This window comes from Phyllostomus hastatus, unplaced genomic scaffold (assembly GCF_019186645.2).
Source record: "Phyllostomus hastatus isolate PE091 unplaced genomic scaffold, TTU_PhHast_1.1 phas_contig_98, whole genome shotgun sequence".
NCBI classification, from domain to species: domain Eukaryota; kingdom Metazoa; phylum Chordata; class Mammalia; order Chiroptera; family Phyllostomidae; genus Phyllostomus; species Phyllostomus hastatus.
The window spans coordinates 629,291-752,266 of record NW_025333999.1 but is presented as its reverse complement, the minus strand read 5'-3'; the positions used below and the strand labels follow the sequence as shown (position 1 = coordinate 752,266).

General features: G+C 50.6%; 7 protein-coding genes and 1 long non-coding RNA gene across 20 annotated transcripts; 6 read left to right on the top strand and 2 right to left on the bottom strand.

Moving 5' to 3' along the window:
• The first annotated feature begins 4,165 nt into the window (after positions 1 to 4,165).
• AP1M2 (adaptor related protein complex 1 subunit mu 2) lies at positions 4,166 to 13,578 on the top strand. 2 transcript variants are annotated; one of them, XM_045853199.1, is made up of 12 exons: positions 4,166 to 4,296; positions 5,873 to 6,029; positions 6,268 to 6,335; positions 7,776 to 7,906; positions 8,014 to 8,161; positions 8,261 to 8,387; positions 8,815 to 8,957; positions 9,039 to 9,110; positions 11,282 to 11,440; positions 12,024 to 12,149; positions 12,679 to 12,754; positions 13,149 to 13,578. In XM_045853199.1, exons 1-12 carry the CDS (start codon positions 4,255 to 4,257, stop codon positions 13,169 to 13,171), a joined length of 1,272 nt encoding a protein of 423 aa, XP_045709155.1. In that variant the 5' UTR covers positions 4,166 to 4,254; the 3' UTR covers positions 13,172 to 13,578. The 2 variants fall into 2 exon arrangements, with proteins under 2 accessions (XP_045709155.1, XP_045709154.1); XM_045853198.1 differs by having other exon boundaries at positions 8,809 to 8,957.
• Positions 13,579 to 14,896: 1,318 nt separating this feature from the next.
• CDKN2D (cyclin dependent kinase inhibitor 2D) lies at positions 14,897 to 17,405 on the top strand. 2 transcript variants are annotated; one of them, XM_045853220.1, is made up of 3 exons: positions 14,897 to 15,016; positions 15,267 to 15,422; positions 16,461 to 17,405. In XM_045853220.1, the coding sequence occupies exons 2-3, from the start codon at positions 15,282 to 15,284 to the stop codon at positions 16,818 to 16,820; spliced, it is 501 nt and encodes a 166-aa protein (XP_045709176.1). In that variant the 5' UTR covers positions 14,897 to 15,016; positions 15,267 to 15,281; the 3' UTR covers positions 16,821 to 17,405. The 2 variants fall into 2 exon arrangements, with proteins under 2 accessions (XP_045709176.1, XP_045709174.1); XM_045853218.1 differs by lacking the exon at positions 14,897 to 15,016 and having other exon boundaries at positions 15,023 to 15,422.
• Positions 17,406 to 17,815: 410 nt separating this feature from the next.
• On the top strand, positions 17,816 to 25,772 carry KRI1 (KRI1 homolog). The gene is made up of 19 exons (XM_045853122.1): positions 17,816 to 17,965; positions 18,078 to 18,151; positions 18,855 to 18,960; positions 19,309 to 19,414; positions 19,668 to 19,722; positions 19,803 to 19,849; positions 20,121 to 20,217; positions 20,308 to 20,385; positions 20,677 to 20,813; positions 21,130 to 21,256; positions 21,342 to 21,437; positions 21,528 to 21,698; positions 22,440 to 22,515; positions 22,614 to 22,702; positions 22,788 to 22,914; positions 23,000 to 23,130; positions 24,472 to 24,536; positions 24,643 to 24,741; positions 25,344 to 25,772. The coding sequence occupies exons 1-19, from the start codon at positions 17,872 to 17,874 to the stop codon at positions 25,678 to 25,680; spliced, it is 2,112 nt and encodes a 703-aa protein (XP_045709078.1). The 5' UTR covers positions 17,816 to 17,871; the 3' UTR covers positions 25,681 to 25,772.
• A 139-nt stretch (positions 25,773 to 25,911) lies between these two features.
• On the bottom strand, positions 25,912 to 31,852 carry ATG4D (autophagy related 4D cysteine peptidase). 2 transcript variants are annotated; one of them, XM_045853123.1, is made up of 10 exons: positions 31,237 to 31,846; positions 30,636 to 30,719; positions 30,383 to 30,556; positions 29,831 to 30,107; positions 29,693 to 29,757; positions 28,391 to 28,521; positions 27,407 to 27,485; positions 27,254 to 27,330; positions 27,052 to 27,171; positions 25,912 to 26,498 (listed from the first exon to the last, which is right to left on the bottom strand). In XM_045853123.1, the coding sequence occupies exons 1-10, from the start codon at positions 31,466 to 31,468 to the stop codon at positions 26,316 to 26,318; spliced, it is 1,422 nt and encodes a 473-aa protein (XP_045709079.1). In that variant the 5' UTR covers positions 31,469 to 31,846; the 3' UTR covers positions 25,912 to 26,315. The 2 variants fall into 2 exon arrangements, with proteins under 2 accessions (XP_045709079.1, XP_045709080.1); XM_045853124.1 differs by lacking the exon at positions 27,052 to 27,171 and having other exon boundaries at positions 31,237 to 31,852.
• An 18,521-nt stretch (positions 31,853 to 50,373) lies between these two features.
• On the top strand, positions 50,374 to 54,164 carry S1PR5 (sphingosine-1-phosphate receptor 5). Its single transcript, XM_045852840.1, has 2 exons — positions 50,374 to 50,448; positions 51,823 to 54,164. Exon 2 carries the CDS (start codon positions 51,841 to 51,843, stop codon positions 53,026 to 53,028), a length of 1,188 nt encoding a protein of 395 aa, XP_045708796.1. The 5' UTR covers positions 50,374 to 50,448; positions 51,823 to 51,840; the 3' UTR covers positions 53,029 to 54,164.
• Positions 54,165 to 56,734: 2,570 nt separating this feature from the next.
• On the top strand, positions 56,735 to 65,418 carry KEAP1 (kelch like ECH associated protein 1). 4 transcript variants are annotated; one of them, XM_045852839.1, is made up of 6 exons: positions 56,735 to 56,976; positions 59,012 to 59,697; positions 61,742 to 62,427; positions 63,868 to 64,073; positions 64,352 to 64,528; positions 64,691 to 65,418. In XM_045852839.1, the coding sequence occupies exons 2-6, from the start codon at positions 59,059 to 59,061 to the stop codon at positions 64,855 to 64,857; spliced, it is 1,875 nt and encodes a 624-aa protein (XP_045708795.1). In that variant the 5' UTR covers positions 56,735 to 56,976; positions 59,012 to 59,058; the 3' UTR covers positions 64,858 to 65,418. The 4 variants fall into 4 exon arrangements, with proteins under 4 accessions (XP_045708795.1, XP_045708794.1, XP_045708792.1 ...); XM_045852838.1 differs by lacking the exon at positions 56,735 to 56,976 and adding an exon at positions 57,021 to 57,771; XM_045852836.1 differs by lacking the exon at positions 56,735 to 56,976 and adding an exon at positions 57,021 to 58,759.
• A 13,103-nt stretch (positions 65,419 to 78,521) lies between these two features.
• On the bottom strand, positions 78,522 to 117,304 carry PDE4A (phosphodiesterase 4A). 7 transcript variants are annotated; one of them, XM_045853038.1, is made up of 16 exons: positions 117,254 to 117,304; positions 116,442 to 116,641; positions 94,382 to 94,573; positions 93,469 to 93,505; positions 93,294 to 93,364; positions 92,477 to 92,526; positions 92,173 to 92,285; positions 88,625 to 88,718; positions 86,730 to 86,953; positions 85,132 to 85,230; positions 84,859 to 85,023; positions 84,506 to 84,605; positions 84,258 to 84,412; positions 83,927 to 84,049; positions 83,226 to 83,408; positions 78,522 to 80,675 (listed from the first exon to the last, which is right to left on the bottom strand). In XM_045853038.1, the coding sequence occupies exons 1-16, from the start codon at positions 117,299 to 117,301 to the stop codon at positions 79,998 to 80,000; spliced, it is 2,532 nt and encodes an 843-aa protein (XP_045708994.1). In that variant the 5' UTR covers positions 117,302 to 117,304; the 3' UTR covers positions 78,522 to 79,997. The 7 variants fall into 7 exon arrangements, with proteins under 7 accessions (XP_045708994.1, XP_045708989.1, XP_045708990.1 ...); XM_045853033.1 differs by lacking the exons at positions 116,442 to 116,641; positions 117,254 to 117,304 and adding an exon at positions 113,305 to 113,797 and having other exon boundaries at positions 78,522 to 80,747; XM_045853034.1 differs by lacking the exons at positions 116,442 to 116,641; positions 117,254 to 117,304 and adding an exon at positions 113,305 to 113,796.
• LOC123828248 lies at positions 92,239 to 95,810 on the top strand. The gene is made up of 3 exons (XR_006787452.1): positions 92,239 to 92,373; positions 95,060 to 95,140; positions 95,698 to 95,810. It is a non-coding gene; the product is annotated as an uncharacterized LOC123828248 (long non-coding RNA).
• Positions 117,305 to 122,976: the final 5,672 nt, after the last annotated feature.

The following is a 122,976-nucleotide window of genomic DNA, read 5'->3' as shown; positions in this document are numbered from 1 at the left end:
AGATGAAATTAGGGAAGTCAGTGTGTCTGGGGCAGCAGGTTCAAGTGGTGCCTTGTGGGAGAGGTCAGCAAGGGTCTGACTGTGCCAGGCAAGGCAGCTCAGGACAACGGGGAGCCATGGAGGGTGTGAGAGTGAGGGAGGGTGGTAGGAGCTGTCAGTTTTAGATCCCTTTAATGGTGTGGAGAAGGGATTGAGGGTGCCTGGAGGCAAGGTTCCCTCAGGGGAAGCTGGGCAGGCTGCAGACACATAGGAGGAACTGGGGCAAGGCCACAGGTCCTGGGGACAGGGGAAGTTGCAGCTGAGGCGGGGCAGCTGTTCACACAGAGATGCTCTGTTCTCTGACCCCACTAAAGCTTTGGGGCTCATGAATTTTTCAGCCAAATAGGACTTGAGTTTCAGATTCCAGGGCACCTGGCCCAGGCTTTTAGGTTCTATTTACTGCCTGAAAACACCTCAGGGCCCCAGGAGAAGGACCCTTGTGAGGTTCAACAATACCCGGGCTAGGACGAGGGACTGGCAGCTCCAGAAACCCTCCTAGATCACCTTCTTCTTCTTTATTTTACGGATTTTATGTATTTATTTTTAGAAAGAGGGGAAGGGAGGGAGAGAAACATCGCTATGTGAGAGAAACAATCAGTTGCCTCTCACACGCTCCCAGCTGGGGACCTGGCCCACAACCCAGGCATGTGCCCTGACTGGGAATTGAACCAGTGACCTTTTGGCTGGTAGGCCAGAGCTCAATCCACTGAGCCACATCAGTCAGGGCTGGATCATCTGAACAGGGGGCTGGTGAGAACATGGAGGACACCTCTATTTGAGAATGAGGCAGCATAAAACCTTAGGGTTTACAATACTAGAATTCTAGCTGTACAGGTGACTTTGTCCAAATCGTTCACTCTCTGAATTTCAGTCTTCCTATCTGTCAAATGAAAATAATAGGTTCCCTAATTCAAAGTATAGTTTCATGGGGGATTTCTGCATGGGACACAGTTAGGGCGGCACCTGGGTATAGTAAGCACCATCTAGGTGTGAGCTATTGTTAGTAATAAAATAAATGTATCCCACAATGCAGCAGAGCAGTTGGGTGAAGGCTGGGACCTGGCCGCTAAGACTCAAATTCAAATTCTGACTCCACTGCCTCCAGGCTGTGAGGCCGTGGACCAGTGGCTTCACCTCTCTCACCTCTGCTTCTTCCAATGTCAGAAGACAAGAAAGTCTTCCCTTCAGATTCTGAATCATCAGGAAAACTGTGGTTGGAAAGACCAGAGTCAACACAGCAAAATGTAACAATCTTTTTAAAAAAGATTTTATTTGTTTATTTATTTTAGAGAGGGGAAAGGAGGAAGAAAGAGAGGGAGAGAAACATTGATTGGTTGCCTCTCACATGCCCTTAACTGGGGACCTGGCCCGCAACCCAGGCATGTGCCCTGACCAGGAATTGAACAGGTAATCTTTCGGTTCACAGGCCAGGACTCAATCCACTGAGCCACACCAGCCAGGACAACAATCTTAAAAAATAAAATAAAAAGGACCTGAAGAGGTCTTGGAAGGTAAGTGCCCAATGAATGTGCATATTGCTGTCACAATTGTGTTGTTGTTGATGTTACATGCCAGTGGGGGGTTCTGATAGTTTCGGATCCTCTCCTTCCTCTCGAAAGCCTCCTCCAGAGACACCCACCCCAGCCCAAGAGACTGGTGATGGTTTGGGGCTGGGTTTGGGGAATGAAGGATGAGGCCTGAGAGAGCTGAGCGTCTGCCCTGGAGGCCTGCAGGACCCTCCCTGCCTCCATGGAACAGGATCAGTGTCAGCCAGGCTAAGATTGAATTTCCCTTTTCTTTCCTCCTCCCCCAAACTTCCCTGCAGCCCAGATTGCACACAGCAATGGGGTGGAACCCTAGTCTGCAGCAATTGATGGGCAGGGAGCATAGACGCAGTGCCAGGCATGAGTTCAGTGAGCTCAGCGAGCTCTGACTGTGGAAGTGGCACCATGGCTGTTATGCCTATTTAACAGAAAGGGAGACTGAAGCACAGAGGTGCAATCACTAACCATAGTCCCACAGTCAACGGTGAAGTCAGGATTCAAACCCAGCACCTGTGCTCTTAACGGCCATATAGTAAATAATAATAAGGAGAGACTCACTCTTGAGCTGACCCAGGTCCACTCAGATGTGTATGTTTTGCTTCTTTCCCAGAAGCACTTGCACCCTGGTCTCTTTCTTTCTCTCTACTTGAATGAAATTTGCTTTATTCTAAAATAAAAACTAGCCCTGGCCAGTGAGGTGGCCAGTTCAATTTCCAGTCAGGGTACATGCCTGGATTACAAGTTCAGTCCCTGAAAACCAATCTGATAGATGTTTCTCTCTCACATTGATGCTTCTCTTCCTCTCTTTCTCCCTCCCTTCCCCTCTCTCTCTCTAAAAAAAATAATTAAAAAACTCTCCATTAAAAATAAATAAATAAACAATAACAAATAATAGTATTATTAAGCATTAGCTACACCCCAGGTACTCCTCCAAGCATTATGCTGTGTGTAAGAATTCATGCAGTCTGACTACAACTTTTTCATAATCTTCGCCTAAGGGTATGATTATTGATTTTAGAGAGAAAGGAAGGGAGGGAGAGAGACAGACAGACAGACGCATGGGTCAGTTGTCTCCCATTGGCTCCTTGAGTGGGATTGAAACCACAACCTTTTGGTGTCTGGGATCACACTCCAACCAACTGAGCCACCTGGCCAGGCTGCAGTCTGACTGTAGCTTAATTAGGAAAGTGCAGTAATTAACTGCTCGAACGTGCAGTTAACATTTCATGAATGTGCAAACTGAGACCCAAGGAGGGAGACCAGGTGCCCAAGGCCACCAAGTTGGCTGATCGCAGAGCCAGGACCTGAGTTTAAGCAGCTGTCCCTGGAGCACACGTGCTCAGAAAGCACACATAACCAACAATAAAAGCAACACTAGTACCAGCTCTGTGCAGCCTCTGCATTGGCGCTCCTTCCCTTGACTTGTCCTCATTCATTAGGTTGAGGTAAAAAATTTTCAAATGTTACCTCCTTCTCTAATCTCCCTGCACACAGCCCACCCCCCATTCACTCCCCAATGCACACCCCCATCCCTGCCTCCAGTTGAGTTGGCTTCACCACTCCCATCCTCTCCAGGGATCACCTTCTGTGGGGGGTTTTACACTGTGTGCCTCTCGCCCTCCCCAGAAGGAGAGCAGAGAGCAGGTCTGCCTGCATCACCGTCCACAGCGCCACAGGCTCCCTCAGTACGCACTTGAGGAGTGAGTCATCACCATAACGAAAACGACTTCCATAGATCCACTTTAGCACACAGTAGGTGCTTAATAAATGTTTTTTAAATGAGTAAATTATCATAATTAAAGTCATAATAAGGCCCTGGTCGGGTAGCTCAGTTGGTTAGAGTGTTGTCTGGATATGCCAAGGTTGCAGGTTTGATCCCTGGTCAGGTCAGCGCACCTACAAGAATCAACAAATGAATGCATAAGTAAGTGGAACAACAAATTGATGTCTGTCTGTCTGTCTCTCTAAGATTAATAAATATAGGCTTTGCGTTTTAAAAAATTATAATCAGAATAATAATAACTATTTCTTAAGCATTCTATCAACATCTTAATGTTACATATAGGAGCTTATAAATATTTTTTGGTATATATGCTGCTTAAGTGAGCACTTCTTATACATATGTTTTGAATGAATAAGAGTGCAATCCACAGGTCCTGTCACTGAGTGAAAGAATTTACTAATGAGTAAATATCTGCATGAAAGGATAATGCATAAATATTGATTGCGTGAATGAGGGAAGGACATAATGATTTGGACAAATATTATTGAACACTCAGTGCTGGGCACTGGAGGCACAGACGTGAACAGGACAAAGTCCCTGCCCTAATAGGTAGGACTACATGAGTGTGGAAAGGACAAGATGGATGGATGGATGGATAGACGGACGGACAGACGGACGGCTGGCTGCTCTGGGGTCTCCATCCATCTGCACTCCTGGGTGCCATAGAAAAGTGAGACCGCGTAGCTGTCTGGTCCGAAGTCCTGCCCCTTCCATTCCCCTCACTGTCTTTTCCTCCGCTGACAACGCCGCTCACCTGGCGGCCTCCCCTTTAAGACGCGCTCACCTGGGCGCTCACCTGTGCGCGGGCGCTTCCGCAGGAAGAAGGAAGCGGCACCACGTTCGTCTCCTGCCCTCCCTCCCGGCCTCCCGGGTCCTCCGGCCGCCACCATGTCTGCCTCGGCTGTCTTCATTCTCGACGTCAAGGGCAAGGTGAGGCTGGGCGTGGAGGTGGGGGACGGACAGGTGAGGTTGCTCTCCCCCAGACTTAGGGGCAGCCCCTCCTCGCAGGCCGGGAAGCCCCTGATAGCCCTGAGGGCGTGGGAACACCCCTCCCCCAATCCCGGGGAGTTCCAGGTCCAGGCCCACCTCCACTCTTAACTAGTCTCGTCTCTGAGTCAAGGGGCTTCGCCGCTCTGAGCCTCAGTCTCACTATCTGTAAAAATGGAAACGGCAAGGGTCCCCACCCCATAGCAATACAACCCAAAGCTGATTGTAAACCAGTGTCCTGCTGCAAACATTACGTGGTCGATAGATCAATTAAAATTGCTCTTTCTGTCAGCATTTTCATCCACAGTATTAATATTTGGGGAAGACAGTGGGGTGGGGGACCCTAATTCCCCTTTGGGGTTGTTTTTCCCTCTCATTCATCTTGTTACTCAATAGCAATAATAAGAGTGATGGGGGAAATATTTCTGATAATAATAGGGAGAGCTAAAGTGTTTGCCATCCCAGTTCTAATCCCTGGACTAAACAACCTTACAAAGCAGGTGTATTATTATTGACTACTTACTACCTGCCAGGCAGAGCTATAAGTACTAAAAATATATATATGGACATAATCTTTTTTCTTTTCCCTTTCCCCTTTTTTGGCATAATCTTTCTTTTCCTTCCTTCCTTCCTTCCTTCCTTTCTTTCTTGTTTCTTGGCATAATCCTTTTTTCCCCCTCCCTCCCTCCCTCCCTCCCTTCCTCCTTTCCTTCCTCCCTCCCTCCCTTTTCTTCCTTCCATCCTTCCTTCTTGCCTTTCGCCATCCCAACCTTGCCGATTTGGTGCACATGAAGCCTCGGGCAAAAGCAGGACTTCTGGAGCCAGGGCACTTGGCTCAGTTCTCAATTTCCCACTGATTATGAACACAGTTCCTGCTTCAGTTTCCGCATGTGTAATGTGGAGGTGACAATGACACCTACCTCACAGGGTTGTGGTGAGAACTAAGTCAGCAAGAAAATACCCAGTCCTTTTTATTTTATTGTATTTTTTTTTCAGAATACATGTATTAAAGCTGGGGACAATGAGACAAAGAAGGGCTTAGCATAGAAGAGGCAGCAGGAGAGAGCCCAGATGGTCCTCTAGAAATGTTACAGGAAAGAAAGGAGCTTAGGTAGGGCTGCCATTGGCTCACTGAAAAGTCAGAAAGAGGAAGGCTATAGAGACGGGATCAAGGGTCAGCCCAGGACAAGCTGCCGCCGCCCATCGCTACCCTGGTTGCTAGTCTCATGGAGACTTAGAGTTTAGGAGACGCGTGCCTTTTGGGAAAGAAAGGTGTGGCCGAGCTCCCGGGAGGGAGAGTGCCTAACATCCAATCTTTGGTAGAACATGTGAGGGTTGTAGACATGTTAGCTGTTATTATCACGTGTCCATTTCACAGGAGGAAACTGAGGTGCAGAGAGGCAGAGCCTTGCTCAGGCCCCTGGGCCAGGAAGTAGGGTCAGAACCAGGTACTCCAATGCCCCTGGTTGGAGGGTCACCACATCCCAGTGGTGACTAGGCCTTCTCTGCCCACCCTTAGCCCCTGATCAGTCGCAACTACAAAGGTGATGTGGCCATGAGCGAGATAGAGCACTTTATGCCTCTGCTCATGCAGCGGGAGGAGGAGGGCGCCCTGGCCCCACTGCTGAGCCACGGCCGAGTCCACTTCCTGTGGATTAAACACAGCAACCTCTACTGTATCCAGCCATAGGTGGAGGTCCCTGGGGGCTGGGGTGGTAGCAGCTCAGGCCCAGAGAGGGTGGGTTGCAGATAAGAGTTGCACAGCACATCATTGGAGGCTCAAGCTGGGGTGTGGGGTAGGGGGAAAGAGATGGGAGATGGGGGCTGTGGTTGGGAACAGGGTCGGGGTTCAGGGTCTGTGCTTCATTGGAGCCCTTCCAAATGGCACTTTTTCCTTAACCTCGCTGCCCACAGTGGTGGCCACCACACTGAAGAATGCCAATGCCTCACTCGTGTACTCCTTCCTCTACAAGACAGTGGAGGTAGGTTCTGGCCTCCCATTGGCCAGCTGGTCTGTTTGTCCACCTGTCTTGTCCACCTCTTTCAGGGTCCATCTTTCCTAAGATGCTCTGCCTGACCTCCCTGGGGGTGCTCCCATCAAAGCCCCGTCACTCTGTGTTCTTCCTGTCTGCTATGGGACCATGTCTCCCTATAGGGCAGGGACCAAGGGGGTCTCCGAGAGGGTGCAACTGTACAAATCTGAGCCAGAGTGACCTAGGCTCCAATCCCAGCTTTCCCTGCTTCCTGGATGTGTGACCTTCAGCAAATCACTTTTCTCTGTGCCTCGAAACTGGGGCTTATAGCAAGTCCTACCTTGGGGTTGTAGAAATTAATAAAATCCATACCTCTGAAGTGCCTAAAACAGTACCCAGTGTACACTAAGTGCTCAATAAAGGTTTGATATTCCTGTTAGCATTATCACTAATGTTATAAAATCATATCATAATTTATTGAGCTCTTGCCATATGCCATTCTCAATGACTGAGAAAGCGCTCAATCAATGCTTTTCAGTGAATGAGAAATGCTTATTGATTTGCCTCATCTCTGCCGGGCAAATAGAAAGCACAGCTATGCATTAGACAGGCCCCTGTCTGTCCTGAGGAGTTAAAGGACATGAAGGAGATTAAATCAGTGACTGAGATCCTACTTTCACCATTGCATAATACTCATGGGGGTGGGGAGTGACTTCATTGGGAAGGCGACATTCGAGCTGAGGCCTGAATGACAAGTAGTCCTTTGTGAAGCAAACTGAAGGGAAAGTGTTCCAGGCAGAGGGGGCAGCATATGCTAAGGTCCTGGGGTTGGAATGGAAAAGCCAATGAGGTTGGAGCAGAATGAGTGGTAGAGTGTGGGTCAAATGTTGATGATTAACAGTTCCTCTTCTGTGGTTATGCCTACTAATTCTCAGGGGCTCTTAACATGGGGTCCCCAGACTTCAAAGGACCTATGGCTAGAATCCAGAAAGTCCATGCTCTTAGTCATGTTTCTGTATAACAGGCTCCCTTCGTTACACTGTGTATTTTATTTTGTGCATTTGCAAACCTTATTCTGAGGCGGGTCCATAAACATCACCAGATATGCAGGGATCCATGGCCCACAAAAACAAACAAGCAGTTCTAATTCCTCTTCTGGGAAGTTTCCTGAACCTCCCGCCTCTGGGCTCCTTCTTTCCTTGTGTTTTCCTCACTATTTTACCCAACAAGTTGGATTATATTGATTCTGTTACCAGTCCATTCCCACCACTAGACTTTTCCCTGAAGGCTGGGACTCTGTCTGTGGGTTTTGTTCACATTAATGTCCCAGCACTGATATAAAGTAGGCACTTAATAATTGCTTGTTGGATGAATGGCTGGATCAGTGGGGACCCAGCCTATGGCTACACCAGCTATACCTCTGTGAGTATCTGTTCCCCGCACCTCCAGGTATTCTCTGAATACTTCAAGGAGCTGGAGGAGGAGAGCATCCGAGACAACTTTGTCATCGTCTACGAGCTACTGGATGAGCTCATGGACTTTGGCTTCCCCCAGACCACAGACAGCAAGATTTTGCAGGAGTGAGTAGGCCATGGGAGCAGCCACAGGGCAGGTCATGGTGGAAGTTGAGGATGTCCAGGGAAGTGTCCCTGGGCCCACCTGTTTATGCTCCCTGCTGTCCTGCTAGGTACATCACACAGCAGGGCAACAAGCTGGAGACAGGCAAGTCGCGGGTGCCGCCCACTGTCACCAATGCTGTGTCCTGGCGCTCCGAGGGCATCAAGTACAAGAAGAATGAGGTCTTCATTGACGTCATAGAGTCTGTCAACCTGCTGGTGAGCCCCCACACCTCCACCCTGTCTGTGCCATGGTCTGGGGGCAGGAGAGAGGACCCTCTGCCTGCTAACCCCCTATCACCATGCCTGCATCCTCAGGTCAATGCTAATGGCAGTGTCCTGCTGAGCGAGATTGTGGGCACCATCAAGCTCAAGGTGTTTCTATCAGGAATGCCAGAGCTGCGGCTTGGCCTCAATGACCGAGTCCTCTTTGAGCTCACTGGCCGTAAGTGTCTGCAGGAGGGTTCATGTGGGAACGGAGACCCCTTTGCATCTGGGCCCCAGAGAATTGCTGAAACCAGTTCTGAAATAAGTACTCGTGCCCCCTCTGCTGGTCATAGCCAACACTACAGCTGCTGGTTCATTGAGCAAATGCTTCCTCATTAGTACCAGGCTCAAGGACAAGGGGTGAAGAAGACAAATCCTGGCCCTCATGGAGCTGACATTCTAGACTATCCTAGAAGACATAATAGCACTGTATTTAATAGCCCGACAGTGCCAACGGGGTGACTGGGCAAGTTACTCATCCCCTCTGGGCCTCAATTTCCTCATCCGTCAAATGGGGGTGATAATAGCAGTGGATGATTAACATAGGGGTAGGGGCCCTCTCCTGGCCCCTAGGGTCATCCTGCATGCTTGGCTCCGAGTTTCAGGGAGCAAGAACAAATCCGTGGAACTGGAGGATGTGAAATTTCACCAGTGTGTGCGACTTTCTCGTTTTGACAATGACCGCACCATTTCCTTTATCCCACCGGATGGTGACTTCGAGCTCATGTCTTACCGCCTCAGCACCCAGGTGAGGCAGAGTCAAACCCCATGGCAGGGGAGGAAAGTTGACCCCAGGGCCTTCCAGAACTCCCCTTTTCTCTGTTTACAGGTCAAGCCGCTGATCTGGATTGAGTCTGTCATTGAGAAGTTCTCCCACAGTCGTGTAGAGATCATGGTCAAGGTGGGTAGGAAGACCAGGTGGGTTGGAAGAACAGTTGTGCACAGTGCTTGATCTGCCCCTTCCACCCCCTCTCCCACGAACCTCCCTCCTGGTTCGTTTTCTTCCAGCCACACTGGTCTGTTGGCTGGTACCCAAACATGCCAGGAACTGGTCCCTCCACCCATGCAGGACCTTTGCTCTGGCTGTTCCCTTTCCCTGGGTCGCTCCACTCCCACTCACGCAGATATACACATGACTCCTTTTCTCCATCTCCTTAGGCTCTTTGCTTAAATGTCACCTCTTCCAAGAGGCCTTCCCTAATTTACCTATTTAGAATGGTACCCCACCCCTAGCATTCCCTACCTCCCTTCTTTGCTATACTTTTCTCCTATTATCATCATATGATCTATTTTACTTACATGTTTAATTTACTCTCATTAAATATATATAATATTTATATGATTTAAAGAATAATGAACTACCCAGCTTATTCAAATGTACTTGACCAGAGCCTCTGAATGTCCCTACCTCACATGTCCTCACATGTCCCCACCTCACTCCCCCAATTTCTGCTCTCCCCTTACCCAGACGGAATCACCATCTGGAATTTTGTTTTTAATCTTCACCCAAAGATATGTTTACTGATTTTAGAGAGAGAGGAAGGGAGAGAGAAACATTGATATGAGAAACATCTATCAGTTGCCTCCCATACACACCCAGGGATGGAACCCACAACCTAGGTATGTGCCCTGACCAGAAATCGAACCCACAACCCTTTGGTGTACAGAACAATGCTCAAACCAGCTGAGCCACCTGGCCAGGGCTCAATCTTGAGTTTTACATAAATAATTTCTTTGTTTTTCTTCATAATTTTGCCACCCACATGTATAACCACAAATATTTTATTCTGCCAGTTTCTGACCCTCATACTGGTGTTTGATTGTGTGTATAACTTACTTTGCTCATGTAACGTTGATTTGATGATGAATTCTGGGTGTCATATCTTAGTGCATCCATCTCTACAGCTGCAGAATATTCCACCATGGAAATCTTCTATATCTCTCCATTCTCTCACATGGGGTGTTTTCAGTTCTTGGCTGTTCTAGTTCCTATTGCTGTAAACAGCTCTGCATGTGTTCTGGTGCCACATGAAAGAACTTCTCCAGAGCGTATAGTTTAGCCCTCTTTTACATATGGGGAAACTGAGGCACAGGGGATTAAGATGTCACTTATCTAGGAAGAGGGTGCCCCAACGTTGAACTTGGGTCCACCTGACTCAGGAGTCTGTGTTCTTAGACTTGACTTTGTTCCCTGGTCTTGAGGTTTCTGGGGAGCTGGGTTGTATAGTGGATGGTCACCAGGGAGGGTCCTGATGCCCCTTAATGTCCCCATCTCTGCAGGCAAGAAAGGGAGAGGGGTTATTAAAGCTGTTGCCTTCCATAAAAACAATGCCCGCCCCCATTTATCTCCAGGCTCTCTGCTCCAGATCCCACCTCTCAAATATCCCTCCCCAAATGAATAAATAACAGCAGTAATTATAATGTTAGCTACCACACATGGAACACTTAGAATCCTTGTGTTAAAAGCTTGTTCTGTATCACACAGCTCTGGATATGAATATAGTGTTGTAACTTCTTCATTTATCTGTAAGGAGGGCATGTAATGGTTGAGGATGCAGGCTCAGTTTGAATCTCTCCTGTGCCAGTTACCAGCTTTGTGACTTGGGCAAAGGACTCTTTCTGTGCCCCAGTCTCCTGGAAAATGGACCTGAGGAATAGATCCTACATTAGAGAATCATTGAGAAGAGTAAGTGCTTGGCACAGGGTCTGGCACATGGTAAGGGCTCAGTAAGTGGCCCCTATCAAATGAAAACACCTCTGTTTTGGACTCAGTCATTCTGAACCAGGCAAAGGTATATGACATTTTCCAAATGGAAGGTACCACGGGTAGAGCCTCTGGAGTCTCTCACATGTGTGGACCTGGCTCTAGCACCTGCCGGCTGTGTGTCTGCAGGTAAATGCCTTTGCTTCTCTGAGCCACTGTTTTCCTCCTCTGTGAATTGGGCAGGACACTGGTCCTCAGATCAGGACTATGGAGGTTCTCAATGAGATGGTTCATGGAAAGTGTATCTTGAATAATTACAAAACCCATGAGCAAATTCTTCCTGCTGTACCCTCTTTCCCCCTCAACAGGCCAAGGGACAGTTTAAGAAGCAGTCGGTGGCCAATGGTGTGGAGATATCTGTGCCAGTACCCAGTGATGCTGACTCCCCACGTTTCAAGACCAGTGTGGGCAGTGCCAAGTACGTGCCCGAGAAGAACATTGTGATTTGGAGTATTAAATCTTTCCCGGTGAGCATTGGAGAAGGGTGGGATCTCGGGGGGGGACCCACTTCAACTTCTTGAGGGTCGTCAGGTGGAGAACCAATCAGAGACACACATCTGCCTGCACATGTTTGTCCTTGGGGGTAACAAAGCTGGGCACCAGGCCTGCATGGTGTTCAAATTCCCTCCTCAGGTCTGGAGGAAACCAGCTTTGGGTTTGGATTCCCACCCGACTCTTGCCTCTCTAAGCTGGGTGGCCTTGATGGCCTTAGGAAACCCTCTTCCCTTCATGGAGCCTCAGTTTACCCATCTGAAAGAGGCAGGATTATGTTATCAGCATCCTTGGGCCCATGAAGGATTTAGTCTGTCCCTAGAATCTGGGGAAAGGGTTCATCAGGGCCTGAAAAATGAGAGATGGTAATTAGAAGTGCCCCCCCCACACCCTCCATCCAGGCTATGCAGTCAGCTTTGGCTATGAGTCTTGGCCAGGAATCTTTCTTGTCTATAAAATGGGGGCTGAGAGCTGAGCCTACTCCAGGGGCTGTTATGAAGATTGTTTGGGGGTGTTTAGGGACCTTTCAGTGTGTCTGATGCTCCCATGTGCCTTTAGGGGGGCAAGGAGTACCTGATGCGTGCCCACTTTGGCCTCCCCAGTGTGGAGAAGGAGGAGGAAGAGGGCCGACCACCCATTGGGGTCAAGTTTGAGATCCCTTATTTCACTGTCTCCGGGATTCAGGTAAGGGAAGTGAGCAGGGTGGCTCTTCTCTTTGACCTCACTATGTTCCCCTCTCTGCCATCTCTTGTCTCAGGTCACCTCTGTTCCCTGACCTGGGTCACCTCTCCTCCGTAGTCAACCTTGCCTTTTCCCCAGGACAGTGTTGCCTCTTCTGCTCTCAGCCTGGGTCTCCTCTCCCTCTGCCTCTCACTTTGCTCTGTGCCGTCTTATTCTCCACTAGTTTGTTCACTTCATCCCTCTCCCACCCACAAGTTGTTGACCTATCCCGTGGCCTGCGTCACCTTGTCCCCTCAAAGTTGTGTTGTGTCTATTTCCTTACACTGTACCATCTCTTTCTGGACCACTGTCCTGGACCACCTTCCTTTCCCCCATTCCCCCTGTCCATGCCACATCTTTGTCCCAAGTCATGTCACGTCATTACTCCCAGACAGTGCCATCTTATTCTCCCCAGCTGTGTCACATATATTCCTCTGGCCCCAGCAAGCCCTCTCCCCATCAGCCTGGGCTACCTCCTTTCATTTCCTTCCAGGTCCGATACATGAAGATCATCGAGAAAAGTGGTTACCAGGCCCTGCCCTGGGTCCGCTACATCACCCAGAGTGGTGGTAAGGCAGCCTGACTCCCTGGGACATTGGGATCCAGGGGATTGATGATGGGGATGGTCTTGGAGCTTTGATTCTCACTTGGAGGGCTCCAAAACTCAACAGGCCTACCCTGTCTTTGTCAGCACACCACCCCGGGCCTTGGCGTGCCCATTTTTAAAATGGGGGCAGTTGTCAGTTCCTGAGTGCTACAAACACATAGCACCCCCATTTGCTGCCTGGACACAGGCATATTACTATGGGTACAGTCCCTGTGTTTGATGCCATCCTTAGCCTGGCAGGGTTGACCATGAACACTGGAGCTAGGGAGAAGCCTGGGGGGGGGGGGGGACGACGACTGTCCCTCTGTGCCTTTTCTTCAGTTCTGAGATGGTCTCTGCTCATTGTTTTCTTGCAGATTATCAACTTCGTACCAGCTAGAATGGAAATGATGTAGGGGCTTGAACATGGGCCTCCCTCTCCATAGGCCCTGACTGCAGACTTTAGAGAGAGGGAAAGAAGGTAGGGAAGGTGTGTGTGAGCAGGCTGCTTGTTGGCTTAGCAGTTTCTTGCTTCCTGCTCCCAGAACCTGGGCCCCACCCCCCAGTCTTGTTGTTTACCCATAGACTGGGAGGGATGGTCTCCCTCCTACCTCTGCTTCCCAGCTCCTACACTTCCACTTTCATATCAAGAGAGGAGGGGCTTTGAAGTCCCTCCAGGAGTGCCTTCTTGCAGTGACTTGCCTTAAGGGATGTGGGGGCCCCTCCTCCTTCACAGCTGCTGAGCCCAGAGGCCTTTCTCTGGCCCACTCTTCTGCATTTTAGGATGGCATTAAAAAGATGAATTTAGCCTTTGTGTATGTGCTTCTTGCCTGGGGATACCAGGGGCGTCCCTGGATTGTGGGATGGGGGTGGGCAACGTACATCCATCCTTCAGCCGAGGTCATACTTTATCTAGGCCAGCCCAGGTGCCTCCACCTCGGTCCTCTGGCTGGGGACTTTTCTCCCCTACCCGTCAGTTCCCCTCATAGCCGCCAGAGGGCGCCTGTTAACTTCTAAGTCAGATCCTGACTCTTAGAACCCTCCCATGCTTCCCACCTGGTTAAGTCAAGTCCTCAAGGCAACCCACCAGCCTAGTATGATCTGAGCTATCCACCTCGCCACCTACTAGCCCTCACCTCCTCGCTCTTCCGGGACACACCAGGCACCTTCCCACCTTAGGTCCTTTGGGTCTGTAGTGCCCTTGACCTAGCAAGCTTTTCCTTAGATATCCCCACGGCTCCTTCACGTCCGTACCTTTAGGTCTCAAATCAGTGTCACCAACTCAGAGTGGCCCTCCCTGACCTCTGTATTTCAACGGCCTTCCTTTCCCAAAAGACTATCATTTATCCCATTTTATCAGGCCTTATCGTTTACCGCTCTTTAAAGATTTAATTATTGTCCTCTCCTGCCCTAAACGGTAGCTCGTTCTCCAGTTGGGCGCCTACTACATAGCAGGTGTTCAATAAATGTTTGAATGAAGGCCTCTGTAAGAGCCACCTCCCAGACTCAACCACGTGGCAGTTGTGGCGTGAACGTTACTCCTCACCCTTGCACTTAGGCTAGGGCTGGCTCAATCTGAGCCGAAACGGTATTTCTTCCTCACCCACCTTCATTTCCCCGTTTTATTTTTTTTCATGGTGCTTAATGCTATCTTAAATTATTTAGGTGCTTGAATGTGAGCTTCCCCCGCACTGTACGTGATGAGTGAATGAATGAAATAAAACGCTCCGCGCCCTGTAAAGGCAAATAAATTCTTACCGCGTGGCTGAATGGAGGAGCCCCGGACTGGACAGCCCCCCTCCTACCTCCTTTCCCTCATGGAGGTGCCGAGGTCCTGGAGCAGCCCGCGCTACCCTAACCCTGACCTTTCTCTCTCGGGTCAGTTAAACGGACACGCTCTCCCGCCCGCCAGGAGCATTTGAAAAACCGAAAACCCCGCCATTGCGGGCGGTCCACCAATCGCCGTGGATCGGCCAATCAGGAGCGGCACCGCCCACGGCGGAGCGCAAACCCTCCTAGGCAACGCGTAGCCATTGGTTGCACTAAACGTGTGGGCTGAGCGCCGCAAGGTCGGGCGCCGGGCAACACAGCCGGGCTACAAAGTAGCTAGTTCATAAGAAAACAAATCTGCCGCGTTCAGGGGCGGGGCCTAGAGCGTGCTGACTCCGCCCCCTAGCGGACCGCTCCGAGGCTGCGTCGGCGTTCTCCGCTCAGAAGAGACCCCGCCCGAAGAGGAAGAGGGAGGGTAGGTTGGGCGGAGACCGGGCCCCCTGCGGGCCTTGGAGGGTTGGGCCGGGTTCCCAGCCCCTTGCAACCTGCGGGTTGACAGAGGGGAGGAGCCGGCTGGGAAGGTGGGGGTCGCGCTGGAGCCCCGGCCTGGCTAGCCCGGCCCGCAGCCTTGCGCTGGCTGGGCACTCAGAGGGAGGGCTATTTGGGCCAGTATCCGCGGTTTTCCCCGCCCTGACCGCGCCGGGGTGGGGCGGGGGGCTTCTCAGGCCGTCAGTGTCGACATGCTGCTGGAGGAGGTCTGCGCCGGCGACCGGCTAAGCGGAGCCGCGGCCCGGGGCGACGTGCTGGAGGTGCGCCGCCTTCTGTCCCGTGAGCTGGTGCACCCCGATGTCTTGAACCGCTTCGGCAAGACAGCGCTGCAGGTGAGGCCGGTCTGCACAGCAGCGAGGCCGGAGCGGCAGAGCCAGGAGAAAACTGAGATCCCAGACCCCTTCCCCAAAGTCTCCTGGCCCGGGTGGTGGCCGACTGGGATCCGGTCCTCCATTTCTGGGCTGACGTTGCTCCTTGAGGTCCCCTTTAGTATGTGGGTGGTGGATGGGGGAAGGGAAGGTTTTCCATCTCTGGAGAATTCCTTGTTCTTTGGGTGCTGGGGATTCAGTTTCCTTGGGAAGGTTCTTATTCCATGAATGAGGGTTCAGCTTCTTTGGGTACCATTTTCATGGGGACGGCTCTGGTTTCTTTGGGCTTCTGTGGGGACGGGAGACGGGGAATCCGATCACTGATAGGAGGGATTCATGTCTCCAGGGCGTTCTTATTGTGTAGTGGGTTCCATGAGAAGTATCCAGTTTCTTGGGGGGGGGGCGTTTATATTGGGTGTTTTCAGATTCCTGGTGTATGGGGAGGGTCCTACTGGGAGAACAGTTACAGATTTCATGGTAGTACCCTATTCTCTGAGAGTCATTTTAGTGGAGAACCCCATTGAGGGGTTCGGGTGCTCTGGGGAGCATTACAATTATATGAGAGGACCTATTTATTGGAGAAGGAGTTTCAGATTCCCTGGGCATCCCCTTTCCTTTGAGGGGACTGTTTTCTCTTGGGGTGGGGGACAGTTCTCATTCTGAGACCAATTTCCTGGAGGTTTTTGTTTCCTGGTGATTTCCCACATCTGAAGGGGGGTGGTCCTCTGGTTCTTTAGAGAGGGTCTCAGGTTCTTTGTGAGTTTACATGAGGGCTATTCCTAAGGAAGTGTCTTATCCTTAAGGGGTTACCATTTTCTTGGTGGGGTTGCTCTTCCTAGGGGACCTTGTTCTCTAGGGGCTTGTGTTCCCTGGGCTTTTTCCATTCTCCAGATGACTTCTTCTCTGATGTTCCCTATTTCTGAATGAACCCTCTTTTCATTGATGTCTTTTCCTGGAATCCCTCCCTTGAGGACACCCCCCTTGCACTCTGCCCTGGCACAGGTCATGATGTTTGGCAGCCCCACCATCGCCCTGGAGCTCCTGAAACAAGGTGCCAGTCCCAATGTCCAGGATGCCTCTGGCACCACTCCGGCCCATGATGCAGCCCGCACTGGATTCCTCGACACTCTGAAGGTTTTGGTAGAGCATGGTGCTGATGTCAACACGCCTGATAACACCGGGGCGCTCCCCATCCATCTGGCAGTGCGAGAAGGCCACACAGCTGTGGTCAGCTTCCTAGCTGCTGAGTCTGATCTCCATCACAGGGATACCAGAGGGCTCACACCCCTGGAGCTGGCACAGGGAAGAGGGGCTCAGGATCTTATGGACATACTGCAGGGGCACATGGTGGCACCACTGTGACCCAGGGCCACTTACTACAGCAACAGGACCCAGCTGGGTTCTATCGCAAAAGAGGAGGAAAGAAACACTTTCTCTTTTTGCTCTTCCTGCCAAACTGGAGGGACACCAGTTTGTGGTTTGTTGGTATTGATTTCTTGGGTTTGTGTGTTTAAGGGGCATTTCTCATTTGTTTTTCCCTATTGTGTGTTTGGTGAGAAGGACTTCTGTAAGCAACAGCCACCTAAACGGTTCAGTTTCCTCCACTTCCCAGACTGCTGGGGCAGCTGATGTGTCTGAAGGGCAGGGCATTTAAAGCCTGAGCCCCAGAGTGAGGTCATTGCTTCCAGGGCTCCTGGAACCTGGCAACTTTGGCTGACTGTACCCAGAGAGAGACCTCAAGGTGCACACTGCTTTTGAGCATGGGGGGTGGGGGGAATTCCAAATGAATAAAAGGGTGGTATGAGTTCATTCGTATTTTGTTGGAAGCTTGTTTTCCAGTCTCTTCTTGTACAGCATTAAAAAAAAAGATTCTATTTATTAATCTTTGTGGAAAAAAGTTGTGTGGTAATTTAATGTTTTACCCATTAAATTAATTCTTGTGCGTGATCAAAGTGCTGGTGGCTTGTGATTTTTGAGTCTGAGATGGAGAGTCACACGTCCAGGATATTCGCGGGGGTGGGCACGAGGGTCGCAGATCGTGGACGCTTCGGGGAGGGAAGAGAGTAGTAATTCCCAGGGTACCAGGAGTGAGTGAGTTGGGTGAGGCAGCGGTTTGCACTGTCGGAACGGAAGGGAGGCAGGAAACCGCGAGTGGAGAAAGGGCCCCCAGATGTCAGCTGGGTGCGGGTAGTCCGGGGGGTGGGGTGGGCGGTGGCTGAAGCCTTCCCTGCATAGGCGTGACCGTGGGCGTGGACTGCGGTTAGGAGGCGTAAGAGATTCCGGAAAAGCCGAAGGCGGGGTTAGACGAAGTTTGTGAAGCTCCTCCCCCTTTAAAGTTCTCCTGGGTCGGGGCCTAGAACAACCGGCCTCAGGACGCTCGCCGTACGCGTGCGCAGTGGGCCGCAGGGCCGCCATGCCGGAACCGCGCGGATCTTCTCCCTTGCGGGTAAACGCTGCGTTTGCTGCGCGGTACAGCCGCTACCGGGAACGCGAGGAGCTGCAACGGCGTGAGTGCGGGGCTCATGCTCGAGGGTCGCCGACGCTTCTGGGCCATCGGGAGGTGGGGGTTGGTGTGGTCCCCCCATTCTGATCTGGGGGCCTCCCATCTTTCCCCCGCAGTGAAAGATCGATACCGGGACCGAAACGGCGGAGAGGACTCCAGCTCCGAGTCTGACTCCAGTGACGAGCGGGTGGTGAGCTTCCTTACCCGGGCTCCGGACGTACGGGAGGCATTCAAGGCCGCCACCATATTCTGAATCCAACTACTGCGATCGGCTAGCGCGCAAACCCGTCGCTTCCAACCCCTCGCCCCCAATCCCATGAGTATCAGACAGGTGCCCTCCTGATTCTCAGGGGGTGGCCAAATCCACCCCTCCCCCCGCTATGGATCCACCTGTTCATCCTGCTGTGTTTGGTGTGACCCCTTTCTCCCCCTTTTTACCTTCCAAGAATCTAACCATTTCTGTTTGCTACTGTCCCCGAAGTGGGGCATCTGCCACACAGGGCACCCAGCTTCTCCCCACATCAGCCACATCATCTTCCCACCCCACTGTGCAGCTCAGTCACTCCTGCTGTCTGCCATGGGCCATCTCTTCTACCTGCCCCATGTCAATCCCAGGTCCTCAGGAAGTATTAGCCCTTTGTCTGCTACCCTCCTCTGTCTCTGGTCTTGTACTTGTTATGTTATGGCCCTCCCTCCCTTCTCTCCCTGTTTGACACCCCCGCACCACACCTGCCTCTCCCTAGTGAGATCCCCTTTCATTCCATCTAATGTACCCCCATCCCTCCACCCTAATTCCCATACCCTCTCAGCCCACTTACCCCAGTTGCTACTGCCTTCCATCACTCTCACCACCTTTTATCTGACACCTGTTCCCAATCCTTTTCTTGCCCTAGGAATTCGACCCTCAGCAGGAACGAGACTTTTACAGGACACTCTCCCTGTTGAAGAAGAAGGATCCTTGCATTTATCAGAAAGATGCTACCTTCTACGAGAGAACAGGTCTGGGGCTGCTCCTCTCCAAGGCCGAGGTTCCTCATGGCCTTATCATCTGTTGTGACTATTTAATGAATCATTTTATATCAAAAATGCTTAGCAGAATATCTTAGATTATTACCTGTTGATGTTAATAACCGTGTGCCTCATTCAGAGCGAGAGTTACTCACTGAGTTATCCCTGCCAGGTACTACCAGGCGGTAGCTAGTATGATAACTGTTGTATATCTGGGAACTGGTGGCCTGGGGAAATGAAGCCTTCGTCTGACCCTGGCCTAGCCCAGTGGTATTCTCTGTCTGGGGAAAGAAGGACGTTGTGGTTGGTAATAGCAGGCGTCTTTTGGTGATTCTGCAGCAACACCCTCGGAGAGTGAGGAGGAGCTGGCAGCCAAGAAGCAAAAGAAGGTGCGACCCATGTACCTGAAGGACTATGAGAGGAAGGTTATCCTGGAGAAAGAAGGGTGAGGAGAAGGCCTGCCACATATGATTCCCCACCTTCCCAGAGCCAGCGGATGCATGGGGGTCTTTGGGGCAGGGGTGGGAAGAAGCCAGTGAATCACCAGAATTGAGGGAACTCCAGAGAGCAGCTTCTTCCATGATGGCCTGCACCCTTGTTGGCCCGTTCCCACCTGCTGCTCGTAACTGCCCCTCACTGTGCTGGGATAGACAGACTGTGGTGAGTCTGTTTTGAAGCCCCAATCCTTCCTTGCACAGCAAATACGTTGACGAGGAGAGTTCAGACGGGGAGACCTCCAATGAGAGACTTCAGGTTGGTGGGCCTGGGGGCCGGGGGCAGGGCTGGGGGGCCCAGGGCTGAGCCTGAGGCCCACGGTACCCTGTCTTGAGCAGGTCTCATCGAACAGTTACGTGGAAGAACAGCAACAGCTCAAGGAAAGGTGAGTTGGGCCAGTGAGTAGACAGATTCATAGGAGTTGAGGCTCTGGGTTTAGACAGGTCTGAATTCAAATTCAAATCCAGCTCTCACTAATGGTTGTATGCCCTTAAACACATTACTTGCTCTCACCATGCCTCAGTTTCCTGATTTGTTAAATGGGGTTGATAATGCCCTCTGTGTCTCAGACCACTCTGAGCTTGTCAGAGAGAACTCAGGGCTTAGTGAACAGGGCTAGCCTGGCTGTTTTGAGACTTGTTCTTTTGTGTGGGCAGCTTCCGAGCATTCGTCGAGGACAGTGAAGATGAGGATAGCGCTGGGGAAGGTAGTTCCGGGTTGCTGCAGAAACGCACTAAAAACAAGGAGGAGGAGGTAGGTGCTAGGACCTCCGCTGGACGAGGGCTGTTGGCAGATGGGCAGCGCTTGGGCTCCCGCAGACCCTCCATGCTGGCCTTCCCCCAGGCCCAGGAGGATGCTGACTACATTGAATGGCTGAAGGGGCAGAAGGAGATTCAGAATCCTGAGACCCTGCGAGACTTGGTGAGTTTCCATGTGTGGTTGCTGAAGAACTACACTGCCTTTCCTGCCTTCATCCAGCCTGTTTCCAGAACCCAGCCCTTGAAAGGGTAGCTAAGAGCACAGATTATGAAGATGGTTGGGCCCCTCCCTGGGCCTTAGTTTGTACATCTATGAAGTGGGAATAATGCCCTTCATCTATGTCATGGGCCAGCTGTGAAGTTTCAGTTACTTGAATCCACTTGATGCCCACGTCCACCCTCCTTCCCTGCCTCTGAGTGTCTAACCTGGGTCCTGGCACCCCTTCACTCCCAGACTCACCTTAAGGAATATTGGAACAACCCAGAATTGGATGAGGGAGAGCAGTTCCTGCGGGATTATATTCTCAGCAAGCGTTATGAGGAAGAGGGAGATGAGGAGGAGGAAGAAGAGGAGGAGGAGGAAGAGGAAAGGTGAGCCACTGTGTTTTCACTGGGGGCCTGGAGTCAACGCTGGCTGGAAAGCAAGGGCACTGGTGTTTGCTTTTTCACACAAATGGTAGCAGAGTTAGTCACGTGTGAGGAAGAGCCGTGGAGTGTGGGCTTTGGAGTCAGGTGGTTCTAGTTCAAATCCTCACCCTGCTGCTAGACTTCCATTCCTCAGTTTTGCCATCTATACAGTTGGGGTAACAGTGGCACCTACCATAGGGTTCTTAGGAGGATTGAATGTGTTAATACTGCTCGTACACAGGAGCTCACTGACCCCGCCGTGCTCTTTCTCATCCCTCAGGGTCCCAGGCCCCCTGGTCCAGCTGTCTGTAGACGACTCCTCAGATGAAGGGGAGCTGTTTCTGAAGAAGCAGGAGGAATTTGAGCAAAAGTACAATTTCCGCTTCGAGGAGCCAGACTCAGCCTTGGTAGGTTGCTAGGGCTGGGACTTGGGAGGAGCCAGCCCACAACAGCCACACTGAGAGAGTCCAGAGTCATCTCTTTCGCCCATAGGTCAAGACCTACCCTCGGTGCATTGCATCCTCCGTACGCCGCAAGGACGAGCGCAGGAAGGAGAAGAGGGAGGAGATGCGGGAGCGAAAGAGGAGGGTGAGTGTGAGGGAGTGGTAGGTTGAGGAGGGCCCCTAGCCTGTGGAGAGAATCCATACCCTCTCTCTTCATCTGGCGTGCCACCCATAGGAGAAAGCAAAAAAGCAGGAGGAACTTAAGCAGCTGAAGAACCTGAAGAGGAAGGAGATTCTGGCCAAGCTGCAGAAGCTGAGGCAGGTCACAGGCAATGAAACAGTGGGCTTTGAGGAACAGGACCTTGAGGACGACTTTGACCCTACACGGCATGACCAGCTCATGCAGGTATGGTCCCCACACTCGGGCCCAGCTGTGCAGCCAAGTGCTTGGGATTGGGGCTCTGGAATCAGTGGTGTTTCTTGGCTGTGTAGCCTCTCTGAGCCTTTGTCCCTGTCTGTAAAGTGGGTCTAACCATCGCCTCTACCACAGAGCTGTTGTCAGGGTAGCTTGAGGGTTTAAAATACATATAAAAGTTTAGTTGGTAAATGCTTAAGAAACAGTGAGTCACTGTATTTCCTTTAAACTCATTTATTGCACCGTTAGTATTTATTGTTGTGTTTCTGGGAATGTAACATCAGGCCATAGAACAGGTGATGCAGGCTGTGTGGGGAGCAGTGGGGACCATGGGAGCCCCAAAGAGGCCCCTGACCATCCTGGTAAGTCAGGGAGGGGACTGAGGGCGTATAGGCAGGCCAGGTGAAAACCATCCTGGGACGAGAACCAGTCTAACACTCACTGATCACCCACTGTATGCCAAGCAACAGGCAGCATATAGGTCCCTGCCGTCTCAGAGCCCCCAGTCTAGTGTCAGGCACTTAACCATATGAGAGCAACTTGCAGGGTTCTGAGTGGTGATGGGGACATGCAGGGGGATGTGGGGTCTTAGAGGAGTCCTCTGGCCGGCTTTGTCAGGCCCACATTGGGAGCTGGGTCCTGAGAGGGTGCCAGAGGGCCATGTAAGGCACAGGAATAGAGCTGTTGGGGAGGGGTTGGGTCCTGCTGACCCGCCTGGCCCTGGCCCTGCAGAGATGCTTCGGGGACGAGTACTACGGCACGATGGAGGAGGAGAAGCCACGATTTGAGGAAGAGGAAGGGCTTGAAGGTGAAGTAACTGGGCAGGGGTGAGAGTGTTGGGCCTAAAGCCTGAGGTCCCATCCTGAGCCCCCTGCACCCATCCCTGCCTGTCTCCTCTGGAACCAGATGACTGGAACTGGGACACGTGGACTGGGCTGGAGCACAGTGGGGACTGGAGCCAGCAGGAGCTGCATTGTGAGGACCCAGACTTCAATGTAGGTGCCGTCGGCAGGGGGAGAGGGGGTGCCTTGGAGGGTCCCATGGGCCATGAGGGCTGATCTGACATGCTTGTCTTGGCAGATGGATGCTGACTATGATCCCAGCCAGCCTCAGAAGAGGAAGCGTGAGGCCCCCTTAATGGGCAAAAGGAAGCGCAAGTCGCCTTTCGCTGCAGCTGTGGGGCAGGAGAAGCCTGTGTACAACCCCGGTGAGGCCTGGGTAGGCATGTGCTGGGTGGGCAGGGGCTCTGCAGGGCCAACACACCCCAGTAGCCCTGCCCTCTGCCCACACAGGGGACAAGACTTTCGAGGAGTACCTGGATGAGTATTACCGGCTGGACTACGAGGACATCATCGACGACCTACCCTGTCGATTCAAGTACCGCACCGTGGTGCCTTGTGACTTTGGGCTCAGCACTGAAGAGGTAGGGCCCCAGGTGGATGTGGGACACTGGGAGGCACCCAGGAGGCAAGAGGGAGCACAGAGCCAGAGGCTGTTGCCTTATATCAAAAATGACAGGAATAGTGCTAATGAGAGTACTGATATTTCCTGCTTCAAAGGGTTTCTGTGAGAAGGGGGCTTCAAACAGCCCCTTGTAAATATCACAGTTGACCCTTGAACAACATGGGGGTTAGGTTGCTGACCCTTGTCCAGTAAACAATCTGTGTAATTTTTGATTCCCCAAAAATCCAACAAGCGTTTTCCCTTTATAGCTGCAGTTTCGAATCCGTGGATTCAACCTTTGCAGATGCAGAAAGCTGACTGTACTAACAGCCCGCTGTTGACTGGGAGCCTTACTGATACCATATACAGCTGATTAACCTATTTTGTATGTTACACATATTATATACTATATTCTTATAAGAAAGTAAACTGGAGAAAAAATGTTAAGAAAATTATAAGGAAAATACATTCATTGTATTTTTTAAAAAAAATCCACATATATATATGAACCCAGGCAGTTCAAACCCATCTTGCTCAGGGGTGTAAGCCGTTTCTTTATTTCTGTTACTGTATATTGGCAGCTAGGTGGCCATTAAGACTGGGGGGCTCTGGAACCAGATGGTCTGGGTTCAAATCCTGCCTTAGCTACTCCCCAGCTGTGACCTTGGACATGTGACTTAAGGCTCTGTGCCTCAGTTTCCCATCTGTAAAACAGGCTTAGTAACAGCCCTGCCTAGTGGCTGTGGAGCTGAAACATGTGGCTCTTTACAGGGCATTTGTCCCTTAGCCATCAGGGTGGCTGTGGGCACCTGACTGTCCCTGGTCAGCAAAAATAGCTGATGTTTGCTGAACTTCTGCCATCTGTAGTCACTCGTTCTCAAGCACCTCCCAGTAGGTTCTGAGGGGATGCTCACCGCGTAAATGAGGACCCTGCAGGCTGGGGGCAGGAGCCTGGAGGTTGAGAACCTGGGCCTGGTCTGTAACTAGCAAATCTAGTGATTGGCATAGTGACCTCTGCCCTGAGGCTGCTGGGACTGAGGTGCATGGGTGAGGGCTCCAGGGCCCCGGAACCTAAAATCAGCCCCTTCCTGGCTGTGTGACTTGGGGCAAGGAACCCCTTTCTGAACCTGTTTTCCCATCTGATATCTTCTGTGGGCAACGTGGATTGGCCTCCACAGGCCTCAGTTCTCTCCCACCATCAGGACGTCCCTGCTGGGTGGTACGAGCATTACCCTGCCTTGACTGGTGAGATGACTAAGGCTTAGAGTCAGGGCATCCCCAGGGCTCACGCAGCAGGACCCCACTGTCTCTTCCCATACAGATCCTTGCTGCTGACGACAAGGAGCTGAACCGGTGGTGCTCCCTGAAGAAGACCTGCATGTACAGGTGACAGGGTGGGGCTGGGCCAGGTGTCAGGGAGGAAGGGCGGGCAGGCATGCATGGGCACCTCCCAGAGCACCTACTGACAGGTGTGTCTGCTGGGTGCCCAAAGGTCGGAGCAGGAGGAGCTGCAGGACAAGAGGGCGTATAGCCAGAAGGCCCAGAACTCATGGAAAAAGAGGCAGATCTTCAAATCGCTCTGCCCAGAGGAGTGAGTGTTGCTTGCCAAAGGGAGGGTGGGCTGGGGAGCCCACCAGGCCTGGATTTGAGTCTTGTTCTGTCAGCCATTTGCTGCAAGACCTAGGGCTGGGCCCTCCCCTGAGACCTGAGTTCAAATTCTGGATGGGCTGCAGCTGTGTGACCTTGGGCAGGTCACTTCCCTTCTCTGAACCTCTTTCCTCATTTATAAAACAGGGTTAAATATGGCTAATTTCTTGTTTTTGAGGATTAAGTGGATAAATTCACGAGACGTGCTTAAAACAGTTAATTCCACTTGGCTGTTGTATCATGTTATTTCCTGGTCTACAGAGCAGGGATGGTAGTTCCTGGAGTTGATTTAAAGCTGGAATGAGTTAATTTATATGAGTAGCTTAGTATAAACAGAGGTTAAGATACCAGAATTATCGGCAACACAATCCAGCCTCAGGGTCCAGCAGGAAAACCCCAGTGCTTGTCAGATGCACGTGTGAATTGCAGGCAGGCCTCTGAACTACTGTGCTGCTGTTTCTCTGAGCCTCTCCTTACATAGCTTTAAAATGCACCCGGGAAGGGGCCTCATTGTGCCTGGCCTGAGTCCCATCTTTCCTCCCCCAGGATAGAGACACCCACAGAAGCCACAAGGAAGCCACAGAAAGACAAAGCTGGCCCACAGGGGCAGCTGCTGTCACCTGATGGGGCCTGCAGGAAGCAGCCCCAGCCTGAGAGCCCCCCAGCACAGAAAGAGGCCTCTGTGTTGCCTGCCGAGAAGCCAGCCCCCCAGAGGCGGAGGAGGGGCAAGAAGGCTCGTCTCCTGGGCCCCACAGTGAAGCTTGGAGGACAGGAGTTCAGCCACCAGAGACTGCAGGCCTTCGGTCTCAATCCAAAACGGCTGCACTTCCGCCTGCTGGGCTGGCAACAGAGGAAGCAGCGGAGGCCCAAGAGCGGCCCTTGAGCTTGATGCAGTAGGCAAGGGCCTGCGTGTTCCTGTCCTTCAATCAAGCCTCTGGATGCATTCCTCCTGTTAACTGTATAGACCCACATCTCCCTGTGGGCAAGGGAGAACTCCCACCTTAACAGATGTGGAAGGTGAGGGCTACTTAACAAGCTCCCCAGGAGACTTGGACACTTCACCTTGAGATTACACCCTGAGTCCCATCTCTCAAATGCTGGGTCCAGCCAGAGCTGAGGTCAAGTCAGACAGCTTTATTAGCCCCGAGCAGCCATAGTTGCCCCACCACCAGGCCTTGGCAGGACAGGGGCTTTGAAGACCAGTAAGGGGCACAGGCAGTCCAGTGCAAACTACAGTATGTGAGTCAGGCCCTGAGTGGGTGCCTAGGAGCCTGCTTGTTGTCCCTCCCTCCCTGCCCTGTGAGGGGGGCCCAGCTGGCAGGAGGCAGGCCCATAGGCTGGGTCCCCAGCTTGGTGGCCCCAGCCTGGAGGTTTCCTGTGCTGGTCTCAGCTGCACTCATCAAGGGGGTGAGAGGAGGGAAGTACCATCACCATCAGAACCCAAGCTCCCACACCCAGTGTGACATAAATAAAAAAATAAATAATGTTTATCCTATCTTCTCCCCCATCCTGTCCCTTTTATAAAAACACAAAGTCCTCAGAGCTTGGGCGCTTGGCCTTGAGGAACCGCCCAGTCCGGGAGAGCTGCAGAGTCGGCTGGGGGAGCTGGGAGCAGAGGCTGTCTAGGCTGTGGTCCTGAGCATGGCCCTCGGCCAGGGTGAACATGGGGTACCGCTCTGTGGTCGACGAGGAGCTGAGGACCTGGTGGGAGGAAGGAGACAGCCGCTCAGTCCCCAAAGCAGTAACCAGTTACTGATCCTGTGGGCATAGTTATTATCCCAGGGCAATGATCCGGGCCGGCCAATTAGCACTTCTATTGCCCAGGACAGCAATGGGCTCGGTGATGAGCATGTGACCCAGTGCGGGCAATGAAAGGTGGCCCTAGGATTTTACTGCATGTTGGGATCGTGGGGCTTCCTTTCCACTAAACTAGCAGTGCCTAGAGGCTGACAGCCAACCCTTGCCACCGTAAGGGTAAAGCCCTGATGGGAGAGTAGAGCCAAGAGACAGGGAAGGTCCTGCCACTTGAGCTCCCAAATGTAGCTGTCCCCCAAAGCAGCACAGCCCCTAACTTTTCATATTACACCCCCCTTTTGGGGTCTACTCAGAGCCAGGCTTTTGTAACTTGTGGACAGGAGGATAACCTTGCTGACTCAGCCTGGAAGCAACTTCTCCGGGTCTGCTGGCCTAAGGCCTATTACTCTCCCACTCCACCCCTGCGTCTCTTCCCTCACCCTCTGCCAGTCTTTCTCACCCTGGTCAGCTCTGAGCACAGTGTCTCAAACTCCTTCCTGTCTCCAGCGTAGAACCCCACAGTACAGCTTGGGTCCATCTTGGTGAAAGCCATCTTGCGGGGTGAGGTGCAATGGAAGGACTGAGGCAGACAAAAGAAGCAGCTCAGGGGGCCCCAGCTCCCTCCACATGCCCCCAACCCCACCCTGTGGGTCCTAGCTCACCTCTAGGGGGAAGTCAGCCTGGCTGACATCCACAGCAGGCTGGCAGTAGTGGGGGTCCAGGTAGAGTAGGAAGTCATCTGCAGGGAAGGAGGTGTAAGCAGGGGTGGGGAAGGGGAAGGTGAGGCAGGATGGAGACGGATGGGGCATGCCTACCCTGGTAGCCGATGAAGTACAGCGAGTGCCGTGGCTTGCCCCCCATAATGCCCAGGCACAGCTCTGAACGCAGAAGCTCCTGCAGGGAAGACAGTGGACAAAGGTGAAGACTCAGGGCAGGTACTGTCAGATAGTCCCTCAACAAATGCTTAGCAAACACCCCATGTGTGTGAGCCCAGGCCCATGCTGGGCCCTGGGGAACAGCTGTGACCAAGACAGACATTGTCTTACGGAGTAGACGTGTGGTAGACGAACGAGAAAGAAGATGAGTTATGTCATGTGTCAGGAAGTGATTACACTGGGAAAAGGATAGAGCAGGTGGGGGGCTTTGAAAGTCTAAGTAGAGGAGTCAGGAAAGGCCTCGCTGGGGGTGATGTTTCAGCCAAGATGACAGTTCAGCACCCTGGGAAAGAGCAAGTGCGAAGTCCGGAGGCAGGTGTATTCTGAGAACGGTAAGGAGGCCCCTGTGGCTGCAGCAGAGCGAGGAGAGTGGGGACAGATGAAGTGCAGGAAGGGACAGGGACAGGATGCGGGGTCCTGTGGGCTGTGGGGAGATCTCTGGCCTTTGGTTTGAGTGTAAACACACCAGGGTCTTTCCAGCCTTGCTGTTCCCTTTGCCTGGAATGCTCCTCCTCTGGCTCTTCATTGCCCCTGGCAGGAGAGGGGCTTTCTTAGGCTCTGCAGCCACCCCCGCCTGCCCTCCATCATTAGTTTGCATTCCTTTACAGTCCGGGTTGTAACGCCAAAGCTGTCTATTTGGTTCCAGATTCACTGCCTGTCATTAGAGTGCTCACTCCCAGAAGGCACGTTTTTGCCTGTTCATTTCTGAATCGCCAGTAGCTGGGAGACTGCTTGGCACATATCAAGTGCCCTGTAACTACTGGATAAACAAATGAAGGAACAAAGAAGGCGTGTATACCTAACCCAAGCTGAAAAGCCCTGGAGAGCTCCTGAGGGAGGCATGGTGAATCTGGCTGAACCTACCTTCACGCAGGGCACGTACACAGGGTTGAGAGTCTCGCCACCCAGCCGCACGGGCACCAAGATGACCACAGACTTCCACTCAGCTGCGGGGTCCGGCCTCGCCACCAGGCGTGCCACATCTGCCTTGTACACTGGAAGGACAGGACAGCAGGTCATCTTCTCATCACCCTTCAAGCTTGGGAGTATGGCCCTCCATCCCTGGGGCCCAACCTCACCCAAGCAATTCTGGGGCACGGGGTGACGCTCCCATTGTCAGTGGAGAAGGAAGTCTTTCTGGAACCCCTAAATTCCCTCAGATAATCATGGGGCCCCCATTTTACAGAGAGCAACCAAGACCCTGAGAGCCAGATGAAGAACACACAGCCGGGAGGGGGTGGAGCCGATCCCCAGTCCCAGGCCTGACCAGCCCTCGCTGACTCTGTCCGGGTCTGCCAGGACGGACACGGGAGCACGGAGCAGCCCCAGACCGATTGGCCCTGTGTGTCCCTCCTCTTCAGGTCTGATCCACTGCTGCCCATTCTCCCTCTTCCCTTGCTGGTGCCCAGAAAAGCAGATTCAACCCTTTTTGGAGACATAGCTGCTGTGATCTGAAAGCTTGTTGAAATCCTAATTCTAAGATGGTAATATGGGAGGTGATTAGGTCATTGAGGGTGGACCCCTCAATAATGGGATTAGTGCCCTCATGAAAGAGGTACGCCCCCAATTTTTAAAACTATGTATAGTAATGGATGTTAACTAGATTTATTGTGGTAATCACTTCCAGTGTATTAGGGTGGAGCAAAAGTAGGGTTATAGTTGTGAGTACATGAAACACAGAGTTTATTCTTGTATTATATTATTTCCATATGAACAGCCATAAACCTACTTTTGCCCCACCCTGTACACAAATATTGAATCATAATGTTGTATACCTGAAATACACTGTTATAGGCCAATTACACCTGAAAAGGAAAATAAATAAAAATGACACCCCAGGGAGCTTGCTTGCTCATCCTGCCACATGAGGATGGGGGTGATTGGTCCTGAGCAATCGGTCGGTTCACCAGCAAAGTGAATCGGAGAGTGAGCTCCCACCAGACACTGAACCTGCTGCACCTATGTCCTTTTTCTGTCACCTGGGGAGAAGCCCCTGAAGTCTCCTCTCCTGGATCTAGAGGGATTGGAGGGATCCTGAGCATCTCTCCCAGTGTAGGCCTTGAATCTGACCAGAACTTGTTTCAGCCTCCGAGAAAGATGGGGTCCTAAGAAGCAGCTGCCTGCTCAGGATGAGAACCCCATGACCTTGGTTATGAGAAACCTTACCTGTACAGTCCTGAGAAACGTATACCACCAGGTGGGTGACCTCTGAGCAGCTCTCCACAGCTTTCCTAGGGCCAAGAAGAAAGGCTTAAGTTCCTTGGGGTACCCAGTAGCTCCCATGCCCCCTGCTGTGGCCCTCACCTGAGTATATGTGCCACAAGAGATGGCCCATACCAGTCACCTGCCTTCTTGCCTGAGCTCTGCCCAAGCTCCACCAGCTGGTGTAGGCCAAAGGGGGCCTGAGGGTGGTCGGCGAACCAGGACACAATCTGCCGATGCTGGCGTTCCTGCTCCCGCTCGGGAGCATGCTGGGCCCAGCGTGGGGGCATACAGTGGGCAGGTCCATAGTACTGGTTGGGAGAGGCCAACCCTGATGGCTCAGGTGGGCCCAGGCCTGCACCCTTGGCCCAGGTCCAGTCTGGTGGGGACAGAATACATTGTCAACCAGTGCCAGTGCGTGGGGTCACAGTTCCCATTTACTCATGCTTTATGCACAATTCTAACGCTCCTGAGACCCCATATTTAACAATTTTCACATTCTTGAAACTTACAAACTACACTAGCTCCCCCTGAAAACTTACTTTATACACAATGATAACATGAATTTAAATTTTAGTTACAAGCAATTCTAACACTGCTGACCTATGTGGTAGGCTCATATTCCTGGTGTGCCCTTGCCCCTCCACCCCTCACCTCTGGGCAGGAAATGCAGCATGAGGCCCTGTGCCAACATCATCTGTCCACTTCGCAACATGCAGCCCCAGCCGCAGTCTGAAGTCAGGCAGCCGCCAGCAAAGGGTGGGAAGTCCCGGCGGTATGTAAGCCACAGGCGAGACACAAAGTCCCTTTGGAAACGCTGGATGTCACCTATAAGAGCAGGCTTGTCAACTCCACCAGAAACACCCCTGGGGCCTCTCCCAACTTTGGCCTGGGGCCACCAGCTCACCCTCACTGTCAAAGCAGTAGCGGCGGCCACAGAGGTGGACGCTGGAGATCTTGCTAAACCTGGTCCGGCTTTTGACTGACCAGCCTGTGGAGACATGGGGCAGTGAGACATCGGATGGATGCTAACATAATAGGACAGCAACAGCACTCCTGTCCCCCATCTGTGAAATGGGAACCATCCAACTTCCCATCTCAGGAGTGGCACTGAGGAATCCATTCCATATCCTCTTAGATGGAAGTGGGGACCTTAGGGACAGCCACACCAGTGTTGGCCATCAATTCAGGATGAATTAAGGCTGTTCTGATTCTTGTACCCATTTTGCAGAAAGGTAAAATGGGTGGGTACACAGGGAAGTAAAAAAGCTTGCTCAAAGTAACAAGGGGAAGGACTGGATTTGAAAACATTCCCTGTAGAACCTGTCACAGATAGCCCTGGGCAGAGGGACCTACAGGTGACTCACAGGAGAACAAATGGTGGAATACACGGAACACAGGACAGGGTCTGGTTCCCTGACTTCCACCGACCTCTAAGCCCCCTGCCTGGCCAAACCCCCAGCCCTCTGGCACCCCAGAACCCGCATCCTGGGCCGAGCCCCTCTTACCGTACTTGACGTTGTTCCAGGCAGTCAGCAACTTCGCCTTAAATTTGTCCACTTCGTCCGGCTCCCCGGAGGCGGCCCCAGGCGAACCCAGAGCGGGGCCGCTGGCCCCGGAGGGTGCCAGGCCGTTGGAGTCCGGGCCTCGGGGACCCCGCGTCCTGCGGCCCTCGGGGCGGCGCGCGTCATCGGGGCTCCCGCTCTTGTACTGCGCGGCGGCCGGCGACACGGAGTTCATGGGCGCGCCGGGCAGACAGACCGAAGGCCCAGGCTGGGGCCGCGAGCCAGTGCCCCAGGGTCCAGGATGTGTCCGGGACACCAGCGCCCTGAAGGCGCTACTCGGCCCCCAGCACCGCGACCGTGACCCCGGACCGGGCGCGGGACGCTCTCACCGCCGTCGCCGCCATTTTAGCTGCCCTGGCCCGGGAGGAAGGCGGGCGTGACACTTGCAGATGCCCCGCCCCGGCCCCCTTCCTTGTCTCCGGTCCCTGTCCGGATGGCTGCACTGGGGACTCCACAGGCGGCGGCACACCAGGACCCCTACGCCCGGCCCTCCAGCTGCTGCTTTATCTTAGTATCCAGGCGCGACTAGCCTGTGCAAGCCCTTATCGCAGGCCCTTATCGCAAGCCCCAGAGCCGGGAAGCCCCGCCCCGGCCGGCGAGCTGCGACCCACCTCCTGGCAGGGGCCTAGGCGCCTGTCGGCATCTGACGGAGTCTACCTGCGAACCAGAGCTCCCTCCAAGGCAGGGCGCTCAGAACCTCCCCTCAGCCTGGGGCCAAACCTGTGTGTGACACCCCGTCCGCACCCCACCTCTCACTCCCCACCCCCAGCCACGCCTCTGTGTGCCTCAGTTTCCCCATGAGCAAAGGGAAGTTCAAATACACGCCACATAGATGAATCTTCATAAAAATTTTGCTAAGGGAAAGAAGCCAAGACAAAAAAGAAGAGAATACTTTCTAGTTCTATTTATATCAAACTTTAGAAAGTGCAACCTCCTAATACCATTAATGGTTGCTTGGGTGTAGAGTGCGAAGCGGCAAGAGGGGGGAATGTAAAAAAGGCGAGAGGATACTTTTTAGGGGATATATTTTGTATCTGGATTGTAGTGATGGTTTCCAGAATGTGAAACCACATCGGAGCGTACACTTTAAATGTGTGTGGTTTGTTGTATGTCAATTATACCTTAATAAAGCTGTAAAAAAATTTCAAGGCATCTAACTCAGAGGAATGTTAGAAGGAGGAGCTAAATTCATCTTGTTAAGCTCAGCATGGCATTTGAGGCACAGTTAGGGCTCAACCACCGCCAGCTACAACCTAGGATGACCTCTAGTGGATGCCCCAGGAGCACTGGCTTCAGCTGGCTTCAGAAAGACAGAGGAGGATTTGCATGAGGGTGTGGAATGTGAAGGAGAAAAAACAAAAGGACAGTCACCTCATGACTTTTCCATCTGCTCTCCCTTCCCCCACTTCCCTTTAGCCACTTCCCTTTCTCAAACTCAGCAGGTACCGTTCCACCTGAGATACCTGCATGGCTCCCCCTCAACCTCCTTCAGGATTTTATTCAAATGTCACCTCTGAAGGGCCACCTCTCTCAAAATTCCTACCCACGCCCATCCCTGGGCTCCATTCCCCCTTCTCTGCTATACTTCTTTCCAGAGCAGTCACCCAACATGATTAAGTCAGCTCAGGCTGCTGTGGCAAATGCTGCACACTGGATGGCTTGAACAACAGACATTTCTTTCTCACAGTTCTGGAAGGTAGAAAGGAGGTGGAGATCAGGGTGCCAGGAGAGCTGGTATCTTGGTGAAGGCTTCTTCCTGGTCAGTTCTCTCATGGCACTTCCTTGCAGAGGGAGGGAGGAAGAGAGAGAGATGGAGAGAGACAGAGCCCTCAAGTCTCTTCCTCTTTTTATTTTTACTATTATTTTTATCCTCACACAAGAACATTTTTTCATTGCTATTAAAGAGAAAGGAAGGGAGAGAGATAAACATCAATGTGAAAGAAAACACCTATTAGTTGCCTGCCATGTGCACCTGGACTGGGATTTGAACCCACAATTGAGCCTGCAACCTTTGGGTTACAGGACAATGCTCCAAGCAACTGAGCCACATTGGTCAGGGCTCTTTTTCTTTTTATAAGGGGATTATTCCCACCATGGGGACTCAACCCTCATGACCTCATCTAATCCTAACCATCTTCAAATACCATCACTTTGGGGGTTAGGGGTTCAACATATGAATTTGGGAGAGGGGCACAAACATTCAAATCATAGCACTGATATTTATATACTGGGTGGGGGAAAAGTAGGTTTACAGTAGTGAGTATGCAAAACATGGAATTTATTCTTCTATTATTATTAATTAATTATTGTATTATTTTCCATATGAATAACTGTAAACCTACTTTTGCCCCATTCTGTATATATGTTTATTTTATATATGTATACTTATTATATATATAATTTAAAAGAATTTATTTGTTTTTCTTTTTAGAGAGAGGGGAAGGGAGGGAGTAAGAGAGGGAGAGGAACATCAATGTGTGAACAAAATGTCAATTGGCCACTTCTCAAACTCCCCCAACCAGGGACCAGCCCACAATGCATGTGCCCTGACTGGGAATTGAACTAATGACCTCTCACCTCTCAGGCCAGTGCTCAACCCACTGAGCCACATCAGCTAGAGGATATATGTATAATTTATACATTTATTACCTCTGTTTCCACCACACCTTGAGGGTAGAGAGGTCTGGTCTCTGTCCATCTTGGTCACTGCTAGGCCTGGCCCACAATAGGTTCTCAACAAATGCAACAGTTGCAAAAAAAAAAAAGAGAGAGAGAACTTGCTGTCTCACAGGGGATAGATGGGTTGTGGGGGCCACAAACCCCCTTCTGTTTGATCTGGTGCTTGACCCCAGCCATGGCCACAGATGGTTCACCCTTGAGGAGGGGGTTGTTTTACGGTGGGGCCCTGGATTTGTTGCCCCTCTTCTCCATGAATTCAGCCACAGCATCAGCTTCCCACCTGGGTCTCTGTCCCCAGTGCAAGGTCTAGCCACCACCTGTGTTGCCCCTGGAATGTCCCCTAAGTCCTGAATTAATCCTGTATATCACCCCCACTGGCTTTTCCTCCCAGCCCTTACCCACCCCCCACTCTTCAATGCCTTTCTTACCAGGGTCTGTCAGACCACCTCCTAATCTGTCCCCATTTATCCTCATCCCCTCTGCAGCATAACAGGCATGACTACCTGCAGAAATGCTGCAGCCAGGTGACCTCACCCCTCTAGCTTCAATTTCCTCATTTGTCCAGTGGGGCAATAAGAGTGTCTACTTCCTAGGGTTAGGGGAGGATGAAATGGATACACAAAATGCTTAGGATGCTGGGGCACATAGCCATCACCACATTAGTGTGAATTATTATTGCTGTTGTTTCTGTTCTTACTCCCACCACTGCCCTCCCAGGCCAAGCCCCCATCACCAAAGTTCCTGGCCTCCTAGCTGCCATCTCTGACCCCTCAAATGCACATGACAGCAGGAAGGCCACATCTATTTTTTAAAAAGATTTTATTTATTTATTTATTTATTTTTAGAGAGAGGGGAAGGGAGGGTGGGAGAGAGGGAGAGAAATATTAATGTGTGGCTGCCTCTCCTGCACCTCCCACCAGAGACCCAGCCCACAACCTAGGCATGTGCCCCAGCTGGGAACCAAACCAGAGGCCCCTTGGTTCACAGGCTGACACTCAGTCCACTGAGCCACATCAGCCAGGGCAGAACACATCTATTTAGAAAATTACTATGTTTTCAAATGATGCTAAAGTTCACTTTATTTATTTTCACACTTTTTTATTTTAAAATAATCTTATTTTAATTGAGATATAATTGACAGATAACAGTTTTAGGTGTATAACATAATGATTCAATGTTTGTACATATTGAAAAATGACCATCACAAGAAATCTAGTTGATGTCTGTTAATTAAAAATAAAATATTTGTTCTAAATATAAACATATTTTATAAAAATGAAATTATTTTTATGAACAATTTTCACCACACCGGAAAAAATCTAGAGCAGTGGCATCCATTGGCAACACAGCATGAGACATAATTTTTAATATTTTAGTAGCCAAGTTAAAAAAAAGTACAAACAATCAAATTAAAAAATGGGTGGGAGATCTGAGCAGCCATTCCTGCAAAGAGGACATACAAATGGCCGACAAATGCATGAAAATATGCTCAACTTCACTAGTCATGAGGGAAAGGCAAGTCAAAACCACAGTGAGATACCACCTCACACCTGTCAGAATGGCCACCATCAAAAAGACAAGAGATCAAGTTATCACTGAGCGTAAGTCCCTCAAGTTCCGTCTATGTTGTCACAAATGGCAAGATTTCCTTTTTTATGACTGAATAATATTCTATGCATATATAATGGAATTTAGGTTTCTTATTGTTTCCATATCTTGGCTGTTATAAATAATAATGAATACGGGGTTGCAGATATCTTTTTGAGATAGTGTTTTTATTACAAAGTAGAACTCCTGGGTGATGTGGTAATTCTATTTTTATTTAATTTTTTTTAAAGATTTTATTTATTTACTTTTAGAGAGAGGAAGGGAAGGAGACAGAGAGGGAGAGAAACATCAATGTGTGGTTGCTTTTCATGCGCCCCCTACTGGGGGCCTAGCCCACAACCTAAGCATGTGCCCTAGACCGTGAATCAAACCAGAGACTCTGGTTTGTAGGCCAGCACTTAATCTACTGAGCCACACCAGCCAGGGCATATTTTTACTTTTTTGAGGAACCTCAGTACTGTATTCCACAGTGGCTGCACCATTTATATCCTCACCAACAGTGCACAAGTTTTTCCTTCTCTCCACATTCCACAAACACTCATTATTTCCTGCTCTTTTTTGACAATAGCCATTCTGACAGGTGTGAGTTGATGTGTACCTGTTGGGTTTCTGGAAGTCTTATTTGGAAAATGTCTATTCAGATCCTCCAAAAAGACTTATTGAAGCTCTAATCCCAGGCACCTGTGGCTGTAATCTTATTTGGAAATAGGATCTTTGTCAATGTAATTAGTTAAGATGAGGTCATATTGGATTAGGGTGGGCCACCCTGAATCCAAGATAACTGGTGCTCTTATAAGAAGGGAAGACAGAGAGACACACACAGGAGGGAGGTTATGTGGCCACGGAGGCAGAGCTTGGGGTCACGTAGCTGTAGGCAAACCAAAGAATGCCAGTAACTGCCAGGAATTAGGAAGAGGCAGGGAAGGTTTCTTTTGGCTCCTATTGAGCCTTCAGACAGAGCATGTCCCCACTGACACCCTGACTTTGGAATTCTAGCTTCCAGAACTGTGAGAGAAACCACTTCTGTTTTTTATTTTTTTAATTCTTTCCTGAGGATATGTTCATTGTTCTAGGGAGGGGAGGAGAGAGAGAGAGAGAGAGAGAGAGAGAGAGCGCTACCTCCCACATGTGCCCCAACAGGGGGACTCAAACCTGCAAGTTAGGTATGTGGCCTAACCAGGGATCAAACTCCTGTGATGTTCCAACCAACCAAGCCATACCAGCAAACGCAAATCCACTTCTGTGTTAAGCCACTCAGTTTGTGGTGATTTATTACAGCAGTCCCAGGAAACCAGTGCATCCAGCTGATCTGTCCTCTTGTCCATGCCTCAGCTTGCCCCTCATCTGCTCTGAGAGGCCCGTCCTGATCTCCAGCTTGGGCTAGGCCTCCTTTATGTGTTCCCAGGCTTCCTCTGACCACAGTGTAATAATTCCTAATCACTTGTGTCATTGCTTGTTAATCCCTGTGTCCCAAGTGAGAGTGAGAACTGCCTATGGCCATTATTCTTTCAAGAACGCCCATCATCACTTGCAGCATCCCCACACCAAGGGCCAGCAACGGCAATGAGATAAAACAAGCTGCACTTCTTCCCCAGTGCCTCTTGTATTGAAACACAAAAGATGCACAATAATTGTTTGTTGAATGACTAAATAAATGATTGTAGAGCTTAACTGTCTTCAGAGCCTCCTCCTAGCTGTTTCTGAGAGTCTCCACAGTTGACTTCCCTATGACTTCCAGATCAGCTTCTTCCAGCCTTGCCTAATTGGCTTTATGTGTCTTAAGTCATTTAACCCTCAGCACAACTCTATATGGTATGTACAAATGTTATCCCCATTTTACAGATGAGGAAATAAAGGTTCAGAAATAGAGACCATACAGTAGGGGAGCTACTATTATTCCTAGTGGTAACCTTCATAGTCATCATGCATTTAACATTCAGAAAGCAACCCAATAAAAACGTGGGCAGGAGATTTGAACAGACTCTTCACAAGAAGAGAAAACTGGATGCCAAGTGGCACATGAAAAGATGCTCAGCACCATTAGCATTCAGCGAAATACAAAATAACGTGGTAATCAGATGTCCCTACAAACCATTGGAACAGCTAAAATGAAAAGACTGACCTTATTCCCCTGGCTGGTGTTGCTCAGTGGATGGAGCGCCAGCCTGAGAACTGAAAAGTTGCCTATTCAATGCTCAGTCAGGGCACATGCCTGGGTTGCCGGCCAGGTACCCATTTGGAGGCATTTGACCCAACTTGGAGCATGTGAGAGCCAACCTATCAATGTTTCTCTCCCTCCCTTCCCCTCTCTCTAAAAGTAAATAAATAAAATTTTTTAAAAACCTGAACTTACCAAGTACTGGTGTGGATATAGAGGAACTGGAACATTTGAAGTTTGTGCAGTTTATTGTATATTAGTGATATCTCAATAAAATTGAAAAAAATCAGTGTAGTAGCATTAGGGCACCAGTGCAAAACTGCACTTGAGTGGAGCTCAATAAGGTGTTCGTCTTCTGGTGACTGTATTTTGGCATCAGTAATGGCTTTTATCGTGGGTCTCCCAGCAATCCCAAGAATGTTTCCGTGCCTCTCTACCCAGTTCCCATGCCCCTTAGTGAAATAAATCAGCCTCCAAAAATCCCTCCCAGGCTAAGCAGTTGCTAGAATAAATTACACTCTCTTGAAGAAAGCATAAATATGCGGATAGATGCTTTCTCATGATAGATGAGGCTTTCCCCCTCCAACTTCCTTGCTTGGAGCCATCCATCCTGCCTTGCATGCCTCTGTTGGACTGAGAGTTGTGTGAGAAATGCTCTAGAAATGAGCTGTGCTTGTCATTGCCTTTTTGGCTGAAAATTTGCAAAACTGTTTTTTGTTTGTTTGTTTGTTTAAGATTTTATTTTATTTATTTTCAGAGAGAAGAAAAGGGAGAGGGAAAGAAAGGGAGAGAAACATCAATGTGCAAGAAATACATTGACTGTAGTATGCCCCCTACTGGGGACCTGGCCTGCAACCCAGGCACGTGCCCTGACTAGGAATCGAATTGGCGACATTTCAGTTCGCAGGCCGGCACTCAATCCACTGAGCCACACCAGCCAGGATGCAAAACTATTTTTTTCACTTAACAAATGTATCCTGAGCATCTACTATGTGCCAGATATTGTGCTGGATTTGGGGCTGTGGCAATGGATAACACAAATACTGCTGTCTCTTCTTGGTGTCTTAGAGGTAGGATATGGGAGATAGATGACGAACTCATTACACAAATAATTGCATAGTTACAACTTTAATAAGGGTCTTGTAGGAAAACACAAACTTACAACAGCAGGCAGTAATCTAGTTTGGGGGCTTTGATCCAGGAGGACATCTCTGAGGAAGCCACGTTTAAGATGTGCTCTGTATGAGTCAGAATAGGTCAAGTTTCACTGCAGTAACAAGCAAGTCTGAAGCTCAGTGGTTTAACACAACTGAAGTTTATTTCTCCCTCATTTTACTCATTCTGCATGGTTCATAGGGACTCAGCCACTCAGGGTCTAAGCTGACAAGGCACCCACCATCTTGTAGCTGGAACTCATCACCTATTGTCATAGAGGGACAAAAGGGAGACTGGAGAAGTGTATAGGGGCTTTTTGATGCCTCTGCTCAGAAATGAGTGACACACTCTACTCACATTCAAATGGCTGGAATTAGTCAAGGGAGGTACTTAATTCAATGTACTTTTTCACTCAATAGATATCAGTCTACTCTAGAGATATCTATCATGGAATGATAGGGTAAGAATTAGCGAGAAAAAAAGAGGAGAGAAATGTGTTCCTGGTAGAATAAACGGCACATTCAAAGACAGTGGAAGCAAAGAGACAGTGAGTCTATGGGCTCAAAATTCAGACAGAAAAGGATTTTCAATCCAGTCCAGTATTTCCAGCCAAAATATTGCAAGTGTAAGGAGCAAGAAAGGATAGTTTAAAATGTGGAAGGTTTCAAAAATATTATCTCCCATGCTCTCATAGTCTCAAAACAAGGTGGTAAAGCAAGAAAATAAAAAAGACCTGAGATTGAGGAAACCAGTCCCAAAGTAGGATATTAAGAGAATTCCTCGGAGGTGAGGGGAGGTGAGAGGAGGAATTCCCCAGCAGAAAAATGCAGGAGGGAAACAAAATTCAATTAGATTACCTGGCAGATTTGATCATTTGGAAAGTTGAATTGAGAGGCACAGCCAGAACTAAGAGAGACAAGTGAAGAAAGAAAAGGCAATTAGCTCCAGCTGGAGAAGTCATGTATCATAATAATTATACTTCTAAATTGTATCTTTCAAAGAAAAATGAAATTATATTTCCATAAAGGCAATGAAAAGAGTGCAAGCCACCAGGAGAGCTGGTGAATGCATGTCCCATATCCAGCTGGTGACTCAGTGGCACCATGTGATGGCTGGGAGGTATCTTAAACACGACTGGCCCCAAACTGAACTTTCCACATTAAACTGACTTCTCTGTGGCTCTGTGGCTGTCCCATTTCAGAGGCCTGAAACACAACTGATCATGGTTTGGGGACTCTCTATAGCCCAGATGAGAGTGGTCAAACCAAACTCGGGATGACCCCATCCCACATTCTCCAACCTGGCCAATCAAAGCAGTCCATCCCCTAGGGCAGGCAATTGGTTTAGTCATGACACATGATAGATCAATGAAATTCAGTACTGGGCTTTCATTGAAAACCTGGAGTAGCTGAATGTCTTTTTCCAAGTGCCCGCTAGTGGAGATAATGGATCTACAGTGCTAGGCAGAATCTCTGCCACCCAAAGGGGAGCTTGATGAGATGAAAGTGCAGTTAAGTCAAGAGACAGAGTTAGATTCCTGGTGACACTGGAATTTCTTGATCCAGCTATGCCTGAAATCAACCCACCTCCTAGATACCTAGATTTTCAGTTACATGAGCCAATCGTTCTTTTTTTTCTCCCTTCATACCACTTTGAGTTGTTTTTAATTTGAACTCAGGTTTTTTTTTTTCCTGGAACTTCCAATGAAAAAATCCTGATAATTACAGCCCCTACTCAATGCCAGGCACCATACTAAAAAGAGTTGACATAGCCAACTCATCGAATCCTATAAGAAAGGGAAAAAGGGAATAATTATGATTCCTCATTTAACTGATGAGAAAACTGGAGCTCACAGAGCTAAATCCATCTGCTCAAGATAATCATAAGCAGAATTCCAACCCACGTCTGTCTGACCCCATAACCAGCCCCTCTTTGACTGTGAGGAGCAGTTGCCAGATTTAGAGATTCAGGGGCAGGAGGTATGGTATGGGGAGAGGCATAGGGGACAGGGGAACAAGAGCCAGATGCCAATGTCCAAATCCTTGAACTTTCTTCAAAGGGCACCAGGGAGTTTTGGAGGGTTGTGAGCATGGGGAAGACAGAAGGAAGGACAGTGGGATCAGTAAAAGTAGTAACAGAAAGTAATGACTACCCAAAAGCACAGTGAATGTCACTTTACCCCCTCCAGGATGGCTATCATAGAAAAGGATACGCCCTGACTGGTGTGGTTCATTTGGTTGGGTGTCATCCTACAAAGCAAAAGTTCATGGGTTTGATTCCCAGTTAGGGAAAATGCCTAGGTCGTAGGTTCGATCCCCAGTCAGGGCACGTGCAAAAGGCAACCAACCGCTGTTTCTCTCTCACATTGATGTTTCTTTCCCTTTTTTTCTCCCTCCCTTCTCCTCTCTCTAAAAATAAATAAATAAAATATTTTATAAAAAAGTGTGCAAAATAACAAGTGTTAGAAAGGATATGGGGAAATCCAAATAGCTATACATTGCTGTTGGAAATGCAAAATAGTGCAATCGCTTTGGAAAGCAGTCTGGCCGTTCCTCAAATTATTAAACATAAACTTATGAGGACTTCGGCAAGATGGAGGAATAGGTGGATGCACCGTACCTCCTTACACAACCAAGATTAGAACAACAATAATTTACAGATAGAATAACACTCAGAACTGATAGAGGATTTATCTGAATGGAAGTCGGACAGCCAAGAAGTTGAAGTAGACCCGTACATCCAGACTGGTAGGATACGACGAGCCCGGCGGGCGCGGGGCTGGTGCAGGTCGGCGGCGCGCGGAGGTCGGGGAAAATTTGGCGCGAAATCGGTGCGACAGCCATCTGGGGTACAAGAACGCAGCGGTGATCCCTGAGTACGCAAGCTGTGGCTGGCTGACCCAGTGAGGCAGCGATTGTGGACCAGGGCAGAGCTCGCAGCCCAGGATCCCAGAGAAGGGTCTGAGCCCAGGAGAACGGAACTACCGCCATTGTTCCCTCCCGTCCCCACTCCCGCCCCCGCCCCCACATATAATGTCACAATCTAGCGACAGGGGTGCCCAGCCCCGGTGAACACCTAAGGCTCCATCCCCCACCGTAACAAGAGCGACCAGACCGGGAAAAAAAAAGGAGAGACAGGGAAAGACATAAGATATGTTTCCAACAGAACAGATCAGTCCCCCAGGACTCATCCTTTTGAGCGACCAAGAAATAGCCAATCTATCAGATGCACAGTTCAAAACACTGGTGATCAGAAAGCTCACGGAATTGGTTGATTTTGGGCGCAATTTAGATGAAAGGATGCAGGTTACCATAAAAGAGATGCAGGAAGATACGCGGAGGAGAGCCAATAGTGAAAGGAAGGAATCTGAGTCTCAAAACAATACAGTGGACAAGAAGGAAGATAGAATCAACCAAGCAGGAAAGCATGATGAAATAAGAATTCAAAAAAATCGAGGAAAAGCTTAAGAGCATCCAGGACACCTTTAAATGTTCCAACATCCGAATTATAGGGGTACCAGAATGGGAAAGGGGAAAGCAACAGATTGAGCACGTATTTGAACAAATAATAAAGGAGAACTTCCCCAATCTGGCAAAGGGAACAGTCTTCCAAGAAATCCAAGAAGCTCAGAGAGCCCCAAAGAAGTTGGACCCAAGAAGAAACACACCAAGGCACATCATAATTACATTAGCCAAGGTAAAAATGAAGAAGAGAATCCTAGAAGCAGCAAGAGATAAGGGGACAGTCACCTACAAAGGAGTTCCCATCAGACTGTCAGCTGATTTCTCCAAAGAGACCTTACAGGCAAGAAGGGGCTGGAAAGAAATATTCCAAGCCATGAAAGACAAGGACCTACATCCCAGATTGCTCTATCCAGCAAAGCTCTCATTTAGAATGGAAGGGCAGATAAAGTGCTTTTCAGATAAGGTCAAGTTAAAGGAGTTCATCATCACCAAGCCCTTATTTTATGAAATGCTAAAGGGACTTATCTAAGAAAAGAAGATAAAGAAAAGACATGTATAGTAAAAGGACAGCAAACTCACAATTATTAACAACCACACCTAAAGCAAAACCTAAAGAAACTAAGTAAACAACTAGAACAGGAACAGAACCACAGAAATGGAGGGCACATGGAGGGCTAGCAGCAGGGGGGTGAGAGGAGGAGAGAGGGGGAAAAGGTATAGAGAATAAGTAGCATAGAATGTAGGTTGAAAATAGGGGGAGGGCAAGAATAGTACGGGAAATGTAGAAGCTAAAGAACTCATAAGTATGACACATGGACATGAACTAAAGTGGGGGAACGTGGGTGGGAGAGGGTGTACAGGGTGGAGAGAAGGGGGGAAATGGGACAACTGTAATAGCATAATCAATAAAATATATTAAAAAAATAAACATAAACTTACCATGTGACCCAGCGGTTTCACTCTACGAAATAACATTCCCACACAAAAAAACCTGTACACAGGTTCACAGCAGCACTTTTCAAGCTATCCCAAAAAAGCGGAAACAACCCGTACTCATCAATTGATGGGTGAATAAACAAAATATGGTATAATTAATCCCATGAAACATCATTCAGCCATAAAAAGGAAGGACAATGTACTGATTCATGTTATGACATGGATGAATCTTGAAAATGTTATGCCGAGTGAAAGAAGCCAGACACAAAAGGCCATGTTGTATGTGATTCCATGTACATGAAACGTCCAGAATAGGCAAATCCATAGAGACAGAAAGTAAGTCAGTGGTTTGTAGGGTCTGGGGGAAGGAGAAATGAGTAACTGCTGATGAGTAAGGGGTTTCCTTTTTGAGTGATGAAATGTTCTGAAATTGATTTTGGTGATGATTACACACCACCACCAAACTGTAATACACTAAGAACCACAAAATTATATACTTTAAATCAATAAATTGTATCATATGTAAATTACACCTCAACAGAGCTGTTAAAAATTAATCCCTGACTTTTCGTGAGTGGTGAGCTCTGGGCCAGGCAATGACTGCATTACACTGACAAGATCACCATGAGAAAGAAAAAGACTTTCATGACTCAATGTTACAGGTGGGGAGACTGAGGTCAAAGAGGTTAAGCAAGTCACACAGCATGGTGGTGTTTACACATCAGGCGCCTGACATTTGAGGCCCCACCAAACCTGACCCGCTCCTACCCCCAATTTCATCACCCTCCACTTTCCTTCCCCTAAGCCAAGCTGCTGCCCATTTGACCTGATTTCTGTTTCTTTTACACACACATTCTTTCCAGCCTCCGGGCTTTTGCATGTGCTGATCCAATACCCGTGCCCAGCCCTTCTTTCCCCTCCATGTGTAATCTGTGAAATGAATGTCTAAGTGTGAGGAAACGAGAGAGGAGATACTGACTCCAAGTTTCCAAGTCTAGGGCTTGGGAAATAAGGAGTACACTGGAGGAAGGATAAAGCCAGATTTTCCCCTAGGGTGTTTGCCAGGCCTGGGGTGAGCTGGTGAGAGGAGAGAGGCAGGGTTCTGCCTAATTCCTGCCCAGCACTTCAGGACAAAGTGATCAGTCCCCCACAGAGCTGCCTTCTCCCTTTCCTCTCCCGATGCATAACCTCTCCTTACAGCTTTTTTTAATTTTTAATAAGAAGTCATGGAAAGCCTGGCTGGCGTAGCTCAGTGGATTGAGTGCGGGCTGCGAACCAAAGTGTCGCAGGTTCGATTCCCAGCCAGGGTACATGCCTGGGTTGCAGGCCATAACCCCCAGCAACTGCACATCGATGTTTCTCTCTCTCTATCTCCCTCCCTTCCCTCTCTAAAAATAAATAAATAAAATATTTAAAAAAAAAAGAAGTCATGGAAGGATTAAGTAAAAAAGCAAGAGAACTCAAGGATATGGACAACAACAGTGTGTTGATTATGGGGGGTGGAGGTGGGAGGGAGTATGGGGGAATAAATGGTAATGAGAAAAAATTAGAATAAAAAAAAAGAACTCCACAGTTGCCCTGGCCTGGTGCTCTGTTGGTTAGAGCGCCATCCTGTTACACCAAGGTTGGGGTTTGATCCCTGGTCAAGACAAGTACAAGGATCAATCAATGAACACATAAATAAGTGGAACAACAAATCAATGTTTCTCTTTCTCTCTCTCAAATCAATAAATAAAAAGATAAAAAATAAAATAAAATAGTCCCTAGTCACTCACTCACATATCACCTTATAATATTTTATTTGTTGATAGCATACATCACTATGCACAATTATCTTCTTGTGTGTGGATATTTTTAAGTCTTCCACTAAAATGTGAGCCCCTTATGGACATGGGACAATATCTGTTCCCACTTTCAGATGAGGAAACTTAGGCTCAGGGCAGCTTAGAAAATTGAGGCATTTTGCTATCTGTCTGCCCTAGAACCCATGCTCCTGGCATCTCAGCTAGGGGTCTGAGTAATAAGTAATCTCCAGGGGCCAGGCTGGTATAAAAATGTCCAAAGCTGTCAGGTGGCATGGGCTGGAAGTATCTGCCCACTTGAGGACCTCTCAGGCTGACGATTTTACCTTTTAAAAAAATTAATAAACTTTATTTTTAGAGCAGTTTTAGGATCATGGTAAAATTGAGCGCAAGGTACAGAGATTTCCCATATACCTGCCCTCCCTCCAACCTTCCCCACCATGGGCATTTCATAGCACAGTGGTGCATTTGGTACAACTGATGAACCCACGTTGTTACACATCGTTACCCAAAGTCCGTAATCCACATTAGGATTCACACTTGGCATTGAACATTCTGTGGGTTTGAACAAATGTATAATGACATGTCATGTTATACAAAGTAGTTTCATGGCCCTAAAAATCCCATGTGCTCTGCCTATCCATCCCTCCCCACCACCTAACCCCGCCAACCCCTGATCTTTTTATTGTCTGCATAGTCGGAATCACGTGGTGTGTAGTTGTGTGTACTCTTTAGACCAGCTTCACTTAGTAACATGCATTTAAGATTCCTCCATGTCTTTTCATGGCTTGAAAGCTCCTTTCTTTTTTTTTTAAGCTTTGTATTTTTTAAAAAGATTATTTATTTATTTTTTAGAGAGGGAAGGGAGGGAGAAAGAGAGAGAGAGAGAATCATCAATGTGCGGTTGCTGGAGGCCGTGGCCTGCAACCCAGGCATGTGCCCTGACTAGGAATCGAGCCTAGTGTTGCGGGCTGCAACACTTTGGTTTGCAGCCCGCACTCAATCCACTGAGCTACGCCAGCCAGGTTCATTTCTTTTAAAATAAATATTCCATTGTCTGGATAGATGTGCCACAATTTATCCACTCACCTGCTGAAGGACATCTTGGTTTCTTCTGAGATTTGGCAGTTATGAACAGCGCTGCTAGCAACATCATGTGCAGGTATTGCGTGGACTATACTTTATTCCTTGGAAACAAGGTGCCAAGTCCAGCCCTGACAGAGGAGAGGGGAGCTTAGCTCCACCCTTAAAGGGAGGAGCTAAATTTGTGAAAGAAAATTAAGGCCACTAAAGTAATTAAGAATATTTTGGTGGGAAAACTTTGATCCTCTGAAAATGTCCTGTTTCTCCTTAAAGTTTTGCCCATTAACTTTTCCATTAATTAGTAAGGAGGAGAGACTGTGCAGGGCCTTGTGGTATTCTAATGTTAATTTTCTATTTTCATCATTCATTTCATTTTATTTTGTAAAAGATTTTATTTATTTATTTTTATAGAGGGAGGAAGGGAGGGAGAGAAAGAGGGAGAGAAACATCAATGTGTGGTTGTCTCTGACGTGCCCCCTACTGGGGACCTGGCCCTCATCCCAGGCATGTACCCTGATTGGGAATGGAACTGGCGACCCTTTGGTTCACAGGCCAGCTCTCAATCCACTGAGCCAGACCAGCCAGGGCTGTTTTCATCACTCATTTTACATTTATTAACTGTAATTCTTCTCTCAGGATGATTTGTCCCTTCTCCCCCATTTTAAATTGATTCAATCATGTCTTTAAGTTAGTATGGACTTGTGGTCATTTATTGTATTCTTTGGGTTATAATGAAGACTATTACTATTTATTTTGTTATCTAAATTATTCCAGCTGTGGCCAGTGGGAGTTCTTTTAAGCTGGCCCCTGAGTCCTATTGACTTCCTTTTTTCAAAAGATTGTATTTATTTTTAGAGAGAGGGGAAGGGAGGGAGAAAAAGAAGGAGAGAAACATTGATATGCAATCGGTAGCCTCCTGCACTTTCCCAAAAGGGGATCTGGCCCACAACCCAGGCATGTGCCCTGAATAGGAATAGAACCAGTGACCTTTCAGTTCACAGGCCTGCACTCAATCCATTGAGCCATGCTAGCCAATGCTTTTTTTTTTTTTTAAGGCACTTTCTGACATTGGAAGATACTCCAGGATCATTTTGCATGTTCTCTGACTCAACCGTAAAATCAGGCATTTCTCTAAAGAACCCTAGTTTCTTGTATAGGAAAATGATATTTAGAAACCCAGATCTGGGTACTGGGTTGACTCGTTGCTACTAACTACAATACAATATAGTGTTTCTGTACAGTTCAGACAGATGTTTGCTGAGGAAATCTCTGAGCTGAGCAAACGAGCCTGTGGTTGGTGCGCTGGCCTCCAGCCTGAGAACCCCATGCCTGCTCTGGTCACTGATCATGAGTAAGTTGTCAGTTCACACCTCCCTGCAGCCACCAGTTTCACATGGGTTGGTGGGGAGTGGGGGGGGGATGGGAACTGGTTTTTTCCCATGCTTGAGTGTCTAAGAGGACCATAAGAGACATTTTGCCCTTTCAGAGGGGCAGACGCAGCTCAGTGAATGAAGTCCAGGCAAAGACTGGGTGAGGTGGCCTCTGTAGGTGAGGGCCCTGGCAGCAGAACCTGCTAGGCAGGTGTGCTGGCCCAGGCATGCATTAGGCGAGTGGGTTGTGGCAGGATTTCAGGGACCAGGGATGCCCTTCCCCTGAAAAGAGAACAGGCTTTGCTGCAGTAAGGGTAAGGTGGGGAGCTGGTGGTTCCCGGGGTCCTTTGTGGGGCCTGAGCTGAGTCTTCTCCTAATGCCTCTGAGAGGATACAGCAGTGGCCAATGGTACAGAAGCTAACATTTTTACTGGGCTCTCACTGAATGTCCCAGCTCTGTTCAAATTGTTGCTTTCATCCTCAACAACATCTGTCCCAGTAAGCACTGTTATTATTGCCATTTTACAGATGAGGCCACCAAGGCTCAGAGGAGCATCAGCTCAATTGAGTCTGGCTCCACACTCCCAGCCCTCAACATTTACATGAGTGCTGGGCAGATGGACAGACAGGGTTCCTGCCTTCCTGGAGCTGGGGGCCTAGGGCAGAGACATACCATAGGCCAGAAGAATAAATAAACAAGTACTCCAGATAATTTCAGATGGTGCTGGCTGCTATGAGAGATTGGGGAGGAGGGGGACAGATCAAGGAAGTCATCTCTGAAGGAGGTGACCAGCTGGGAAAGGCTGGAAGAAGGGTGTTCCAGGCAGATGAATTCTCAAGTGCCAAGGTCTTGAAGTATGTGAGGAATAAGGGGGACGCCAGTGGGGCTGGAAGGGAGTAAGGCAGCCAGAGGGAAAGAAATAAGGAGGAGAGGCTGTGCAGGGCCTTGTGGGCCCTGAGGAGGACTTGGGCTTTGACTCAGAGAGATGTAGGGAGCCATGGTAGAGTTTGGAGCAGGAGAGGGGTGTGATCTGAGTTTTAAGAACTGTGGCTGCAGGATGGACAGCCACAGAGGCATTCAGGAGGCTTCTGACGTCTGCCCCAGTCTCTGGAGCCTGAGTCCCTAGGGTCCTGGTCTATGGGAAAGAGATGCCTGGAGGTGGCAGGGGTGGAAGAGGGTGGGCCTGGACCCTGACAGGAAGAGACTCCTTCCCCTGCTTAGGGGGGCTACAGGAGGTGAGGTTGCCACCTGGGAGGTGTGAAGTAACCATCCTCCCACCCAGGGATGTGGCTTCCCTTCGCAGAAGAGGGTCATTTATGGAGCACCTGCTGTGTGCCAGGCGTGTTTCTGTCCGGAGGATTCTTCAGGGCACCTTCCAGCAGGCTTGGTCCCCACTGCTGTAGGGTGCACCTGATAGACAAGCATTACCGGGGTCCCCACCCCCACCCCATGGGCTCCGCTGGCTGCGTTACCTGGAGCGCAGCTTCGACTGGTCCGAGCAAGCAGGAGCGATTGTCCCCTCGAGGAACAGCTGGGACAAGAGCCAGAGGGGGTCTGCAAGGGGCTACATGAGGGCGCGACTTGGTCTGGGTGTCCCTCTTGGTCCCTCCCCCTGGGGGGCACCCAAGATCCACCCCATTTCCAGCCTCCATCCCAAGGCCCTTGGGGCACCCTCACCCTACCCTCAGCCAGCAGGGGCTGTGGCGGCCCAGATGAAGGGCACAGTCCTGGGGAAAGTTGCAACAGCCAGGACCAACCCCCTTCCGGGCTGTAGCCTTTGGCTGAGGGTGAGGGAGCTGGGCCTGGTCAGGAAGCAACTGGGAACTGGAGGTAAGGGGGTGCAGGGCCAGCTGGGACTGGCCTGCAGGAGGAAGGGAGGCCTGGAAGAGGCATGGGAAAGTGACACAGACAAAGACACACACCCCAAAACAGTCAGGGAGAAACAGAAATGGAGACTGGGAAAGCAGCACTGAGAGAGAGCAAATGAGGGAGACATTCATTCATTCATTCATTCATCCACTCAGTCAGAGGGTACTTATTGGGCATTGGCTTTGTCCTGGCAATGCCCAGAGAGATGACAGATGAAAATTCCTGCCACCGTGGAGCTGACAGTTTAGTGGGGACTTGGGTCAGAAACACCATAGATGAGTCAATCCCACCCTCTGGAGTGATAATGGGTAACCAGAGGGGCACAGGATCCAGATCCTCCTTATCTAGGAGGTGGGGCAGAGACTCCCACCAGAATCCTGCCTGCACTTTGCCCTCCCCCTGCTGCCTCATGCCGGGCGTGGGAGTTGGGATATCAGGACAGGCCAGGGCCTATCCGCTGCAGGGAGAGGACTCAAGCTCCCTCTGCTCCCTGCATAAGACCCTTCCTATCCGGTCTTGCTGTGTTCCCTCCACCCACCCGGCATCCCTGCGGTTGCAGCCCAGGAGGTTCAGTTGAAAGTAAGCGAGAAGTGGAAGGGGTCAGTGCCCAGAAGCCCAAGAACAGACGGCATCCCTCTGTTGGGGGTTTGGGAGGAGAGGCTCAGGATGTGACTGCCCCCACTAAGAACCTTCCTCCCCCTCCAGTGTCTCCGGATCCTCCCACCTCGATGGAGCATCCCTGAGAGGAGAGCCCAGTTCCGGAGGGGGCAGCTGAGGGCTCCACGGTGCCAGTCGCCACCGGGTCGCGCTCCGGTGCTGGGGCGGGTGGCACAGGCTGGCAGCACGGCCTGGGTGCCTCAGCCCAAGAGGCGGGGCAATTGCTGGCGACTGCAGGAGCTCAGCTTTGGGGACCCGCCCCTACCCCCACCCTCCAAGCCCTGCCTCCCAGCTCCAGTCCAGCCCCTAGAGCCGCATCTGATCTCTGGGCTCCAGGGTACACCACTAAGTGGGGCGCCGGACCAGGGCACAGGGTGAGTGTACAGCACTGGGTTCTTGGGGTGCGTGGGGCTCAATCTGGCTTGGAAAGTTTGCCCTGTCCACTACGTGGATCCCCTTGCTTGGGGTTCCCAGGCCTTTTCCAGAGACCTCTAGGGAGGGCAAAGCCAGGGACTCCCCAGCTGGATGCTGGTGCAGGTTGAGGGTGGGGGTGCGTGGAATCCTCAGGCCCTCACCCTATCCGGGCCACTCCACTGCAAGTTTGGCTGAGTACCTTGGGCAGGCCAGCCAAGACCAGGCAGGAGGTGCAGAAGCTGTGAGCCTGTCCACAGAGTCCCCATCAGGGCGAGTGCAACCCGTGTCTGCCTTTGTGTATGTGACACCCCTTCCCGCAGCATGGAAGACTCCCTGACTCTGTGACTGTATTTGCTCCTGGTTCCCTGTGTGCAACTGAAGCTGTCTGGCATGCATTTGCTCCTGCCAAGCCCAAATAAGTCCCGTTCCCCTTCCCAAGCCTTCGTTTTCTCATCTCTTAAGTGGGACTTGTGTGATTGTGCAACTGTTTCTGCATGGCTGTGTTTGTACAGGAACATAAAAACCTTTGTACTTGCTTCTCTGCAAGATACTTCTTTTCAGCCTCGGTTTTCTCATCTGTAAGTGGGGACTAAAGGAAGAGCTGTCCAGGGGATTAAAGGGTGCAGTCGCAAAGGAAGTGTTATTATAATACTTTAATGACATGCGTGTCTCTTTGCAAGAGCCTATCCTTGCGATGTGGATCTTGTCTGTTGCCTTCAGGCTCTGCTTCTGGGAAATGGGCAGATAGGCTCAGCTTTCTCACGGGGTTTTGCAGTGGGTGAAGGGGTCCGAGCAGGAAAAAGCCCCGTGTGCAAAAAGACAAGCAGATTGTGAGGCCTGGGCTGGGTGTGGGTGGAGGTTGTGAAATTGTGGTCTTTGCCACTGGGTGTGAGATCCTGTCTGCATGTGACTGAATTTGTGTCGCTTTGTCCATGGGTGAATATGTTTTCATGTTTTCCTGATGGGGTCTGCCAATATTTTTGGCCTAGTTTGCGACTGTGCTTACATGTCCTTATGGATGTGTCATATTTATGTGTCCCTTTCTGCATGCGGCTGTATTTGTGTGCACTCTGTGGTTGACTGTGTATGCTTCTGAATATCCCAGCTTGTTTGTTAGTCATGAATATCCCTCAGGAACCATGGGACTGTGTCTCCCTGTCCCTATGGCCAGCCCCTTCCCACCCCGAAACCCTCCTGCTCCCCAGTGTACCTGTAGGGTGGAAGAGAGGGGGTTAGGGCCCCTTTCCCAGTGCTGTGGGGTTCGTGCCTGCCTCCGCAGGCCGCGAGGATGGTGTGTGCCCAGCCTGACATTGCATGGACCTTTCCGCACGCAGCCTTGGGGCAGGTGGCCCATGGAGACGGGACTGCTGCGGCCTGCGTCAGTGAGCGAGGTCATCGTCCTGCACTACAACTATACCGGCAAGCTCCGCGGTGCTCGCTACCAGCCCGGCGCTGGGCTGCGTGCGGACGCCGTCGTGTGCCTGGCCGTGTGCGCGCTCATCGTGCTGGAGAACTTGGCCGTGCTGTTCGTGCTCGGACGCCACCCGCGCTTCCATGCGCCCATGTTCCTGCTCCTGGGCAGCCTCACATTGTCGGACCTACTGGCTGGCGCTGCTTACGCCGCCAACATCTTGCTGTCAGGGCCGCTTACACTGCACCTGTCGCCCACGCTCTGGTTCGTGCGAGAAGGTGGTGTCTTTGTGGCGCTAGCCGCGTCCGTGCTGAGTCTCCTGGCCATCGCGCTGGAGCGCAGCCTCACCATGGCGCGCCGAGGACCCGCTCCCGCCTCACATCGAGGGCGCACGTTGGCCCTGGCGGCCACCGCCTGGAGCGTGTCGCTGCTCCTCGGACTACTGCCCGTGCTGGGCTGGAATTGCCTGGGCCACCTGGACTCCTGCTCCACTCTCCTACCCCTCTACGCCAAGGCTTACGTGCTCTTCTGCGTGCTAGCTTTCCTCGGCATTCTGGCTGCCATCTGTGCGCTCTATGTGCACATCTACTGCCAGGTGCGCGCCAACGCGCGGCGCCTTCAGGCGCGCCCAGGAGCTGCTGGGGGCTCCTCGAGGCGGGCGCCCCGTACGCCGCGCTCGCTGGCTCTGTTGCGCACTGTTAGCATAGTGCTCCTGGCCTTTGTGGTGTGTTGGGGCCCCCTTTTCCTGCTGCTCTTGCTGGACGTGGCTTGCCCGGCGCGCGCCTGTCCGGTGCTCCTGCAGGCCGACCCCTTCTTGGGCCTGGCCATGGCCAACTCTCTTCTGAATCCCATCATATACACGCTCACCAACCATGACCTGCGTCACGCGCTCCTGTGCCTTGTCTGCTGCGGCAGCCGCCCCTGTGGCTGGGGTGTGGGAACCTCAGGGCAATCCGGGAGCGCCGCTGGGGCTTCGGAGGGCCTGCACCGTTGGCTGCCCCCTGGCCTGGATGGCAGCTCAAGCCCCTCTGAGCGTTCGTCGCCCCAGCGGGACGGGCTGGACATCAGCGGCTCTACCGGCGCACCTACAGCCGCTGAGACTCTGGTACCGGCACCAGCCACAGACTGAGGCTCTCTTTCCCGTCATTTCTCTCCTTAAGAGCTGTCTTTGCAGACTTTTTCTTTTTAAGTGATGGAATTTATAGGAAAACCTGCCAAAGATTGGGTAGACAGAGGAAATTCAGGGGACATACTTTACTGGCGCTAAACCCCACCACAGTGAACACAGACAAAAAACGCTGCCCTTGTGGAACTGATGCTCTGGTGGGTACACAGGAGATAAATGCGTGAAAAATAATGGAGACTGTTCCGGTGACAACGCAGTGATGCGATGGTGGTCAGAGGAGGCCTCTCTGCAGAGGTGTGACATGTGATATGAACTGAGACGTTACTGTCCTGGGAACACCTGGAGCAAGAGCATGTCCTATGATGGAACAGCAGGTGCAAAGGCCCTTGGGCTGAAATGAGCCTGTTGCATGAAAAGCAAGGATCCAGTGTGACCAGAGCAGTGGTGGAGGCAAGTGTGGAAGGAAATGAAGGCAGGGAGATGACTGGGCAGATCACTTAGAGCCTCGTAAGCTCCGGAGAGCATTCATTTTTGCTCTAAGTGAGGTGGCAGCCATGGAGGGTTCCAGATAAAGAAAGGAGTTGACTTGGTTCAGTTGTTCACAGTTCTCTGAGGTAAATGTGGTAGCTAGAACAAGGTGAAGGTAACTGTACTGGCCTAGGGGAACAATGATGGTGACTCAGACCATGTGGATTCTGGGTAAGTTTTGGAAACAGCAGGAATACTGAGGAATTGAGTGTGCAAATGAGAAAGGAGTCAAGGCCAGCTCTCCAGATTAGAGAAGAGGACACCAAAGACAGGGCACCCTACAATTTGACTCTGGGAGACCCAGTCAATTCTTAGCTGAGACAAGATTTCTTTGAATGTGGTGTCAGATCCTTCATAAAAAATAAAAATATAATAAGAACAATTACAGCTTATTGTGCCTGGCTAGTTGTCTCACAGTGGTAGGCCCAAGACACACCTTATACTTTCACTGAAACCTTGTATGGTAGGCTTCCTCACCCGCATTTTACAGGTGAGGGAACTCCAAGCAACCAGTACCTTCTCCCAGTGCCTGAGCCAGATTCACTTGCCCAGGCTGTTGCCTGCAGAGGCGCAGGCCTGGTGTCTGGCTCCTCCGGAGGGGTCTGCATTCTTGGTTGGGGGCGATTCCAGGGCCTCGTTTGTGCCCATAAAAGGCTACAGACGTGCTGGCCACGGTCCATGTCTGTCCCCAGGCGCATTCCTGACCCCTGTGAGGTGGTGCTGGCGCAAGGGACTTCGAGTTCAGACCACGACTCGCCCCCTGCCGGGAGACATTGGAACTGCAGAGAGCCGCAAGGAGCAGTGTGTTTTGGGAGTGCCGACCCAGCCTGGGAGCCTCAGGTGGTCTCCAAAGGCCACACGCACGGGAAACCAACCTAATTCTTGGAACACAAATACAATGAAGCCTGGGGTCACGACCCCAGGACACTCCCAGGACTGGACCCAATTTCCTACCCGTTCTGGTGCCCCCGGCCCCAGGCTCCTTTAATCTTCCAGGGGATCCTGAAGCTCACCCCATTATTCGTTTGGTTAATGACGTGTGATGGTAGATTTATTAACTTATTCACATTTCACAAAATTAAAAAAGCACTAGTTACCCTTTTTGGATTTGATCACTGTGGGGATTCCTGGGAAACTTCCAGAGCTATTCTGTGAATAAATGAGCCAAAATGTAAATATATCTTCTCTTTTTACACAGTTTTAGCACTGCTCTGCTCTGCATTTTGCTTTGTTCACTTAATAGTATATCTTGGAAACTGTTGCCCTTCAGATTTTGTATTGTCTGGCTGCTGAAACCTGCTCAGGTTGACATAGCCTGGGTGGCTGAGACAATAGAAATTTATTTCTCACAGGTGGAGGCTGAAAACCCAGGGTGAGGGTGCCAGCATGGTTGGGTGCTGGTGAGGACTCTCTTCCTAGCTGGCAGATAGTCACCTTCTGGCTGTGTGCTCTTATGTTGTACAGAATTCGAGAAGCTCCCTGGTGTCTCTTCTTTTTTTAAATATTCACTAGGAGATGCATTACTTGATTTTAGAGAGGAAGTGGGAGAGAGAAAGAGAAACATCTATAGGCTGCCTCCCATATATGTCACAACCAGGGCTGGAACCCAACAACCCAAGTATGTGCCCTGACCCATTGGTGCATGGGGACAATACTCCAACCAACAGACCCACCTGGCCAGGCCTCTGGTGTCTCTTCTTATAAGGGCATTAACCCCCTTATGAGATCCCCACCCTCATGACCATATAAACCTAATCAATTCAGTCCATAGCACTTGTTCTTTCTTATTTAAAAATAACATTTTAAAACACTGAGGTAAATTTTCATACAATAAATGTCTTGCTCCTTTTCACTGACTGAGCAGTATTTTCCAGCATGGATGTGCCACCACTTACTACAACAGGGCCCTATGGAGGGATATATGAATTGGGTCCAATCCTTTGCCTTTAGGCACAACACTGCAGCACACGTCTCATATACAGACACACTCCTCCTGTGTGTGAGTGTCCCTTGGTTAAATCTCTACGGGTAGCACTGCTGGGCCACAGGGCTGGTAGGTCTGGTTCTGAGGAATTAGAGGTTACTTAGAGGAGGGTAAGAGTTTCCCCTATAGCCTTAGCCACTCCTTGTATTCAAAGACTGTGCTGTATCGCCCTTTTCTGGAGTGGCCCAGAACGGTTAACTAACACAACTGAAAAGGTGGTGAAAGGCGGGAGGGGGGACCTAATCCTATCCTCCAAGTGTTTTTTTTTTTTTTAAGATTTTATTTATTTATTTTTAGAGAAATGGGAATGGAGGGGAAAAAGACAGGGAGAGAAACTTTGATGTGTGAGAGAAACATCAACTGGCTGCCTCTCACATGCCTCCAACCAGGGACCTGGCCCACAACCCAGGCATGTGCCCTGACTGGGAATCCAAGTCACAGTCCTTTGGTTCATAGGTGGGCGCTCAATCCACCGAGCCACACCAGACAGGGCATATGCGCATTTAATCCCAGACCCTGGGCAAGGGCTTTGAATCCTCCACATTCACTCTGGAGGCTGGCAGGATCTTTTCTTAGACCATCTGTTCAGCCTAGGGTTCCCATTATTCACTCAGTATTTTATATATAGATATAAAACCCCCTTAAATCTATTTATTTAAAAGTTAGCTTTATATCATAAACAGCATAAATGGCCAATCGGCATCCCTTGCTATAAAAACTAGGAATTGTTATCATCTGCTGGGCATTCACATTTAGTGCTCCCAGCAGGTAGGTGCTAGCACTATCATTTCATTCAGTGCGAGGAAACGAAAGCATAGAAAGGTTAAGTTACAGGCCCACCCGCACACAGCTAGAGAGTGGCAGAGCCAGGGTTTGAACCCCCACAGAGGAGTTCCACGAGCCTCTAGATTGGAGGTAACTCAAATTAAAAACAAGGTAACCCCAGCTAGATAGATACTTCTGGCTGGATCCTGCCGCCACTGAACGGTGAGGCCTGCGTGAAAGGACGAAGAGCAGGTGGTGGAAAGCAGCCCCGCGCTAAGAAGACGAAATAAGGCGGATGGAAGGGACCGTGGGAAGGGGTAACGGGGCCGTGCCCTCCTGGCTGTGCGCCTCGCCCGACGCCCAGCTCCTCGCCCAAGGGCGGGGAATCTCAGCTCCTTCCCCGACGCGCCCTCTTCCCTTCTCCTTCCCAGGCGTCCCCAGACCGCCCCCCCGACCCCGACAGCCGCGACCCCGCAGGCCCTGAGGACCCGGAGCGGAGCTCCCCGGACCGCGGAGGCGCCTGCGGTCCCGGACAACGAAGTTAGGTGGGAGCAGACCGCCGCCCGGCCGCAGCCCCTCGGCGGGCGGGTGTCGCCACGGTGCCCGGAGCCGCTGCCCAGTCCCGGGCATCTCTGCCTCTCAGCGAAAGCTAGCTAGGGAACACCGGGGCCGAGGTGAGCGCGCGACACGGAGAGGTGTCTATCCATGCCAGTTGCTGGCAGGGGTGCGCCAGGCCTCGAACCAGAGGCTCTAATTCCCACGGCGCTGACCACGCGACTTGGTGTGCTAAGGGCTGCTGTCCCTGACCCCCTGCCGGGCTGCGAAGACAGACGCTTTGATTGCCGCACGGGGTAGTGCAGCTTGGCGACCGCGGCGGGGCGGGGGAGCGGGAAACGGCCCTACTGCCAACACGGCCGGAGGAGGCCCGCGTCCGCGGGGACTTTTATTCTGACACAGCCGACGCCGGGCTCTGCTTAGTCATGGTGACCGCGCGCACTCCGTGCCTCCCCCCGCGCGCAGCGATGGAGGAGCCCGGGCCTGGGCGACGGAGGCGGAGCCCGAGCGCGGCCATGGCGGGGTGAGTGAGCGGCCTGCGCCCGGGCTGCGGGCACGGCGGGCCGGGAGCGCTCCTGCGGCCGTGCCGTGGGATCGACGGACACGGCCCGGCCAACTCCGTCGCCTGTGGGTCCCCGTGACCCTGCGGAGGGCCAGGAGTGGGCGGCTCAAGTCCTATCCTTTTGTTGGACGGCGCGACTCGCGGGGTGGCCCAAGTCGGGAGCGACGCAAGTCGGACGAGAGGCCCAAGGAGCGCTGCTCAGACAGAGGCCCGGGGACCCTGGGGAGTTGGGGGGCTTGAATCTGCGTCCTGGGGTTGGCAGTCGAGAGGCCGCGGTGGGGTCACTTCCTCCCTTCTTCAGGCCTTGGTGGAGGCTCAGATGGGGCATGCGCAGTCCCCCACCTAGTGCTTTGTGAGTGCCCAGAACCCAGGGGGCACCGTTGACTGGCCAAAGTCCAAGAGGCAGGCCCAGGCCTTGGCCGGGCGGAGGTGGCCAAGCGGTGCGCTGGGCCGGGTGGAGGAGAGTGCTGTGGTAGGCACAGTGGAGCGGGCAGTTAGCCAGCCACAGCTTACTGACCCCTGTGTAGGTCCCAGGCAGGACGTGGGGGAGGCACGTGAGAAGGGGGAATACAACCCTGACCTACACAGGGCTCACGCCTTCTGAAGTGCGGGCACCGAGGGTTAGAGGGACAGGTCATCCCTCAACAAGCAAACAAAGAAGCTCCTTTTGGTTCCTGACAAGTGCGGTGATGGAAATAAAATCGGGCGGTGACTCTGAGCTGAGCCCCAGAAAGATAAGATGGAGAACCTGGGGACCCTCTTACAGGTTCCCCATTTTTTTCCTGCAGGACCTTTCAAAACAGAACTCATGCCTCAACTTTCCAGACTCCACAGAAGGGTTTCATGGAAAACCCTTCTGTCTGTAATCATTCTCATAACACTCCTCCCTGATTCTCCAGATTGTCTCTCGTTCTGCCTTTGAGCCTTCTCACTTTCTGTTCCCTTTGCCTGGAAAATGAACTCCCACCCCCATCTCTTTTGTATGTTCATCCTTCTTGTCTCAGCTCCAGCTGAGGCTTGGAATATTGGTTTTAAAGTAACTGCTCCCAAGTCACTGTCACAATACTGTTGTCATTTTCTTTGTGACTCCAATTTCTTATTTTATTTTAGGCCATCCCCTCCCCAGCTGTCAATTCCAGCACAGTTCATGTCTGTCTTGGTTGCTGCTGTGGCCCTGATGTCTAGAACAGTGCCTGGCACACAGCAGCTGCTCAGTACATGTTGGTGAGGTGAATGAGTGAGCTGGACATGCTGTAGGAAGAGAAGGGCCGCAAACTGCCCGAACAGAGAGCAAGCAAAGGGAAGAGGTGGACAGAGGCTGACTGTGAAGGGCTTTGCAGGTCACTGACGAGTTCAGTTTTACTCTTTGTGCTCAATGGAGTTCTGGGGGGATTCTGAGCAGGGGAGGGACATCATCTGACATGTTTTAAGGTGGGTTCTTGGGTTAGTGAGGCTATGGGACATTTAGCAAGCACAATGGACAGTGCTTCTCCTGGGTTTGGCAAAGAAAATTGGTCTAGGAGTCACTTTATGTTTAAAAAGGAGGCCTGGACCCAGGCCCTGCCCCCAGCCCTGTGCTCTCCCTCCTCCAGGCCTCTGAGTGTCAGTGGCGGTGTTGTCCCTTGTCACCTGGAACCCCATGCAGCCGGAACCCAGGCCTAGCGGGGCTGGGGCCCGCACCCGATTCCTGCCCCTGAGGTCACAGCGCCCTGAGGGTGCAGGGGACACAGTGATGTACGCCTCCACCGAGTGCAAGGCAGAGGTGACCCCCTCCCAGCATGGCAACCGCACCTTCAGCTACACGCTGGAGGACCACACCAAGCAGGCCTTCGGAATCATGAATGAGCTGCGGCTCAGCCAGCAGCTGTGCGATGTTACACTGCAGGTCAAGTACCAGGACGCACCGGCTGCGCAGTTCATGGCCCACAAGGTGGTTCTGGCCTCATCCAGCCCTGTCTTCAAGGCCATGTTCACCAATGGGCTACGGGAACAGGGCATGGAGGTGGTGTCCATCGAGGGTATCCACCCCAAGGTCATGGAGCGTCTCATTGAGTTCGCCTACACAGCCTCCATCTCCATGGGCGAGAAGTGCGTGCTCCATGTGATGAATGGTGCTGTCATGTACCAGATCGACAGCGTCGTCCGTGCCTGCAGCGACTTCCTGGTGCAGCAGCTGGACCCCAGCAACGCCATCGGCATTGCCAACTTCGCTGAGCAGATTGGCTGTGCTGAGCTGCACCAGCGCGCCCGCGAGTACATCTACATGCACTTTGGGGAGGTGAGTTGGGGGAGGGGACATGAGGGCAGTATCTAAGGACCAAGGACCATGGGTAGTCAGCACTGTCTCTGTTGAGATATGAAGGGTGAAGGCAAGGAGTTGGAGAAAAGTGGATCTCTGAGCTTCTAGTCTACACATCCAGGTGACTGACTAGGAAGCCAGCTGAGGCAAATGAGACCTTCACAGATATCTGGGCTACCCAGTCTCCCTGGGGTCCAGGCTGGGGACAGGGTGCAGCAAACATGACAGCAGCTCAACCCTGGGTGTGCAGAGCAGGGCCCAACACCTCAGGCAGTCAGCAAATATTCACTGAGCACCCATGACATGCTGCCAACTGCAGATGCGACCCTCACATGTGTTTTCTTCGATCTGTGTAGCATCATCCTATGTTCTTGGTTTCATTTTCGCTTTTAGGTGGAGGAAGTTGTGAATAGAAGAAATAATGAGTGCTTGTTGAGCCTTTGCTGTGGGCCAGCCTCTGTTCTAAGTGATTTCCATCTTTAAATCAATGAATCTTCCTAATTCAGGGGGAAGTATGCTTTGGAAGGCCTTCCTGGAAGTATTTAAAAATTCTCCTTCAGTGGCTGGTCACCATTTCTCTTCTTCCCTCTCTACCACATATGGGATTGACCAGTTGTCCTGAGGAACTCTGGCGTTAGAACCATTGGCTTCCAGAAAGGTGGTCTGCGAGCAGGGATCTTCCACGGGCCTGCACAGTATTTGTTTGAAGGGATTGCATGGGCTAGGGGCATCAGAACAGTGATGACCTGCTGATGTGGGATCTATTTATATAAGCCAGTGCCTGACAGGAAAGATTTGCCCAGGGCCCTTTGTGCCCTCAGAGTAGCCAGATTGAGCTACTAATGCAATCCCCTTTAAAGAGGAGGAAAATGAAGCCACGGAACATTTCAGATATTTGCCCACAGTCATCCAGTTAGAAAGTAGTGAGCCAAAATTACAACTCAAGCTGCTTTCTTCAGAGCTTGCACCTTTTAAAAAAGGATTTTATTTTTAGACAGAGGGAAAGGGAGAGAGATAGAAAGGGAGAGAAACATTAATGTGAGAGAGAAACATCCATCTGTTACCTGTCACACACCCCCAATGGTGACCTGTCCTGAAACTCAGGCATGTGTCTTGACCAGGAATGGAACCGGCAACCTTTCAGTTTGCAAGATGACACCCAACCCACTGAACCACAGCAGTCAGGGGCAGAGCCTGCACTTTTTCCTTCTAGACTTTCTTTTTTTAAAAAATATTTATTTATTTATTTATTTATTTTTAGTCAGAGGGGAAGGGAGAGAGAAAGAGAGGAAGAGAAACATCAGTGTGTGGTTTCCTCTCACATGTCCCTCACTGGGGACCTGGCCCACAACCCAGGTATGTGCCTTGACTGGGAATTGAACCAGTGACTGTTTCACTGTCCAGTGCTCGATCCACTGAGCTACACCAGCCAGGGCTCTTTCTAGACTATTGCTATTTCTTTTTAGTCATTCTGCCCTTTTGAAAAATTAATATCATTTAAAAAAAGGTAATGTTCTTTTTTTAAAAAAATATTTCATTTACATTTTTAGAGAGAGGGGAAGGGATAGAGAAATAGAAGGAGAGAAACATTGATATGTGAGAGAACAATCAGTTGGTTGCCTCTCGCACTCCCCCAACTGGGGACCTGGCCTGCAACCCTGCATATGCCCTGACAGGAAGTTGAACTGGTAACCTTTTGGTTCACAGGCTGGCACTCAATCCACTGAGTCACACCCACCAGGGCATAAAAGGTAACGTTCTTACAAAAAATTATACAAAAAGGCACTGGTATATTGTGTTTGCCCATTTACCTGAGTACTTATGTACTCCATGCCTGGCACATAGTATTAACTCATTTAATCCTCACAACCAACGAGGTTCATACCATTCAAATTCCCATTTTACAGATAAGGAAACTGAGATTGTCACAGGCACATTTTGTGACTTGTCCAAGGTCATACTGCCAATTGAGACACTGGGGGGAGACACGGAAGTCAGCCTGTCACACTAACACCCTCTGCAGGTGGCCAAGCAAGAAGAGTTCTTCAACCTGTCCCACTGCCAGCTGGTGACCCTCATCAGCCGGGATGATCTGAATGTGCGCTGCGAGTCTGAAGTCTTCCATGCTTGTATCAACTGGGTCAAGTACGACTGTGAGCAGAGACGCTTCTACATTCAGGCGCTGCTGCGGGCTGTGCGCTGCCACTCACTCACACCCCACTTCCTGCAGATGCAGCTGCAGAAGTGTGAGATCTTGCAGTCAGACTCCCGCTGCAAGGACTACCTGGTCAAGATCTTCCAGGAGCTCACCCTGCATAAGCCCACACAGGTGATGCCCTGCCGGGCACCCAAGGTGGGCCGGCTCATCTACACTGCTGGTGGCTATTTCCGCCAGTCACTGAGCTACCTGGAGGCCTACAACCCCAGTGATGGCACATGGCTCCGGTTGGCAGACCTGCAGGTGCCTCGCAGTGGCCTGGCAGGCTGCGTGGTGGGCGGGCTGCTGTATGCTGTGGGCGGCCGAAACAACTCACCCGACGGCAACACTGACTCTAATGCTCTGGACTGCTACAACCCCATGACCAACCAGTGGTCACCCTGTGCTCCCATGAGTGTGCCACGTAACCGAATCGGGGTTGGGGTCATCGATGGGCACATCTATGCTGTTGGTGGCTCCCATGGCTGTATCCACCACAACAGTGTGGAGAGGTGAGTAGCAGGGCCAGAAGGGGTGGGCTCAGAGGGTCCCACAGCTAACAGGTCCTGAGCCATTGGTATTTGGGGATTCCCCCTATTGTTGAGTGCCTATCTCTGCTACCGGCTTTTAGGGAGTAGAAGCCTCAAGTTAAAGCTAACCTCTTGGGCTGTTTATGGTGGTGACCTTGGATGATGTGTCTGAGCCTGGAAACTGCTTACAGGGCCATCATAAAACCATACTACTCCATTGTGCAGACTTAGAAAAAGTTCCATCAGTTTGAAATTGGTGTAACGTGCTACTTTCGTTCAAACAGATGTATGGGGCCTGGTATGTGGAAAGGGTCCCCCTGGATGTGGTGCCCTAGTTCAGTGCACAGTCTGCACAGCTGTGTGTAGGGACTCTATGATTAGAGGCCAAACATTTTGGGCTTTTGACTTTGGCGTAGCTTACTGCTCTGCTTTCTCTTCTTCCAGAAGTGTGATCCAGGATATAGTTCTCGCCTGGAGAACTCGCTGAAACAAGCTCCCCAGGCCACTGCTGGAGGTGCAGAGATGGCACTGGTGGGTGGGTTTAGAGCAAAGCTGGGGAATGGGAATTTTAAACAAATACCCCAGAGGTTTCTAATGCATGTCGTCTGTGAATAGGGCGATGGGATGATGCATCACCCTTAACAGACCGCTTTTGAGAAAGAAAGGGACACTGTTAGTTACTCCAGGAGCACAGGCATGAACTGGAATTGCCCAGACCCAGCTCTGAGATCACATTCTGAGAAAAACCATCCTGGGAGGTAGCCTCGTTGTTAGAATTGGGGTTCTGGTGTCAGAGAGCTGGGTCTGACCCCAGCTGCACTGCTTCTTTGGTGTCCCTGACTTCACCCCACTGTGCCTACATCTTACTATTTTTTTTTAAGATTTTATTTATTTATTTTCAGAGAAAGGGATGGAGAAAGAGAGGGAGAGAGACATCAGTGTGTGGTTGCCTCTCGAGTACCCTCAGCTGGGGGCCTGACCTACAATCCAGGCATGTGCCCTGACTGGGAATCGAACTGGCATCCCTATGATTCACAGGCTGGCACTCAACTCACTGAGCCCCACCAGCCAGGGCTCATCTTACTATTTTTGAAGAGGGGTGGACAATAATGAGGACCCCGTTGCCCCACCAGGCTGGGGCATTGGTGAGGTAACACACATAAGGCTCAGCCCAGGGCCTGGCAGTGGTGTGCTGAAGCCATCAGGGTCCAACAGATGTGCATGCGTGACCTTGAGTACATGACTGCTGTGAACCTCAGTTTCCTTATCTGAAAATGGAACTACTGATGACTCGTGCCTTGGAGAACAATTGTGAGGATTAAAGAGCTAGTACACAAAGAGCTAGCAGAATAGTGGGCCTTAGGAAGTGTTCCTTGAGGGTCAGCTGTGATTGCTGTTGTCATCGTTATTATGCCCTTGCAGGTATGAGCCAGAGCGGGATGAATGGCACTTGGTGGCCCCAATGCTGACCCGAAGGATTGGGGTGGGAGTGGCTGTTCTCAACCGGCTGCTCTATGCCGTTGGGGGCTTTGACGGGACGAACCGCCTCAACTCAGCTGAGTGTTACTACCCAGAGAGAGATGAGTGGCGAATGATCACCCCCATGAACACCATCCGAAGTGGGGCAGGTGAGTGGGGGCCGAGGGCAGGGGACTATGGAGGAGGAGCCTCCTAGCCCTGACAGTGAAACTTGGCAGGGCCTGGGTGAGGCCTCTTGTTCCCACCTTGAATAACCCTGTGGCACACACCGGAGAGCTAGATTCTGACAGAATTCAACCTCCTCTTGCCTAGCTTTGTTTCTGAAGGGTCCTTTGGGAGAGGGAGGAGGGGAGGATCCCCCAAGAAGGTGGTGGCTGGGCGCCCCCAGGCTGGGTCCTGGAGTCATCCTCTCTGTGGTGTGGTTTAGGAGTCTGTGTCCTGCACAACTGTATCTATGCTGCGGGGGGCTACGATGGTCAGGACCAGCTGAACAGTGTGGAGCGCTACAACGTGGAGACAGAGACCTGGACTTTTGTGGCTCCCATGAAGCATCGGCGAAGTGCCCTGGGGATTACTGTGCACCAGGGGAGAATCTACGTTCTCGGTGAGGCCCTGAGGGTAGGGCCCTGGGTGGAGAAGACTAATTAGCCTCATCTTTGGGAGGCAGGCTTAAATCATTGTAGGAGGGGTTTTTTTGTGGTTTCTTCCTCCTCTTTCTTTCCCCTGCCCTTGGAGGCCTTGACTCTCCCCTCTGCTCTCTCTGCAGGAGGCTACGATGGTCACACGTTCCTGGACAGCGTGGAGTGTTATGACCCTGACACTGACACCTGGAGCGAGGTGACCCACATGACATCTGGCCGGAGTGGGGTGGGCGTCGCTGTTACCATGGAGCCCTGCCGGAAGCAGATTGACCAGCAGAACTGTACCTGTTGAACCATTTTGATTTTCTTGAGCAAAAAATGGTCCCATCAAGAGTATTGTTGTTTTCGTACAAAAATGGGGACAAAAGAAAAGCAACAGAGCAAATGCTTGTTCTTGAAGATATGAGGCTGGAACGCCTCAGTGTTAAAATGACTGCTTGAAAGAAAAGAAGACCAGAGTGGGAACCCACGATCCCGTCAGAATAGTCCCAGGAATGTCTGAGAGAGTGCCTGGAAGGGGTTGCTAGAAGGGTGGGCTCCTGCAAGAGAAAACCCCACACCCACTGCCCCAGGACTAGGCCTGGCTTCCACAGCAGCAGCTGCCACCTCCCTTTGGAGTGGAAGCAGGTATTGAGGTCAGGCTGGGTTTTGTTCCCAGTGGCTTTGTGATTGGTTCCTAGGGGCCTGGGAAGGAGCCAACTGAGACCTCGGGGGTGAGACCCTTCAAGAGGCGTGGACCCCAGGATGGACCTGTACATAGACCACTGGATATCTTTGTCCTGGACAGTCATTTTGTTAAGTAACCTTGTAACTTTCCAATGAAAATAAAGAACAAACTAACTAGTGTCTTCTACCTGCACTCTCAGCTTGAGATCTCAAACCCAGGGACAGAAAAGACTCTTCTCCTGAAATGCACTCAAGTCTTTGATGTGAAACCAGCTATCACTGCTCATCGCCTCTCATCTATCTGTAGGGCATCTTTCTCCCCATAGGCAAGACATACAGGGCTCACTTTGTCCCTTTGGGCTGCCTTGAAGACAGTGACCTAACTCCTGACACATCTCCCAGGCCTCCAAGAGATTAATTTCATATGTGTGCACAGTTTATATTTTAAGGCAAACCATCCCCAACATGCTTTCCAAATTTGGTGAAAATTTATATGCTCATTTTACTGCACTTCAGTAACAGACAGCCCTTTCTCTTATTGAAGTGCCTGGTAATTAAAAAGGACAAAGAGGGTTTTGGGAATTTTCTTAGACAAAGGGCTCTGAGCTAGGAAGCAAAGGGCTCAATGGCCTGGTCTCTTCTGAACAACATGTGTGAAGGCAGTATGTGGGGTGGAGAAAGGAAAAATGAAAGATGGTCTTGACTACAAGTATACCTCAGAGATGTCGTGGGTTTGGTTCCAGACCACCAGAATAAAGTGAGTCACAACCATTTGCTGGTGGAGGATCTGGCCTTCAATTTGTAAAAAATTAAACACCAGTTCTGGCCAGAGTGACTCAGTTGGAGCATTGTCCCGTTACCAAAAGGTTGCAGGTTCGATCCCCAGTTCAGGCATATATGGGAGGCAACTGATGGATGTTTCTCTCTTGCATCCATGTTTCTGTCTTCCCCTTTCTCCCTCCCTCTCTCTCTAAAAGCAATCTGTCAATAAATTAAAAAAAAATGCAATACCAGCAAAATGCAATAAAGGGAAGCAGAGTAAAATGAGGTATGCCTGTATTGGGGAATTCACAGGTTGTTCTAAGCAGCTTAGAGAAGAAACATTGACTCCTTCCCTTCCAAGGAAAACCTGTGGTACCGCCCATCTCTGCAGCTTCACTCACTCAGTTCCCCTGAAGGCTACCTTAGTTGTGCCCAGTTCTCTGGTTCTGGTCCAGGGTCTTTATGAAACAAGGAAATAAATCTATGTTGGCTGCATTGAATGGATGGGGAGGACTAGGAATTGTAAACTTGATACCTGGGTAAGCTTTTAGCATTTATAAAGTGTTCATTATTATTGAACATTATTATATCAACTCATTATTTAGTCCTCAGTAGTGCTCTCAGCTAAGAAGCATAAGCCTGACTTCTTTACAGGTGAGAAATGGTGGTTCACAGAAGAGACTTGCCCAAGGTCACATGCACTAAGTGGTGGAGTTCAGATTCAGCCTGCAGGGTACACCAAAGCAGCCATTCTCAGTCATAACAGGCTGTGCCACTGTGTGAGAATGGATATGAAAGAGGTCCCATGTGGTCAATGTGTATAGCAGTGAAGGTTCTGGAAACAGTGATCTAATCTAGAGACGGGATTTACATGTAATGCAGTTTCTAAAGCTACACCACCTACCCCAGATTTGAATTTCCTTTCAGAGAGGTTAGATCCTGGGTCTTGAGACCAGATTTAGCTGATTTAGTAAAGCTTTTTAGGTATTAGCAGTCAGGTGAAGTTTCTTATCTGCAAAACTTGTACTTGGACACATCCTGGGCAAGTAGATGGAGCAAGTCCCCTGCCGACTCCACTTTTTCTTCTTTAAAAAGAAAGAGTGTGGGCTATTATTGCATATTTATTCCTCCCTATGAAAAATGAAATTCTGTGAAAAATGGAAATTTTGATTAAATTGCATTAAAATTATTGAGCTGGGGGGAGATAATTAATATTTTTGCAATATTAGAGCATTCCATTCATGAACTTAGTATATCTGTGTATTTAGTGGAGTCTTCTTTGCCATCCTCCAAAAACTTTGTTAAGTTCTCCACAAAGGGCTTGCAATGTGTTTATTTATGGGAATTGTATAAGGTCTTGTTATTATTGTCAATGGGATCTTTACTCTTGGATCCTTTAAATTGGTATTTCTCATACATATGAAAATTATTGATATAGATATGTTGATTTCCACTCACCTCTTTGCTGAATTCCCTTATTAATCCTACCAGTCTTGTTTATTTTTTAGTAGATAACCAAATCACATGCAAGTAATGATAGTGTAATGTCATTTTCCAATAGTTACCCATTCGTTTCTTTTTTTTTGTCTTACTATTAGCTAAGACCTTCTGTACAGTGTTGATTAGTAGTGGAAACAGTGGGCATATTTGTATTATTCATAACTATAAGGCGACTACACCATTAAATCTGATGTTTGCCAAAAGATTTTCTGCTACCTCTGCCATAAGTTTGTTTTTTTTAATATCCTCACTTGAGGACATGCTCATTGATTTTAGAGAGAGTAGAAGGGAGGGAGAGAGAGAGGGAGAGAAACATCAATGTGGGAGAGAAACATTGATCAGTTGCCTCTCCTACGCGCCCTGACGGGACCAAACTGGCAACTTAGACGTGTGCCCTGACCAGGAATCCAACCTGTGACCTTTTGGTATACTGGATGAAGCTCCAACCAGCTGAGCCACACCAGCCAGGGCTATGCCTTAAGTTTTGCTGGAAACTTTATTAAGTTCAGAGAGCTCCCTACTATAGTTTTTTTTTTTATCATAAATGGGTGTTGAACTTTTCAAAGGTCTATCATTCAGTAGGTGAGTGCCAAAAAAGTTGAATTTCTAACAAGTTTCCAGTTGATGCTGATGCCACTTGTTCAGAGAGCATGTTTCAAGACATACAATGTAGGAAAGAACAATGGGTTAAAGGCCAATCCGAGTGACATTTAAGGAGTAAATGAGGAGTAAGAAAGACCCCAATAGGAACATAACAGCAGCAGAAAATTATGAGAACTAAAGAAGAGTATGGTGTCTTAAAATCCAGGTAGAGAAAATGTCGAACACAAAATGTTTTAAGGGACAACACTATTAAATGCACAGGGGTTCAGAAAAATAGAGACCTTCAAATGCCCACTGGATTTGGCAATTGGAAGTAACCTTACTGAGAGCCACTTTGGAAGAACAGTAAGTGTAAAGCAATAGATTCTTTTGATAAATATTTATTCCATGCCTCTTAAGAAAAGGCACTGTTGCCAAGGAGACAACACTGAGTCAGTGAAGGAAGCTGAGGAAGGAACATCTCTTTTGAGATGTTTATGTAGGCAGAGAAAGATTGAACGATAGCTAGAGAGGAACAAAGGGTTCATGGGGGGTTTGGAGCTCTGCTGGTAAGATTCAGAAGACATCGTATTTATAAGCTTAGGGAAAATTCCAGTATAGAAAGAGATAATGAAGATGAAAGTGAAAAACAGGATGGACTCACAGTGACGGTGAACAAGTAACTCCCCATCTCAACAAACTGGGTGTTGTCTAATGTAACTTTCAGCTCAGTGAAAGGCACTGTAGTTCTGAATGTACAGAGTCCCTTACTTGTACAATATATTGTGCTGTTGAATCAATGAATATCTTCTCCTTTGGGAGCGTATTCTGGTTTTAAAATATAAATGTTAGTGGAAATATATATTGCAGAAGATAGAATTTTTAAAAAAGATTTTATTTCTAGAGAGAGGGGAAGGGAGGGAGAGAGGGAGAGAAACATTAATGTGTGGTTGCCTCTCATGCGCCCCCCACTGGGGACATGGCCCACAACCCAGGCATGTGCCCTGACTGAGAATTAAGCAACCCCTTGGCTTGCAGGCTGGCACTTGATCCACTGAGCCACACCAGCCAGGGCTGCAGAAGATAGAATTTAAGAAAATAAAAAATAATACATTAGAACCCTGGCTAGTGTGGTTCAATGGATTGTGTGCCAGCCTGTAAAACAAAGGGTCACTGATTCGATTCCCAGTCAGGCAGGACACATGCCTGGGTTGTGGGCCAGGTCCCCAGTAGGTGGCGTGTAAGAGGCAACCACACATGGATGTTTCTCTCCCTTTCTCCCTCTCTTCCCCTCTCTCTAAAAATAAATAGAGACTTCCAGCCAAGATGGAGGCTTACGTAGACACACTGTGCCTCCTCACACAACCAAAATAAGGACAACAAAAATTTAGAAACAAAAAACAACCAGTATTGACAGAAAATTGAACTGTATGGAAGTCCAACAACCAAGGAGTTAAAGTAGACACATTCATCCAGACCGAGAGGAGGGGTGGAGTCAGGCGGCCAGGCAGAGAGGGGTTGTGGCAAAAAGCAGTGGCTGGCAGACCCAGTGAGGTGGTGGATTGTGGAGGGGTGTGGTGCACAAGGTGGCTGGCGGACTGGGAGGTCCCACATCCACATGCAGATAAACCAGGTGAAACTCAGGAGCAAGACAGACTGTGCAACCCAGGGTCCCAGCGCAGGGAAATAAGGCCTCAAAACACCAATCTAAAACACCTGTTGGGATTCAGGTGCCAGAAGAAACTCGCCTTACAGGAGAGTTTGTTGGAGAGGTCAACAAGGTCCTAGAATGTACACAAACCCACCCACATGGGAATTAGCACCAGAGATGGGCCCAATTTGCTTGTGGGAAGTGGGGGAAGTGACTGAAATCTGAGAGAGCGGAGCAAGCACCATTGTTTCCTCTCAGACCCCTGCCCCACATACAGCGTCACAACCCAGTGACTGGGTTGCCCCACCCTCATGAACACCTAGGGCTCCGCCCCTCACTGTGCAACAGGTGCATCAATACAAGGCCCAAACTGAAAGAACAGATCAAAGCTCCAGAAAAAATACAACTAAGAGACAAAGAGGTAGCCTACCTATCAGATGCACAGTTCAAAACACTGTTAATCAGGATGCTTAACAGTGAATTGGTTGAATTTGGTCGCAAATTAGATGAAAAAATGAAGGCTATGCTAAGTGAAATAAAGAAAAATGTACAGGGAATCAATAGTGATGGGAAGGAAACTGGGACTCAAATCAATGGAGTGAACCAGAAGGAAGAAAGAAATAACCAATAAGAAAAGAATGAAGAAATAAGGATTCGCCCTGGCTGGCGTGGCTCAGTGGCTTGAGCGCGGGCTGTGAACCAAAGCATCGCAGGTTCAATTCCCAGTCAGGGCATATGCCTGGGTTGCGGGCCGTGGCCCCCAGCAACCGCACATTGATGTGTGTGTGTCTCTCTTTCTCCCTTCCTTCCCTCTCTAAAAAATAAATAAATAAAATTTAAAAAAAGAAATGACAAATTTAACTTTAAAACAAACAAACAAACAAAAAAATAAGGATTCAAAAAAATGAAGAGAGGCTTAGGAACCTCCAGGACATCTTTAAACATTCCAACATCCGAATCATAGGGGTACCAGAAGAAGAGGAAGAGCAACAAATGGAAAAGATATTTGAACAAATAATAAAGGAGAACTTCCCCAATCTGGCAAAGGAAATAGACTTCCAGGAAATCCAGAGAGCTCAGAGAGTCCCAGAGAAGTTGAACCCAAGGAGAAACACACCAAGGCACATCATAATTACCTTAACCAAAAAAATAAATAAATAAAAATAATTACCTTAGCCAAGATTAAAGATAAGGAAAGAACCTTAAAAGCAGAAGACAAAAGGAGAGAGTTACCTACAAAGGAGTTCCCATAAGACTGTCAGCTGATTTCTCAAAAGACACCTTACAGGCAAGAAGGGGCTGGAAAGAAGTATTCTAAGTCATGAAAGGCAAGGACCTACATCCAAGATTGCTCTATCCAGCAAAGCTTTCATTTAGAATGGAAGGGCAGCTAAAGTGCTCCTCAGATAAGGTCAAGTTAAAAAAGTTCATCATCACCAAGCCCCTATTATATGAAATGTTAAAGGGACTTATTTAAGAAAAAGAAGATAAAAACATGTACAGTAAAATGACAGCAAACTCACAATTATTAACAACCACGCCTAAAACAAACACAAAAACAACCTAAGCAAACAACTAGAACAAGAACAGAACCACAGAAATGGGAATCACATGGAGGGTTATCAACAGGGGAGAGGGAAGGGGAGAGAGTGAGGGGAAAGGTACAGAGAATAAGTAGCATAGATGGTAGGTAGAAAATAGACAGGGGGAGGGTAAGAATAGTATGGGAAATGTAGAAGCTAAAAAACTTACAACTATAACACATGGACATCAACTAAAGAGGGGGAATGTGGGTGGGAGGGGGTGTGCAGGGAGGAGGGCAGTGAAAGGGGAAAATAGGACAACTGTAATAGCATAATCAATAAAATATATTTAAAAAATAAATAAAATATTTTTAAAAGAAATAATTCTTTAAAATAATACATTACAGTCAACAGATTTAGGGTTGAGATATATATCTAGCACTTAGTGCAAATTTTTTCTGTGCCTCACTTTCCTCATCTGTTAAATGGTGATAATAATGGTACCTAGCACCTGGCAAATACAGTAAAAATGCAATAAATGTAGTATTATTGACTAGGAATGAGGTGGGAACCTAAGGTGCTAACATTAATCTGATTTGTTAAAGTTGTTAAACTGATAAAGAGAGCAATGATGTCCTGAGAACCCTTTACCTGCATTACGTTCAATTACACACTGGCTCTTGTCACTGGTGAAAAATCAGTACTTCCACCAATCCACCTGCCTTATTTTATGATGGTTTTGTGGCTCCTTGTGACCCTCCAGGCAGATACAGAAAGTTAGGTCTGAAAGGAGAGCAGCACCCTCTTGTGGGCCTCTGCATGAAAAGAGGAACGATTTCCAGAGAAAGAACGTTAGAAAAGAAACAAGATTGGACGGGTCCCAGGGTGTAGAATGCCCTTGACCTTGAGTTGTTCTTATTTTTTAATTAGCATTCTTCAAAACTTTGGGGGAAACTATATTTTTCATAAATCAAATACAACTGCAAATGCATCCCAGAAGCTTCCTATTTAAAGGACTTCTCCCTCCTATGAGACTCAACACCACACCCATACTTCAGGGTTGTAACTTAAATTTTATTATGCCACAATTTAAGCAGGAACACTTTTCAGACTACATATCCCAGGCCCCTCAGGGATTTAATCAGCTGATGTGGACAACTTTGGTGGGAAATTTGAAACAGCAGCCTGATGCTGACTTCGGGGGCCTTTTTGCCTTCATTTGCTCTTAGCCTCAGGATCAGGTAAGAGTAATTGCATTGACGGAGGAATTGATGCTCCTTTCTTAAGTCTCAGCTTTTGCGTGTATGGTCTCTTTCATCTCTAGAGCTTTGTCTGCCTCTTATTTTTCATATTTCACCCTCCCTGGCCATGTCCGTTTCTAGGGTTCGCCAAGTGAAGAGTTAGGGTAGGAACAACGAACACTGCAGTGCCTACCACATCGCAGGCACAGTGTACAGACACTTGGGAGCAGAAGACATGGCTTCTGTCCTCCAGCAGCCTACAGCCCACTAGGTAGACAGATATTTGCATATCATTAACATACACCCAGAAAGCCTGGCAAGTGCTCTAAGAAAAACTAGCTTGCAGAAGTCATGATGCATTTGTTTGCCTTATACTCATAATTATTCTTCTATTTTCTCTCTTGTTCACCATTTTATTTACTGGCACACAATAAGAGCTTTGCACATACTTGAATGTTAGGTCACAATGGGTGTACGAGAAACATTTTCAGGATCAAATGGAACTGGCCAAATCTTCCAGATGCTTCTCCAAGGGTGTGGACTATACCAGCTCTGTGCAGGAGTAAAGCACTCAGCCATTAGGATTTCAGCTCAACACAAAAAAAGCCGTTTTGACCTCCCTCTAACTGTTACCATCAGATCTCTTAAGACTTCATAGAATGAAGTAACACGTGTTCCAAATGACTGTTCCACACATTTCCAATCACTCAATAAGTACCTAATGTCAAAGACTGTGAGAAGTACTTGATAAATATTTTAAGGCAGCTTCTTTCCTGTAGCTTTCATTTTAGGAGAAACAGCCTCAGTTCCTTAAATGATTTCTCATGTAATGTAATGAGTTCCTTTGTCAGCTAGTGTCACTCCTGACCCCGGCCCCTAGCCTGCCAACACTCTGAGGGTGATCTGAGCCTTGTTTTCCCATCTCCCCAACTGGGGAAGGGGAGTGCAAGAGGGGGCCCTGGGACTTCTCATATGTATGGGAACCACTGAAGCCTGTGCAGGGGTGAACCTCAAATTTGAAAGAAGGAAGGGGATACACTCAGAGAAAAGGTGATGGGGGTGATGGGTCCTTTCCGGGTGCGGGGATAGAAATGATAGGAAACCATCAGGAAAGCGGGGGACAGTGTCAGGTTGCTTCTCAGGAAGGAGGAACGATAGTAGGCACTTTTGAGGAAGTGGGTATAAGCAGGGGTCCACTTAAGAAGACATAAAGACGAGGGAGGGGACCCCTCAGGAAGAGGGGGTGATACCAGTTTCCCTCAGGACGGATGGTGGGGCCCCACAGGAAGGGAACTAAGACCAGGGTCCCCTCGGGAAGGGCAATCGAGGCCAGGGTGCCCTAAGGAAGTGGGGACGACGCTGTCGTCACTCTCAGGAGGAAGAGACGCTGTTAGGGTTCACTTCAGGAGGGAGAGAGGAGGCTGGATCCTCCTTGGGAAAAGTGGACGCCTCATGGGTCGCCCTCAGGAAAAAGGGGTGACGTCATGTGTTACCCTGAAGCAGGGGGGAATGATGTCAGGTCACTCTCAGGAAAAGGGGATGATGTTAAGGTTCTAAGAAAGTGGAAAAGACACTGGGGTCACTCTCAGGAAGGGAGTGACATCAGGTAACCTCAACTTTCTGAGTAGTCTCACCTCCGGTCAGAGGCCCTCCTCGGGAGTCCTCGGGTTTAAAGGCGAAGTAGCGGCCCCTCGCAGGCCCGCCAATCATAGTGCTGGGAAAAACCTACCTCCTGTCCCCACCACGCCCCCCTACCCAGTCTGCGCCTGCGCATCTTATTGGCCCTGCCGTAGTTCCTCCGCGTTACTTTAGGGGCGTTGGGGCCTCCAGCTCCCATAGGTTGGTAATCTATGTCTGTGACCCATTTTTATTTTTATTTTTATTTTTATTTTTGTCTATGAGGATACATTTATTAAAGCCGAGGACAGTAAGACAAGGAAGGACTTAGCATAGAAGAAACAACAGAAGAGCCTAGGCTGGGCTGTTTTAGCTCACCCGGAAGTCAGAGAAAAGGGGGCTTTGGAGACAGGTTCAGGAGGTTAGCCTGGGGCAGGCTGCCAGCTGCCCAATGCCTTCGAGTTTAGGAGACTCACGCTCGCGAAGAAAGAGGAGGGGCGGGGAGCGGGGCGAAGAAAGGGAAGGGAATGGTGCTGAGTTCTTTGTCTTGAGGCTTTTCTCTCTTGCAGGCAGGAATCTTAGGGAAGGTCTATAACCCATTTTATAATAATAGTATCTACTTTATAGGCTCTTGTGAGAATTAAGTGCCTGGCATATGGTAGTCACCTGGTAAACCACAGCTAGTATATATTTGCATTTTATGAGGGAAACTGAGGTACAGAGCCGGTAAGTAACTGCTCGGACTAACCCAGTCATTAACTGGCAGAGTCAGAGCTAGAATCCAGGCAAGCTGAATCCGGAGCCTCTGTGCTTCCCTTACCATGCTTTTGTGGCTCCCAGAGAACAACTACTGGCTGTTATTTCTTTCTTCTAATTATGCAATAACTTTCCTCTCGATTATAAAAGTAATACATGCTCACTGCTAAAATTCAGAAAATATCTAAGACTACAGAACAGAAAATACAGATCTCTTTTAATCCCACCACTGGAGAACTGTTAATATTTAGATGGACAAGGTGCCTTTTCTATGTACATATTGTTTTTAAGTAGGATCATGTAATGTAGAACATTTTGAAACCTGCCCTTCTCATGGTAAACGTCTTTTCATTTCAATATAGGCTCATCTCATTGTTTTTAATGGCTGCATATAATTCCATAATAATAGGAAGCCTGATTTAATGAATCCCTAGATTGGACATCTGGGTCTTTAATAAATTTTTCAATATTCTGACCAACAGTAAAATGAGCATTTTGTACCCACATCTTAAGGTCACAACCAACTGCAATGGCTAGGTCAAAATGCATGCACAGTTGTTACATTTAAAATTTTTAAAAAATATTTTATGTTTTAATCCTCATCCAAGGATATGTTTTTTAAAAAGTTGATTTTGGAGAGAGAGAGGGAGAGAGCAAAACATTGATATGAGAGGGAAACATTGATGGGTTGCTTCCTGTACATGCCTCGACCAGGGATTGAACCCTCAACCTCAGTAGGTACCCTGACTGGGAATCAAACCCACAACCATTTGGTATACAGGACAACTCTCCAACCAACTGAGCCACCTGGCCATGGCCACAGTTGTTATGTTTTTTGACAAATATCATCAGATCACTCCTGGAAAGCTGTGTGCCAGCTTCTGCTAACACTAACGAGCTATGAAAGTGTTTGCTCCCCTTGGAATAGTTCATATATTTGTTATTAGCCAATAGATAAAAAAGGAAGTGCTCTTCGTTTGTATTACCCACAACTCAAGATTTTGTGCATGTGAAATGAAAGAGCAGTAATGATACAAAAAATATTGGGTAGCTATCATTGTGGAACAGGCACTGGGCTCCCGGTGAGAACCCGGCCTCATTTCCTGGCATTTTCTCAATGCTGTGAGATCACTTCTTGGACTCAGTTTCCTCATCTGCAACATACTACCTATATTAGTACATACCTCAAGGATTGCTGGAGAGTAAATAAAATAATCCTAATGAGTTTGGAGCCCTGGAAAGGCTGGGAGAGGTGGAGCAATTTGCTGAAGACCAGGTAGCCTGCAAATGGCTGATGTCAACTTCAGAGCATTAACTGCCTCCACCCCTCCCCCAGTATCCCCAGTTCTGTTCATATTACAAGGTCTCCCAGCCCTTGGTCACCTTTGCCTGAGGAATAATGAACTCCCCACCAGGAGGATTTTAAAGAGCTGGTGATGGTCACATGCCACCTCTGCCCTTTGACCCACATTCTCAGCCTGTCAACTTTGTCCCAACACAAGAGGCATTTGGGACATCACGCCTGTCCTTTTACACTCAGGGAAACTGAAATCCGGAGTAAAAAGGATAGCCTGGACTCACCTGGCCATCTCTAGCAGCCTGGGGTTAGCACTGTTGCCTCCTGCGCCCCAGCCCCACACCCTCTCTCCGACTGTCTCCCCTTGAAACGCCCTTGGGGAAACAGTTGTGTCTCCTCTTTGCTTCTTGCACAAAGTTCAGATTCCCTGGAAACTTCTAGCTAGTTTTCCAGCTTTGCCCCTCCTCTCTGACTGTGGTCTAAAGATATCTACTGTAGATATCTTTAAACCACAGTCAAACAGGTGAACCTTTGCATGCGCTTAATCCTCTACATTCACTCTCTCACTTAAGTTCCAGAACTCTGAAGTCTGATTCAGTAGCCATTGGCTACATGCAGCTACTTAACAAGAAGAAAAATTAAAACTCAGTTCCCCAGTTGCAGTAGCCATATTTCAAGTGCTCAATAGCGACATGTGGCTAGTGGTTACCGTGTCGATAGCACTGAAGTAGAACATTCCCATCCTCATAGACAGTTTCACTGGACAACTCTGCTTGAGACTGACCCCGTGAATCTGAGATTTTTTATTTTGTCTTACAGATGAGATAACTGAAGGTCAAAGAGATCACACCCAAGGGCGCATACCTAGAGCTGGGATCCACACTAATCCCTGGTACTAGTGACTGATGGCAGAGTAAGTAGGTGGGTCAACCTTTCCTAAGACTGGAGGAAGCTGCCGCCATTTTGTTTCAGAAGACACATGCTGTAATATGTACATCTACCGACCACACAGTGCTTAAGCACTGTGTGTTTATGTATCTGTTTATTATACCCCAGAGGCAGCCACATCACAAACACTTCCGCTATCCATATCTCTATCCACCTGGGAAGTTTTGCTCATTAGCATAGAGAATGTTAACACTATTTGGTGAAGTCAGGGGCTTGTTAATTAGCCTGATAAAGGTTGGAAAAGGGGCTCCCATGGGTGGAATTAACACCATTAAAATATGTGAATTGGTTAAAATATGAGACTCACTCACTCCCCAACCTTGTATGTACAAGTCAGAAAACAGAGTTTGTAACTGAAGCCTGTTCTGTGTCCAGTCTTTAATTTGGAGTATTCAGCCTGCTTGACACCCATGAGACTTATAGGCCCAAAGCAACACAGAATCCTGCCTTTAAAATATTCAGGTTTGTTTCCAGGTTTTGTTTTCATGCAACGTGAAAGTTGCAACACCAACATGGATGAATGCTGGGAATTCAGTTGTAAATTCTTTTGTGCCTGGATATCAAGTTTAATGTCTACATGGCAGAATTTGACCCGAGACCTTTTATCGTGACCTGACAGCCAGATGGTGAAGGTGTCAATCAGGCCTTCTGGAGGTTTCCAGGGGTGACTTTGAGATTCCAGAAGGACCCAAGCTGTGTCAGACATGTTCTACATGAGAGAAGCAAGGCCGCCTGGGTCTGCTGGCTTCCAAAGACTGCATGGTCTCAACCTTTATTTTACAACCTGGAGTCCCCCATGCCAGGATCTGGTTCATGTCTGGAAGCTGCTTTCCCCCAAGCTCACTGCAACCCCCTTAAGTTCTGTCTACTTGAGGAGGGATAAGGCCAGAGCCTCCCTTCCCCTCACCTCCCGCGCCAGGCCGACAGTGCGGGAGAGGCGCACCTGAAGAACAAGAAAGCCACATCAGCCAGGAAGACTGGTGAAAGCCTCGGTTTAATTGGAGACAAGATCGAAGGATTGCTTCTCGATCAATGGACTGACTGATAGTCAGAGTGGACAACACTCAAGGGGTCCTCTGTAACCTCCCTGGATGGAGGAGCCCTGATTGGGGGTGGGACGGTCCATATGGATTGTAGCCAGTCCCGCCCAGCCCTGGGGAAGGGGGAGGGACAGGCTCTGCTCAGCCCTCACCCCCTAGATGAACTAACTCTCCCACCAAACAACAGCGCTGAGCCCACACTTTTGGGGTCTATGGTACAGTTTGTATAATACAGCAGGAATAGGGACTCTCCCACTGGGAGATCCCCACCCTTCTTTCCCCTGACCAGGTCAGCCAGGGATGGGCAAGTTTATTTTCCCTTTTTGCCTCTGCAGAATAATTTACAAACAAACCTTACAGTATGTACAAAAAGAAGAAGAAGAAGGAAGGAAAAAAAAAAGGAAACCAAAAAAAGGCCCACCCCGGTTGCCAGCTAGGACAGAAACTACTTTCACTACAAAAATGAACCCTGTACAGTATGATGAGGGTGGGGGAGAGTATACTCCCCAGTGGGATAGACAGATGGCAGGCTGGGGGGAAGAAGGAGACTACAGTACCGTGTGCTCAGAATTGGAGAAGTGGGGGCAATGAGACAGGCCCTGCCCTGCCCAACTGCAGAACCAGGCCAAGGGGTATAGGGGAGATGGAAGAGGGGATCTTTCCTTCCCAACATTCCCCCATGGCTTGAAGAAAAATGGTCTTGCATCTGTCTGTCATATTGCTCAGGGCAGGGGGGATTGTTAGGGGGAGAGAGGGAGGCTTGGCAAAGTGAGACAAAGGAGAAATGACTTTGGTGCCAGGGTGGGAAGGGATGCCCAGAAAGGGAATGTAGGTGTACACCATTATTGCTTCCTCCTAGGGCAAAGGGTTGGGGAGGGTAGCAGGAGGATGCTGGGGTGGGGGGCGCCTAGGATGGGGGCTTTGGGCCTGGCCCCACCCCACCCAAGGTGCAGGTGGGAGCCACTGCAACCCTCTCCTATGGCCGTGGGAATCATTAAGGCAGAAACAAGAGGAGAAGCAGCTGGAAGAAGGGGGTGCAGCTCAGAGCTGTCCCCGCAGATGGATAAAATTCAAAGGAAACCTGACATGGAAGGGGAAAGGGATGGCAAGCAGAGGGAGCTCAGCCCTCCTCAAACCCCAGACCCCAGGCTGGTGGTATGAATGTCCCTCCAATGTTCTCTCCTCCCAGCAACCTAAGATACACTAGGTATCTCATGTCCTTCCAAGTCAGTATTGCCAGGTTTGTGCAAAATGAGGTGGAAGACTTCTGGAGGCGGGCGGGCAGTGAGCCTGAGAGGGGCTAGAGCTGGGGCCTCTCACAGTGACTCTCCCCCACCAGGCCACTGCCCAGAATGGCTATTCCTGGCTGGATTCCAGAAACCCTCCAAACTTCAGGAGAGCCTGGAAGGAGACCTTACGCCAGCTTGGGCCCAGGTGGAGAGCCCACAGAGGCTGGAAGACTGAGCCTGGGACCTGGGAGGGGTGGGGGTGGGGTAGGAGATGGACCAGGGAAGCCAGGAACAGGAGCATCTACAGTTGCTGTGTTTCATCCTGTTTTTTTTTTCTTTTTTTCTTTTTTTTCTAAAAATGTAACAATGAAAATTCCAAAAATAAAACCCCTTCCAGGACCTCAGCCCCTCCTTCCCCAGGCCCCACCTCCAAAAAGCGGCCTCATGGGTGGGGCTGGGTGTGGGGGGAGAGGGGAAAAAAAGAAAAGAGAAAAAAAAACACTTTTCTGTTTTCTTTTTTCTTAGGAGGCCCAAGAGTCTTTGAGGCAGTGAAGGAGGCAGTTGGGGGATGATAATGGTGAAAGGAGGAAGGGAGGGCAAAAGAGTATAGGGTCCGGGGCTCAGGTAGGGCTTCCAGCAGACCCCCACCCACCAGGGGCTGGGAGCGTGGGTGTGTCCTCGCCCGATGTCCCTGTGCAGGCACAGCATGCCCTCTTGGCAGCCTGATGCTCTTTCTGGGCCCCCACCTCGGCTGCCATGGAGGGGAGGCCCAGGAGGCCCGGGGCCCCCTCTGGAGTGGGTGGGGTCCTCAAGGCAGGCAGAGTGGGGCTTTCAGGAGTCAGGGCAGGAGGGCTGCTGCAGCCTATGGCACCCACAGACACATCTGGGGATGTCGACTCGTCCTGGCCCACTGCCACACTGTCTGCTTGCTGTGTCAAGGACATTTCGTCTACCACCACCTCCGTGGGCAGATCCTGGCCATCGACCTCCCACAGTTCCTCAGCTGGGGATGCATCCTGGGCCACGAATAATTCCTGCACCTCAATCGCACCCAGGGCAGAAGGCACCTCCTCCTCTTCCTCTTCCAGCGTCAGCTCAAACTGGAACTTCTCAGGTGGAAGTGGGTGGTCTGGCCCCTCCGGCTCCTCCTCAGGTGGTGGCGATGGGCTCTGCCGAATGGCACTGTAGTACCAGTCCCGGTTATCTTCCAAAGTGTCCAAGATCTCCTGGGCATCTGGGTGGACCAAGTCAGCCCAAGTCTCCCACAGTGGGTGCACAATATAGTCAATGAAACCCACCTGGGGGAGGGAGAAGAAGGCATAATAAACTGGCGGCTCGCTGGTACAGACGGCACTGCCATGCTGGGGAATCTGATAAAATATAAATATTTTATTATTTATTTTTAGAGAGAGAGGAAGGGAGAGGAACATTGATGTATGAGAGAAGCATTGATTGGTTGCCTCTCACACACACCCCAACCAGGGACTGGGCCACAACCTAGGCATGTGCCTTGACCAGGAATCAAATTGGCAACCTGTCACTTTGCAGTACGACACCCAACCAATCGAGCCACACTGGTCACAGCGGGATCTGATAAAATTTAAACAATGCTGATATCATTTGACCCAGCTTTCTTGCTCCTCCAAATCTACCCTGGAAAAATTCTTGCATAAATAACAAAAAAAGAATCACATGAAATGTAACAAAAACTGGAAACACCTCCATATATACATCTATGGGAGATTTGTTTTTAATGTGGTTCCCGCAGATATTCATTATGGCATCTTTTGCACCAAAGAGAAACTAGAAATAACTTTGTGGTAGACTAACACCCGGATATCATCTTCCCTACTTTTCTATTGGCAGAATCTTGATTTTATTTTCCTTGGGGATAAAATGCTTCCAGCTGAAAACTGCATTTCCCAGCCTCCCTTGCAAAGTGAAGATAGCCATGAGACCACCTGCAGACAGAAGATGCTGCGTCAGGGTCCTGCAAGGGGCGCTGCAGCAGCTAGCAGAGGGCTTTCTTCCCTGGAATGTAGTCAGAATGGCTGGGGCTTCAACAGTATCTGTGACCGTGAGAGGTACCTCTGGGGACAGAAGCCCCACTCTTTAGAGGACAGAAGAGAATCACTGAAAGCTCTGGGTGTCTGCTGATTTCATGGAGCTGCAGAAAGTCCAACTCCCTTTCTCTAGGCTTTTCTTATATAAAAGGAAAAAAAGCTTTATTTTGTTTGAGTCACTGTGAATTTCATTTTTTAAAATTGATCTTTAGAGAGATATAGGAAGGGAGGGAGAGAGAAACATGGATTTGTTGTTCCACTTGTTTGTGCACTCATTGGCTAATTCTTATATGTGCCCTGACCAGGGATCAAACCCACAACCTTAGTGTATTAGGATGATGCTCTAACCAGCTGAGCTACCTGACCAGGGCCAAGTCACTGTGAATTTCTAACTCCTTAACACTAAAATGACTATTGACGGGGGGAGGGTGACTACACAAACTGTTATTTTTCTATATCTGGGTGAGCTAAATCTGCTGAAATAACTTGGACAGATTTTTAAGTCATTGTTGAAAAGAAAGGGCAAGATGTATAAAATGGGTATATATTAATATAATTTATATTTTTTAAAAAGCTAGCCCTGGCTGGTGTGGCTCAATGGATTGAGAATCACCCCACCTGTGAGCCGAAAGGTCGTCAGTTTGATTCCCAGTCAGGGCACATGCCTGGGTTGCAGGCCAGGTCCCCAGGTGGGGGTGAAAGAGAGGCAACTAATTGCACATAAGTTTCCCTCTTTCTCCTTCCTTTCCCCTCTCTGTAAAAATAAACTTAAAACATCTTTTTTTTAAAAAAGCTAAAAGTGCCCTGGCTGGTGTGGCTCAGTGGACTGAGTGCTGGCCTGTGAACCAAAGGGTCGCCAGTTCGATTCCCAGTCAAGACACATGCCTGGGTTGCAGACCCAGTCCCCAGTTGGTGACATGCAAGAGGCAACCACACATTGATGTTTCTCTCCCTTTCTCCCTCTCTTCCCCTCTGTCTTAAAAATAAATAAATAAAAAATATATTTTTTAAAAGAGCTAAAAGTTAAGTTGCCTGTGAAAATAACTACATAACAGAACTATGAAACTGGTTTTCATCAGGGGTGGGGGTGATCTGCTGGCCCAGGAGACATCTGAATGTTATACCTGGAAGAGGAGGGTACTCCCAGCATCCAGGGGGTGGAGGCCAAGGATGATGCTCAACACCATACAATGCGCAGGATGGCCCCCACAGTAGAGAGTGGCCTGGCCCCAACTGTCAACGGAGCTGAGGCTGGACAATCCCGGTCTGGAAGGGCACATACACTGAACTGGGGAAGGTGAGTCTCACTGGGAGGGGGCCAGAAGTGGGGAGGGCGACAGACTCTTACATTCACACTTCAGTGTTGACACTTTAAGGACACTGCTTTCCTGTCCCTCTTTGTTAAATTAATCAGGCACTGGATGAAGACCAGTCAATTCATCCCATTTCAAAATCCTCTGAAAATTAGGGGCCACATCACCAGACAGGTGAGGATATCGGCAACAGGCTGAGTCAACATGAGGTCTGTAACTGAAGTGCAGCTAAGTATTACCACTGATAATACCACGGTTGCTGCAAATGAGTTACGACTCTCTGAATGAGGCCTGTGTGCCCAAGGCTCAGTTTAGTTGTTCTAGGTAGAAGAAAATGTTGCATATTTCCCATTAAGATAGAAAAGAAGAAAACAAACTAAGACTTGATGTGACAGCGGGGCAGGTCAGGACCTCCTGGGCCTCGAAGCTCCAGGCCAGGGTGGGGCAAGAGGCTGGTGCCCTGAAACTGTACCTGAGACTTCTCCACAGAGGCTGTGTGCTTGTCGCACATGGGGCTGATCTCCATACCACGCTCACGTTCACGGTCGCCCTGCTGGAAGAACTCAGCCATGATGCGGTCTGTCCACTGGCGGTACAGCTCCAGCGGCTTGGTGGGGTTGCTGAGGTCCGCACAGTGCACCATGTTCCTCAGGACCTGCATGGGGCACGGGAGCTTCAGGGGCTGTGCTCCTGTCTCAGTCTGAGGCCTCAGGCTTCCTCACCTTCCCCCTCTTGGGAGAGTGGGGAGGAGGGGTAGGGGGAAGACCAAGAGAAACAGAGGAATAAAGAGGGGGGTAAGTCAGGGAGAGAAGGGAGGGGGTAAGAAAGGGTTGATGGGGGGAAGGAGGAGAAAGAGGAAGGAGAGAGAGAGGTGGGTGGAGATGGAGAGATGGGGGAAAGAGGAGGGAGTTGGGAGGCAAAGGTGGAGGAGATGGTGGGGAAGAGGGGAGGGGAAGGGTTGATAAAAGGAAGAAAGAACTGGGGGAGATGGCAGGAGGTGAGGGGCAATGGGAAGGAGAGATGTGGGATGGAAGGGGAAGATGAAAGGGGGGAGAGGAAAACAGGAAAATGGGCAAGAAGGGAGCTGGAGGATGACAGGGAGGCAGCAACCCAGATCTGAAGGGTGGGGGGGAAGGGAAGAGACCAGTCTTATACGACGTGTAAAGGGAGCACCTGGATGCGGTCAGAGTAGTTGTCCAGCAGAAGGACTCCTGAGCTGGTTACTTTCTTGGTTTCTACCATGGTCTTCAGGTCAGCTAGGAGGGTCATATGCTTGGACATGTCCGTGGCCAGCACCTGTGGGCAAGGCGCCACCAGAGGGGCCACTGAAACTTCCACCAAATCACTGGACCACCCAGAGCTTCTGAAGCTTCACAGGGGACAATCTGTCCCCATGAGTCCCACCAAAAGATGCCTCTTCCCCCAGAGGCTTTTCCCTCTCAAACTCAGACCTTCCCAAAGCACCACCCATCAAAGGCCACCTTTCCTGCCCTGTCTCACCTACCATGTCAATGACCATCTTGCGCAGGCTCTGCCGCTGGCGTTTGCTGAGGTTCTGGAAGATGTCACAGTTGTCCTCCTGCAACAGCTTGAAGCCCACAGCCAGGTGGTGGTTCTCCAGCACCGACTCGTCATTGTACATGAGTGCCAGCTCTGAATCTGCAACCCAGGTGGGTCAGGGGTCAGGGGAAGGAAGGACCCACAGGGCTGCCTCCATCCTGACGGGCCCCACACCCTTAGAGGGCCACTCACTGGTGTTGATGAGGAACTGGTTGGAGACCCCAGGGTGGTCCACATCGTGGATGGCAGCTGCAAAGAGGGCTGCGAGAATCTCCAGGTCTGTGAATACAGCCTGGAGGCAGAGAGGGGGTCAGAGAGACACAGGGGTTAGAAATACGGGGGCAGGGGGCGCAGAGAGACAGGGTAAGAGAGATGGGGGTTCAAGAAAGATGGAGGTCAGGAGAAAAAGATAAGGATCAGAGAGAGGTATGGGGTTGGAGAGAGACGGAGGTCAGAGACCCAGGGCTGGAGAGATAACAGGAGATCAGGTATGGCTAGTCAAGGACGGAGTTTGGGAGGCAGGGGGCCAGGCAGGCGGAGCTCACGTTCAGTGCAGGTGTAGCCAGCAGCACATGGGTGGACTGCAGCACATCGGCAGCGTGCAGGCTGTTGTGGTAGGCCACATCCTGGTGGTAGTGGTCCTCCAGGGTCAGCATGTATGTCACCATTGTATCCACTGGGATGTGAAACTTCTTCAGCAGGTCTCGTTCCTGAGGGCAGGTATGGAGGGGCGGTGACCCCCGCTACCCCTTAGCTCCCCACCCTGGCCCCCCGCCCTCATACTGCCCCCCCACCCTGCCCCACGCAGTCCACCCTACCTGGAATATCGTGTACATGATGCAGCTGAGGGAACGGCCCCCGGCATAGTCCGACACATGAAAGATGTTCAGGCCCCACTTGTTCAGGTTCTCCAGTTCCTGGGGGAGATGGCAGCCAGAGATCAGGAATCTGTGAGGCCCAGGGCCCTCCAAACTCTTTACTGCAAAACTTAGGTCTGCAGAAGGCACCATTATTGCTTATCCTGTGGGTGGCATGCTCAGCAGCACAGAATCTACTGCCCAGGTCCTACTGGACCGAGAAAGAACAAAGCAACCACAGCGACTGTCTACTGAGTGCTTATTATCTGCCAGGCACTGCACTAAGCACTTGGACTCACTTGGCAGAGGCAGAGAAGTGACCAAGACCTTGTAGCCACTGAGCTAAGCTGCTCATGGGCACCAGAAGGAAATAAACACAAGCCAACTTTCCATGTCTTCCGAGGATCTGGAACAGTGCCAGCACATAGCAGGTGCTCAATCAATGCTGGGTAGCACTGGCGTGTCAGCTCGCAGAAGGTTACTATACATGACAGCTCAGCAAGCCACTGAGAGTATCACGCCTATTGTACAAATCAATGTGAGAGACCCTTGCCTCAAGGTCTCTTGGAAGAGCCAGGAGCCAAACGCAGGTCTGGCCTGCAGTGCACACTATAGGGGCTCTGTCCAGGTCCCTTTTACTGGCCACTGCTCCCATCTCCAAGCTGCTGGGACTGTTGCTTCTAAGGCTCACAGCTGCCCCATTCTCCAGAAAACTGTTTTTGCCTCTGAAGAAACTACATGACGGGATGATGCCAACACCCTGGGGACCACTCCCAGCCAGTGACTGACACAGAGGCCAACAGTCTTCCCTCAAGGCAGGGTCAACTCCACCGTGCCGTTCACAGGCTAGCCCTCCCCCCCCGCCCCACACACACATGTGGGGTCAGGCCGAAGCAGGACTGGAGCTGAGACCACTGCCTTACTTAGCTCCTCCCTCTCCTGCTCCTCAGAGTCTCAGAAAGTTCGCATTATGCCACTGGCTTTTACGAAAGACCTACATTAGTACCTGTTTTTGCTAACTGGAAGAAACCCAAAGAGGATTTTTGCTTTTACAAAAAAAGGTAAAAATCAAAAACAGAAAACAGTGTTCAGCGCTTGTTTCGCAATAGCTGCTACAGAGGCGGCAGCATCCTGAGCGGGAGAGCAGCGCCGCCCAGCTCCCGCCCCGGGGACTGCACTCCGCACCCAGTATCCGGTCACCAGAGTTTTGAACTGAGTCTGCGAGTATCTGTGCTTTACCCAAATTTATTTTGTGCATCCATTAGCAAGATGTGTCCTAGGGTATTGGAGAAGCTTAAGAGAGCTCGTAAGGGTGTTAAATTTGGTGTAAAACTGGACATAATTGTTTCGATCATAAACAAAATAAAGACATGTTAATGATAACTGCTTCTTCATTTTACGTCATTTGTGTTTACGAAAGATTTCATGGGAATGCTGTGCTTTTTGGATAGCTGAGGGACCTGCACACCCCAATGTTTATCTCAGGCTAACCTAACACCCAGTCCTTCCCCAAGAACCCTGCCTCCCTTCAGCCCAGTCCCTGCTGAGTCCCCACCCACTTGGGCCAGGAGCTCCTCTTGATCTGTCTTCACCCCAAAGCGGGGTACGTTGGAATCAGTCAGGCTGCTACTATGCATCAGCTTCTTCACCCCCATGATCTGAGACATGGGCTGGAACTGTGACCCATGGGGCGGAGGCTGCTGGGAGAGTCTCTGGCGAGGTGCTTGCTGTTTTTCTCCATCCTTCATTGTGGGTGATGGGATCTCTACTTCATTCTGCTTGTCTGTAGAAGATGGAGGAGAGCAAGCATGGGTCCCCCTCAGAGACTCCTTCATCTGCCCTTCAGCCCCCATGCCATTTTCTCTGGGAAGTCTCACCCAGGAGGGCAGCTCCCTTCTGGGTATTATGCTGCTGGTTACTCACAGGCTGGACACCAGAGGGGATGTAGGAATTTTCTTGGAGATTGTGGGCTGCAGTAGGGACTTTAAGGCCTGCTAGAAGCTAGAGCTGCAGTGGCAATGCTAGAGAGAGCCACTGTCTGCCCTAATAGGCAGGGACCTTTCCCTGGATGGGAAGACACCTCCATGGTGACAGAGAATGCTGGTGGGGGTAGAGATTGCTGGAAGGAGGAAGGGACGGGTGGTTTCTCCATGGACCCTGACCCCTACCCTGTAACACCAGCATGCCTGGGAGCCAGACACTGGAGCCCTTTTCCTTAACTATCAAGGGCTTCCAGAGCCCAGCCAGGGCCACCCACTGTGACCTGGGGCCCTCTGGTTAATGACAGGGCCTAACCAGGATCATTTGCATGCCATGCTCCCATTGGCTGGATCTCAGAACTTGGATGCCACACCCCCACTGGAGGGAGTATTTGAAAATCAGAACCTTTTCTTAAGCTTTGTGGGGAGGGGCAAGTCTCCTGACTTTGGGAATCTTTGGTAATAAATTATGAGGGTAAAATTATCCTGAGTTTGTGGGGAATATCCTCAGCTTGGGCTCTTGGATTCAGAGGTTAGGATGAATTGGAGGTCCTCCTGAGCTTTGGGTTCCACTGAGTTAGTAAATTCTCCTAAATTTGGGGAATCTCTTCCAGGTTCTTATGCTTGAGAATTCTATTGAGCTGGGGTATCTAACGTTTGAGGAGTCAACTGAATTTGAGGGGGTCATAAAAATTTGGGGATTCTATTGAATTTTTGGGACTTTTCAGTTTGGAGGTTTTTTAAAGGTTCAGGGTCTTTTATGGATTATTCAGGGTAGAAATTCCCTTATATTTGAGAATCCCACTGAGTTTAGGCATCTTTCTTGAGTTTGAGGGGCCCTCATAAATTTTGGGAAGAATACAAGTTTGCAGTTTCTATTGGCTGTTGTGGGGATTTTTGGCTTGGAGGCATCCCCCCTCAATGTATTTATTTATTAAACCCTCACCCCAGGATATGCTTGTTGATTTTTAGAGAGAGGGGAAGGGAAAAGAGAAAGAAACATCGATCTGAGAGAGAAACAAGAAACGGTTACCTCCTGTACATGCTCCAACCAGGGATCAAACCCACAGTCCTAGCATGTGCCCTGACCAAGAATCAAACCTGTGATCTTTTGGTGTACAGGACACCGCTCCAGCCAACTGAGCCACCTGGCCAGGGCAGCTTGGAGGCATTTTCAAGTTTAGAAATTTTATTTGTTTGGGTTTTCTGGAGGGAGTCATGATTTTCAGAGTTCTGCTGAATCTGGGAGAGCTTTTCAGTTTGGAGAGAATTTTTAATGTGGGGTTTTATAGAAGTTGGGGTCCCACTGAATTTGGGAGCATCATGAGTATGGGAGCTCTTAAACTGGTGACTTTGACCTTTGGAAAGTTTCAAGTCAGGGTCTGTTGGGCAAAGGTGGGCAATATGACCCCGGGGTCTATAGGGACCCCTCCAGCCCAGGTGTGTACGCCTGCCTCAGGCTGCTCTTCACTCACCCAGGAACGTGGTGGAGATGTACTCAGAGACCTGGTTTCCTGACCTGCTCATCTCTGACAGGTGTGTGAGTTCACGGTTTAGCATCCTCTTGAACTAAGGTGAAGGAGGCAAGAAGGAAGGAATGATGGGGTCACAGAAAATGGGGGAAGTCAGCCTCACCCAAGAAACTTCTGAAGACCCCATGAGTCCCTCCCACTTCCTTGTTAAGCTAACAGCCCCCAGCAGGCTGCCAGAGGGGAGGGGTCAGCCCCTCTTCTCCTCCCAGCTCTGGATGGGGGTCCCCAGGCTTGAGGAGTCAGGATCCAGCATATCCCTCCTTGCCTGAGGAAGGGGGGCTCCCCTCCCCATACTCTCACACTCTTCCCCCTAAGGAGGAGCCAGAGGAACACCTGTGAAAGGGAGGGGCTCCTGACTAACAGGGAACCAATGGGATATCAGGAGAATCCCATTGCCATGGTGATGGGAGTCTCCTTAGCAACTCCCCCTCCAACCAGCTGCTGAGCTTGGGGGAAAGGGGGGCAGGCCGCAGGCCCCTTAACACTTGCCCTCCCAGAGCTACTGCTGGCCTCTGTCTCTGGAAGCATTGACACCATGCTCTGGGGGTCCTGGCCCCCAGCACCTAGCACCCAGCCCAGTCTGGAAGAAGGGAACACAGTTCCCAAGTTCTGGGTGAAGAAAAGGTTTGGCTGGGTCAGGAGACAATAGCGAGCTAAAGAAACCCTAGTTGGGTCACCCAGGGGAGGGGGTTCCCATATAGTCCCCTCTTCCCTAGCTACAGGGGGTGGCCAGATGCACAGATGAATGGAGTATACCCAGAACCCGGCTAAGGGGCCCTTCATGGTTCCCCCAAGCCACTTCACAGAGTATCTGCTGTGACATTGTGCAAGGAGGAAAAAGGGCATCAGCTCCCCACCCCCAAGCTTTGTCAAATCACCCCCAAAGCAGAAGCCAACTCTGATCACAGACACAGGAGGGACACTAGGCAGGAAGGGTGAACCTGAGAGCCCACACTGGATAGAGCGCTCACTCCAGCCAGTGCTGCCCGGAGACCTTGGGCACACATAAAGTGAGGGAGAAACACAGACACACGCAAGATGGACCCACAAAGTCACCAACCACACACAGACACAGATTCCTATGTAACATGGTTCACACAGCCCCAGACATGCAAATCAAGGGGCATGTACAGCACAGTGGTCACTGACACTCAGGGTCACATGTCCCAGAAAAATCACACAGTTTTGCACTCACAAACATGCCCAACACACAACACCACAATCAGAGCCATAAGACCTCAGACAGGGCCATGCCATGACCCAGGCAGACAAGCATACAGACAGACGGCCCCCACACCATCGCAGATACACACATATGTGCACTGCCAGTCACACCCAGAGAGACCCCACCCCTAGCCACCCACCATTTATGCCTAGCCCTGGGCCACACACAGAGCCACAGTTAGAAGCATTCATCTTCAGGCCACACACGTGCACAGCTGCACACACATAAGTCCAGACCAAGGTTGAAGGGTCAGAGGTCAGAGGGCCAAGCCCAGATCTCCTGACCATCTACCATTGTGAGGTCCCCTACCTGGTCCCACCAGCCCACCAGCCATGGTTTGGAGCAGGTCTCGCAGAAGAAATCCACCAAGGGCATCTTGGAGTCTTAGCCCTGCTCAGGGCTGCCACACACAGAGGCTGAGCTTGGGGAGTCCTGGGGTTAACAGCCGCCGTCTGGGATGGGGGTGGGGTGCTGGGCGGGTGGGCAGTGGAAGGGGGAGCCGCGGAGGGGCCTGGGCCGGCCCAGCGGGGCTGGGGGCTCCCTTCCCCTCCGCGCTCCCGGTAGCAGCCCGGGTTACATGGTCTGCCAGCCCCTGGCCCCTATGGGCCCCCCCACAGCAGCGACTGGAGGTGGCCAGGGACCTCTGCCCATGGAGGGGAAGGGTGAGGGTCCCAGGAGGCAGCTTCAGAGGCTCTGGGTTCTGTGTGTGTGCCTGTGTGTGTGCGTGCTCACTGCAGCACTGGCAGGCTGCATGTGATGTCAGCTGGTGCCGGGGGTGGGGGGGCGTTAAAGGGGCATCAGAGCCCACAGACCTCAGCCGGGACCCAAGTAGGGCCGGGAGAGGCAGGGCAGTACACACCCGCTCAAGGACATACCCCCTCATGGACACACCCAGAGACAAAGACAAACACTCAGATGCTCTGCATGCACACACATACAGACACTCTGAGACACACCTTCCACACTAACACAGTCGGCACTTGACACACTTGAACACACACAGATACCCAGGTGCTTTCAGTCCTGTGCACACAGTCACAACTCTGATGTGCAACACATTTATAGGTACACAGATGTCTATGCAGAGATACATATGCCTTCAGACATACCCCTTCCAAGAACACAGACCCACACCCAGACATGGAGACACACATGGAGGGACAAACACTGTGATACTGCACACACTTATAAACACATAGTCAACATACCTTCAGAGACTTTCAAACAAACACAAGCACCATGTGGCCTTAGGCACAAACATACCCTGACAGGTGCATAAGGGAATACGCACACACTCATATACACACCCATCATAGATACACACTCACAGATTCACATGCAGAGATACAGTCACATTCTCAGATGCTCAACACACCCTCAGGGACACAACTGCCCTCAGACTTGTAAGTTCCATACAAATCTCCACCCACAGGCATAAGCACCGCCCCAACACAACAGACCCCCCACCTGCACATTCATTTCCTGAGATGCATCCTCCCCACCCCACTGGCTGCTGCCACACCGCACAACTCCAGGAAGCGTCATTCACACTGCCTACTTTCTGAATGGTGCCCCTGGAGCTGTGCAATGCACAGTCTGCACGGCTGTGCACAGAAGCCTTGCACCCTCCCCTGCTGCCCTGCAAGCACACGTGAGTGCACACACACAGTCACAAATACACGGAGGTGCACGCTACAGGTGTGGACCAGCTCACTCCCGCACGCACTCCCGCATATTGCCTGTGCACACCCACACACCATCCATAGGTACACACCTCTACACCACTCCTGACAAACCTCTAGGTACACACCCAACCCTGCGCTGCAAATATGTAGCCAGCAAATCGAGAGCCACACAGACTCACAGTCACAGATACACACCCATAGACCATACAGGCACACAACCCCACCCCAAGAAAGATGAATGGCTATGGACAGATGTACAGTCAGACACACAGCCGCCTCTCCCCACTGCATCAGGCTCCCTAGGTCTTGGGAGAAGTTAAAATCCGTAGCAGCTAGAAGTTCCGGAGCTGTGCCCAGGGTTTGGTCCCGCCCAGGGCTTGCCCCACCCTACAGACTCTATCTACGGATTGGCCCTGCCCACTGACCCCACCCTGTCATTAGCTCCGCCCCAGGCCCCACCCCACAGGCCCTGCCCAGGGATTGGCCCGACCCCCGTGGCTGGTTCCGTCCCCAGGTTCTACCCAGCTGTTGGTCCCACCCCACAGGCCCCACCCAGGGGTTGGCCCCGCCAGGCAGCACACCTTGTGAGACGCCATCTCACTAACGGAGCGGTAGGTCTGCATGGTCTCTAGCTGCTCCAGACACCAGTCCAACTCTTCTAACGTCTCCCGGGCCAACTGCTGACACGTCTCTTCTGAAGAAGGGGCAGCAGGGGTGGTGAATGAGAGGATCCACAGGCAGACCCACAAAGGCCCCAGCCCACGGTGATGGCGGTCAACCAGGTGAGTGGGGTGCTAGGAAAGGGGATGAGTCAACGACCCTGGGTGAGGGACCCCCTCGGGACAGTAAGAAGGGCCCTTTTCCACTACCCCTGGGCTTATTTACCTGACAGCGTGGCCTTGCAGACCGGGGTTGGGCCACTCAGTGGGGATCGCCTGCAATGAAACGGATCTAGCGCCAGCCCTTCCAGGTCCCTGCCACCTCCTTTCCATGCATAGTGCCGATATTCCTTTTTCTGAGCGTTCAGTGCGTCCCAGGCATGTTGCCATGTACTCTAATTGCAGCCTTTCACAGAGCCCCACAATAACCCATTTTACAGACAAAGAAACTGAGGCTCAAGGAGGTGAACCAGCTCCCTGGAGGCTACATGGCTGATCAGCACTAGGGTTAGGTCTTATGTCTCCAAAGTTCCTGCTTCCTTGACCATCCCTCCCTGACTCCCAGAGGCACAGGTAGCCCTCAGCCACACCCCTGACCCAAAATAAGAACTATTCCTATTTAGTGAGCACTTAGTCTGTGCTGGGCAATGTTCAGCACTTTTAACACATCATCCTCTGGATCCCTCACAGCAGCCATCTAATGGAGGAGGTATTAAATTCCCATTTCATGGAGAAGGTACAGAGGCACCACAGGATGCTGTCTGCCCAGGAAGCTGGTATGAGGGCAGGAGTGGCCCGAGGCTGGGGCAGATGGCCACCTGTGGCCTCATCACCCTGTATCCAGACCCCTTGGTCTTTGTTTATAAGGTTTCTGTGTTGTGGGCATTGGAATTGCAATGGTTTACTGGCAAAGTGGGAGCTGTTGGCTGAATAGAGACTCAGAGAGATCAAGTGCCTGCCTAAGGTCACACAGCAGAGCTGAGAGTGGAACCCAGGTATGCTCAGCCTCATGATCATGGTCGCTGGGGCCCAGCCTGACTTACTTGTTGCTGGGAATGGGCACATTGGTCAGGAGGGAGAAGTTGCTGCGAACACTCCGGAGACTGGCCAGCACCTAGGACCGGGGTGGCAGTGAGGAGGGGGTAGCTAGGGCTGGACCCCTCCCCCAAGTGTGGGGAAGGTTTGGAGCCCCTTCCCTCCTTAGGAGAGGGGTCTTACCTGGGCAAATGGTGTCACGATGAGGTCCTCGGCATACCTATAATCAAGGACAGGAGTAGGTCAGGGGTCCTCACAGCAGGGTGCCAAAGGACCTGAGTGGACTGGGGTTGGGGTGCCAGAGGAGCAACTTTCTAGGGTGGACACTGTGGGGGTGGGACCCAGGGAGGCTGGTAGGCAGGGAGGGGGCTCCATGCAGTGGGGGGAGGGCATTTACACCTCACAAGGGTGAACACACACTGGGGCTGGTCCTGAAGGAAATGGAGGCCAGGGAGAAGGGTGCAGGTGGGTGGTGGAGAGGTGAACATACAGGTGAGAGCAGTGGGTGGGTGGGGAGGGGCGTAGGGCAGAAAAGGGCTTGTGGAGGGCCAGTGAGGTGGATACCTTGATGGGTAAGGGCAGGGCTGGGGGATTCAATGAGAGGGGAGGGGATTGAGCAGGTCTAGGGGATGCTCGTGCCTCAGTAGGTGGTCATGGTAAGGGAGGCTGACTTAGGAAAGGCTGGAGGAAGCTCAGCAGAAGTGGACACTGTGGGAAGAAGCTGTGGTAGGGAGGGGCTCAGTGGTGGGGTGGGGGGGTGCTGCTCTCTCCTTGTTAGAGACACAGGCTAAGGTGGGGCCAGGCCCCAGCAGCCAATGTGTAGGGTGGGGGGGTGGGGACTACATGGACAAGAGTGGGGCCTGAAACTGAGGGAGGGGCTCAGTGTGGCTGGGTGGGGGGCAGAGATGGGGGGTACTCACTGGGTGGACATGCTACAAAGAGACTAAGCCCTTGGTAGGGGGAAGGGGGCTGTTTACCCTTCTCTGGGGAGGACAGGTCTGGGGGCTTGGGCGGTGCCCCCCTCCTTGCTGGGAAGGGCAGCTTGTGATAGAGCCAGGCCTGGAAGAGCTGGCCGGTGGGATTAGGGAGTGCTCACGCCTCGCTGGTGACTGACGAGTTCCGGGACATGGTCTTGGGTGACATGTCATAGTCGCTGTCTGAGCGGTAGAGGAAGGACTCACGGCGCTGGCTGGTGGCCACCCCAGCATGCAGCACAAGGCCCGGGCTCGCCTGCGAGTCCAGGGGGCTGCGGCCGGGCGATGGTGTGGGCCCATTCTCTGCCTCGAAGCTGCAGTGGCAGGGAGAAATGCAGTCAGGGGCACTGACATGGCATTGTGGAGGTTAAGAGAAACAAGGGGGCCAAGGGAATTCCTGGCAGAGATGAGGGGTAGATAAAGGACACTAAAGAGAGAGACACCCCAAAAGAGTTGGGAAACAAGGAATTGCAGAAATCAAACAGTTACTGAGAGACTTTGTGAGCCAGGCCCTGTTGCAGGTGCTGGCAATAGTGCTGTGGCCCAGACAGAACGTGACTTGCCCTCACAGAGATGACATGGGGAGGACTGGCTAAACAGGTTAACGTAGTAACAGTGCGCACCCCAAAATTTGAGGGGTCCTCCTTGGTGCTGCACCTCAAATCAGCCCCACCGCCCAAATCTACTCAGAATTGGTACACTTCTCAGCCTCTCTTTGGCCACCATTCCTGATCACTTGCCTGGACCAGCGCAGTCACCTCTGGTCTGGCCCTGGCTCCAGTCTTATTTTTTTTTTCCAGAGAGAGGGAGGAAAAGAGAGAGAAACATCGATCAGCTTCCCCACCCACATACCCCAACTAGGGGTTGAACCCACGACCTAGGTATGTGCCCTGACTAGGAATCAAACCTACAACGTTATGGTGCACAGGACAACGCTCCAAACAACGGAGCAACCTGGCCAGGGCCCTGGCTCCTGTCTTTGCCCCTTGGTCTGTTTCCCCCTCAGCAGCCAAAGGAGCCTGTAAACACTCGAGTCAGGTCACATCCCTCCTCTGCTCAGGACCCCAGCTTACTCCATGAGGAAAAGCCAAAGTCCTCACTACATCCCACAAGGCGCTGCCCCGTGACCTCCCACTCTACTCTTCACTCATTCTGCTCCAGCCACAATAGCCTCCTCACTATTCCCTGGACATTCCACACAGTTTCTGCCCCAGGGCCTTTGCACAAGCTGTTCACTCTGCCTAGAACTCTAGTTGCTCCCTTTTCACCTCCTTCAGGCCTCAGCTCAAATGCTGACTCCTCAGGAAGGCCGCCCTTGATCAGTGTGTCTAAAACCCCCACGCCTGCCCAGATATTTCATATTTCCCTTTCTTAAAGCAACTGTACCTCTTGAACATAATCTATATTTAACTTCCGCATTGTTTGCTTTCCCTTATAGAACGAAGTACTGCGGATCAGGGATTTTTCTCTGCTTTTGTTTACTGCTGTATCACTAGGGCCAAGAACATGGCCTGGCACACAGTGGACACACAGCAAATGTTTACTGAATGAATCATAATATATGTAAATGAACACATGAACGCATGAACCGGATTGTGCCTTACAGAAATTAAACTGGGTGGATGACTGCCACTGACTGGAGAGCTGATTTCGGCTGCTTCAGTGGAAGCAGGCCTGTCTGAGGAGGGGACATCTGAGCGGAGCCGGAAAGCTGGCAAGGAAGGCCGTGGGTCAGGAGGTGGGAGGGAGCACGCCTGCGTGAGGGGACAGCAAGAGCAAAAGCTCTGGGGCAGGATTTGGGTTTCTTTTTAGGGCCAGCAGGGAAGCTGGTGTGGCTGGAATGGAGACACAGCCTAGGACAGAGACACAGCTACAGAGAAGGGAGACAGGGGTCCCCTGCCTGGGGGCACTGGCAAGACCAAGACCTTAGGGTGAAGCAGGGAGATGCTGGCTACATACCACTTCCCAGCTATCTGACTTGGAGAAAATAACTGAGGTTCAGTTTCCTTATCCACACAATGAACACAACAACCACCTGCCTCAAGTCATCCAGGTGAGTAGCATTAACACAGGTAAAATGCTCAGAACCATGTGCCTGGCACAGAACTCAGAAAATACTGGCAATTCTAAGTCCCCCAGCTCCATACGTGCCACTTGGGGAGTGGACTCAGCAAGGCAGTTGACACGGAGAACTGAGTTTGAGAATGGGAGTTGTGTGCCTGCAGTGTGAGAAGGCCACTGGCTGCTCTCACCACTGTTACAGGGAGGGGGTAAGACTAGTGAGTAGACTTCAGGCCACCCTCTGGGGGGTCCAAAGGAGTAGGGGGAGGAAACGGAAGCCCTCCTTTCCAGTCCTACCAATTGCAAGTCAGCATAAGATGGTATTTGAATAGTTCCCCTACTAAGAAATAAGTCTGAAGTCTCCTAGAACAGGCAAGTGATGACACCTGCCATATCTTGAGCTGTATTTCTAGTCTACTTCTGAGGTGTGGGGAGGATGGAGGGACTTCACTGACTCTTACAGAGGAAAAACAAAGTTCAGAGAGGAGAATGGTTATCAGTTCTGAGTCACACAGCAAGACCATGATGGGGTTAGAATTCAAAACCAGGTCTTGTGGCTCCTTAGACCAAAACATTAACTGGTGCCCTCTGCCCCCAGAACATATGGCCCCCATCAGAACATATTACTTCCATTAGAAAAAAAGGTTAAAAAGGGCCAGGCAACCAACACCAACACCGAAAGCAGAGTGGAGCTGGGGCCCAGAGTAATCAGATATTCCAATTTTAGGAAAGAAACCAGAAATTTTATTTTATTTTTTTTTATTTTTTTTTAAAGATTTTATTTATTTATTTTTAGAGAGGGAAGGGAGGGAGAGAGAGAGAGAGAGAGAAACATCAATGTGCAGTTGCTGGGGGTTATGGCCTGCAACCCAGGCATGTACCCTGGCTGGGAATCGAACCTGGGACACTTTGGTTCCCAGCCCGCGCTCCATCCACTGAGCTACGCCAGCCAGGAGAAACCAGAAATTTTAAAGTAAAAAATTCAAACTTCTTTAAAAACAAACTTCAGGAAAAAAACCCAAAATAAAAAAAATAAATAAAAACAAACTTCAGCACATCACCCAATCTACTTTCAGAGGCTGCTTTTCTTTTAAAGATTTTATTTATTTATTTTTAGAGAGAGGGGAAGGGTGGGAGAAAGAGAGGGAGAGAAACATCCATGTGTGGTTGTATCTTGTGCACCCCCGCACTGGGGACCTGGCCTGCAACCCAGGCATGTGCCCTGACTGGGAATCGAACTGGTGACTCTTTGGTTCTTAGGCTGGTGCTCAATCCACAACACCAGCCAGGGCTCTTCAGGCATGCTTTTAAACACAGAGTCATGATAAAGGTTACCTCTGAGGAAGTTTGTGAATGGATAGAGGAAGATAAGTAAAGAAGGCAAATGGATGTTTGTTATACTAGACTCCATATTTGTATATTTGAGATTCTTCATTAGTATTGTAATTTAAAAATAAATTACCAAACGAGTTTCATCATGAAGAAAAGTGAGGACAGTTTAAGGGACCTCTGGAACAACATCAACCATATGAACATTTACATCAAAAGGATACCAGAGAGAGAAGAGGGAGAGCGCAAGGGTTTGAAAAGCTATTTGAAGAAATAATGACTGAAAACTTCCCTAACCTGGTGAAGGAAATAGATATACAAGTCTAGGAAGCTCAGAGAATCCCATACAAGATAAATCTGAAGATACTCACACCAAGGCACAGCATAATTAAAATGCTAAAGGTTAAAGACAAAAGAGAATTTTAAAAACTGCAAGAGAAGAGCAGTAAATTACCTACAAGGGAGCTCCGATAAGACTGTCAGCTGATTTCTCAACAGAAACTTTGCAGGCAAGAAGGGACTGGCACAAAATATTCAAAGTGGGACCTATGAACTAGACTATGCTATCCATAAGGCTATCACTTAGAATCGAAGGAGAGATAAAGAACTTCCCAGACAAGAAGAAGCTAAAGGAGTTTATCACTACCAAACCAGTATTACAAGAATGTAACAGGAACTTCTTTAAGAGAAAGAAGGGGGGGAAAGAATATACAAATGAATAATAAAATGATAATAACTATGTACTTATCAATAGTCGCTTAAATGTAAATGGATTAACTGTTCCAATCAAAAGCTACAGTGGCTGAATGGATAAGACCCATACAAGAGCCATGCTGTCTACAAGAGACCCACTTTGGATCAAAAGACACACAGACTAAAAGTAAAAGGATGGAAAAAGATACTTCACGCAAATAGAAACAAAAAAGAAGCTGAGGTAGCAATACATATACCAGACAAAGTAGACTTTAAAACAAAGGCTATAACAAAGAGACAAAGAAGGACATTTCATAATGATAAAGGGATCAATTCAACAATGGGATATAACTCTTGTAAACAGTTACACACTCAATGTAGAGGCACATAAATATATAAAGCAACTATTGATGAATTTAAAGGAAAAGATCTAATGTAGTAATTGTAGGGGACTTTAACACCCCATTGATATCACTGGATAGATCATCCAGGCAGAAAATCAACAAGGAAACAGTGGCCTTAAATGGCCCATTAGACCAGATGGATTTAATTGATATTTTTAGAGCATTTCATCACAAAACAGTACAATATACATTCTTTTCCAGCACACATGGAACATTTTCCAGGATGGAACACATGTTAGGTCACAAAACAAGTCTCAATAAATTTAGGAAGATTGAAATCATATCAAGTATCTTCTCTAACCACAATGGTATGAAACTAGAAATTAATTACAAGAACATTGAAAAACACACAAAACCGAAGGCTAAATAACATGCTATTAAGCAATAAAGAAGTTAACAAGAAAAAAAAATAGAAAAACAGAGGAAAAAAGTTAATAAAGATCATAGAAGAAAATGTTTTGAAGATTTTATTTATTTATTTTTGGAGCAAGAGGAAGACATCACAAAGAGAAGACAATCCATCTCAGGGAGACAAAGAGGGAGAGAAACATCAATGTGTGGTTGCCTCTCGCACACCCCCAACTAGGGACCTGGCCTGCAACCCAGGCATGTGCCTTGACTGGGAATCCAACCTGTAACCCTCACAGGCGGCACTCAGTCCACTGAGCCACACCAGCCAGGGCAGATCAAGGAACAAATTAAAAGATACCTTGAGACAGTCAGGGCACATGCCTGGGTTGCAGGCCAAGTCCCCAGTAGGGGGCCCTTGAAAGGAAAGAAACCACACATTGATGTTTCTTTCTTTCTTTCTTCTTCCCCTTCCCCTCTCTCTGAAAATGAAATGAAATGAAATGAAATGAAATGAAATGAAATGAAATGAAATGAAAAAAAAATAAAAATGTTTGTAAACCTAGGCCTACAATCTTCCTTAGGAAAAAAAAATATCTTGAGACAAATGAAAATGAAAATACAATGGCCCCAAATCTATGGGACACAATAAAAGAAGTCCCAACAGGAAAATTCATAGTATTACAGGCCTACCTCTAGAAACAAGAAAAATCACAAATAAACAATCTAACCTTATACCTAAAGGAACTAGAAAAATAAGGACAAACAAAGCCCAAAGTGAGTAGAAAGAAGGAAATAATAAAGATCAGAGTGGAAATAAACAAAATAGAGTCTAAGAAAACAACACAAAAGATAAAATCAAACCCAGAGCTAGTGTTTTTAAAAGATACATAAAAATGATAAAACTTTAACAACACTCATCAAGAAAAAAGGGATCCAAATAAATAAAATCAAAATGAAAGAAGTGGCAATTGACGCCACAAAAGATTATAAGAAAATACTATGAATAATCATGTGCTAACAAATTGGACAATCTGGAAGAAATGGATAAATTGCTAGAAATATACGATCTTCCAAGACTGAGTCAAGAGGAAATGGACATTTGAGCAGACCAATAACTACTAGCAAAACTGAATCAGCAATAAAAAACAACTCCCAACACACAAAAGTCCTGGACTGCTGGCTTCACAGGTAAATTTTACCCAACATTCAAACATTTTTCTCAAACTATTCCAAAAAAATTCTAGAGAAGTGTCCCAAGCTCATTTTATGAGCACAGCACTACCTTAATTCTAAAACCAAAGACACTGAGAGAGAAAACTATAGGCCATTATCCCTGATGAACATAGGTGCAAAAATCCTCCACAAAATACTTGCAAACCCAATTCAGCAATACATTACAAAGAGCAAACACCATGATCAAGTGAGACCTATTCCTGGGGTGCAAGGTAAGTTTAATACACAAAAACTTACATAATGTGCCACATAACATAATGAAGGATAAAAATTGTATGATCTTTTCAATAGATGCGGTAAAAGTATTTTACAAAAACCAGCATCTATTTACAATAAAAACTCTCAGCAAAGTGGAAATGGAATTTATCTCAACATAATAAAGGTCATATATGACAACTTTACAGCTAATATCATACTCAGTGGTGAAAAGCTAAAAGTGTTTTCCTTACAACCAAGAACAAGACAGAGAAGTCCATTATCATGACTTTTATTCAACATAGTATTAAAAGTCCTAGCCACAGCAATCAGACAAGAAAAAGAAATAAAAGGAAATTGAAAAGGAAGAAGTAAATCTGTTATTAGCAGATGACATGATACTATAGAGAGAGAACCCTAAGGATTCCATAGAACTATTAGAACTAATAAGTGAATTAGTAAAATAGCAGGATACAAAAATTAATATTCAAAAATCAGTTGCATTTTAAAAAAGCATTTACTTATTTTTAGAGAGAGGGGAAGGGAGGAAGAAAGAGAGAGGAGGGAATATTGATGTGAAAGAGAAAATATCAATCAGTTGCCTCTTGCATGCTTCCAATGGGGGACCTGGCCCACAACCCAGGCATGTACCCTGACCAGGAATTGAACTAGCAACCTTTTGGTTTGTGGGATGACACCCAATCCACCAAGCCACACCAGGGCAATAAATAAAATCTTAAAAGAAACAGCAACCAGAAAAAGCCTGGCTGGTGTAGCTCAGTGGATTGAGTGCCAGCCTGTGAATCAAAGGGTCACCGGTTAGATTCCCAGTCAGGGCACATGTCTGGGTTGCAGGCCAGATCCCCAATGGGGGATGTGTGAGAGGCAACCACACATTGATGTTTCTCTCCCTCTCTTTCTCCTTCCCTCCCCCCTCTCTAAAAATAAATAAATAAAATTTAAAAAAAGAAATATAAGTATAGAATTACAGTGGAACTTTGGTTCTTGAAGTTAATTTGTTCTGGAAGGCTGTTGAAGAACCAAATTGTTCAAGATCAAGATGGTTCAAGATGGGAGACATTCAAGAACCAAGGTTTGACTGCATCATGTGATCCAGCAGTTCTACTTCTAGGTATATATGTACACTCCAAAGAATTGAAAGCAAAGACTCGGTTACTTGTACACCAATGTCCATAGCAGCATTATTCACAAGAGCCAAAAGGTGGAAATAACTCATGGTCCATCAGTGGGTGACTGGAATAGAGTGGTGGATATACATACAAAGGAATATTATTCTGTCTTAAATAGGAAGGAAATTCTGACACGTGCTATAACATGGATGAACCTTGAAAACATGGTAAATGAAATAAGTCAAATAAAAAAGGACATGTAGACCAATGGAATCCATTAGAGAGCCCAGAAATAAAGCCTCATATATACAGTCAAAATATTTTTGACATGTGTACCAAGACCATTCAATGGGAAAAGGAGTCTTTTCAACAAATGATGCAATCTGTTGTGGATTGGTGCAATTCTGCTCATACGAGATCCCTAGAGGAGTCAGATTCATAGAGATAGCAAGTAGAATGGTGAGTACCAGGGAAGTTAGTATTTAACGGGAACAGTTTCAGTTTTCGAGAATGAAAAAGTTCTGGGGTGGATGGTTGTGATGGCTTCACAACAATGTGAGTGCACTTGATACAAATCATATACTCAAAAATGATTAATGGAAATTTTATGTTATTTATATATTACCACAGTAAAAATTTCATATAAATGTATAATGTAAAGGAAGACTTTAATATGTTAACCTTTGAAAGAAATTAAAAAAACACACATTCTTAAGATGGAATACTTAATCAAGAACTTGAGCCTTTGAAGATAAAGCCCGGTTACTGAGCACCTGCTGTGTGCTGGGTGCCAGGTTAACCCTTTCAGGTGTATAGTGATAACAACACACTTACTGAGCACTTGGCATGGCATTGTCGAGTGCTTTATGCACATGAGCCCAGTATGTCTCCCACCAACTCTGTGAGTTGGGTTCTGTTAACATCTTGGTTCACTAAGAAGACAGGCACAGAAGGGCAGCAAGGGGTTGGTAGCCTCGTTGCCTGAAAATCCTGTCCTGTCTCCCAAGGTCCAGCCTGGATTTTGGGGTTCTTCTGAATGCCACTGTTTAGGGGAGTGGAGCTATCAATGTAGAGGGGACCCCTCCCCTGCCCCAGGAACTGAAGTGCAGTTCAGGGAAGGTGAGACCCAAGTCCCAGAGGGCAAACTAGTAGCATCTGGAGCAGATACTGCAGCCCCAGGGGACTCAACTCACTATAAGCAGGAGCCCAGAGGCAGGGATGGGAAGAGGCTCCCTGGGGCCCCACTGTTTGTGCTTCCAGGAGACATGTCCCCTAGGCTGCAGAAGGGGAGATGGGAGATTCGGCCTGTTGAATTGTAGCCTGAGAGTGAGGGGGTCTCAGCTACCCCTCAGAAGTGGACCCCCAGGCTGTGAGAATTGCACCCCTTCCTGGCCTGCAGCTCAGGGTGACCCCAAATCAGGCTGGAGGCTGCACTAGAGATGTCCCAGTGGGACACAAAGCCACAAACTAGAGTCAAGGACAGCCAAGAAGCCCTGACATCACAGCTACATGCCCAGACGCTCCACCAGAAGGGAAATGACCTGCACAAGACTCTCCCGGGAATAGGCTGACCACTTGGTGGCATTCTCAGGTCAAGTTGCTACCTGCCATGACCCCTCTAGTCCTGTCTGCCTGGGTTTTTGAGCATCAAATTGGCCCTCTGGAGGACTGTGCAGCCCAGGGACAGAATCAGGACTCAGAGAATTCTGCTGCAGGGCCGAGTGGGAAATGAACAAGCTGGGGTGAGGATTGGAGAGTGGCAACCAAAGGAGACATGTCTCAGTTGGTAAAACCATAACAACAATGGAAGTAGCCAACTGCTCTGGAATGCCACACATTAGGCACTGTGCTGTGCCTGGACACACACACTCATCCCATTTTCCAGAGAGAGACAGACAGACAGACACAGAGAGGATAAATATCAAATGTGTCTGGTGACAGAACAAGGGTGCAAACCCGGGGAGCCCTACAAATCTGCATGCTCAATCACTGGGGTCTGTCTCCCCCCAGGCAGGCTTGGCATCTCCCCAGGCTCTGTCCCACTCCGACTGACTCCCTCGTAGGAGGTGCCAGGCAGCCTTCATGGAAAGGCCTGGCATTTGTTTTGTGAAGGTCACACAGAGGTTAAGGGCAGGCGCCAGGTGACACAGTTGTCAATGGGGTTAACTGTAGGAGGCTGTTCCAGGGCACCCATGCATGTAGGTGGTCTGTGTGGATTTCCACACCTGTGTGTTTGAGTGGGGTTTGGGTGTTCACAGAGCTTGTGCAGATCTGTGTCTTTGAGTCCATGGAGTGTGTGCGGGTGTGCCTGTGGGCCTCACACGTGTGCTGAGACGGTCCCTGCTTCCTGAGTGGGTGTGAGGTGTGCTCCTGTGTGCGGCCATGTGCAGGTGGGAATTGGGCCTGGGCATGGGTTGCAGGGAGAGTGTGTTCCTGCAGGCAGTGCAGCATAGAGAGGCTGTAGAAGGCCAGGGCTTCTGTGTGCCCCCAGGGCCATGGTCAACTTTGGGGTTCTCTGTGTCCCCACCAGCCAGGAGATCCCGACTACTCTGTGTGTGGGTGTGTCTGTTTGTGTCATATGTAGCTGTGTAAGTGAAATGTGTGTATCCAGGTGTCTGAGGGGGACCAAGAATATTGCTAGAGTACCCCAATAATTCTGAGAACCTAAAGGCCACTTTTCCACCCTACCACTCTCCAGTAGATTCTAACTACCCCCCAGGAGTTCCAGAGGAACCTCCTCCCCACACCCGTCCCAGCTTGGTTTTCAGCTTGGCAGCCCCAGCAAGGAGGAAGGAAGGGTAAGGCCTGAAGGACCTGGCTAGAGGCTGGTGGCCTGGGAGTGGAGCCCAGGTGACACTGGACACTCATAGTTGCTCCCAGGGTGAATGCCAGAAGCCCAGGTTTAGGGGTATGAAGAGGGTGAAGGGATCCCATCTTGGGTAGGCACTAAGGGGCAGGACCCAGCACCCATTTTCAGAGACACCACCTGCAGGAAGCCCTCAGAAGCACCCAGATGTTTAGGACCAGGGAAGGGGATGGGGCTCCAGGCAGATGCTGAAAACCACTTTAGAGACTCCCCAAGGCAGATTGGGCACCCCCCCAACCGCTCAGCCAGAGCCCTTTGGTGGAAAAGGAGGGGACTGGCCTCGGGCCACCCACCTGACAGATCTGCCTGGAGGGTGCCAACAGATGTCCTCGTCGTTGAAGGAGAAGTGGACCAGGGATTCAGGGCCCGAAGAGGACAGTGCTAGGGCAGGGGTCCGGGGCCAGGGCGGGCCCGGTGGGCTGCACTGGAACGCACGGGCGCCGAGCGCCCTCCGGGCGCGCATGGGGACGGCTGCACGCACCGTGGTATTGCGCACACTGCTCGCCAGGCCTGAGGTGTCTGTGGTTGCCCGCAGCGGCACCGCCTCCACACCCGCCCTCCCCGGTGACTCCCCAGGCCATGGGCGTTTGGGCGTCCTCAAGTTTGCAGCAGCTCCAGGGCGGGCTCCAAGCTTGCCTCCTCCTGTGGGGCTTGGCAGAACTCTGCGCACACTTTCCACCAACCTCCCTTCTCCCGGGAGGCGCGGGGTGGAGTGGGGTAGTTCCCGGGGCTTCGGTTTCCCAAGCTTCGGGACCACCCTCATCTCCTACCTCCGCCTCTGGCTCCGCCTTCACCCCCTCCCAGTCCTGACGCCTAGCTGTGTGTGCCCTCTGGAAGTATCTCAGCGCCTTGTGCTCCTGGAGGGACAGGACGCCCGCACCCGGCGGGCGGAGTGCGGGGTCGGGTGACAAAAACCCGGGGGAGGGACAACGGATGCCGGAGGTGGAGCTGGGAGAGGCGGGGTGGAACAGAAACAGAAGAAACAGAGAGAAGAGGGGACAGAGACATTGAGAGAAAACGTAGAGAGGAACTGATTCCTACCCCCACTCCCTCCCCGGCCCCATGCGGGGCTCCCAGAGGCCCCGACCCTCCTCTTCTCTCTCTGCCCCTAGCTCTTCCGCCGGGTTCACGTCCTGTCCCCGGAGCACCCTCTCGCAGTCTGTGTCTCCGGACTCTGGTAATAAACCAGTGAGTACGGAGAGTAGGGGTAAAGAAAGGGTAAAGTGGCCAGCAGAAGACCCTCTCCCGACTCCTAAGAATCCCCAGCACCAGCCTGTGCCCAGGCTGCCAACCTCCGTTTCCAGAATAAAGGGACATTTATTGTCCCTTTATTCTGTCCCGGCATGCCTCTGCAGCCGACCCGGGTATGTCCAGGAAGGGAACTTCCATTTGCCTCGGTGCCAGGTGCACGCGGTGCCCAGGAGGGAGCCTGATGGCAAAGCAATACCGAGCGCAGCGCTGGTCCCATTTCACAGACCGTAGACCGAGGCCAACAGAACTGAACACGTGCGCTCAGATCACCCTGGGTGGCAGATTGGCCTCGCACGCTCAAAGCCTGACCGCAGCCTCAGGCTGCAGGAAATGGGAGGAGTGTGGAGTTTATTGAGCGCCTACTGCATGCCATATCAGATGTCTCCACGGCAACCCTGGCGGGCAGGAATGATTTTTTATCGCCGTCTTGTGACTGAAGAGGAAAAAAGAGGCTGGACAGAGCCAGCTACGAACTCCAGACATCTACGCACTCCAGGTGGCCAGGTGAGATTCGAACCCGCAACCACCTGGGCACACTTACCCAGCCCACGCCTGGCGGCCGAAATCCTGGAAACTGCGGAGAAGCCGAAGGCGCCTACGGAAAGTTGGGGACGGGCTGGCGAAGAAGACGGGCGAGGAGGGAGGTGAACGTGGCCAGCAGGGAGCCAGTGGGGCCAGGGACTCCGGCAAGAATGCCTCGTCCTCCGCCACCGCCGCCGGGAAGGCCGCCAGCTGCAGCTCGGGGATGCAGCCCAGGCGGCGGGGCCGCGCCATAGCCGGGGGTGGGGGCGGAGGGGCGCGGCCCGGCCTTGTGGGCGCTGGGGAGCAGCACCGCCCGCCCGCCCCACACGGCCCATGCAGGCGGGCGCCCAGCCCTGGGGCCCACGGGCCCCACCCCGCCCGGCCGCCTCGGCCCTTCCGGCTTCCCGCTAGGGCCGCCCCTGGGGCGGGGCGGGACTGGGACGCCCGCAGGGCAGCAGCGGGGACACCCCGAAGTCCCTCTGACGTCCTCACACTCTCCGGAAGCGTCTCTACAAACACCTGGCACACTCCCAAAAATCTATGGGGCATTCTCACAACCCCTAAAGGTGTCAAGAGGCTTCACAGACCCCGGGGTGGGGGGGGGGGCGGGGAGGCGGCCAAATCCTGCAGACATCCCCACAATCCCAGAGAGTGCCCTCTTATCCCTGAGACGCCCTCACACAACCCAAGGATACTCCCCCAAATCCCTGGGTTCTGAGAGGTTCCCAGATGTCCCTTAGTGGTGTCCTCATTGTTACTGAGACATCTGCACAAACCTCAAGGGCACCCAAAAATTCCATGATGCACCTACAAATGACTGGGGTGCTCTGAGAACCATAAGAAACTCCTTCATCTGGATCCCAGGACCACTGCTACAGCCCCTCAGATGTCCCCCTTGTCCCCTGAGTCGTGCAGAGACCGCTCAGAGTGCTGCTGGAATCTCCCACAGCCACAAACCATATGCACAGACATGGGCATGAAGACCCGGGAACTCTAGGGTCCTTCACAGATCCCCAGATGCTTTCACATTCCTTCAGAGTTCCCCTGATCCCTGAGTGGCTCCACAAATGCAGAGATTCCCTAACATAATCTCAGGGGTACCTTGAGACTCAGAGAGTCCTCCCATAACATGGAGATGCCCCCCAAATCCTGAGGTGCCCAATAAATCCCAGGGGCACAACTCCTGACAGTTCTACAACCCTAGGCTACTCCCAGAATCCAAGATGCACCCACAATCCTGGATAACTCCCCAGATTACCCACCTCAGCTTCTGAGACATGCCTTACAACTCAGGCACCCCTGGGTGATCTGAGTGTGCTCACCTCCCCAAGACACTCCTTAGAATCTCTGAGGCACCTCTTAGAATGGGGGCCCTCACAGCTCATGAGGTAACCCCAAGACCCAACCTCCCCTCAGTGTGGACTCCCATGCAGGCGCAGTTGTGCACAGGCATGAGGACTTTCTGGGCCCCGCCCCCTGTGGTGGCTCTGTATGCACAACCACTGTGACTCTGGGGGGCCTGTTGCCCCTCTTCACAGATGAGGAAATTGGGATTCGGAGAGGTGAACACCCTTGAACAAAGTCAGCTACCTGGTTATAATTCTGGAGCCTACTCCAACCTGTCTGTGCTTTTTAGGGGTTAGAAAAGGGGGAGAAGCTTGTTTTAAATAAGAAAAATGGGCCAATCTCTGTTTTAGGGTACTACCTCTGTAAATGCTTTTCTGCCTGTTGGCTCCACTATCATGGGGTCCAGAGTCGGATGGCCCAGTCTCAAGTTTGGCCTCTGGCACCTAGTCATTTGACCTTGGGACAGTCACGTCATTTCACCAAACCCGTTTTCCCAATTATAAAATGGGTTTCATACTACACACCTCATGGATGGGCACATAAACGGCTCAGAAATGTGTCTGGACATAGTAAGCACTCACTGAATGTGAGTCGTTATTTATAACTTATTTAACAGAACACTTGTGAAGAGCTTGTAATGTGCCAGCCCCTGTTCTAGTCAGGGGACACAGATGATGACAATGACCACGATTACAGCAGCAAACCTTCAGAGTGCTCCCTGAGACTTGGCACCTCTAGCTATGATCTCATTCAATCTTCACAAAACACCTGCAAAGTGTTGTCCCTACTTTACAGATTGGGAAGACGGAGTCTTAGAGAGACACAACCTGCTCAAAGTCACACAGCCTGAGAGTGGCTGGTCCAGGCTCTAGACCAGCATTTGTCACCCTGTATTTCATTAGTGCCTCCCTAAGGAGAAGCTTTTTAGACATCCCTCCCCCCAGTCCTCTATGAAATGTTAATACCACAGATACACTGTATATTTATGTACTATATGTATATGGGGCTTTGTAGATAATTTTTTTCTGCACATCTACCCCAAGAGCCAAACTTTGCACCCACACAGGTAACACCACTCGTTGGGAATGCAGGGTTTCCTAACCTGGGCACTATTGACATTTGGCACCTGATAATCTTTTGTCCTAGGGGCAGTCCTGTGTGCTCTTAGCAGTAGCAGAATCCCTGGCCTTTCCCTACAAGATGACAGTAGCAGCCCCTCAGTCATGCCAACTAAAATGTCTCCAGCCACTGCCACCTACCCCCTGGGGAACAGAATTGCTCTGGGGTGACAACTCCTGCTCTAAACTGGTTAAGACTCATCGCAGCCACCAGGATCCCTTGGTTCACATACAAACAGAAAGGAAAGACATTCATGTTTTACCTGCCCTTAGATGTCCCTGAATTGTTTTGCTGTTCCTTCACATCAGACTTTGGGAATTATGGTTCCTTAGAGGCCCATTTCAGAGATGGGAAGGCCAAGGCCCAGAGAGAAATGACTTGGCCAGGGACACTCAGCTTGAAAGGAGCAGACCTGGGTTATAAACCCAGTGGTCTGACGCCATGGACTGGGAGCCAGTGGACTTTCCTTTCAGCCCAGTGAACTTTGTCCCTTCCTAGGAAGTTAGATGTAAATGGAGGCCCAAGGCCAACCTTGACCACCGCCTACAGGCCCTACACGAGCCACCCCATCACCTCCCAGCCTCATTTCCCTTCACTCACCCCTTGCCCACTCTGCCCTGGCCACATTTGCCTCCCGACTTTTTCTCTAACACATCAGACACACTCCCACCTCAGAACCTTTGCACTGGCTGTTCCCTCTGCTTATCACCCTCACCCTTCAGACACCCACATACCATCCCCTCTCACTTCATTTAGGCCTCTGCTCAAATGTCATCTCCTCCAAGAGGGCTTCCCTGTCCCCAGGGTCCCTTTTTTCTTCATGCCCTGTGGGTCACCATCTGGAATTATCATATCTCTTTACTTGCTATTTCTTCCTCAGCCTCTAGTCTGAGAACTGCTGGAGGCAGAGACTGGGTCTATCTTCAGTCACAGGCTAAAGATCCTCAATCAACATGGAATGAATAGCCCTGCTACAGATGTGGAAACTGAGATTCAGATGGTAAAGTCCTTTCCCAAGGTCACACAGCAAGTCAAGGGCAAAGGCTGAATTTGAGCTCCTACTCAGGAGTGAAAACAGTGGACCCAGATGCCCCCCAAACTGTCCTCACCCTGACAGTCTGTGGCTCCCCCAGACTTGCGGTCATTCTGTTACTGGTGAAAGAAGGGGCACCTTGCCAGCCAGAGCCTGGGTTTGTGAAGTGAGGGGCGCCCCCTTTCCACTGAAGTCGTTTTGAGGAAGTACAGTTCTGGAAACACCAGCTCCTTCTTGCCCAGCCGTGAAGTCAGCCATCTCAGCCTTACCACAGCCCCAGCCCCGGGAGATCTTATTCAGCCTGGTGTGCTGATGAAGAAACTGAGGCACAGGGAGGCCTGATCGCTGGCCCCAGTTCACACAGAGAGTAAATGGGCAAGGGCACAGTCTGAATTTCACCCACTGGTCTGGAGCCCAGGAGACCTGGTTTTTAACTCCAATGTTGCCCCTCTGGCTGTGTGACCTTGGGCAAGCCACTTCGTCTGTTTCCTCGACAGGAATGGAAAGCCAAAGATGTTGGGAGTTAAAACGCAGGATGGTGTTAGGAGGCCCTGACATGAGCATGGGCAAGCCCGCAGAGGGCAAATGGGAACCTCGAGTCCTCAACTTTTCCGCCAAGTTCCTTTCTATCTGCCAGGCGGCGGTCTCCAACAAGCTCGGCTGCGCAGGTGGAGGATGGGGATGGCGACCTGGTCCCAACCCACTTGGGAAGGCGCAGACCTCACTCGTAGCCTGTGGTCGGTCGACCTGGCGCCCGCGTTCCGAGGCGCTCAATAGGCATGAAATGCTCCCTGGCGCCGAGGCAGTGGCGTAGGCGGCGACTTTGCTCCGTTCCCGGACAAGTCCTGATTCCGAGCGCGCACTTAGCCTGTGTCTCTTTCATCGTCCAGCAGGGGGCGCGCGGAGATACCCGTTCCCAGTACACGTCCAGGGACGCGGGAGCAAAGAAATTACGGGAGGTGAAGGTCCAAACCCGCAAAGAGACCGCCGGCCAGAGAGAGACCCCAGTCCCGCTGCCTCCACCCCTTCCTGGGGCCAAGCAGCGACCCCCTCGGTGAGCTTTTGGGGGTCCAAAGTGGGGCAGTGGGGAGTCTAAACGTTGGTTCCACCCCCAATTAAGGCAAAGCCCTCCACCCCCCATTCTCACCACTAGAGTCCTCTTCCTCGAGCTCCATCTGCCTCTTGACAGATCGTGGCAGTGCCATGACTCAGCCCCGCAGGGCACTAGGAGCGCAGGCTCATACATTCCCAGATCCGGAGCGGGGTTGGGTGTGGATGCCATCTTGGATGGGCGTTCTTATGACTCAAGTCTGGAGGGCTCTCTGGACCCTCTTTTTGGTGGCTGCATGAACTCCAACGTGGGAAACCATGGAAGTCCCTGTGTGTGCATTGGTAGAACCCCCTTTCTGGAGAAGTGGGCTGGCAGAATGCCCATTTTAAAAAGCGAGGTTCCCATTGGAGGCCTCTCAGTTCTCCCTTCCTCCTTCTGCCTGGGAGTGTGGTGAGGATGCTGACACCAATGCCCTCCCTCCAGCCACAGCCTCTGGAGGCTCCACAGGCCACAGTGAAACAGAAACCTGAGCCCCTGGGGGATGTGGTTGATGTTCTTGTTTTTGCTTCCCATCCTGGAGGAGCAGAGTCTCTGCAGGTTCCACCTCTGTTCCTGAATCCAGGTCCCTGAGTGACTAGGTTCTGCCATTCACTGTGTTAAGTCCTTTACACATACCCCCAATTGACAGAACTCTCAAACCGACCCCCATACAGCAATGCTGACAACAGCCTCGATTTACAAATGGGGAAACTGAGGCTCAGAGAGGGCAAAACCTTGTGCCAGGATACATAGGTGTCAGATAGACCTGTCTTGGAATCTCAGATCTGCCACTTCCTGGTTGTGTGAGACTGGGCAAGAGGGCCTTTGCCTCTCTGAGTCTCGGTTTCCCCATCTGTCCAATAGGAATACTTCACAGGGCACTGGAGTTGAGGACTTGTGAAAAATTCCCCCGCCTGGAGCCCCAGAATGAGCCATTATGAGATGAATACCACTAGGATGGATAATGATGAATATTATCACTCAGCCACTCTCCCCCAAGAGTCATTCCCCCAGAGACCAGGCTAGGGTGAGTCCTTGGAGTCTTAAAAGGGGTTAGGGTCCAGTTCCTACTGCAGGACAGTGACCTGGCATGTTGCCGTTGGTTTTGGCATTTCCTGTTGATTCTAGCTTTGTTTTCCTTCAGCTCCACCCCAGTTCCCTTTGGGAACTAACAGACAGGAATACACCCAGAAGTCAGAGCACTGACTCCCAGATGCGGGGCACACCGGCAGCTGAGGGAGCATCACAGTGCTCACCCTGTTTCTCAAGGAGAACAGACCGTACTGCTGACACAATCACATTGTCCTGGGAGTACACACATCACAGTGCCACCGTCACTGCATCCCAGGAATGTACACTGTCACAATCACTTCCCTGGGAGCAGATAAGCTCACTGTCACAACCACAGCATCCCAACAACACACACAGTCACACAACCACAACATCCTGGGAGCACATACAGCCACACAGGCACAGTATTCCAGCAGCACATAGTCACTGTCATCGTCACTGTCCCAGAAGCACAGTCGCAAAATCACCATCCTGGGAGCACACATAGTCCTGCTGCCACAATCACTGTACCTGAAGCATGCACAGTCCCCATGTCACAATCACAGGCCCTCAGAGGCCCAGCCGAGATAGCCACAGCTGGCCATACCACAACAGTTGGAGGAAAGTCAGGTCAGTGAGAGGATACAGTCAGAGCCAGCCCAACACACACCCCTTCCTTAACGCTGTCACCTGGGGAGGCAGGACTCCAGCCTGTACTGGGACTGTGTGCCCCCTGGGCACTGCTCCCTTCTCTGTGCAGCTACTGAACCCTGACTCTCTCTTGCCATGAGAAGTGAGCTCCAGGAGCACACAGCCCCCCAACACGGTGCTCCCCAGGGAGGCCCTCTCTGGCTTTCTGACTCCAGCTGCAGCAGAGTGAGTCCCCAAATGTCCCTTTATCTTATATAGTCTTCCACCTCCTAGAAGAACCCTGAGAGACCTGCAGCCTGGAGGAAACATTTGTTCTAGCAGGTGCCCCCCATTAAGAGTGCCCCCTAGGACATCCCCAAACACTGTTAATCTAGCTTTCAGTACAGCGCTTCCAGTAAAGTCCTTTGAAGTGTTACCCAGCCTAGCCACTGTCCTGCACTGTCACCAATTAGGGATACAGACCCCTAAAGCTGCAGCTCTCAACCCAGACAATAAATACCACACGCAGCATGGCGCCCCCTAAGTCAGCCCCAGGATCGGCCTTCGGTATAGTGCACTACCAGGGGTGGGGTCCCAAATGCCCCCGCAGCAGAACTCCCCCACCCCCACCAGTCACACTGACCCCGCTCGCATCACAGCGCCCCCTGCGATCAGCGCGACGAGTTGCATCATTCCGGCGCGCCTATCCACTCCGCGTGCGTCCACCACCCGGAGTCTTACCGCCTGCAGCTGCCTCCGCCCGCGCCGGCGCTGCCAGTGCCGTGGAAGGACGAGGGCCAGGACATGCGGGACGTGCGCAAGCCGGGCCGGTCGCCGGTGTCCACAGCGTCGGCGCGCTCTATGGGCCGGTGTGGTGGCCGTTCCGGCTCTGCGCGCTCCGCGCTGTCGGAGTAGCCGCGTTGCTGGATACGGATAGGGGTTCGCGGCTGCCGCCACAGGTGCTGGGGAGGCGGCTTCAGGGTGGCCTGGCCCTCCCGGGGCCCGGACAGTGACAGAGACAGGCTCCTCTCCGAGGGGGCGGCCGGAGGCTCCATGTTGCCGGGCCCCACCTGCACCCCAAGGGGTCCCGGCCTCTCCACGCTGCACCCTATTCAGCTGCGTGAGAGCCGACAAACCCTGGGCCCCGCTGGTACGCCTGGCCTTGGTGGGGCCATGGCGCCCCGGGGGCGCTACGGGCCGATCGCCCCCGGGCCGGGCGCCAAAGCTTCCAGCCGACGCTTGGCGCTCCGCTCCGAGTCCGGCAGCGCTCTCCGCTCTTGGCGCCGGGTTCGGCGCCAGCCCGGGCTTCCCCGCCCCATCCCGCCTCTCCCCGCCCCCCGCCCGTCGCGGTTGTCAGCACCGCCCCCTCCTCCTTAGTCCGGGCCTGTGGGGGGCATTCACCCAAGGGTGGGGGCCTTCTCGCCCACGCAGAGTCCCGCTCCGGGCGGGGAGGGGGCGCCTCAGCGCAGCTCCTCTCCAGAGTGCCCAGCCTAGCAGCAGCGCGCACAGGCACGAAGGAGTTAAACGGTTAATCCGATCCAGAAGACACCCGACTGGTTGGTGGTGTGTCAGTCAGTCCGTCCCTCCTGGCGGGGGCGGAATCGGTGCTGGTGGGTCCTAGCCGCTACCGCTACCCCTGGCCAGAGGAAACGCGGGGGAAGTGGTCCCGTGCCATGGACCAGGTCCCTGCGTCGGGCAGAGGTGGTGTGCACGGGATCTGCTGTCGGTGGGTCGTAGGATAGTGGTGGTCTGTACTCGGGGCGGGATGTGCGCGCACGTGGCCCCTTCCGAGGGTTGTTTGTGTTGTGGTGTCCTGGAAGTGTGCGCGCGCACGTGGTTGGCTGCTGCGGTCTGCATGTTTCTTTGGATTTCGCTGTGTGTATCTGCGAGTCTGTGGATGAAGAATGTGCGCACACGTGTGCTGCCTGTTGGGAAGGTGTGCGCCTCTGTGGGGTATTTTCGGGTGGCCAGGGGGTTCTGCATGTGTTCCTACACCTTTAGGTATACGTACTGTGGTCGGCCAGTGCTTGTGGAGTTGAACGCAATTCAGACTCCGTTATTTGACTGTCGTGTCTGAGGGAATCCATGTGTGTTGGTGTGTGCGTGGTTGGCCTGGGGCTGCTCTGGAGGTATTTCTATTGTATCTTTGGTTTCCCTGTGGCTCCAGGAGGACACCTCGTGGCTGATACCCCGGCTCCCCGCCCAGCGCTCTGTGTTTCGCTACCTCTTCTAAAGCGTTTCTGCAGTTGGTAAACTGAGGCACATCCCCGGCAGCCCGGGGACGCACCCCTGTGGCCTTTTCAGACGAGTAAACAGCCGCGCTCCTCCCTGCGGCCCCCCGCCGACAGAGCCCCCCTTCCGGCACCTAAATCCGGAGTCTCCGTGACTCACGCTCCCGCCTCCCCCAGCGCCGGGCCGAGCGAGCAAGCGCGAGCAGGCAGCTAGCGGCATCAGAGTGTTCCCCTTCCCCCGCTCCAGCCCTTGCTGAGCCCTAGCTGCAGGGCGGGGGCAGGGCGGGGGCTCGGCCTGGTACCCCACCTGTCTGGTGGAGGAGGTGCTCAGACGCTAACCCAATTAGGTGCGAGTCCAAGAAAGCAGGCCCTTCCTTCCCTGAGTGTTCTCCCCTCAGCGGCTCCGCCCCGCAGGCAGTGCCGTCTGCCACCACCCCCCACCCCCGCACTGTTCTTATATTTAAGCTTCTCCAACCCCCACAGCCGCTTTTCTCCCTGATAGAGGGGGCTTCAGGCGTGGGTGAACACGAAGCAAGAACTGACTCCCCGTAAGCAGCAGTGGAGTATCCCAGAGGTCAGAAGTGTTCCCCACTTCTCTCAGGGACTCTGGCTGCAAGTACATATTCAAAGCGTTCTAGGGGATTCGCTGGGCCAGAGTCTTGGGGGTTGGGGGCTGAAGTGTTGGCCAGAGCTCTGGATGGGCAATTCGGGTTGGAGTGGGGTGGGGGGTGGTGTCAGGCCACAGGGAGTGTGGAGAAGAAAGAGGACACAAGACACAGGCCAGGCTGGTAGTTGGAGCTGCAGCCTGAGACTGAGATGGATCAGCCTCCGAAGGTGCATGAGATGGATCAGCCTCCGAAGGTGCAGAGGCAAGAGTGTTTGGGGGAGAGTTACATTAGACCACCCGAAATGAGAGTGACAGTCTCTTCTTTCCCCCCACTTTTCAATGAACCATTGTACCATGATCTAAACAGAGACTTTGTAACCCTCCAATTGAGTAGATGAGAGGGTGGGGAAGTTAAGGCTGCAGAAAACAGTGGTCTGGGGAAGGCATTGGGGACAGGGGCCACACAAGCAGCCAGGACCAGCTCAGCTGTCTGGCTTTTGAACTCATCCTTGGGCCATCATGGGGGCTGGAGTGCCCTGGGAGGACCCTGATGAGAAATAGAAAGAAAGTGCAATGTAAAGGCTCACAGATACCTCTTCCATCTCCCCAGGAGAAAGAAAAATGCCAGCCTAGATCTTCTCCAGAATCCCACTTTCCCCTTTAAGTCCTGGAAGAAACAGAATCCCCCAGGAGGGTAAATAGAGGCGCACAGCAGACTGATTAGATGCCAGCTACCTAGCCTGGCCCAGCTTTCTGAATGTGAGGGAACCACTGGGGGTTGGGAGCCTGAAAGCCCTTTCCCAACCCTGGCCCATGCTGACTCAGGAAGCTGCAAAATGAAAGGAGGGGTTTCTAGAGGCTGCAATGGAACACCTTGGGGGAAGGGTGTCACAGCCTGACCCACCAGACTCCAGGAGACATTTCAGCTGATTTTGCAAAACTCAGGAATCCTGGAGCACAGAAAGGGCTGGTGGCTGGACCTAGCCCAGCTGGCGCTGTTCCTTCACCCTACCATCCAGCCTGGTCCCTCTCCCGCCTACCTGTCAGCTCTGGTGATGGAAATCCTCGGAGGGATCAGAAGCGGCAGTGTGGTAGGTCGTGGGGGCACAGGGACCACAGGATCCGAGGGCTCAGGGTCCACCCAGCCCAGGCCAGGACCAGTGGAGAGGCGACGGCGAGGGCGTCGGAGGTCAGCCCCCAGCATGTTGGCATGGCTGGGTTCAGGGGTCTCCCCCGGCCTCTAAGGAGTGACAAAGGAGGGACAGGTGTGCAGCCTGGCCAGGCAGCTAGCTTTGAGCCCCCCCCCCTACAATAATGCTCCACCTAGCCATCTGGGAGAGGCTGATAGGGGTATAGGCTCCTTGTGTCCCCCCTCAATTGGTGCCACTCACTAATGCCTCCCACAGAGGATGGCTTCCCACGCCTTACCTCTGAGAGGTTCTCCTTCTCAGCTATAATGTTTGTGAAGCTCCCTCCTGATGTTTCAGCCCTGTGGCTCTGGGCCCTCATGCCTGTTCACTGTCCCTTTCATGAAATTCCTCTTAACACATCACCTTTTTGGGGGTGTCTACCCACCCTCCACGTCTAAGCAGCCCCCTCTTGGCCTTAATGTCTGTGGCCCCTCAAGACCTCACCCACAGTTCCACACACAATCCTTGGAAGACCCTGCCTTCTGCCCCTGGACTCAGGGGCTCTTAATCCAGGCAGCAGGAGAAAAATGGAATCAAGAGAGTAAACTCAGTTATGAACAGTCGTGACTTTGCGACCACTTAGTGAACAGCTGTGGTCACTAGAGGGCGTCTGTCCCCAGTGCGGTCCAAGCCCCGCCCCCAGCCCAGGCCCCGCCCCTCACCTCGTCCCCGGTCCGGGACACGGACAGGACACTGCGACTCCTCTTCATCCCGCCAACCTAGTGCTCCGTAGGGGCTGCGGGGACCATGTCGGTCCGGGCCAGCGCCTCCTGCAGGACCAAGCCAAAAGCATCCACTATTAGTGCCCCGGGGCTCCCCCTGCTGGCCGGGCCTGGAATCCGCCCCCATCCCTGCTCAATTGCGTCCCCTGGGACAGGACGTTAGCAGCCTGCTGACGCACTGCCTGTCTGTGACGTTGCCGCCCGTTGCCCGAGCGACAGCTGACGCACGGCCGGGCTCCCGATAGCATCTGTGCCCTGGAAGCTCCAGCACATCCCCCATTCCTCCCGTGGGGTGTAACCCCAGCCTACAGATCGATTCCGCAGAGAAGACCCGGAGCTCCCAGAGTGGACCGCCTGTGGCGCGTGGTCTGAGCCGGGGGCCGGCAGAAGCGTCTCTACGGAATTGTTGGGCCTTTAAGCCTAAACCTGAAATAGCTCCGATGTGCGGGGGCCGGGCGCAGAGAGACGGCGGCTTGGGCACAGATGGGGGACGCGCAAGCAGAGGCGCGAGGAGACAGACAGGGATGCGTGGAAATATAGAAACAGACAGGGACACAGACGCAGCTCCGGATGCTGAGTGCGCTCTGCTGCAGGCGATCCTTGTCTAAAAGCTTAGGGGAGAGGGAGGCGGGCTCACTTCACCTTCTCACCTAGGCGCTGCAAACTACTGTTGGGTGTATTTGTGTGGCTATGGTTCAGTGACTTAAGCAGTCTGGGCCTCAGTTTCTCCTCTGTGAAATGGAATAGTCATTTTTACGGGGCCCATGTGAGAATAAAAACAGATCAGACCATATTGAATTCTCACCAAACAGTATCTAGCACTCAGTAAATGCTTAATAAATGCTGCTAACAACTGGACTTTTGGGAGCCTGTTAGAACTGACATTGTGTCCCTCCTCTGCTCAGAGTCCTCCATGGCTTTCACCTCACTCTGAGGAATAGTCAAAGTCCTCAACAGGAGGTCTGCAGTCCTGTAGAATGTGCCTAGTCACCTTCCTGTCCTCACCTCCTCCCATTCTCCCCAACTCACTCTCATCCATCCACATTGGCCTCTTGGCTGTTTCTGGACACACCAGGCATGCTCCAGAGTCAGGGCCTTTGCACTTGCTGTTCCCTCTACCTGGAACTCTCTACCCTTGAATAATTACAGGCACCTCACATCCCTCAGGTCTTGGCTCACATCTCACCTTTTCACGCATTTCTCCTAGCTGTTCTCTCTCCTGCACCTCTGTTTAAAGTTGCTGGGCCCTCAGGATTCCTAACCTCCTCATTGTGCTCTATTTTTCCACAGCACTATCATCTCATAACATACTATGTTATTTATTACATTTATTGTCTGCCTGTTCCCAAAATAGAATATCAGCTGCAGTAGGGAAAGAATATGTTATTCATTACTGTATCCCCAGTGGCTAGAACTGAATCAAGTATAGTAAGCTCTTCTTACTAAGTATTTGTTCAATGTCTAGTGGTTATTTGAGGACTCAATAGCATATTTATAAAGTTCCTAGTAGATCTATTATGGACTACCTATTTTACTCCCTACTTTGGCTTATTTCTTTTTCTTTATTGCATCAGCTAGCACTTGGGCTCATCGTCAACTAGTAGAAGTGAATGTAAACATCATCTCACCAGCCTAGTATTTAGCAGCAGGCAAGCCTGCAAAGGTCATTAAATGAATGGATGAATGTATAAAGACAGCTTAAAGGTCACCCCCACTTCTTAACCAGACTGAACCAGTCCATGTTCCAAGCTCCCACTGCTGCCTATTCTGCCGCCATTAAAGCACTCATCGTTTGAGGTAATTTATCTGTATTTCATATTAGAGCTCTGTGAGGACAAGAGATGCTTACTCATTCCATTGTCTAGGTCCCCCATGCATAGTCTTAGTGAATGATGAATGAACAAGAAGACACAGGGAGAGAAAGACACCCTCTCTATGTATATACAGACAAATACATATGCTCAGACAGGCAGAGAAAGGGCCATGTAGCAAGGGCCATGCTCAGGTTCCAGAGTTACACTGACCTGCATTCAAATCCTGGTTATTATTCTTATTAACTGTATACCCTTGGGTAATTCACCCAGCCTTTCTGAGCCTCATTTTCCTTGTCTGTAAGATGGGATAATATTCATACCTACTTGTAGAGGGGGTTCTGTAGATGAAGTGAAGCAATGCAGGTAAGGTTCTGAGCACAGTGCCCGGTAAATTGTAGGTTCTCATAAAACAGTACCACTGGTTTTTATAGTGATAATTACAATTAGCACTATTGTTGACACATGAAGCCATAGACAGACATGGGATACAGCAACACATTTACAGAGACCTCACTTCCTCCCATCCTCCCCCTTGCCTTACCAGCCTCCGTGTCCTTTCTCAAACACTCCCAGCACATTCAGACCTCAGGGCATTTGCACTTGCTCTTCCCTCCACCCAGAAAACCAGCCTCAGATATACTGTGCTCCCCCCCGCCACTCCCTGACCCTACTTTTATTTTGTTTGTTTTAGACTTATAACATTCTAACAAGACATATAATTTGCCTCTATTTTTATTAGCTTTTGCCTGTCCTTTGATTAAGACATGAGGTTAGGATGTTGGTTTGTTTTGTCCCCTGCTAGGACAATGCTAGCATATAGTAGGTGCTCAACAAATAGCTCTTGAATACATGAATAAATCCAGTTGACTCCCTCAGCTCCTTCAGGTCTCTGCTCAAAGTCAGCTCCTTCCAGATCCTTCCCTGACATAGATGCCTCCCCTGACCCTATCACTCTCTGCCCCTCACTCAGCTTTATTTTTCTTCTTAGCTCTCATTCTCCTGACGTGTATGTTTCTGTTCTCCCTGACCCCTTAGTTTCATGAGGGCCGTGGATTTTTCTGTCTTGTTCTAGCTGTATTGAGGACCAATTCATGGACATGTAAATTGCAGTCCACAAGGCCCCACACTTAGGTTTAATGTGCTGCTATCATCATCTTGAAATGCTTCATAATTTTGAACAGGGACCCTGTAAACTCTTGCTCTAGGCTCTGCAAATTTTGTAGCCTGTCTTGGCTATATTCCCAGTGCCTGAAACAGCCCACGGTAGGTGCTTAAGGACATGTGGGATGGAGGAAAAAATGGAGGAGTGGACAGCCAGAGGAGCCCCACAGGCCAGGGAAGAGATATGCAGGCCATCACTGTCCTAACACCTGTGCACATTTGCAGAAATCAGTTCTGGCAAAAAGCTGGACACAGGAGGCAGGACATCAGCCTCTAAGCCTGTTTTCCCCTCCCCTGGGAAGCGGGATGTTTGGGGAGGAGGGTCCAGATGGCGGAGCTGGCCACTATGGGCAGTTGGCACCAGGCTCAGGCTTCACCCAGCCTGACATCCCCCCCACCCCCCCGACCTCCCTCAGCAGGCTATGGGGATGGGTGGCCAAAAAGAAGGAAGGAAGTGAGGATAAAGTCCTTGCCCAAACCTTGGCCCTGAGCATCCAGGCCTGACAAACTCCATGCTTGTACTGAAACAGGGCTGGGAAAAACTTAGAGGCCACAAGTATGTGTGTGTGTGAGACTTTGTACATGGCGGTGTGTGTGCCACTGGATGGGTGGAACTTTATACGAGTCTGAATTTGTGTAGTTGAGACCATACCTGTAGGAGTGTATGTGACAGGGTGACACCAAGTCAGTGTATGAGGGCATGAGGTTGGATGTATGTCTCTGTGACTGTGGTGAGTATGTGTTTGGCGGGGTAGGTGCCTGTGGACGTAGCAGGAAGCAGCTTTCCACAGAGGTTAGAAATGCTGAATTTGGGTTCAGACCTGCTCAGCCATGCACTAGCTACCTGGCCTCGGGCACATTATTTAGGTTCTTGGTATAGAGTGTTGGTTAGTACACTTACTTTTTTTCTGGATGGCGTGTGTAGGTATGTATAGGCATGTTTGTGTAGTTTTTCAAATCCAGGAGTTCTTCCTGGATATCCAACCTAAAGTGGACCCTTCCATTCTTCTTTTCTGTTACAAACTGCCTTAATCACAACTTGTTCTTATATATTTATTCATTTGTTTGTCTGCCCCACTAAATGTGAGCTCCATAGAGGCGGGGAGTTTCGTTTTGTTCACTGTTTTGTCCCCAGCACCTGGCATATTGTAGGACTGAATAACTGTTGAATGGATGGATGTAGGGCTGTCTGTGAGTATGGAGAGAGAGGTGGGTGCTGGCTGGGTATCATGTGCCCCTGGGGGGCCCTGTGCCCAAGTCTGGTCTCTACTCTCTTCCTTTCCCAGCTGTTGACAATCATTCCTTCAGCTGTCCTCACTTTTATGGGAATGATGACACGTCATCAACTCCCTGTATCACCTTTGACATCTTTCCCTTCTCTGGGTCTTATGGACTCACTCACCTCATTTGTAAAATGGGATGGATAGATGGACTAGTTCCTAAGCCTCCTTCCTGATTTTAACTGCTATGGAAATAATCTTTAATTCTTTCAACATTTATTGAACACTGATCTGGACCTGGCCCTGCCCTCATGGAGCTGAAGTGAACAAGGAAAGCAGACACAAACTAGAAATCTTATTGAATCTCCAGCACCACCACTCCACCCCGGCCACTCTCTGTGCCTGATGGAATTTGTCTTCACGGTTTGAAATCACTGTGAGTATTTCTGTTTACACACTGATCTTGCTCCCTTACCAGTCTTGAGGGGCAGCAGAGCAGGTACCCAGCTGGTCTCAGTTGCTGCAGCCCCACAGCCTGGCTACAGTGCCCTAGCACATAGTAGGCACTTGGCAAATAGGTGGGAAATGAACTAAGAAATAAAGCAAAAGCAGGCTCACATGCATGACCTAGCATTGCCTTGCTATGTCATTACCCACCTTGCAGGTGGGGAAACTGAGGCTCAGGAAGGCAAAGCCATTTCCTGGGTCCCACTGCAGCTAAAAGTGTATAGCTGTGGAATGCAGCAAAGGAAACTTAGAGTGCTCAGAGGAGCATTCCCTGTCCCGCCCCTCCCCCACCCCCACCTCACAGGTACAAGAGACACAGCAGTGTATACGCTGATGGGGGCTGGGGAGGTGGGGGGCAGGGGAGGAGAGACCAGAGAACAGTGCAAAACAACTCAGGGAGTTCTGTCTCCAGGGCTGGCGAAGCTGTGTTGGCAGGAGATTAGAAAAAGCTTGGCGCTGATGGGGAGCTTCTGGCGCTCCGACCCCAACTCTGGGAGCAGGGTCTTCTGGGACACTGTTTAATTGGGGCCAGGCAGCTCCAGTCCCAAAGCCAGGGAGAGACTCCCCCCAACCCCCCCCCCCCCGCACCTACCCGGGAATCCCCGGCCTAAATAGACCTCCCCACAAACCCCCAGCCCGGAGGCAGGCCTGAAGCCCTCAAAGGGTGTACCGGGGGCCCCGGCTTTCTTGCGGAAGGGGGGAAGACCCCACAGTCCTGGACCCCTCCCTCCGGGGTGCCGAGTATCCCTCCCCACCTCAGCTCGCAGTTGAAAGCTTACCTTGCAGGGGGCGCTGGGGAGGGGATGCCCCGCCCTCTCCAGCCCGAGGAGTGGGGCGGTGGGAGGGAAACAGGGATTTCCAGACTCTGTATTTGCTGGTGTGTGTATGTGTGTGCGCGCGATTACGAGACCCGCTGGGGTGTGTGGATCTGTGCGTGTGCCCAGGCCGTGACGGCCGCTGA

Bases quoted from the DNA above. Each gene is read 5' to 3' on its own strand.
- KEAP1 (XM_045852839.1), top strand. From the start codon at position 59,059: ATGCAGCCGGAACCCAGGCCTAGCGGGGCTGGGGCCCGCACCCGATTC. The intron at 59,698-61,741 runs GTGAGTTGGGGG...CACCCTCTGCAG, and splicing joins TCTACATGCACTTTGGGGAG to GTGGCCAAGCAAGAAGAGTT. The intron at 62,428-63,867 runs GTGAGTAGCAGG...ATGCCCTTGCAG, and splicing joins CACCACAACAGTGTGGAGAG to GTATGAGCCAGAGCGGGATG.
- ATG4D (XM_045853123.1), bottom strand. From the start codon at position 31,468: ATGAACTCCGTGTCGCCGGCCGCCGCGCAGTACAAGAGCGGGAGCCCC. The intron at 27,486-28,390 runs GTAGGTTCAGCC...TCTTCCCTGCAG, and splicing joins TGTACGTGCCCTGCGTGAAG to GAGCTTCTGCGTTCAGAGCT. The intron at 26,499-27,051 runs GTGAGAAAGACT...TCCTCCCACCAG, and splicing joins TGTGCTCAGAGCTGACCAGG to GTCCTCAGCTCCTCGTCGAC.
- S1PR5 (XM_045852840.1), top strand. From the start codon at position 51,841: ATGGAGACGGGACTGCTGCGGCCTGCGTCAGTGAGCGAGGTCATCGTC.
- KRI1 (XM_045853122.1), top strand. From the start codon at position 17,872: ATGCCGGAACCGCGCGGATCTTCTCCCTTGCGGGTAAACGCTGCGTTT. The intron at 19,415-19,667 runs GTGAGGAGAAGG...TTCCTTGCACAG, and splicing joins GTTATCCTGGAGAAAGAAGG to CAAATACGTTGACGAGGAGA. The intron at 22,703-22,787 runs GTAGGTGCCGTC...TTGTCTTGGCAG, and splicing joins GTGAGGACCCAGACTTCAAT to ATGGATGCTGACTATGATCC.
- PDE4A (XM_045853031.1), bottom strand. From the start codon at position 105,284: ATGAGGGTGGTCCCGAAGCTTGGGAAACCGAAGCCCCGGGAACTACCC. The intron at 84,050-84,257 runs GTAGGTGAGACA...CCTTGCCCACAG, and splicing joins GCAAGATGGTCATTGACATG to GTGCTGGCCACGGACATGTC. The intron at 83,409-83,926 runs GTGCTCCCTTTA...TGCCCCATGCAG, and splicing joins ACTACTCTGACCGCATCCAG to GTCCTGAGGAACATGGTGCA.
- AP1M2 (XM_045853198.1), top strand. From the start codon at position 4,255: ATGTCTGCCTCGGCTGTCTTCATTCTCGACGTCAAGGGCAAG. The intron at 6,336-7,775 runs GTAGGTTCTGGC...CCGCACCTCCAG, and splicing joins TCCTCTACAAGACAGTGGAG to GTATTCTCTGAATACTTCAA. The intron at 12,150-12,678 runs GTAAGGGAAGTG...ATTTCCTTCCAG, and splicing joins TCACTGTCTCCGGGATTCAG to GTCCGATACATGAAGATCAT.
- CDKN2D (XM_045853220.1), top strand. From the start codon at position 15,282: ATGCTGCTGGAGGAGGTCTGCGCCGGCGACCGGCTAAGCGGAGCCGCG. The intron at 15,423-16,460 runs GTGAGGCCGGTC...GCCCTGGCACAG, and splicing joins TCGGCAAGACAGCGCTGCAG to GTCATGATGTTTGGCAGCCC.